Genomic DNA, 139,071 nt, shown 5'->3' with positions numbered 1-139,071 from the left:
TGCCAGGGGTTATTGTGTCAACATTAAATGAATAACCTATGTGAGGTGACAGCCAGATTCCTGAATACCGGGGGCCTGCTCCCCACCACACACTCCTCCTCTTCCACCGCACAACTACGCCAAACCAAGCCAAAGCAAAACTAAAATCCAACCTTCATAATTATTTGAAAAGAAGGAACAATTAATAACACATACCCTAGCTAAATGTCACATCTGTATCAAATCAGTAACAAAACCTAGGGTGGAACTTGATCTTCATTCCCTCCCTTTCCTAGTGAGTTTGCATAGAGATCACAGCACTATCCATGGAGCCAAATCGCCTCTTCTCCTTGGCCGTGGTCACCATACTAGAAGTTTCAAGTCGACACCAAGGGAACGATGGTAAACCAGTTAAATGCTATACGATCTTTATACAGAGCGTGATTTGCATGGTGAGGCCATCTGTCACACAGTCCTACTGCTAGAGAACTGAAGAAAATACACGTAAGCCATAAACCCAACAGTATTTACTGATACACCTGACACTGCACCAGGCATCTGAGGGAAATGCAAGAGACATATGAGTCTGGCTTCTTCCCTCAGAGAACTTAAAGCTCTATGAGAAGAAAGGAAACAATGCAGCATTTTACAAATCTGAAAATGTTGGATATAAGTTAGACAGACATTTTCAACAATCTGAATATGTTATTGAGAGGTGTAGATTATTCTTTCTTCAAGAGTGGGAAGTTTCTCTTTCTGGCATGGTTGAGATAAGAGGCTACCCTCCTTCTAGATCTCTTGATACACTTTACAATCATATGAGCTTTATGCAGCAGGATTTAGGCATTTGAACCATCTCTGAGGTGGAATTTCTGTGTCATGCAGTCCTTCAGTGTTGGCACTTGCATACTTGATTATCAAGATGATTAGCATCATTTTTAATGTTCCCATCAGTGGTTTAAGCCATTTAGTTAAATCCATCTATCAAGGTCAATCAGGTTTGGTGATAAAGAAGGCAAGAGTTTCAAGAAAAGATGTGAGCCGTCCAACAGCTCTGCAGAATGTGGCTTTCAGAGACTCCTGCTGATGTACCCCCCAGGCAGGGAGAGTTTAGAGGAGTTTAGGGGGGCCAGTGAGGACCCACAGCCCAGTCCCTAGGGCAGGAAATGTCCAGAGCACCCTTTGAGGATCTCTCCTCAAGCTTGAAGCTTTTTGATGTTGTACCCCAAGTATGATTTGCCCTCTGGCCACAGCTACTAGAAATGACTGAACCCACTGAAGTAGGTATCAATCAGAGTGCCCTAGGACCATGGGGAAGGCAATTTCTCTCAGTGGGAGAGCACACTCAATAACATGAAAGGAAAGGTCAACATCAGCCAAACATTTATCTGAAATGAGAACCACAGATTGGTGCCATTAGAGAAGCAGAAAGGTGTTTGGTGTTCATGTCTCTGTGTGAGCACACACACTTGTTTGTGTGTCTGTCTGCCTGTGTGGTGTGTCCACATGGAGAGGACTTAGTAGTACTGCCCCCAAAACAAAATGAGCTTCAGTAATGTTGAAAATCTCACTAGTTTCCTGACACCGAGAGGCGAGCTGGCCTTCCTCGCAGCTGGGGAACTAGGTATGGTTCAGACCCACTACCAAGTCCATGGCTCTGACAACACAAAGTCCTCCTTTGATGTCTGCTCATTCTCGTGGTCTTCTCTGCCTCAGCTTCTGTGTCCAGGAGTCCCATCTCTGTTCTGTCCAGCATCCCCATGAAACTCAGTTTGCACAAGAAATCCCTTTGTATCAAACATTTCTAAAATTGGTGTGCCTAGAGACTTGGGCATCACGCGGAAGCCTCGTGGCCTTCCATGGGGTCTCCTAGCACCTGCGAGGCTCCCCTCCTTCCTCCTCTCGACACTGCTCCTCATCACCCTTCCCTTTCAGAGGTACTCAGGAGCCCTCCGTTGTCCCAGTGCCTGTCCCAGATGGGCACACACCAAGTCCATAAAGGTGCCCTGCAGCTGGGAAGGCTGCACCGCTTTAGAAAGAAGCCTGGGTCATAGACAGAAAATTCATCTTCTCTGGAACATCTGTCTGGTTTGCCTTCACCTTCCCCGGGAGCACCCTTTTTCCCATTCTAGCACCTTCTCTCCTCTTGCCTGGTTGTTGCAACCCACAGAATACGATGACTAATAAGACTTGCCACTTTACCTTTCCAGAGGGTAAAGACTTTCTTGAAAAGTAGAAAAGTATTGTAAATGCAAATGTCAGGATGGCTTATAAAGGAATCTCAGCATCTATGAAAAAAGGAAGAAGGAAGGAAGGAAGGAAGGAAAGGGAAAGGGAAAGGGAAGGAGGAAGGGAGGGAAGAAGGAAAGAAGGAAAGAAGGAAAATTTTAGAATCAGTGTTTTAACCCAGAAAATTCTAAGCGTACAAAATACAGAGCCACAAACTTTACAATCTCATAAAACTAACCTGGGTCATTGTTCTCCTTATCACATTTAATAGGAAATAAAAGCTCATCCTCCTTTTCTAGTTATACCTAAATTCATTCAGATATTTTATGATTCCATAAGAGTAAAAATCCTATTTTCAGGGGTTTATTTGGCTGTTCTTGGTTTTAGTAAATCAATTAGCCTTAACAACTGGCTCCTGCATAATCTAATGTGCCCCATATAGGTCAAAGGCTTTGGGGTGCAGTACTCTCTCTCCCCTTCTCTTTGAGAAATTACAAATTACAACTAGATTTGGAAGGCTAATATTTTCACCTTTTCCTTTTACTCCTTTTCCAAAGTTCTGAAAACTTCCTTGTTTAGCTGAGAATTAACAGAAATGCTTGATTTGGGTTTTGAGGAACATGAGTTATTTTAAAGCCATATGTTTACCTAAGAGACAGATACTGTTATATTCTCTAACTCTCTTTCACACACACACACACACACACACACACACACACACACACACACTTGTCTCTCCTTCTCCAAAAGGAAAGAATGGAAAACGTTTAGTCAATGGTTTCTATAAGATACATTTAGATCTCTCCACATTTTAACAAGGTCCTCATGTCTTCTACCAGACTTGAGTCATTTAAGCCAAAGAATGAGCATCTGGGAGGCTAGAAATTGTTGGCTCCTAATAAAAATTACCTTTAGTGGGCATGGCAGCCGGCCTCCAAGCAGACCGCCATTTTTCCCACCTCCTGGTGTTCATAGCCTTGGATGGTCTCCTCCCACCCTGTACCAGGGTTGGTCTGTGAGACTAATAAAATATGGCAGGAGTGACTTGTGTCACATTCGAGATTAGGTTATGGGAGGCATGCAGCTTCCATCTGGAGCTCTCTCTCTCTTCAGTCACTCACTCTTGGAGAAGACACATCGCAAGCAGCACCCTGGAGCGGTCCACGTGGAGAGGAACCAAAGCCACCTACCAACAGCGGCATGAGTGAGCTTAGAAATGAATCTTCCAGTTGCAGTCAAGTCTTCAGAGGTGGCAAATCCTGCCAACAGCCTGACTGCAACTTCGTGAGAAACTCTGAGGCACCCAGCGAAGCAACCACCAGATTCCAGACCCTCAGAAACTGCATGAGACAATAAATGTTTATTATTTAAGCTGCTAAATTTTAGGCTACTTTGTTGTGTAGCAATAGATAATCAATACAGTTGATAATAAAATAAGCCAATAACTATTTTATTGGTGCTCTAACAACAAGAAGGTGAAAAGTAGGGATCGTCGCTGGTGATAGGACTTGATCTCCATATTTTCTTGCATTGTATTTTCCTTACTAGTAGTCAAAAATTCAACTTCTACTGCTGCTCATTAGGCCTTTTGACTCCTGTGCTGTCAGGAAGCTGCTTCAGCTATCTATCTAGGTTGTCTTCATTATCAGAGCAAACTTCCTATCTCAAAGATTGTTCCACAGCTCTTCAAAGTGCTCTTTCTGCAGTCTAATCAGATAAGGTGTATTTCTTTCTACATGCTTGTGCTGTCTATTCAACAGCCCTTTGCTCTATATCAGATGGAAACATATTCTTTTTGTCATGGAAAGCAACACTTCATCACGCTGCTCTCAGAATTTGCCTGTGTCCTTAGTCAGTACTGGTCAGCAGTAGGATCTGGGAAGGCTCATGGGGCAGGTCTCTCTGGACAATGGTAGGGACCCACTCGTGGCTCCTGGGTGGGAGCCCAAGCTGGGTTCCATAGCAGTCTTCTCCTTGATCAGAAACATTCTCATTGTGAAGTGAGACCTTCCTGAGTCTTCCTTCCAAGGGGGCCTTCACTCCCTGGAGTCTCCAACAAACATTTTGCCTCCTGACACTATAAGGGCAGTAGAGTCAAAGCTGATCTGTAGGTTGTGTTCTCTCATTATTCCTTCTACATAAATAAATGCTTGAGGACCTAGAAATCAGGGTACTTTGATACTGAAAATTTAAACATGGCCTTCATTTGCTCAAAATCCCCCTGTCCTACAAATACTCAAAACAGATTATCTTCTAAGATCAAATGCAGACATTCCAAAACATTTCAAGTTAGTTTTGATTTAGGAAGAAAGATTGTGGAAGGGGAAAAAAAAGATAATTTCATAAAACCAGACACATGAATTTTTAGGAAGTCAGTTTAGTCATCCACTTAAAATTGTTTTGCTTCAAGATCCTGTTCTGTTCTCTTGAAATCAACTTCCCTGATTGGTGACATACTTTTCTTTTAAAGTGTAGTTTATTTGCCAATGTACTTGTTTAACATGTATCATATAACCTCTCTCAGGTAATGTTCTTAGGTCTGAAGTACAAGGCACCAGAATATTTGAGCACCAAAGGCACTTTAAAATCATGTATTTCTGAATATATAAATAATACATATGCAGTGGAAAATTTTTTAAATGCATGAAAAATGATAAAGGGAAAAACTCTCATACCACCACTACTCAGAGATTATCACTTTTTAACATATTCATGTCTTTCCTGCCAGTCCTATTACTAACAGTGTGTATGAATATAATTGTATGATAGGTATAAATATACATACACAATAAAAACTACAACATTTGCTGAGATATTTAAAAAGACAAGTAAATGGAGAGTCATATGCTTTTAGAAGGGAAGACTCAATAATAAAAATCTAATGGATTTTTTGGACTTAGACAAAATAATTCTGAAATTAAATTAAAGAATAAATACAAATTGCAAAACTAACTTTTTAAAGTGCTCGTATGTGCCAGGCACTGGTCTAACCCACACAATCATCATCATAAACTTGTAAGGTAGGGATTATTATTGTCCTGCTTTACAGATAAGGAAATTGAGCAATGAAGAAGTGAATAAATCTGCTGCTCACATGGCCAGTTGGCAGGGAAGCTGGAATTTGAATTCAAGTATGATGACAATGGAGCCTGCACGAATTTCCACTAACTGCGCTACTTCTCAGGAATATATGAGACCAACCACAGAAATTATGAGAAAGAGTAAACAGGATGGTTAGAGGAAGGGTGATTTGTCCTTCCAGATATTCCCTCTAGGGTCTACTGTTGTCCAACAAAGTTTCAACACATCAAAAATTGGGACATACAAATAAAATAGTACTTAGAGGGAAATGTGTAACATGAAATGCCTATATAAGAAAAGAAAAAAGTTCTGAAATCAATAACCCTGACTCCCATCTGAAGAAACTGGGAAAAGGAGAACAAAGGAAGAAAGGAAATAATATAAATCAATATAGAGAACAATGAAATAGTAAACAGAAGAACAACAGAGAAAAATCAGTGAAGACAAACGCCGGTTTCATGAAAATATCTGTCAAGTTGATAAACCTCTAGCTGACTGGAAAAAAAGAAAGAATGAAAGAAGACACAAATTATCAATAACAGAAATAAGGGCGGTGAACACCACTAAGTTTCTACAGGTATTAAAAAAATAATAAGGGATTATTATAAACAGTACAAAGGAACAGCAGAGGATACATGCAGCAACATGGATGAATCTCAAAATAAGTACGCTGAGTTAAAAAGCCGGACAAACAGAGTACACACTGGATAATTCCATTTATGTAATAGTTTAGAAGATGTGAACCAGTCTATAGGTATAGAAAGCATTGGATGACCAGGGATGGGTTGGGAAGGAAAAAAAGGAGGAAAGAGTGTACGGAAACATTGAGGAGTAATGGATATGTTCGTTGTCTTGATTGTGGTGATATGAACATTCGTCAAAACTTATCAGATTTTACACTATCAATATGTGTAATTTATTTTATGTCAATTATATCATCAATAAGGCTGTAGAAACATGTTTTAAATAGTACATATGTTATAATCTCAATTCATAATAAATACCACACATGCCTATACAAACATATGCATGCACACATGCACAGAGAGAGAGAAAAAACAGGCTAGGGAATAATAACTCCAAAATATTGACAATGATTATATGAGGAAGTAGGATTGCAAGTGACTTTTGTTTTCTTCTGCTTGCTCCTTAGGGTATTGTATTTTTCTACAATGAAATGTATTATTTGTGAACATATATTACAACAAGTAAGTTTATGACTAATTTGTGAGTATTTGGTTTATCACATTTCTATTTCTAAATTATGCTATATGCATGCTAGTAATGATGAACATTGCCGTCTGCAGTCTGGTAAAGTAGACCTCTATTCTTGCAAAGGAAGAACCTAGAAAATATACAAGTCTAAAAGTTTACAGTATCCCTAGGTTGAGAATATGGCAAAATTTAAAAAGTGGTTCAAGGTCAAATGCCCTAAAGCAAAAGATAAGCCTCAGATTTCCCTGTCTTTCCTGCATTCACACACACACACACACACACATACACACACATACTTATATTTTTAAGATATTTTAAGATATTCTTAATGAGGGGCCAATGGCAAGGCTTGTGGCTCCAAGATTTGCAAGGTGCACAGAACAACCTGTTCCAGAAAAATGTAAGAGGCTATACAACACTTTAAATTCTAAGCAAAATGAGTTTGCCTAACTCAGACAATGAATCCTCCTATTTTAAGGACTCAAGAAAAGAAAATTATTATGTAATAGATGCCTCATTCAAAAATCTGTTGTGAAGTCTATTGTCTCTCATTCTGGGAAATTCTTCCTCTGCTATCCTTTGGTAATCATTTATAATCATTTTATAAATATATTTCATCATTTAATTTAAACCTGATTGCTGATTGTCAACCATCCTTTTCCAGATTGTCCAAGCCCATTTTTGTGCAAGAAAGCATCAAAGAAAATATAGAGCCCATACCACAGAAAAAAATTTTAATTTTGTAAATTAAAAAACAAACCTAGGAATAGTGACATCCTCAACAACCAAGATTCTCCAAAATGAAAGATGTAACTGTTTCTCAACAAAATAAATAAATAAATGATAGATAGATGAGACAGAGAGAGAGAGAGAGAGAACTTAAACAGATTAAATGGCAAATGAAACTGGAAATGAAAGGCTCATAGTATATATCAGGCTGTAATATCCCAAACACATTAAAATCTTACCATTCAATAAGAAACACTATTTTAAAGAAAATCAATAAAACTCAATTTACAAAAGAAAATTTACAAAAGAAAAATGCAAATGACCAAAAAATGCTTATTAATGTTCTGCACCCTCGTAATAAAAATGCGTTTTAAACAATTACTCTGTTTTTATCCATCAAATTGATAATGATCAAAAGGACTTTTGATGTACAGCTTATGAGTAAATGAGTTGACTTTCCAGGACCCATAGGTAGTTGGAGAGCCAAGTCAGAGAGGAAGACTAGTGTTTCTATCTCCAAGGCCCCCATCAACCTAATGACATCGGCTAAGAGAGCTTTCGAGTTTCTCAACATCACTAATTTTATACTTGGCTCTGAAAAGCCAGATATGAAAATGAAATAGGAGATACTGAACACTGTTTCAAAAGGCAGGCAAAAAAGACAATATTGCACTTTTTTTTTAGATAGTCAGCTAAAGTGCTATCAGATAACCTTCTTGGTAAAATGGGTTACATCAGCTAGTGTAGGCCCCAAATACTCAGTAAAGGTCAACACTGAGAAAACTGAGAATTAGAAATCCTGAACGAAAGAGAATCTAAAGACTATCTACACCCACCTCTGTCATTTTACCAGTGGTGACATTGCAGCCTGACAATGTCAAAGACTACATGGCCAATTTGTGACAAATTCAGAGAGAGAACCCACCAATGCTGAGGAGGCAGAGATCTTTCCACAAGTCGGTTGACCAAAGTCTTTTGGTCTCCCTTTTCTCTCTAGGGCCCCTGTTCTACCCAAGAACCACCTGTCTAATCTTGAGAAAATCATCGAAATTCTGTAAGTCACAGATGCCTCATTTTATCTTTAAAAAAGAAATATTACCAAGTTGCTGAGTGGTTTAAATAAGACAAGAAAGTGGCAGCAGCTAGCATGGTGGCTGGCGATAGCAGACTGTTAACAATTACTGATTTCCTTTCCAACACTAAAGCCATTATTCCCAAGTGACTGACCACTTTGGTGTGTGGGTTATACCATGTAAATTATTTAAATCGCCTCCTCTCCCTCTATGGGAGCAATAAGAAAAGCTGGGAAAGATGAAGACCAGATATTTAATAGTAGAAATCCATGTGAAAGGGCTATTTTAAGGGGAAAAGTCATGCCTTGGTGTCCTTTGCAATCCCGGTACACAGACAACAGCACGAGCTGCACAACTATAGGTCAAGTCCTACTTCTACAAGCCAAGCTTTTATCCCAGTGCTAAAAATGGTAGCAAAAAAAATTTAAACAAAATATTTCCTTAGAGAGAGGTGTTATATTACTTATTGAATAAGTAAAATAAGTATATATTACAAGTTTGGCAAAAGAAGCATATGTTCTCCTCGAGGAGGGCTGGAAGGTGGAATCAGTGGTGAGCCAGTTTCAGGCACGAGGATTAAGATGGTGATGGTTGGAGCAGCACACTGGAAGGAGCCAGGAGTTCCAAATGTCCATACAGCAGATCCGTCTAGCATTCCCAAATCACCTGCCTGCACATGGACTGTTCCGTGAGAGAGGAATAAACTTGCGTGCTATTTGAGTCATTTTATTTTTGTTCTGCTTTTTTTGGAGGTTCAGCTGCTCCCCTGAGCAATACGTAAGGCAGCCTGTGTACACTGTGACTAAGCCATGTTGACAGTGGTCTCAGCAGTTTGCCATGTGGTCCATAGTTATGGCGCAAGAATAAAGGCAGGGACAGAGGATACGAAGATGATCATCAAGGGGAAATTGAAACCGCTTTTGAATCTTTGATTTTGCCTTCATTCTATTTCTTTTGAACACCTGGCATTTGCCAGAATCTTTGCCAGAATAACTTACTTAATCCCCACTTTAAGGCCCTATATGCTGGCTGTGCCTGGTGACACCCCCAGACATAGCTCTGGAAGGGAGTCTGCTTTCCTCATTTTGCTCATTCTAGGCACCAGCCTCTTGACCCTAAGAGCCAGGCAGGATTTTCCTGATCTGAATATCTTTCTATATGACGTTGCTGAGTATCTCTATTGAACTGCTGAGGCTGTTTAACCCAGGACATAACATGGAATGCAAAAGAATTTGTTAACACAGTCTGAACACACATGCTGAAATAAAGAGGAGGTGTAATTTATTATAAAAGGTCAGTAGAATGATCTTGGATTTGGGATCAAATAGCAAGGTGAGGCAATGGTATGTATCAGAATAACTGGGTAACTTAGAATATCCATTAAGAGTTCTGAGATACTAAGACTGCAGGACTTGAGCTGCCTCAGTGGTGTTTAGACTTGGCAGGAAGATATCTACGTATCTATGTAATGAGAATAAAGACAAGAATACACTTTTTGGTGTTAAGGAAACTATATATTTATTATGTGCGTGTAAGTCTGAAGAGTAAAGGACTACTAGAATGACAATCTTATAATTCCATTTTAAAAGGTGTAATTAAGTAATTGATTTAGACGTGTAATTTTAAGTGAGAGCCTTACTGTGTTTATATATAGCATTGGAACTTCTAAGAGAACTTAAATTTATAAAAATTACTCCATTACTTGGGAAGGTTTTAGTCAAAGTATTTAGAAATAAAAATGAAATATGTTCAATTTATGAATGCAGTTAAAACTATGTGAGATATTTAGTTTACCGAATTTGTAAATGAAACCAACTACTATCCAAGTTTCACTTAAAAGGGCTTTTAAAAAAATGTGCCAGACTTATAAATGGAATAATGTGATTTTTAAGCTGAACGCCAATCCATAAGAAGCTAGCTTTTTGAATCCTCAACTTTGATAAATTTAATGTTAATTTGAAAATCAAAATAGACCACTGAATATACTTTTGCTCATAAAACTCCCCTTGAAGGCACTTTAAGAACTCATCTAGAGAACTGTGAAGGATATGCACAGAAGTTGGCTATCCACTCACTCCCTTGTCTCAAAGAATATGGTGATGAACTTAATTCACCTTCATTTACCAGTGGGGCTGCTCCGACGTGTTCTGACAGCTCAGCTTTGCCTCCTTTTTCCTTTAAGGCCTTGTGGCTGGTCCTATGGGCCAGGCTTTCCTTGTTGGCCCCAGGGGAAGGTTCACACGCTCTGCACTTGTGAGTAGATGCTGTTTGTGTTCAAGCTGCAGGGATCTGCTTCAACAACTGCACTGTCTGAGGGTCACCAGAAAGAGGGGCTTGAAAGCTCTTTTGAAAGAGTCCGCTTCTTCCAGATTGCACCACAACTGTAAATATGCAGCACACTGCACGTCCCATAGAAGACTTCCCGTGTAGCTAGTGCCCTAAGAAGTAGTTCAGTTGTTCAGGGTCATTCCTGATGAGTAACCTTACATGCACCATAGCGTGGGTTCCACTGCCTCACCCCAACACTCTTTCCTGAGTGAAAATGCTCCCCTTTCCTGGCTCCTTTTCTTCCTCTTTCTCCTTTTTCCATTTCCTTTCACCTTACATTTCACCCCCCACCCCGTCCTCCTGACTCGTCTTTCATGTCCCTTTCCTCCACCTCCACTGCAATTCTTGACTTGGTTTCTTCAGATCCACGTCACCCACCCTTTGCCTAGATGACTAAAATCATCATTACTGCTCCCAATCAACATACTGTTTCCTAATAAAGACAAAAAATATTCTTTCTCATCTTTTCTTTCCCAGACATCTGCTACAAATTTAGCTCCATATTTCCAAACATCAAGAACGCCATCCCCTGTGCCTGATGGGTTAGCAGCGGCTGCCCATAGGCTGTGCTGGTGCAGGGCGGGTCTGAAGAAGGCTGTCCAAGGTCAGCTCTGGAGACGGGGCAGGGACAGTTATGATGCACGAGAAAGAGACTCAGTGCCGAAAGGAGCGGGCTTGGGTCTAGGGCCTAGCTCTACCCCTTGAGCCTAAATCTGCAAAATAAAGATAATGATGGTACTTACAGAATTGTTGGAAGGATTTTGTGAGATCCCATAGTAAGATCATTTTATAAAATTCTAGTGTTATACACTAATAAGGTGTGGCCCTTATTGACTTATCATCTCTGCCAAGTGATGTGGTTTGAGAAGACCTGAGAAGACACCCCCACCCCACCCCCACAACTAAAACATCACTCCTTTGGGTTAATGGAGTGTCCCAGATGAAATGTAAATAGCCACGGGACGCTGAACGCCATCAGTTCTCATTAATCACTCACCCTCTAGCATGAATTAAGATACAGTTACAGATTCCTTTTCCTGACTGACTTCTAGGTAACAGTGATTTTTAGCTCAAAGGCAGGGGCTCCTAGAGAGGTATTTCTTAATGTGTGATTCCCAGACCAAATTAACACAGTGATCTGGGGCCATCTGTGAGAAGGAGATGCCTGGCAAACTTGTACCTCACAGCATTGCCTCGAGCCTGTCACCGACTTATATTTCCAGGGTGAAAGCAGTCCTGTGAGATACAAATGTTAAGTCATGACCCTACTTGGTTTCAGACTTTCAAGCCCCAACATTTTTAAAAAAAATGTCCTGGGGTAGAAACATTCAGCCTTCTACCCACACTGCCCGACTGGAATGTACACCCCCTCCCCCCAGCCCCACCCCCACCCCCACCCCCAGAGTGGAGGATACATGGAGTTTGGGGTCCCAGAGTTCTACAGGCACAGGTGTCTGTGGGGACCGTGACTTGGCATCCCGGGTCCTCAGAGGAAGTTCTCCCTGAGCAAAGCCAAGCCAGAAGGGAACAAAGGCTCCTTCCCAGACTCCGGGGTCAAGGGTTCCAGGGCCTTCCATCAGCCTTTAGAGGTTGTTCTGCCCGTGGGGCTCACGGGCAGAGGGACGGAAGCGGCTTCAGGAATTGGTTCTGGAATGAGCCTTCATGCTCACAAGCCTCACCCAGGGCTCCCCAGGCCTCTCCACAGGCCGGATTCCCACCAGGCCCTTCTGAGTGGAGCTGGTTTGCTGAGCCACCTGCCGCTTCTGGAAACTTCGGCACTTCTCGGCTTCGCTCTGCCTCAGCTCTCCTTACACCAACATGTGCTTTGGAACCGGTCTGCGACCCAGCATCCTCGGAGCTAAGACCTGAACTTCGAAGTTTCCCTTCCTGGCCGCCCCTCCAACCAACCGGCCTGTCTTACCCCCATGCTGTCACTGAAGCGTCTCTGTGGTGACTTCAGCCAGCCTCTTCCACAGTCCGTTCCCGGTCACGTGGGCCATCGTGGGCTCTCCTGCCTTCCCAACGGGCCCTCACTCCTGCATCTCAATTCTTTCAGTCCATTCTAACGCCAACCCTCTCCCACTCTCCTCGCCCACCCTCACCCCAGCGGCCTCCGCAGACCTTGTCTTCTCCTTTATTGTGATGATAAAAATAAACATTTCTCTCTAGTCAAGATTTCTCTTTATCTTTATCCTTTTTCTCCTTCTTGTCTCCTCTGAAAGGATGAAATTCTCCTCGACCCACCTTGCTTTATCGCCTCAAAATTTTATGCCAACTGTCATTCCTTCTCTGTTTTACAGCTTCAAGTTTCCCTTCATTGATGCTTCCTTTCAATCTAAAAGCATAGCCCCCCAGTCCCTATTCTGACAAAAGCAAGAACAAAGAATGTTCCTCAGTCTTGCCACACACCCCCAGCCATGCACAACTCTTGCAAACTTCACCAGAAAAAGCCTTCCCTATGCAACTTGTTCCTACTTCTTTGTTACCTGCTGACTACTTAACTGCAAATTCTAGCTGCTGTCCCCACCACTCTCAAGATTGCTCCTAGGGAAGGTTCTAGAACTGTAAAGGCAAACCCCATGCACTTTTTCCAGTCTCCAACCTCCTTGATCTACTGTTGGCATGTCATCCTTTTCAGCACCCTCTCCATGCTCAGGTGTCACAGTTCTATTGGTTTTAAATGAGGTTAAGACCACACACCATGAAACTGACCATTTAAAATCTGGTGGCATTTAGTACATTCATAACATTGCACAACCACCACCTCTGTCCAGTTCCAAAACATTTCATCACCCTAAAATAGAAACATGTACCCATTAAGAAGTTCCTCTCTGTTCCTCCCATCCCTTAGTCCCTGGCAACCACAAATCTGCTCTGTCTCTATTATTTGCCTGCTCTGGACATTTCATATAAATGGAATCATACAATATGTGATCCTTGGTGTCTGACTTCTTTCACTTAGTGTAATGTTTTCCAGGTTCATCCATGGTGTAGCGTGTATCAGAACCTCATTCATTTTTATGGTTGAGTAAATTTGTTTATCTACTTGTCTGTTGATGGACATTTGGCTGTTGTGAATAGTGCTGCTATGGATGCTTGTGTATAGGTATTTGTTTGAGTATCTGTTTTCAAATCTTTGGGGTATATATTTAGGAGTGGAATTGCTGGGTCATATGGTAGCTCTGTGTTTCACTTTTTTGAGGACCTGCCAAACTGTTTTCCACAGCGACTGCCCAATTTTCCATTCCCATCAGCAATGCACAAGGGTTCCAGTTTCCCCATAACCTTGAACACCTGTTATTTTTCTGTTTTTTTTTTTTTTTAATTACAGCCATCTTGGGTGTGTGTAGTGGTTTCTCACTGTGATTTTTATTTGCATTTCTCTAATGCCTAATGATATTAAGCATCTTTTCACGATCTTGTTGGTCATTTTTTAATCTTTGGAGGAATGTCTGTGTCCTTTGCCCATTTTTAAATTGGGTGTTTTTTTTTCTATTGTTGAGTTGTAAGAGTTCTTTATAGTAGACCCCTATCAGATAGATAATTTGCAAATATGTTCTCCCACACTGTAGGTTGTCTTTTCACTTTCTTGATCATGGTCTTTGATGCAAAAGAGATTTTAATTTTGATAAAGCCCAATTCATCGACTTTTTGTGCTCTCAATGTCATGTCTAAGAAACCATTGCCAAATCCAAGGCTCTGAGCATTTAGCCATGTTTTCTTCCAAGACTGTTAAAATTTTAGCTCTTACATTTAGGCCATGTATCCTTTTGAAATAATTTTGTATACGGCATGATTAAGTGTCCAACTTTGTTTTTCCTTTTTTGTGTGTCCAGCTGTAGTTTTCCCAGCTATTGCAGTTGCCCCAGCACCTTTTGTTAAGGAGACTGCTCTTTCCCCACTGAATCCCGTGATTTTTTGGTAATAGTAACAGCTGCTACATTATTCTTATGTTGCTGCTGTGGGGCAGGCACTTTGCTGAATTCCTACATACTCTATCTTGCTTTATTCTTTATGACAACCCCAAGAGGGAGGTATTGTATTTCCATTTTTAAGGAGAGAAAACTGAGGCTTGGAGAGATTATGTAACTTGTCCAAGGGTACACAGCTGAGCTAAGGTTTAAACCCCGATCTTTATGATTCCAATGCCCAGAACTTGCACCCCTGTCTAAGCCTCCCCTGGCTCCCCTTCTGCTTCATGGGCCTCCTTCCCAGCTTCCACTCACACTCCCTGCCCCTAAATGGAGAAGGTTTCCTTTTATTAATGGCACCGTGGCTCAACACATCGGGTTGTCTTCACCTCCTTCCTCTTCCTTCCTCTCACATTCAACCAGGTTCCAAATCTCATTGATTCTAACACAATATCTCCCTCATATGTTCCCTTAGTTTCCACTGCCAACCTCCTCTTTGGACTTCCATCACCTATAACCTAGACCATTTCAATAGCTTCTTTACCCTTCCAGCATGTTCTCTGCTCAGATAACTCAGTTGCCCCCAACATATTTATTTATGGAGCAACAAAGATAAAAATGAGCTGGGGAGACCAAGTTTGAAATAAGCATAAGGATTACTAGTTTTTAAGACATATTGAAAACAAGGCAAAAAGTATATACTAGAGCATTTTCTAAGAAGCCAGCCTAAGAGTCTCTGATTTTCTCAGGAAATGTAATTTTGACTGATAATTGATTAGGGCCCAACTATTTCACGTCATTGAAAATTAGAGATTACCTTATTGAAAACTGGTAAGATAGGATGAGTTTGTGTTCCTGTCTGGTGCAGAGATAACACAATGGGAATGGTCTTACGACTTTGTAGCATATTAAGCCATTTTGTATCTAATTCAGCAATATTATTTCAGCATTTATTTCCCTACTGCTTATAGAAATCCCTGTTTCTCATATCCTTATGGAAATCAGGTCTGACATTCTGCTGGCTCCCTCATTAATTAAATTTTGACACACAGCATCTGTTCATATGAGAATTATGATTGGATAACTAAGACAGGGGGGCTTAGGGTAACTTTCTGGGATAACGGAAATGTTCTATATCTTGATAGAGGTTTGGGGTGTACGGATTTACGCATCTATCAAAAATCATGATATTATATGATTAAGATCTGCTAGTTTCACTGTGTCCATTGTACCTCAATAAAAATGCATGGCTTCATTAGGTCTGCTCTGAATTCTCAGTTTCAACCAGGTCTCTCCAAGCTGGCTGATTGGAATGTAAACCTCTCCTAATTCTGGGAGAGCGCTGGATTCCCTTTTTGGGTCACCGCTCCCCAACAGCTCTTCCTTGCTTGGTAGTGGGATTTTGCCCAATGTCATAAAGTCTCAGTCTGTGAATGGGCTGCTTAATATTTGGCCAAATTCTCAAAAGGACTGCCTGTGCAGATTTCTGGTGCTCCTCTCCCCAGTTTGCTTTTTCCTGGGATTCTTCTCCCCAAATTCAAGCCATCTCAGTAGCCCCAAGCTCAGATGACTGTCCTCTGAACTCAGCATCCCACAGAGCTCTCCATGCCCCTCTCTGGCACCACTGTTCAGAGAGAGCCTTCAGGCAAAAAGCTGGGGCAACGCGGGAGCCAGACACAGCACATGTTAGCCAAAGCACGGCAAGATTTGTTTCAGATGTGTTGACCAGTGTTCTGGTTGTTTAGAGTTCAAAACCAGTGACTCTGTCGTGGTGCTGAAAAATCAGTTTTGATTACAGCAGAGTCCTGCTTAAAATCATTTAATGGACCACTACTGTTTTACAGAATAAAATCAAAACCCTTTGCCTGGAAAAAATCTGATCCAACCTACTTGATCTCCCACTCTCATTCCTCCCAAAATATTATCCACCAAAATAAGAACTCGTGTTTTCAGTTCAGTTATTGCAAATAACATACTTGGTTCAAATCCTGCCTGAGTCACTTACTAGTCATATATCCTTGGGCTGATTAACTATTCTCTCTGAGCTTTGATTCTCTCATCTCTAAACTAAGAATAATAACAATATCTACTTATAGGGATTGTGAAGAATAAATGTTTTATCTAATGTTCTTAGCCCAGTGTCTGGTACATAGTAGAAGCCCAGCCATCAAGGGTTTTTATGTATGTATCCCATTTCCCCAACTAGACAGTAATTTCCTCAGGAATGGAGTTATAACCATTCCATCTCTCCATCTTTCCCATAATCTAAAGTCACGCAGTAGAGTGCAGCAGTTAAAAGTGTTGGCCTCTCTCTCTCTGGCTAAGCCAACTTGAAAGGTGAAATCACTGCCCTCCCCCCTACGTGGGATCAGACACCCAGGGGAGTGAATCTCCCTGGCAACGTGGAATATGACTCCCGGGGAGGAATGTAGACCTGGCATCGTGGGACGGAGAACATCTTCTTGACCAAAAGGGGGATGTGAAAGGAAATGAAATAAGCTTCAGTAGCAGAGAGATTCCAAAAGGAGCTGAGAGGTCACTCTGGTGGGCACTCTTATGCACACTTTAGACAACCCTTTTTAGGTTCTAAAGAATTGGGGTAGCTGGTGGTGGATCCCTGAAACTATCAAACTACAACCCAGAACCCATGAATCTCTAAGACGATTGTATAAAAATGTAGCTTATGAGGGGTGACAATGGGATTGGGAAAGCCATAAGGACCACACTCCACTTTGTCTAGTTTATGGATGGATGAGTAGAAAAATAGGGGAAGGAAACAAACAGACAAAGGTACCCAGTGTTCTTTTTTACTTCAATTGCTCTTTTTCACTCTAATTATTATTCTTGTTATTTTTGTGTGTGTGCTAATGAAGGTGTCAGGGATTGATTTAGGTGATGAATGTACAACTATGTAATGGTACTGTGAACAATAGAAAGTACGATTTGTTTTGTATGACTGTGTGGTATGTGAATATATCTCAATAAAATGAAGATTAAAAAAAAAAACAAAAACCAAGCAGTGTACACTATCTTCAAGCTCATTACAGTTGACTAATCATAATTTCAGCAAATGAAATTACCACCTTCTTCATCATTCAAAAAAACACAGAAATACCAGAGATTAAATCCATTAAGAGTAAGTAAAGCACCTTCTTTCTTGGTCTGTCTTCCACCCAAGGAACAAAATGATAGGGCTTAGGATGTATTTACTAGTTCAGTGTTTTTCTCCTCTTAAGATCACTTTTGTCATCGGATATGTAAAAAGTGATATTTTTAATTATGTATATAATTTATACTCTCTCAGTAAATGCATTAAAAAATCATTGTCAAAACTCAAGTATTTCAACAAGACTATTATTTTGCCTACCATTAACAACAACAACAACAAAAAAAGTGTTGGCCTTGTAATTACACCACCAAGCTTTGTTCATTCATTCCACAAATATATATACCGAGTAGGCGTGCGCATTACATGTTTATCAGCACGCCTGGCAGCAGGAATACTGCTGGGAGCAAATCCAGACATGGCCCTTCCCCTCACAGAGCTGATAGTCTAATGGGGGAAATGGACACCAACCAAATATTTACAGATAACTTGTAAAATGCATTCACATTTCTCATTTCCATCCATTTCATATTCAATCATTCAATGGCTTCTTATTGACTTCAAAATGAAGTCCAAAGACTCCTGAGACAGCGAGAGGCCATGACGGAGAGGTGCATGCAGGGGTCTATGGGAACACATGGTAGGGAAGTCTGACCTAGAAGGCCTGGCTAAGGGAGGTCCCCCTGAGGTAGTGCAAGTGATCTGTGGCCTGCAGGATTAATCGCCATTACTGGGGTGGAGAGAGGTGGAAAGTACATTTCAGACCAGGGGAGCTGCTCGTGCCAGGGCACTGTGGCAGGACAGAGCACATCAAAACGGAGAGAACTGAAAGAAGGCCAGTATGGCTAGAAAGCAGAAAGCGAAGAGTGCATGCTACAAGATGCAGATGGAGAAATAGAGTCCTCTAGGTTACGATTAGAATTTTTTTCTTTAGCCTAAGAGCAGTGGGACATAATTGAGTTTTAGGTGGGCAGATGTCTCCGGCTTCAGTTTGAAGAACAGATTGGAAATGTGCAAAGATAAATGGAATGGATCAGTATTTCAGTAATTATTATGGCACAGTAAATTACCCCAAAACTTAACATCATAAAACAACCTGTTTATTATGCCAACTGATGTTATGTGTCAGGAATTTGGACAGGCCATAGGGGAGAGTGAAGGGAGGAAGGGAGTGTCTACTGCCTAGTGTCTGGGGCTTTATCCAGGAAGACTCAGAACTGGGGGTGATGTGATGAGGGGCTGTGGTGTTCTGAAGGTTTGCTCACTCATTTGTTTGGGCCTGGGCTGAAATAACTCAAAGACTAGAGCTGCCAAGCAGGACATCTACGCATGGCCTCTCGTAGGGCTTGGCTTCCTGACAGTGTGGTCACCTCGACAGCTCAGGGCGATCTTGGTTTCCGGGGCTGCCATAACAAAGAGCCACAAACTGGGTGACTTAAAACAACAGAAATGCATGGTCTCATGGTTCTGGAGGCCAGAAGTCAGAAATCAAGGTGTGGGCAGGGCCAATCTCAATCTAACATGCCATTGCCTCTTGTTTGCCTCTGCTGGTTTGCCTGCAGTCCTTGGGGTACTGTGGCTTGTGGCTGCAACACTCAGTCTCTGCCTCGTCCGTCTTTATGTGGCCTCTCCCCAGCGTCTGTCTCTGTCCAAATTTCCTCTTCTTTAAGGAAAGTCATGTTGGGTTAGGCCCACCCACTCCAGTTTGGCCTCATTTTAACTAAACCCATCTTCCAAGGCTTTATCTTCAAATAAGGTCACATTCATGAGATGGGGCATTAGGACTCAAACAGGTGTTTTGGGGAGACACAGTTCATCCCATAATAGGCTCCAAGCATGAATGTCCCAGCAAGCAAACTGCACTGCCTCTTATGAACCAGAGTCAGAAATCACCCTGCACTACTTTAATGATACTCTACTGGTCAAAGCAGTTCCCGGTGCACCCAGATTCAAGAGCGGGAACCCAGACCTCACCTCCTGGTGGAGTTAGAGGGCCATGTCTAAAATGGCAAAATCAGAACCAAGGTTATTGCAGTAGAGATGGTGCCAGGCGAGGGTAGCTTGAACTAAGGTAGTGGTAGCAGAGATGCAGAGAAGATATTTAAGAGGTCAGATTAGCTGGACTTGGGGATAGAATTGATATTAAGGTAAAGGAGAGGAAGGTAGTAAGGAAGACGCTGGGCTGTCTGGCTTCTGCTGCAGAATGGGTGGTGGTGCCATCTCCTACACTACAGAAAAGAGGAAGAGGAGCAGGCTTGTTTGGTTGGTTTTGCGAGAACGCGATTTTAAATTTGGATGTGAAAATGTTGAGTAGGTAGTTGATTACATGGGCCCAAAAGAGAAATTTGGGTGTTGATTTAAATATGGGAATCATTAGTATTTAAGTGGTATTTTAAGCCCCAGAAGTGGAAAGAGTCAGAGAGGGAAAATAGAGAAGGACAGAGAGATGGGCACGAAGTTTCAGACAACTTTATCATGTGACAGCAATGGAGGGGAAAGTGAGGCCACAGGCAACTAGAAGGGCAGTCAAGGAGCTCACAGAAAACCAAGGAGGCCTTTCATCTCAACAGCCAGGAGAGGAGTTCGAGATGGAGAGGTCAACAGTGTCAAATGCTGGTGAGAGGCTAGCTGAGAAGATGGTCCATTGTCACAGCTGTTTCTCTAGTGTTACGGGTACATGATGGAAAATGAGAAAAAGGAAGCAGCTTGTCTGAAAAGGGGAGGAAAGAGACCTAAGTCTTTTGTTATAAGGTCACCCATGAGCTCAACTTCACCAAAACTAATGAGAGATGTGTCAAACCTCTGTCTTCCACTGATTTTGCTGCTTTGACAATTTTAGTCATTCTGCTTCAACAATCCCTTGTTACCATAGAGAATAACTATTTTTGCATTTTATATTTCTCAGCACCCATATGTTTCTCAGCAAACTCTTCTCTGTTTCATTTTGCTGACTGTCTTCTTCCTACCACTTACCTGTGGACCTCCTCATGACTCAGCCAGAACCCCGTATTTGCATTTTCCATCTCAGTTCTCTCCTTCACACCCCACGGTCCCCACTCACAGCCTCGCTTATCTTGTGATTTCACACCTGCCTTGTAGATAGCTTCTAGATGCACATGTTCAGCCCAGGTGTTTCTTGCTCTCCCCAGACTTTTATTTTTGGCTATTTTGAAGGCCAAGTAAAGATGGATTTCTTGCTGAAGCAAAAGAGTTACCATATGCAAAGTTAAGTTACTTGTTCCTATAAACTCCCATTACCACTGTTTTTCTTTTTCTTCTATTTCTCAAGTCCAATATATCTCAAATCCTGGTGTCAACTTCTTCTTATTGCCACCTTCCTCCTGCACTCATGTCCCCCTCCTGCCTCTCATGTGCACACACATCCAGGCCAGCCTCCCTCCCCGTCCTGGATTTCCACTGTCTCCATCTTCACAGCAATAGCCCACATCCAGATTCACAAGCGCATGACTCAAGGGGCTGCATGCCAGGCTCCCTGATAATATTTGCTCATCTTCTTAAAATGTTACTATCATGTAATATAACTGGCTGATTTAAATAGAAAAAGAGGAAGACTAAAAGAATAACTAATAGATTCCATCTTGTTGCCAATCCTTTAGCAATCATTTCCTGAGTACTATGTTAAGACAAATCCTCAAACTCAATCCATACTTGGTGATAATGAGCTCCGTGATTGACTGGTGCTATTTGCTGTAGGTTGGAGGTAGGGGTGGAGGTGGGGAGAATTGGCAACCCAAATAGCAGGACAAATGCAATCCTTGGTAAGATCATTGAGGTGTTGGCCTGAACATCGGCAGGCCTGTATTTTAATCCTAATGAATGGGTTGGAATTTTCCTTGCAACTTCCTAAGTTTCAATAAAGTGTGATTTTTCTATGTATATTAGGATGTGATATGGTTCAATGTTAAGTTGTGCATTCCTTTTAAGTTACTAGTTTATACCCTTTATATAGCTGTAGTAGTCATTTAGAGAAGTCTTTCTGTTACAAAGTGTTCTAATGGAATGCTTGACTCAGAAAATTTGAATCAATGTAGAGTCTGTCCCCCAAAAGGGCCATCTTGAGGAAATATGCCCTTTAAAACTCAGAAACTTTCTCAGAAGTTCACAATACTTCTCAAGAGGTGATCATGTTTATATACAATACAGTAGAGATCAGAATTGTATATAAGAATCAGATGATTCTAGAAAAGATGTTTCTGGGGACACTCCTATTTACAATATTGCTGTTAATGCACGATGGATGCTGCTTATGGTGATATTGTAGACCCACATTTGGTAAAAATATGTTTCACAAAAATTTTTGAAGATTTATGGTCAAAGTTGATACCAACGTGCAAACTTTCATTGTTCAGGGATTAATTCAGTGGCTATCGGCAGAGGAGCCATGACTACTTCAGAAAACACTTCTCCTTGGTATTCCTGAATGGCCTTTTATTTCACACACCGGGAATTAGTCTTATTAGAATAATTCACCTATGAAAACTTTTCAACAAACATCCCAAAGTGGTCTTGACTCTTGTTGAGTGCATGTTGCCTGGCACAAAAGAAGTACCCAAAAATAGATGTGCAGAAAAAAATTAAATATGTTTCTTAAAAAGCTGTTCCATCTACTAAAGATGGAGACTTCACATCAATTCTAAGTAGAAGACTTAACAAAGAGTTTGAAGTCCTGGTTAAACATATTAATAAGAGCTATCATTTACGAACACTTGATATAGAGCTGGTACTGAAACTAGGAGCGAAAAAAAAAAAAGGTTGAGAATGATACAGTAGAGCTAAACGTTTGGGTAAAAAGATAAATAGGGGTCTTCAGAACTGTGTTCCCTACTTGAAGAAGGCTGAAATGTGTTTGAAAAGCACCCAAGGTCCATGGGAAAAAAAGGATGGCTTGCAGGTATGAGCAGGTCAGATGCATCTGCAATATTCCTGAAGGTTCTGATATGTTCCCTGGTGATATGGAATGAGGCTGTTATGGAACCACCTTATATGTGAAGGAAGTATCTTTTTGTTGCAGGCCCAACACTTACAAAGGGATAGTTTCAATGAAAGTCAGTGTGGTGGATTGAACAGTGTATCTCAGTTTGGACAAATTCTTGGTCTGGTTTGCATTCTGGTGGTCATGGACCTATTGTAAATAAGATCTCTTCAAGATGTTACTTCAGTTTAGGAGTGGACCCACTGAATCAGGTCAGGCTTTAATTCAGTTACTGGAGTCCTTTATATAGGCGGAGTGAAAATCAGATGGAGAAAGAAGTCAGGAGGGGCCACCATGTGCATTGCCATGTGACAGAAAAGCCAAGGACCAATGATCAGTGACAGCCAGCCCCAGAACACACAGCCTTCAGGAAGAAAGCATTGCCTTCCTGACACCTCAATTTTGGACTTCTCCTAGCCTCAAAACCATGAACCAATAAGTTCCCATTGTGTGGTATTTGTTTTAGCAGCTAGGAAGCTAAGACAGTTAGTTAAAGAAAAATAAAATTGCTCTGTAATTCTATCTGGGTGGAATGGGCAGATATTCAAGTTGTTCTGCAACTGTGTGCCAGCTTAGATGTATTATGTCCCCCCAAAACACCATGTTCTTTAATGAAATCTTGTGGGGGCAGGCATATTAGTGTTGATTAGGTTGGAATCTTTGGATTAGTTGTTTCCATCGAGATGTGACCCACCCAACCATGGGTAATACCTTTGATTAGATTATTTCCATGGAGGCATGGCTCTGCCCATTCAGCCTGGGTCTTAATTAAATCACTGGAGCCCTATAAGAGTTCAGACAGAAGGAGCTTGGTGCTGCAGCTTAGAGAGACATTTTGGAGATGGTCATTGAAAGCAGACTTTTGCTAATGCTTCAGAGATGCTAGCCTAGTGTTTGCTCCAGAGAAGCTAAGAGAGGACAAGACGCCCCAAGAGCAACATTTTGAAGAATGCACAGGAGCTTAGAGAGGAGCTGGAACACAACCCAGGATTAGCAGATGCCAGCCATGTGCCTTCCCAGCTAACAGAGGTTTCCCGGACGCCATTGGCCTTCCTTCAGTGAAGGTATACTTGTGTTGATGCCTTAATTTTGACATTTTCATGGCCTTCAGACTGTAAATTTGTAACCAAATAAACCCTCTTTATAAAAGCCAATCCATTTCTGGGCAATATTAGTAAATTGGAACAAACTGCAAAGGCAGAACTGCTGATTTGAAGACTAAAGGACCAACTCTAAAGTCTAATGAAAAGAGTTTGTGTGAAAACAGCAAGTGGTGGTTATAAGTGATACTCATTCTCTGGAGAACTCATCTTGGCTCAGTTCTTGTTTGTTATCAGTGATGCTATACAAAGACCAAACACAAAATTTCAATTTTAGCACAAATTAATGTGCTAAAGTCTAGAAACTTTAACAAATTAATTCTAGATTTCTATTGTCTGTGGACTGTTTCAGAACTTCACAGAAATACTACCCTTTGCAGCATCCCAGATGTTGTATTCTATTTATTTTTAAATTAAATGTGCTTTTTTTACTGAATACAAATTATTGTAAGTAATATACAATAAATTCAAAATGAATAAAAATACTATATTATAATATATGATATAATGCATAACGTATCATGTGTTTTAATATCAATAATTTCCAGTATAACATATCATCCTTACTTAAGTGAAAAACACAAAGAAGAAATAAAAATCACCCATTGTCCACAATGTGTTCATGAATGTTTGGGAAGAACTTGTTCATTAAATCATAGTCTATCAGCTCCAGCTCAGTCTCTGCTAAGAGGCAGGAGTCTGTCCCCTTGCAGGCTCAACCCTGAATAAGAATGGGACCAATGAGATGCTTGTCTGTGAAAAGTCACTTCTTCCCCAACAAGGAGGATCTAGAAATTACTTCTCTCCCATGCGTAAGCACAGTGAGTGTAGATGGAAGTCACCCCTCGGGTATGCACGTGTCAGGCTGCAGACCCTACAAGACGGCACCCTCACCGTAGCTTTGGGCTTGGGTGCCTGCCCTCCTCAAGGCCCCACTCCAGACTGAAACCTCAACCCCAACCCTGCTTAACAGGCCAAGGAGTCCGAGCTTCACCTCACTGCTGTCTTCCCCCTTCCCTGGTTGGATCCTGTCTTCGTCCTTCTCCAGGGCTGGGTCCTACCTCTCGGGTATCTGCAAAGCATCAACCCAGATGCCCACTTGAAGATGGTAAAGCGGCCACCCGGAAGATTTGAAACTGCCCCACCCTCCAGTGCAGGTCAGATTCTTTGTGAATTAAGTCCCGTCTGGACTGAACTTGAATTTGTTCTCGATGCCTTTGACTAATGACACTAGACTGCTCAGCTGGTCTTCACAGTCGTTCCCCTGACCTCGCAGTTCCAGCCCAATTCCTGTGCTCCCACTTGTGGGGGTTCCGGGGTGGTAATCCTCTTTGGGTTCTAGCTATTGGTGAATACATGCAACTCGTCCTCTGCATATCACAATACATTATCGCTTTAACTGTAAAACTGGATTGGAGAAAAAAAGCAGAGCCTCTTGCCCCCCTCCTTGTACTCAAGCCCTGGAACATAAGACCCTGATTTACATCCATCCAGATTATATGCACAAGGTAAGTCTACTGCCTGCTACATTAAAAGGTGAGAAGGTTAGGGGAAGGAAGGAGAGTGGGGAGGAAGTTAAAGGGTGGCCTGCCCTGGCAGAATTCCAGGGCAGTGATCCCACCCCCTCAGTAAGGTGCTGCTTCAACTGTTAGACCCCACCCAGGCTCATCAATGATAGAAGCCACCACAGGGAAACATGAGGAAGGGAAAATGGTACTTTCCGGCATTCCCCAGTTGTTAGTTCTCTTAGCTCATTGGGCTTAACCGTCAGGCCCGTGACCTAGTGGGGTGTGACTATCCACCTTGGGAGAAGAGACTGGAGGTTGACTGGGGTGGTCTTGCTCCCAGGGTTTGAGGCTGGTCCTCAGAGAACCACCCACCATTCCTCTGTTCTGAGAGGAGACAACTTCAGTTTTGGTGCTCAGATAGCTCTGCGGTGGGTCAGCACAGAACACTAGATACATTTCTGCAACTGAGGCCAAAAATTCATGGCCTAATCTTTCTCTAGTCTCAAATCATGGCCATTTACAGCATCTAAATAAATAAGCAGAAATTGAACAGTAAGCCCAAATGACAATATAATAATACACTAATTCCAGCAACTAAAAATTTTCCCAATTTAAATTCACCTCTGGTATTAAACCTTGGGGAAAAAATTAAATTCCTCAGGTGAATTTGCCTTGAATTAAAGATCTGAGGTCAAAATTATTTCCTCTCCACTTTCTTATTCTGATTCATGGCCAGAGGAGCATGATTCCTTCAGCATTGGCTTGGTCGTTTTCTACTAGAAGCCCCTTCAAAGTTTACTTCATCCAGTTCTGCCCTTTATACATCCCTTTCCCCCAAAAGGTCCCAAGCCCATAGCATTACCACATCAGCAACTCACAAAACTTGTAAAACAAATACCCAGGCTTTATAACTCTTATCCCAATAAAATACATTCTCAGAACCCATGACACAGGATATTCCAGACCCACATTATGCTGCCATCTAAAGACCAAGAGAATAGATCTAATTTTGCCTGGAAGAAGGAGGAGAGCCAGAGTAAATGTGAAGAAAAAGAGAGAATGTCTATGTAGCCTTGCCAAGATGCTGACTAATCTGTAACCTTTGTTCAGTGTCTTCAGGCTCTAAACTTATCACATTTGGATGAAACCTTTTTTCAGAAGGACAATTGTGGCACTATGCTTGCCTTGTCCTGGAGGAAAAAAAAAAACAAAAAACTACCCTACCTCTTCACTCAGAGCTTTCGGGGGATTTTTTATCAATCATGTGGAAACTTCCCAGCAGAAGATCTGTGGAATAACTTTCTCAAATGTCCAGAACATGTTGTGTTAACCAGGAAACTTCCAGGCTAGGGACAAAGGCGACATTTGAGAGACAAAGTACTACAAACCCTTTGACTTATGCCAATGCAGTAGCAGGCTACAGCACTCTCAGCTGGGCTGCATACACACCATCCTCAGTAATTAGGCTCCTTGGAATTGAATCCTTTACTTGGCTCACCTCAACACTTCAGAGTGTCTATCTGCAGGCATCAAAACAATATATGGCTTCTGGTTGACCAAGATGGCAGAGTAAGATGCTCTATAGTGTCATTCACTCACAGAATCTTTGAATAGCTAGCAAAAACTGGCAGCATTACCTTCCTTAAAAATCCAGAAAACAGTTAAAAGGTTGAATAATTGGAAGAGGGCAGAACCAAGAAAAAACAACTTTAAAAATGTGGAAGAAGGACATGACATGCTTGCTGCCCCCTCTACTATCCCATCCCTTGTGCAGCATGAAGCCAGTCTGCCATCCCATTGTGGTTTCCTGGTCCTATTCTGAAGGTAGCAGAGTAATACCTATTCACATTTTGGGGTGCTGTGTGTGCCTATTTACAGGTGGCAGCCTGAAATACTGAACCATGAAACTCATCTCTGGCTCACCCTCCCAGAATTTGCCCTGTAGGCAGAAGCAGCTAAAGTGGTATAAGAAACAATTAAGTCAAAGTGACTTGGGGCAAAGGATTACCTGCTTTAAGGCATAAAACAGAGCACCCAGGAGGGGGAGAAAGTCTATTTCATACAGGGTAGAGAATTCATTCAGATTCCCTAGGGGAATTCCTAAGGCCACAAGCAAGCACAAGTCCATGACAAGATGGGCTCAGAAAAGACTGAGAGGATCCTGCATGTCACGTTTGCTCTGGGCTGATCTTCTTAATAAGAGGACTCAACTCTGAAGGAGAGCACCAGCCAACGCAGAGCTAATTTGCAAAGACTATGAAACATGCTTCTTTCATCAGTTTATTTGTTTTGGTTAGCTCTTGGAATTCAAGGAAATCTCTGAATTATCACTAGCTGGATACAAACTTAAGGTACACATAGCTCAGGGACTATATCCCAGAGTTAACTCTTTAAAATACTAAAAATTTACACTGTGAAACAAAAGATTACAGGGCAAACAAAGAAACAGAAAATAATGCCCATGAAGTGGAACAAGATAAAAATCCAGAAACCATCAACAAAGAAGAACTGACTTTGGACATAATAGACAAAGACTTTAAAGAGATGATCCTATAGATAATTAAGGAGATGAAGGAAATCACAGTGAAAGACCTAAACAATATCAGGAAAAGGATGAATGAACAATATGAAAATTTGAAATACTGGAGTTGAAGACCACTATAATTTGAAATGAAAAATTTCCTAGAGGGTTTCAACAGGAGATTGAGACTGACAGATGAAAGAATCAGTGAACAAGACAACTGAAATGATTCAGGCTGAGGAGCAGTAGGAAAAAAGAATAAAATGTATACCAGTATATGCATTATGGGAGTCCCAGAAGAAAAAGAAAGAGAAAAAGGAGCAAAGGAAGATTCAAATAAATAATGGCAGAAAACCTCACAAATTTAATGAAACACATAAATGTGCACAGTCAAAAAACCCACCTAATCCCAAACAGGATAAACTTGAAGAGAACCCCAGCCAAACATATATTAGTCAAACTGCCAAAGCCAAGGACAGGAGAGAGTTCTGAAAGTTGAAAGCAAAAACACATTTGTTATGTACAAGGGAGTTCCAATAAGGTTAAGTTCCCACTTCTCATCAGAAACCATGGGGACAAGAAAGCAGTGAGACAAAATATTTAAAAGTTCTGAAAGAAAAAATTGCCAACCAAGACTATCTTTCATAAATGAGAAAGATTAAGACACTCCAGATAAACAAAATGAGGAAGTTCGTCAACATTAGACCTACCCTACAGGCAATGCTAAAGGGAGGTCCTCAGACTCAAAAGAAAGGACACCAGGTGAAGTTCAAGGTTGTGTAATGAAATAAAGACCTCTAGCAAAGGTAACCATATAGGTAATTATAAATGTCAGTACTATTGTATTATATTTTTTTATATATATAACTCCACTTTTTACTTCTTACAGGTTCTAAAGTACAAAAGCATAAAAAGTAATGATAAATCTATGGTTTTATATACTATGTGTGGAATATAATATAGTTTTTAATAAGTACAACAAAATGTTTGTGATGCACAGGGATATAGGAACAGTGTATGTGTTTGCTATTGAAGTTAAAGTGGTATCACAACAAATTGATTGTTAAAAATTTAGGAAGTGAAATTTAAGCTCCATGGTAACCACAAAGAAAAAAATAAAAAAATATATACAGAGAGAAATGAGAAGGAACTCAAAGTGGTAAAAAAAAAAAAAAAAAAAAAAAAAAATCAAATAAATATTAAAGTAGGCATTAGTGGAAGAATTGGGAAACTAAAAAGGTATAAGACTTACAAAGACCAAATAGTAAAATAGCAGAAGAAAGTCCCACATCATTAGTAGTCCCTTTAAATGTAAATGGATTAAACTTTCCAATTGAAAGGCCGAAATTGGCAAAATGGATTAAAAACATTACCCAACTATATGTTGTATACAAAGGACTCACATAAATTCAAAGACACAAGTAGGTTGAAAGAGAATGATTGGAAAGACTATATATCAAAGGAACTAAAAGAGAGCTAGGGTAGGTATACTAATATCCGATAAAATAGACTTTAAGTCAAAAACTGTTACAAAGGACAAAGAAAGTCACTATATACTGATAAAGGGGTCAATTCAACAAGAATACATAAAATTTATAAATAAATATATATCTAACAGCAGAGTCCCCAAAATATATAAAGTAAATATTGGCAGATTTGAGGAAAGAAATAGATGGTTCTACATTAATAGTAGGAGACTTCAATATATCATTTTCAATAATGAATAGAACATCTAGATAAAGGATCAATAAAGAAATAGGAGACATGAATGACACCATAAGCCAACTAAACCTAACAGAAAAGTATAGACCACTTCACCCAACAGCAGTATAATACACATTCTTCTCTAATGCACATAGATCATTTTCCAGAATAGACTATATATTAGGTCAGAAAACAAGCTTTGATAAATTAAAAAATATTGAAATCATACAATGGATGTTCTCTGACCACAATGGAGTGAAGCTAGAAATCAATAAAAGGGGGAGAACCAGAAAATTCACAAATACATGGATATTAAACAAAAAACTCTTAACCAGTAGGTCAAAGAAGAAATCACAAGGGAAATTAAAGAAATACTAAAACTTATGGGATGCAGCATAGACAGTGCCAAGAGGGAAATGTATAGCTCTAAATATTTGCATTAAAAAAAGAAGAAAATTTCTCCAACCAGAGACCAAAACTCATACCTAGAGGTAAAAGATAAAGAGAAGCCAACTAAACCCAAAGTGAGCTGAGGGAGAGAAATAACAAATATTAGAACAGAGATGAATGAAATATAGAATCAAAAAACCCAGAACAGTTGAGAGAATCAACAAAGCTACGATTTGGTTCTTTGAAAAGATCAATACAATTGACAAACCTTTAGCTATAGCAACAACAACAACAACAACTACAAAAAGAGGAGGCAAATAACTAAAATCAGAAATGTCTTGGGGGACTTTACTGTCTACCCCACAGATATAAAAGTATTATAAAAGGATACTGGAAACACTGTACGCCAACAAATTAGATTACCTAGATGAAATGGAGAAATTTCTAGAAACACTTGAACTACCTGCACTGACACAAGAACAAATAGAAAATCCCAACTGGCTAAAAACAAATACAGAGATTGAATTCACTTCCCATCAAGGAAAAGTCCAAATAGCTTCACAGGGGAATTCTGCCACACATTCCAAGAAGACTTAACTCCAATTCTGCTCAAATTCTTCCAAAAAATTGAAGACAAGGGAACACTCCCTAATTAATTCTACGAGGCCAACATCGCCCTCATACCAAAGCCAGGTAAAGAGATACCACAGAAAAGAAAACTACAGTCCAGTAACTTTTAGGAATATAGATGCAAAAATCCTCAATAAAATACTAGCAAAACAAACCCAACACCACATTAAAAGAATTATACCCCATGATCAAGTGGTTTTTATCCCAGGTATGCAGGAGTGGTTCAACGTAAGAAATCAATTAATGTAAAACACCATGTTAGTAGAACCAAGGGAAAAAACCACCCAACTATCTCAACACAGAAAAACCACCCACTTCATGATAAAAGCACTCAGAAAACTAGGAATAGAAGGAAACTTCTCAACATGGTACAGGGTATAAGTGAAAAACCCACTGCTAGCATCAGACTCAATGGTGAAAGATGTACAGCTTCCCCTCAGGAGCAAGACGAGGAAACCCACCGTCACCACTGTTATTCAATGTTGAACTGGAAATTCAAATGCAAAAAAATGAAGGTGGACTCCTTCTATATATTGTAAACAAAAATTAACTCAAATGGATCAAGATTTAAATATAAGAACCAAAACTGAAAAACTCCTAAAATAAAACATTGGGGAGCATCGTCAGCACCTTTTGTCAGACAATGGTTTCTAAAACTTTATACCAAAAGCATGGGCAACAAAAGAAAAAAATAGATTAAAAGCATGTCATCAAAATGAAAAACTTGTGCTCCAAAGGACTTCATAATGAAAATAACCTACAGGATGGGAGAAAATATTTGGAAGCCACATATCTGATAAAGGTCTAATATCCAGAATATATAAAGAATTCAGCTCAATAATAACTCAACAACCCAATCACAAAATGGGCAAAAGACTTGAATAGACATTCTCCAAAGAAGTTTTAAATGCTTGAAAAGCAGATGAAAAGATACTCAACAACATTAGCCATTAAGGACATGCAAATCAAAACCGCAATGAGATGCCATTTCACACACACTACAATGAAAAATAAATGGAGATTGCCAGGTGTTGAAGAGGATGTGGAGAAATAGAAACACTCACTCATCCTTGGTGGGAGTATAAAATGGAGCAGGCACTACGAAAGACACTTTGGAGGTTACTCAGAAAGTTAAGCAGAGAATTCCCATATGACCTGGTAATCCCACTTCCAGTTATATACCCAAAGGAATCGGAAGCAGGGATTCAAATAGATATTTGTGCACCAATTTTTATAGTGGCATTATTCACAATTGCCGAAAGATGGAAACAACCCAAGTGTTCATCATCAGATGAATGGATAAGCAAAATGTGGTATATCCACACAATGGAATATTATTCAGCTGTAAAAATGAATGAAGTTTTGATACATGACATGGATGAACCTTAAAGACATCATGTTGAATGAAAAAAAGCCAGACACAAATGAACAAATAATGTACGATTTCACTGATATTAAATAATTAGAATAAGCAAACTCATACAGAGCCAGTCACTAGGAGTGCAGGTGGGGGTGGGAATGGGGAGTTAATGCTTAATTGGTACAGGGTTTCTGTCTGAGGAGATGGAAAACTTTTGGTAATGGATGGTGGTGATGGTGGCACAAAACTGTGAATGTAATTAACACCACCGAATTATATATGTGAATGCGGTTGAAAGTGGAGATTTTAGGCTAAATTTTACTAAAATAAATTTTTTTTTAAAAAACCCAACCATACAACTATACAACACAAACAGGGACCCCTAATGTAGATATGCATTTTAGTTAAGAGTAAAATTATAATAATATTGTTTTTGTCAATTGCAACAAATGTACCACGTTAATGCTAAAGTGTTAATAATAAAGAAAACTGTATACGTGAGGGGGGGTTATAAAAAACCTTTATTTTCTGCATGCTTTTTCTGTAAACCTACAACTTCTCTAATTAAAAGAAACAAAAAAGAAAAACAAAAACCAGTAAATGAAGGACTCGGAAAGGCTGTAGGCCTGCAGGGACTGGAAAGCAAAAGTTTGGGATCACCAGGGTGGAGGTTTGGGCAGAAACCCATCTAATTTCTCTCGGTTTCATCCAATTTCTCATCCAGGGCCACGGATTTCAAAGCTGCAGGGCACCTGTGGGTGGGTATGAAGCTGTCAGAGCCCACAATGGAGCCAGCGGGCAGGGCTGTGCTCAGACAGCGGATTGGGATTCCTCTTTATTTTGGTTGCATCCACTGACGTCTCCCTGTGGCCTGCCCTCAAGCCCAGACAGCAGGCTCTGCCTGGAGACATTAATTCTGGATCACTGATTGCATAACCTCTAATAAGGATTGTGGATTTCAGACCCAGACTGTGGGTTCATCAGGGTTTAATCAACAGGAGTGGTTGATTATTATCAAAGAACAAATAAAGAGGATGGAGAATCTTATCACATAGTAGGTGTTACCTATTCGGGGTGAGATAAAGAAAAAAGAAAACCTCAATGTGAAACCTAAAGGAAATTCTAATAAAAGATCTGCACTGCCTTTGGCCCAGACACAAAAGAAGGAATGGTGTTCATTTGAAAAGCAAACAACAGCCAAAAAAACAGATGTTGGTCATGTAGCTAGAACTGTTGCGGCGTTAGAACTTTTATTTATTTACTTAAGTTTTCAATGGAAGAGGACAAGGATGTTGAATTGGAGATTCGTGGCAAGAAGGTCAAGATAGGCCTTTACAGAAGGGAAAGGAGGTACCAGACCTAATATTCCGAAGGATCAGGGAGGGGCTGCCCCCACAGACACCTAACAGAGGAAGAAATGGGGGATCCAAAAGTGAAATGGGCAATGTCCTGGAAGGAACCCAAAGCCAAGCAACAGTGCAGAGGACTCCCCTAACCTCGGTGGGACAATAATGTCTGGGGAATCTGCACGTTAAGGCATATGAATGAGGTGGTTTACGAACAGACAGATCTGGAAGTCTGGGATAGACTCTTTTGGGCACCCGTGGGTAAGTTTCATGGCAGCAAACACTGCAGATACAGTCGTGATGTGTCTTCTGAGGAAACGTTCTCTGGGGGATGAGTTCTGCAGGGGGAGGTCCAGGGATGAGGAAATAAATCCCCAAGGGGGGTCAAACAGAGCAACCTGGCAAGAGGCCCCAGCATGCCACACAGCCGGGGCTGCAGTGTTTCTGAAAGCAGCTTCTTGCGAAATAATTACAGGAAGGTTGATGAGTTAGTACAGCGTGTATTTGCATACTAAACAGGAAAGTAGAATCGGAAATTCCTTAGGCTATCCTAAAGGAATTCTGAGATGCGTCCATTCCAAAAAATAAAACTGAATTTCAAACCCCACTGGGGCTATTTAATTTGTAACATTTGTGGTTTCTTTTTTTCTTTTTCTCTTTTTTTCTTTTTTTTAAGAAGAGCCTTTCCATTCCCAGTGGGAAAAGGCACTTGGAGGAGGTGACCTCATCTCACAGTTACTTAACCTCTGAATCAGTGTAAGAATGGCCCTAAATCCCTGGCGCAGCCTCTGCGGAGGGGAGTGGGGGGTCGGGGGGCTGCCATTTATCTCCAGGGACCCACCAAGGTCAAGGCACTAGATGGCTGGATGGAGCACACTAGCAGCAGAACGAACCCACAGTAACACTTCTGGCTTTGTTTCAGGGATCCAGAAATCCCAGGGTAGCTTCTTTACATATACAGATCAAAGCTTCCTCTAGAGCTCTTTCTTTTTCTTTTCTTCTTTTTTTAATCTGCCGCCACCTATGCAAATCATATTACACCACCTCCTGTGGATCACTCGGTTTCCTGACCTACCTCATTAGTCACCCCAAGTGACAGAATCCCCTGCAGAATCCAAGAGGACATGTCTTAGGGACTCATGGCCTTGACTAGCCACAGGGACCCAGAAGGCTGCCACAGTGGTTAAGAGGCAGACGTTGATGTCACACAAGGTTTGCTTACAAACTTCCCCCATTGCTTGCTGGCTGTGTAATCCTGAGCAAGTCATTTAGCATCTCTACACCTCAGCTTCCTTATTTTGAAGATGATCGTTAAAACTTTGCAGAATTATTACGATGACACATGAGAAAATGTGTGTCGAGTGCTTGTCCCATAATAAAAGAACCACAAATAGGAGCTACTCTTTTTCATGTAATAGGGTATAATTTTTTTTCTTTTAATCCAAGAAGTTTCCAGCCGCACCTGTCTCAGCAGAGACAGAGGTTATCTTGGAACAGACCTTCCTTTTTCTGAGTTAGGTCACTGAGAGTCCTCTTAGGGATACAAATATAGGTAAATGGGCAACCATTGTCCTAGGAGAGAATGTCAGGCTTTTATTTTCCTCATTGCTAAAACAAATACCATATAATGGGTTGGTTTAAACAATGGGGATTTATTGCCTCACAGTTTTAAGGCTAGGAGAAATCCAAAATCAAGAAGACAGCAAGGCAGTGTTTTCTCGCTGGAGACTGTGGCATTATGGGGCCAGCTACCAGTGATCCTTTGTCCCTGGCTTTTCTGTCACATGGTGATGCACGTGGCAGTGTCTTCTTCCTCCTCTTCCAGGTTCTGTTGACTTCCAGCTTCTGGCTGTGCCCAGTGGCTTTTCTGTTGGATTCCACAGAAGATTCTGTCACTTGGGGTGACAGTGACAGCTGACACCAGGTTCCCGTGAATTGATGAAGCAAATAGGACCTATTATGACTGTGACAAGGTTTTTAAAATGGGAAAATGTGTACTGTTATTAAGGACGTAAGTTTGACCTATACGCAAAACTCCAGATTGATTTTGTAGGGTCCTTCAGTGGAGATTCCCCCTCACGATGGCTCATAGTACTCATGGGTTCACCTAAAATCTTCACAGCCAACAGCCATAGCCTTGCACCTGCTGTCAGATTACCAGAATAATCATTGTTGACAATGGTCCTTCATTTGCCTCAAATATGCACGCAGAATATGCAGCAAGCATCTTACTTAAACTGAGAATATTCTAATTCACTAGCCTCAAGGAGGCTCATGGGGCCGAAAGCATTGGGCAAACTATTGCAGAAGGCTGAAACAGAAATCCCTTAGAGATTGGACAGCAAGATTGCCCCATTTCTCATTTTTCATCATGTCACCTCATATTCAAGAGGAGGAGTCAGTTTAGAGATTTATTAGTGAATCAATCTTTTGAGATTTATCTCAACCACATTACATTGGCTCTCTAAGGCTGCCATAACGAAGTGCCACAAACTGGGTGGCTTACGACAACAGAAGCTGTCTCCCAGCTCTGGAGGCCAGGGGCCTGAAATCAAGGTGTCAGAGGGTCCAAGCCCCCTCTGACACTCCCTCTGAAGTCGTTCCTTGCCTCTTCCTAGTGGTTTGTTGGCAATCCTCGGTGTTCCTTGGCTTACAGCTGCAGCCTTTCAATCTTGGCCTCCATTGTCAGATGGCACTCTCCCTTATGTCTGTCTGTCCCTGTGTTCATCTTTCCTTCTGCTGGTATGGACACCAGTCATGGTGGATTATGGCTCACCCAATCCAGTATAGCCCCTTCTTAACCAACTATGTCTCAATGTCCCTATTTCCAACTAAGATTACATTCACTGGACTGGGAGTTAGAACTTGAACATACCTTTTTAGGGAACCATTTCAACCCATATATGTGTTAATTCAAACTCAGCTGAGAATTTACAAAGAAGAAAGGTAAGAGGATAGATTCCTTTCTATGTCCATTCATTAATCATTACACCCCAGAAAGTAGTCTTTCTAGGAACTGGGGAATTGGACCATTGGCCTCCTGCCACCTTCTTTAGAGTCAGAGAGCCTGTCATACAAGGTCAGGTGTTCTGCTGATATACCATGACATCATTACATTGACAACCATGACCTGTACCTGTTAGGTCTGGGCCCTGGGCCCCTCCCCCATTCCCTCTTTTGTAAAGCCAGCCTGTGTTGCTGCCCCCTCCCTTTCCCCGTTTCCTTTGTTCAGGCCCATCACTGCCCCGCTTCCTTTCCCCCACTTCACACGCCACATGGTTTCTCCCTCCCTCCCCACCTCCTGTTTCAATGTACAAACCAGGCATTGCCAATGTTACAAGATAAACTATGTGTAATCCCCTATTGGCCAAAGCTCACATACCATATATTTCCAAGACCCCATGTAACCCCCGATTGGCAGAAAGCCCTATAAAAAGAAATTCCACCACCCAACTATGCAGTTTTCCCTCCAAGTGGTCCCTTTCTGCTGGCTGAGGCCACTCTGGGGCTTCTCTCAATAAAACTTTTTATTTTTGCCTGCTGTTTTGCTTTGTCACCCATCTTTTGAACCAAACTATCCTATGGTGTCTTTCAGGGGAAAGTTGAGAAGAGCCTACAAATGCTGGGATCATCTGTAGAACCAAAGATGTTGTCTTCCATGACAGGAACTGACATTTCTGTGATCAGAGCAGCTGCTGAAATCACTACTTCCATACTCACTAATTTAACATAAAGTCGTCCCCACAACTTCTTACAAAAATGAGTTGGTTTGGCGGAGGGGGGTTGTTATATTTTGTGGATGGTTTTGGGTTCAAATCATAGTAGCTGCCATTTATTGAGACCTTTCCATGTGCCAGGCCCTGAACTAAACTTTTTACACGTATTAGCCCGTTTGGAAACACAACCCTGAGAGTTAGGTATTATCATCATCCTTATTTTATAAGAAACCAAGGCACAGAGAGGTGAGGGTCACATAGTAAATGGGAAGCCTAGGATCCAATTCCCAGTCAAGTAGTCTCTAACACCTGCTCTTAAGTTTATACTGTCTTCCTAGGCTTCATGTTTATAATCCATTTCTCAACCATCTTTTAGGTGGATCTCTTTGGCTGTGGGATATAGGAAGTGTGGTGTGGGCCATCCAGTAACTTCAGCAGTAACAAAGTGCTATTGCTCCTCCCTGTTGGCCTTACGTTTATAACTGATGCTCAGTAACCCTGCACAGATCATAGACCTAGACATGTTATCAGAATAGATTATACATATGCTTCCTGCTTTCTAGAAACTTCCATGCCAAGACAGATGTTTTGACAGCATTTTCAACAATAGATGAGGCCTCTCAAAAGAAGCACATATCCTTAGAGAAGTATGAGTATTGTGTTTGCCATAGAATAGAGCAATGAAGAAATACTTTTGGAAAGAAAATGTCAGCATGTCCTTGGGAATGACAGTGGCCCTCAGAGTTCCCTAGGTCAGCATTGCCTGAGCTTTCTTGAATGCAAAACACTTTAAGATAATAATACATTGACTTGATGCTGCAAGAGATGAGATATTTTACAAACTGCAAGGAAAAGAAGATCTTACAGATGAATTAATTTTTGTAAAAATGACAAAAATGAATTTACAAGCAAGTTTCCTTCACTACATTTAAAAATTGATAAATTAAATCATATTTTAATGAAAAGAATAAAATATCCCAGCTAAATGTTGAAACTGTATGACAAGGATTGTAACATAAACCTTGGCTCTTTGAATTAAGGCATGCTTCAAGACAACAATATGTTGGAAAACATCCCTTTGTGTCAATGGGCAGACTGAAATCTGAGCATTCACATGTGCAGTGACCCCCCATATAAAACCCCAGCATTTTCAGGTATGGCCCACCATTGTTTAAAGATAGGTTATCTAAAACCAAAACAAATATAGAAGTGAAATTTAAATTTTTTCTTTGAATTGTTTTAAATATATTTCAGAGGAAAACATACCCCTGTCATTGTTCATTTGCTTGCTTATTTGTTTACAGCAGAGCTCAGAAGAATACTTGAGGAGTAATAGTGATCTAAAGGATTGTGGTTGATGGGAAGGAGTTGTGTAGGGAGAAGAGATGTGGATGAATCATGGAGAACTGGGGAGAGTCCTCATTTTACCTCACAGCTCTACACAATCCACTAATCATCCCAAGTAAATACAAGAGTTAGTTTAGCTCCTAAATTGTGATGGTAATAGCAAGGCTCATCAGAGGGCAACCAACAAGGAGGTGGGGTATCCCAGCTGGGAGGCTCCTGCAATTATCTCACCAAGAAATGGTAAGGACCTGAATTTAGAAAACAAATTTTAGTATGGAAAAAAGAGAATAAATGTGTATTTCTGTGTTTAAAGTTAGCATTAATTAGATTTGTTCAATTATTATATATTGGAAGGGAGAGAGGGGAAGGTATTTGGAGGCATCTCTTAGGCAAGGTAGAATGGTGGAGAACTATTCATGGAGAAACCAAATACTGGAGGGGGGGCATCTGGTGGGAAAAGAGGAAGGAATGTGGCTTCAATTTTGGATTGGATGATTCTGAGGTGCCGTTTAGCTATCAAGTGGTTAGAAAAATAAGTCGGCAAATTGTGCCGGGTATGACTGAGGGCACTCAGGGAGAGAGGATAAAGCAAGAGCTGGAAGGGACCTGGAGGGAGCCCTGTGGAGCCTGGACTTCTAAAGGGGAAGGGGGAAAAGGCACCCGGAAAGGAGAATGAAAAGCATTGCACAAGTGCTCAGAGGGAACCCAGGAAAGACTATGCCGACAGAAGCCAAGGGTAGAGAGAGCGCATGCAAGGAGGAAGTGGTAAGTAATGGTAAATGTCATCAAGAGGTTAAGGTAAATAAAGACAGGGAAGTTTCCATTAGCAATAAATGTGTCATCCGTGACCTTAACGAAAGTGATTTCAGACGAGTTGAGGGAGGCATGGGGTAGCATGTAGAGGGTTAGGAAGAAAAGTTAGGAGAAATGAAAACCTTCAGCCAAGAGTGCTCTTTAAATCAGCTTGATTGCTTGGCGAGAACAATAGAATGCAGCAGACAGGTGTTCTCTCCTTCCATGTCCCGGGGTCCTGGTGTCCCAGAGGAGAATCAGGTCTTGGTTAAGTCGAGGAGGCTGAAGAATTTTCCCTGAAGAATTTAGGAGTGAACAGCAACTGTTCTTTCTACCCGCTCCGCTTCCTGGCCCACGAGACCTCGTTAATTCCTACTGATTGCTCAGAGTTCAGTTCAATGGGCTTCCTCAGGAAACCTGCTGAGTCAAACTGATTCACTTTTTGCCTGTTCCCGTAGCTCAGGATATTTCCTCTATTGTGCCTGTTCATACATGTGATGTCTTCGATATCCGTTTTCTTCTAGACTGTGAGCTCCATGAAGCCAGGAAATGCATTTACTATGTCCATCATTGTTCTCCCACATAACAGGGGCTCAATAAATAATCTTTGGGATGAATGAATGAGTCCATCAATCAACTGCAGGGATTCCAGAGGCCACAGTGAAAGGACTGGTCTGGAGAGCAGTGGTGGGAGAATCAGCAGGTGGGGTGGTAAAATAATGCAGCCTTGGAATGGGTAAATGAGAAAACAGATGAATCAGAGGCTCTTGGATTTTAAGTTGGTGATGTAGGGACACTTGAATGAGAGGCACAAAGGTATTAATGAGTTTTAGAACTCTGCCTGTGATTCCAGTCTAAAGAAAATGTCTGTTTCGATCCATTCAAAGTTTCTAAGTAGTATCCAAATTTGGATAATGTTGACTAATTATGGCACAGTCAGTGTCCTAGGGCCTTTGTTCAGGTTTCCAAACAGAATGTTGGTGATTACATTCAGACCTGGGTGAAAGGGGAGCAAGTTAGGGTCTATCCATGCATCGAATCCATCCATCTATCTATCCATCCATCCATTGAATCCATCCAACCATCCACCCACCCATCCATCCTTCCATCCATCAAATCCATCCATCCATACATACATACATACATACATACATTGAATCCATCCAACCATCCACCCATCCATCTATCCATCCATCCATTGAATCCATCCAACCATCCACCCATCCATCCATCCTTCCATCCATCAAATCCATCCATCCATCCATCCATCCATCCATCCATCTACCTGTCTTTTCACCAAACCTTATGGAAAGCCAAGCACAAATCTAGGGACTGAGGGTATTCCAGTGAACGAAAGAGACAAAAATCCCCACCCTCACAGATTGGTGAAGAGATAAAAAAAAATAAGATAAAATAGTTGTTGGCAAGTTGATAAATGCTAAGGAGAAGCATTGAGCAGTGAGAAAGATGGGGATTATATGTGTTGGACTGAGGGGGAGGTGATAAATTTTAGATAAAAGAGCCAGAGGAAATCTCGCTGAGAAGGTGACATTTGAGCGAGACCTGAGGAAAGTAAAGGAAGAAGCCCTGGGGTGTCCTGGGGAAAACTATTCCAGGCAGGAGGGACCCCCAGTGTAGACGGCTGGAGGCCAGCAAGTACCTGGAGTGTTCAAATCACAGCGTGGCTGGGGCAGAGGGAGAGGAAGACCCAGGGGGTTTTGCCGACAATGGAGGGTGAGTTCCAGAGAAACAGGAAAGGATTTCAGGAGTTAGGGAGGGGCAGGAGATAGAAATAGAATTGGGGATTTCCAGAGCTTTATGGGGATTTTTAGAGCATGGGTAGCACAGAGTGGGAAATGAGGGGTGTGTGGCATTCAGGTTGCTAACACTAAAACAGGGATAAAGGGGATAATAAGCTTGAGACCTGTGGTCTCCAGGTGGATAGTGGTGGGCGGCTGTGATTGTGGGGGGCCAGGAATGGGTGGAGGTCCGGTGCCTGGTAGAAGGAGAGGAGGCCAGAGGAGAGGCCACCTAACTCCAAGCCATGGGACCCCCTCCTGAGCCCTGTTACTGGAGGTAAATAGGCCTGGGGTGGGAGGGAGTTTCTTGCCTGACATGCTGGGCTCACTCTTGACTTGGGGCGATCAGGAGGCTGGAAGGCCTGTGGTGGGGGACTGCCCCACCGACCACGGGGCTGTGAGGGGCATGGGTTACGAGTGCAGCATTTCGGGGATGAGTCCCAAATGCCACCAGCCAGCTTACCCACAAAAGAACCATAAAGGGAACATGTGTTAAGAAGTGAAACAGCATCAGGAATCCTAAGGGGCTGATTTGTGAGCGTGTCAGAGTGGCCAGTTGGGAGAAGAACCCTGCAGGCTGCCCTGGACATGCCGATGTGCAGCCGGAAGCCCAGCTCTGGGCGGAGAGAGGAAGTTCAGACGGACAGAAGTGCTGAAGGCAGCCATGCTCCTGGGAGCTGTGGCCTCTGCAGAGCTGAGTGGGGGCTGGAGGGATGGGCAGTGAGGCTTGTGGTCACCTGGGCTTCTCAGGAAGCACAGTTGGCCTGGAGTCCTGGAGGGACAGATGACATGAAAAGGTGGTGGCTGAAATCCAGAAGAAACCCAGCAGGAATGTGGGTCTCAGGGAGAGCTCCTTATATCCCATGAGTCTCGGGACTGGCTTAGGAGCCAGGGGGCTCTGAGCCCAGGGTGGGAAATGCCCGGCTCCAGCCCAGCTGCTGCCAAAACCAGAAGCGGCGCCTGTGACTCACAAAATTCTTCCTGAATCTGCTTGACTTTACCGTGTGTAGGAATAAAGTGATACAATATTTCGAGAGTGCGACAATAATTCCCCTAAAGCTTTGTTTGCAGAATGCCCCCTTTTCTGAGAGGCTCTGGATGTGAGAAGGAAGCAATTTTAGTTCTCTGAGGCCAGGCATGTTTCTAGTTTACTTGGATCCTATCAAGAAAGAAATTGCTCAAGAGTAAACACCACCATCCACTTGAACATTGAATTTTCCATTCTTCTATTATGATTATTATTAGCTATCATTGGCTGAATGCTAATTATATGACAAAAACTTTACTAAACAACTTAGCCTCATAATCTCTTTTAATCCTGAGATAGGACACATTATCCCCATTTCACAGATCAAACCCCTGAGGCTTAAAAATGTAAAATAATGAATGGTGGGGACCTTGGTTTTACTACAGGCTGGCTTCCTGTGCCACGGGGGAAGGACGGAAGTCCCGTACTTGTTTCTCCCAGCTGGCAGCAATGCCATCCCCAGTCGAAAGTGTGGGGATGGAAGATAGTGGTTTTTAAGCTGGGGACAGGCAACAGATGGCCTTTCAAAGTTTTGAGTTTCCACAAATATAGTAAGCGCTCCAAGAGTCCTCCAGAGCAGCTGTGGTTCATTGACCCAGCTCGCTGTATTTTCACCAAGCTTCACAACTTCTCATAACCAGCAGCACCACAGAAACTCAATGCTTTCAGCACCTGCATGAATCATTTCTCTTGAGTCTGCTTCTTTGGGGCACTAGGAAAGGAAAAATGCTCATGGAGAAAGTGACATGGCCCCAAGAAATGAGTCCCTGCCGCCTGGAAGGAAAGTCTCCAGCCTTCTTATTTTAAATTGCAAGACACATTGGCCTCAAGAACAGGGGAGTTCTCCTGACCTCAGTAGTCAGTGTCCAAAATTGTCACTTGGTGGTGTCATAATTTATGTATAATTTTTGCTCTTTGGCAAAACAGGTAGAAAAATCCTTAATTTTTTTCATGCTAAGACACATTCGTAAATTCTAAAACACGGGGTTCAAGATGGGCCAGGGCGTGGAGCACCTCGAGAGGACTTTTGAGGGGTGGAGAGGGTGATGTGATTCAGAGAGAAATTGGAGAGAAAACCAGCCTGACTTTATCCCAAGAAGCGGCTGCTAGGAGACGCTCGGTGGGGTCAACAAAGGGAACTCAACCAGGAGGATAAAGCCCCAAAGAGGTCTCAGAAATACGTAACTCAATACAAAGAAGCTGAGCAAGAGCGAGAGTACCCGTCACTAGAAAGGAAATTAATGGATTTTCATTTAGGACGTGCGCAAAGGAACATTGGCCACATCAGTGAGGCCACGGTGTCCCAGAACAGATGTTCCAACCAAAAGTGAAAGAGGGTAAAACTTAGATGATAGGCAGGGAAAGGCCCTTCCAGCTTCAAAGACCAGAGAGAAATGGAAGTGAAGATGGGGAGAGCAGTGATAAGGCCAAAGAGAAGAGATTGATGTGAAATTGGAGAGAAACTAAATGAAAAAGGAAAATCTTATTCGCCAGGATGAGAGCCCAGAGGAAGAATTTGCACCTTCCCATAAAGATCCACAACCAGAGTGGCCCTATGAGCCACGTCTTGGTTTGCCAGGGCTGCTGTGACAGATACCACACAACAGGTTGGTGTCAGTGAGAACCTACAGGCTTATGGTTTTGGAGGCTTTCTCCCGGGGTCGGTAGCATCCTGTGAGGGCAGTGCTCTGTCACATGGCGATGTGCTTGGTCTCCTCCTCTCTAGTTTAATGTGACATCTGACTCCTAGTTTCTTCTATTTATAAGGCCTCCAGTAATACAGATTAAGACCTACCCTGATTCAGTTGGCCATAGCTAGATAGGATCTCTGAAGATCCTATTCACAAATGAGTCGAATACCTTAACCAATAATAACATTTTCAAAGGGTCCTGTTTACAAATGGTTCACTCCACAGTAACCTGAATTAAGAGCAAGAAAGTGTTTTTTGTTGGCATACATGATTCAATCTATCACAGATGGCTTTATATTTATTCCAAGCTCATAGGACACCCTGGGCCCATAACCCATCCCATGCCAAGGTAACTTGCACATATGTGATCACTGAGTTATAAGAAATGTCTGTGCATAAGACAGATTGCATGGAGCTAGATGGACAGATTTGAGAAGAGGTGACTGACAAAAGAAGAAAATGGGAAATGTCCATTAAACTAGAGTGAGATAGCTCCCTCTTTTTCTCTTTCGGGAGTGATAGGGGGAGGTTAACTGGCATCCATAGGAGAGGGCCCTTCCATTTGGGGGTGGGCTCATGGTGGGGTTCCCTCTTGGTCATATATCTTCCTGTACCCTAATCCTGTTTTCTCCACTGCCTGCCAAATAAGTGCTGGTGGTTGCTACCTAATTTGACTGATCATCACAATTACAGAATTTATTCATTAAACAGATATGTACTGAGCATCTACTACGGCAAGGCATTATGCCATATGATGGCACCACAAAGCTGAACAAGGTAGGGACGGTTTCTCTCCTCACAAAACTAACAAATTTGTGTTATCCAAAATTTGTTAGTTGGAGGGTCTGCTATATTGCTGACCGACCTTTCTGTTTACCCAAAGTTGATTTCCCTTATCCCCGTAGTCTCTTGTCAGACCTTTCTGTTTGGCTCATACCCAATGACCTGTCATCATATCTCTCCCTATCAGCCACTGGCCTCATTCCCTTGTATGGGGGGACATGGAGGCCATCTGCCTTGCAAGCCATCACCACCTCTCTTTCACACAGCACACTTTCCCAGACCCTTCACCCACATTCTCCTTCCTCCCCCACTCCTCCTCCCTGAGAAAGACATGCTTCTCTTTCCCATGGTCAGTCCCCCCACTTGGGTTCTAGATTTGATCTCTCAACCCCTCCAACCCCCAACACAGTCTTACCTCTTAAAGGATTCTACCGCGTCTCAGTTCTTATGTTGGTCTCTACTAGCTTCCTCCACTCAGTGTTTAAAGATGCTCTATTCTAATCCCTTCCCCCCCTACCCTGTAATTAAAAGCCTTCTCTTACCTTCACTTTCCTGTGAAACTGCTGCCCCACCTCTCTCCTTCCTTTCACTGCCAAGTTCTTAGAAAAGAGCTACACTCCAGCCCTCACCATCCCACTACACACCTACACCTTGGATTCTTGGACTCTGATTTCTGCAGTATCAACTGAACTTCTCATTAAAAGGTAACCAAAGCATGCCAATGGAATATACTCTCCATCAGTACCATTTTGCACTCTGACCACATCCTTCTTAAAACTCCACCTTTGGCCTCCATGACCCTCCATTCCCTTAGTTTTCCTTCCATCCCTCTGCTTGCCCTTTTCAAGTTCTGTTACTGATTCCTCTCCCTGGCCCCACAGTTTTGACTATCACCAAATGCTGATGGCTTCCATATCAAGGCTGTCCTCCTTCTCACCCCTCACTTCACCCCACTTCCAAGTTCATTCATGCTACCTGCATAATTTCCACCCTGTTCATCCATTCCTTTCATTACTCACTGCCACTACCCTGATCAGGCCTTCATCTTCCCTCACCAAGACCATGGCAATAGCTTCCTAACTACGCTTCATATTTGCCCTTCCATGCATTCAATTTATTTTCCTCCTCAGAAAAACGGGGATGGTTCACACAGCCCATAGAATAATATGCAAATTCATTGCCTAAGACACTACATTCTAGAGTCAAGTTCTTGCTCCAAATGAGCTGTAGGAGTTTGGACAAATTCTTTACCCTCTTTAAGCCTCCGTATCCTGATCTCATAGGGTTGTTGTAGGAATAGTTGCTTAGGTTGTACGCTGCACAAAGGTGCCCAGCTGATGGAGCGAGTGAAAGCTAAAATCCAACCCTTGCTCCAATCACCAAGTCAGTTTCCAGGCTTGGGCTGGGTCTGATCAGAGGGAGAAGCACCATTCCCTAATTCTGCACAAAGGTTTCATCTCCAACTGCATGCATATCCCTCCCCATATTTGACACTCAGACTGAAATCTTCTTTGCATTTTTCCCAAATAGGACATACACTTTAGTAACACAGCACTTACGTTCCCTTGTCTCTGCAGCAGTTCACCCTCCCTATTCTATCTGGAGAAAATCTCATTGTCCAATGTGCCTTGGTCTGGGAAGGCTCTGGGCACCCCTCCCACCTCAGACCTACCCCTTCCTTCCTCTTTAGTCCCATATCCTCTTTACACATCTATTGAGCACTTCTGCCACTCTGCTGGGATTGAACTTTTGGTTAGGAGTCTGTCTCCTCTATTTGTGTGTAGGTGATATGAGAACAGGGTGCTGCTTGGAGCTTGGTCATGTTTGCTGGCTTGAACTCAATCATCCTGGTAAAGTTGGATTTGTAACTAGGCACCATGTGGTTACAGCTTGGGGGAAAAAGAGAAGAGCTTAATGTGGGAAGATGTATACCCGGAAGTAGTCAGATTAGAGAATGATTTTTAAATAACTTTTTAAATTAAAGAAACCATGCACATTAGTCATATAATTATTAGAAAATACAGTTAAGAAACAAAAAGAAATCAAAATCACCTCTGATCCCACCACTCTACTTAGGGATAACCATTGCCATCATTTTGCGACATGTCCTTACTAACGCTATACTATGAATATGATTTTTATCAAAAATGTGATTATTTTCTTACCTACTTTTTCACTTGTATATCGTGGACATTTCCCTATGATTAAAATATTCTTCTATCATGTTAATTTTTTTATGTCTGCATAGTATTTCCTTGAATGTCTGTGGCATGATTTATTGAAACATTCTCCAATTAGGTTGATTTTAATTTTTGTCTATTTTATATAATACTGAAGTTAACATCTTTGTAACTAAATATTTGGTACAACATAAATTGTCTCTTAAGGATAAATTCCTAGAAATAGAACTGCCGGGTTGAAGGTTAGGTAAAATTTTAAGGCTTTTGATGCATGCAACTAAATTGGGCCTCAGAATTCCATGCCAATCTACCCATTCCATCTGAATCCAGTGAACCACCAGTCTACCCATTCCATCTGAAACCAGTGAACTACCAATTCCACCACCTGCCCCCAAATGGGGTGTTGCCAGATCAGAGAATTTTAAATAATCTAAAGGATGATCTATTCCAAGTATCCCAAACTGAGCTGTACATTGGAATCAACTGGGGGGCTGGGTATTGGATTTTTCCAAATCCCCAGGTGATCCTTTGTGCAGCCAGGGTTGAGAACCCCTCATTCTAGATTTGAGGAAACTAATGGTCAAAAAAGGTGCATGACTTGCCTAAGATGACGATGGATGAACAAAAATGAAAATGTATCCAAAAATAAAGGAAAAAAAAATGAGGTATTAAGTAGAAAATTAATCATTTATACTTAATCATCAATAAGAGAACTGGTAGTCCTTAGGTACTTATATTTGAAATATTTTTTCTAAGTCTTCAGACTATTTAAAAGTACAGAGTGGAGAAAATGCTAATCTTTCTTCCTTTCTGAGCAGAAACTCATCTTAGAAAATCAATTCATAACCATTATTCATTTTAAAGCTTGTATATTTTCAAGTTTCTCCTAACAAGGAAAAGGGGAAAGTAGCATGGATCCATGTAGATTAAATATAAACAAGTGGAGTATAAAAGACATGAAAATAACATTTTTAAACAAAAATCATCCCTGATGGGGCACATCAAGTAACTGATTCTTTGTGGAATGACATGTACAATTGCAAATTAAAATACTTTCCAGCAACAGCAAAACATGGTAACTTTGTGTCCTAGGTATCTTTAGTGACACTCCAAGACACAGTTGGAATTATTTTCACATTACACTTATTTCAGGGTTAAGAAAAAATGCAAAGTTGTATGATAAGCCATTGCTCCATGTGCAAGCACAGGGAGAAGAATCATCGTGGGTGTGTGCAGCTGGAGGGGAGAAGTTGGGGGAAAGAGGGCCAGGAGGAGAGAGAAGCTGAGAACTTCACCTGAGAAGGCCTCAGATGAAATGTTGTTTTAGAGACCAGCTGAATTAGCAAGCGTGACCAATGGTTACTTTCGGTAACCACTTTACAAGAAAAAGTGATTTTAGCACCTCTTTTCTGAGAAAGGAAACTTTCTGAGAAAGGAAAGAAAAATTTTTCACTTTGTTATTTGCTGCTCTCAGGAGACACACCGCTTGTGGTTGTTCTGAAAGTTTTAATTGCCTGTCACTAAATTCACCTTACCACTCCCATTGGTGAAATGAAGAGTTATTTCTTTAGCATTAATCAATTAATACATGACTCTATAATTGAGCACCTTCCTGGATTGTGGTGAGCTGTACAGTGTAGAAAACGTAGCTTCTGCCTCCAAAGAGCTTTTATTAACGAGAGGGGAGGACCGTCTTGCACCAGGTGCAGTGGCAGGCACTCTGCAAACTTATTTCACTTACTCTTCATGAAAGAGGCTCTCCAGTGGAGACAGGCACACATGAGAGACAGTCAAAGAGTGGCAATTTCCTGAAAGCCACTCTGCCTGCTGGTACAACTACTGCCAAGAGTGACCAATCATACTGGGAGAAACCAGAGTCGTTTCATTCAGAGACGATCTTAACCTCTTCTAAAACAGTTCTGCTCAACTGCCAAGAGGGAGCACCAGAATCCTTTGCAGTCCACACCCGGAGAACACTCCCAGCACAGGCTTTCTCAGCGTCAGCACAGTGGACCTTTTGGGCCAGGTGGTTCCTTGTAGGGGAGCCTGCCTGGGGCCTTGTCGGAGGCGTCTCAGGACCCCTGACCCTGCCCCACGGGATGCCAGTGGGCCACCCCGAGTTGTGACAACAAATGAACACTGCCAAACGTGCTCTGAGGGATACAGCCACCTCCTACCTCCCTAGATGGGAACCTCTGGAGAAGCGGATGTACAGGTATAAGAGAAACGCACCAAAGGTGGGGGACGTCACCCTGAGCGAGGCGAAGAATGGAGAACAGGGTGTGTGTCTGCAGCAGGGAGGAGGCCAGGCCGCTGGTGACAGCTGCAGCAGCCACAGCCACAGCTGTCATTTGAGTCCATGGAGTCCCAGCCTCTTCCACAGGCAACCATCATCATTACTTTTTAAAAATTTTATCCACGTACCATATATATACAATCCCCAAATTCCCATTGTAACCACTTCCACGCACACAATCCAGTGATATTAATTATATTCACAACATTGTGCTACCATCGCCACCATCTGTTGCCACAACTTTTCCATTACCCCAGAAACTGTACTCACTGAGCAATCACTCCCCACTCTCCCTTCCTCCGAGCCCCTGGGAACCTCTAATCTACTTTCTGTCTCTGTGGATTTGCTTATTCTAAATATTCCTTAGCAGTGGAATGACACAGCATTTGTCCTATTGTATCTGGCTTATTTCACTTGACATGATGTCTTCAAGGTTCATTCACACTGCTGCATGTATCAGAGCTTCATTTCTGTCTGTGGTTGAATAATGTTCCATCGTATGTATATACCACATTTTGCTTATCCAGTCATCAGTTGATGGACACTTGAGTTGCTTCCACATTTGGATATTGTGAATAATGCTGCTGTGAACATTGGCATACAACTATCTGCTCAAGTCTGTTTCCAGTTCTTTCGGGTGTACCTAGGGATTGAATTGCTGGATCATAGGATAATTCTATGTTTAACTCAGTTATGATGTTTTGCAGCCACCTGTAGGTCACCCAGATAATATGTAGCGAAGTTGGGATCTGAACCCAGTTCTTCCTGGCTCTAATAGTAGTGTCCTTCCTACTGTTCTAACAAATAGACCAAGTGATAAACATTGGCAAATTGAGCAAGATAAGGTACAATGGGATTCCATTAGAAAGGCCCTAGAGTGCTAGGATAAGGAGTTGGGTTTTTTAAATGCAAATGACATTCTTGTCACTAATATTGGACACTTTTTAATAGGCACTTTTTATTGGCTTTGAGCAAAGATATAAAATTTAGAAAAGGAGGGTTTGGGGATGACTAAGAAGGCCTAGGCAATATTAATCAAAGAACAATAGTGTAATAGCAAAGCAACTAGTTAGGGTGCTCTAAGATGCTTAAAAGTATACATGCGATATTATAACTTTAGTGGTCTCAATACAGAAGAGAGAAAATAAAAATTCAGGAAAATTTTCTTTACTCTTATGTAAGAAGTGCCCCTACTAGAGGGACACCAAATTAGAAATTAAACTTTTAAATGAAGGAATTTTCCACTATGTCATAAAATAAGTATAAGATGTTATTCTAGTTTGCTAATGATGCTGTAATGCAAAACACTAGAGATGGATTGGCTTTTATGAAAAGGGGTATATTTTGGTTACACAGTTACAGTCTTAAGGCCATAAAGTGTCCAAGGTAACACATCAGCAATCAGGTACCTTCACTAGAGGATGGCCAATGGTGTCAGGAAAACCTCTGTTAGCTGGGAAGGCACGTGGCTGGCATCTGCTCCAAGTTCTGGTTTCAAAATGGCTTTCTCCCAGGATGTTCCTCTCTAGGCTGCAGTTCCTCAAAAATGTCACTCTTAGTTGCATTTGGGATATTTGTCCTCTCTCAGCTTCTCCAGAGCAAAAATCTGCTTTCAACAGCCGTCTTCAAACTGTCTCTCATCTGCAGCTCCTGTGCTTTCTTCAAAGTGTCCCTCTTGGCTGTAGCTCCTCTTCAAAAGGTCACTCTCAGCTGCACTGAGTTCCTTCTGTTTGTCAGCCCATTTATATGGCTCCACTGATCAAGGCCCACCCTGAATGAGTGGGGCCACACCTCCACGGGAATATCTCATCAGAGTTATCACCTACAGTTGGGTGGGGCGCATCTCCATGGAAATACTCAAAAAATTACAATGTAATTAACACTGAAAGGTCTGCCCCACAAAACTGCATCAAAGAATATGGCTTTTCTAGGGGACATAATATATTCAAACCAGCACAGATGTCATTTAGGATTCCCTGAGGGTATACTGATGATATCTTCCCTTAAAAGGGTAGGAATGGGGAAAAGAGCAGTGATTGTCCTGGGGAGCTGAAAGAGTGACCCCATATAGGAGAGTGGGTTATGGCCAAAGAGACAAGAGAAGAGGGGGCCTCTGGTCCACGATGTGTCATGTGCTTAGAAGGAAACCTGAACCAAGCGTCCACTGTAGCTGCTAAAGCAGTGAACCCACCTCCTCCAAATATGTGTGTGGCACCTCAACTGCCCACAGATCACACCACCGTGGCCACAGTGACCAAGTCATCCACAGAGATTTAACCACCCAGCATTCCGAGTTTCTTTACCTACCACAGAACCCCACGTGCTAGTTTCCTGCACCCCTCAACCCCCTGAGGAGGCAGCACCCCTGCCAGCCTAAGAGCAGAGAGAACAAGGGGTGAGAGAGGTCAGAGGTGAGGCTCCCTCACACGTGCCTTTGGGAACAGGTATGTCAACTACACTTCTGAAATCTGCCCCAGTCATGCTTGGCTCATAGTCCTATAGACATCACACCTGGTGAGTAAGGTGATTTGGGAATATGTAAATTGGATTTTTATATGGTAGTAGGTAAATTATCATCTTGTTTTCAACGTCAATAGAATTACAATGTTTGTGTCAAGGATTATTTAACGTTATATTATGATTAGCAAAGAATAGATTTTCTGATCATGATGCCAAAGCTAGAAATAATTAACAATGCTATAAGCAGTAAAAGGCAGGGACACTGGGCAAAGCGAACATCAAAATTTAAAAATCAAAACTTAAATTTCCCCAAATTAATAAAATAACAGTAATAAGAATGTCACACATAAACTTTCTGGAATGCAACCAATGCTTAAAAATTCTTACAAAAGAGTATTTGAATGAAGCTATTAAGTAATTACCTAGAGAAGTTAGAGAAAAAACATCAATAATCACAAATAAATGGAAGAAAACAGGAAGAAGGACTTAAAGATAAAAAGAAATTAACTGATTAGTTAAAATAGTTACGTTGAAAAATCCAAGTACAGTGGAGAGCAAAAGGTAAAATAGACATCTCTAGTTGATTAAATCATAGGAAGGAAAAGTGACCGCAAAGGAAATCAAAATTAGGGATGAAACAAAAAACAACAGTGTATACATTTAAGACAACAAATGCCTTTAAAGGGATTCCTTTACATCTCTGTATGGTAATTAATTTGAAAATTTTGAAGTATGCACAATTTCTAGAAAATTATAAATTACCAAAACAGCATAAAGAAACAAAAAACCTGACTGAGGGAATAACTGATTAAAAATAAAAAATGTAATTTGAAAATCACCACCAGAATTGGTACCAGACTCAAATAGATTAAGGGACAAAGTCTTCAAACCTATAAGGAAGACACAGCTACCATTCTATATTAACACTTCCAGAGCATATAAAAGGTAGAAAGCTTCATAATTCATTTTATAAACCAGCATAATTTCTACATGACAGTTAGAAAAAGTAAAGATCAATGTGATTTGCAATTATTAATAAAAATCCCAAATAAAATGTTAGGTAAATGGAATATGATAGCAAATAAGAACTCATTATGACCAATTAAGGTTTACACCAGGAATGCAAAGATGACTTAATATTAAGAAATGTATTAACATGTTTCATCACATCAAAAGGTCAGAGAAGAAAAAGCTTAAAATCATCTTAATATATGCCAAAGACTCATACGATAAAACTCAAGACATATTCTGATATGAACTTCTAATAAACTAGGCCTGGAAGATAATTTAAAAACATAGCTAAGATTAGTGAAACCACACACACCCACTTTTACCTCTATTATTACCTGTGCTGGTTTGTATTATGTCCCCCAGAAAAAGCCATATTCTTTGATGCAATCTTGTGGGGCAGACATATTAGTGGGGATTAAGTTGGAACATTTGGATCAGGTTGTTTGCATGGAAATGCACCCCATCCAACTGTAGGTGATAACTCTGATGAAATATTTCCATAGAGGTGTGGCCCCACCCATTCAGGGTGGGCCTTGATCACTGGAGCCATGTAAATGAGCTGACAAACAGAAGGAACTCAGTGCAGCTGTGAGTGACATTTTGAAGAGGAGCTACAGACAAGAGGGACACTTTGAAGAAAGCACAGGAACTGCAGATGAGAGACCATTTGAAGACAGCCATTGAAAGCAGACTCTTGCTCCGGAGAAGCTGAGAGAGGACAAATATCCCAAGTGCAACTAAGAGTGACATTTTGGAGGAACTGCAGCCTAGAGAGGAATGTCCTGGGAGAAAGCCATTCTGAAACCAGAACTTTGAAGCAGATGCCAGCCACGTGCCTTCCCAGCTAACAGAGGTTTTCCAGACGCCATTGGCCATCCTCCAGTGAAGGTACCCGATTGCTGACGTGTTACCTTGGACACTTTATGGCCTTAAGACTGTAACTGTGTAACCAAATAAACCCCCTTTTATAAAAGCCAATCCATCTCTGGTGTTTTGCATTCTGGCAGCATTAGCAAACTAGAACATTACACAAAGCTTTAGACATTCTAACAACATAATTAGACAAGAAATAGAAACAAGTACTATAAATAATGGAAAGAAAAATAAGTTTATTTCTATTTTCAGTTATGATCTACATAGAAAAACTCATTAAATTCAATAAGAAAATGCACTCTGCTAAAAGACTATGAACATTAATAGCAGTTGACCAGTTGTAAAATAAAAATACAAAAAAAGTAGTATCCTATTGCCAGGACTTACCTGTTAGAAAAAAAAAGGGGGGATAAAGAGCCAATGCACAAAAACAAAACAATAATAACTCCTGAGAAATCGCTCTTTAAGAAGCTTAAGCCAAGATCTACATGAAAAAAAGTGTTAAAATATATAAACAGATATTAAAGGAATGCTGAATTAAGAGAGAGTACATGTTTCCTCCAAGCCCCCACCCCCGATCTATACTTCCTGCCCTGGCAAAACCGAATTACTTCTGGGGCTCCAAACACTTCTCATTATTTTTGCTTCTTTTCTCATACAGCTGTCTCTCACTTCATCCTCCATCTTCATTGGACTTCTTGTTTGCTTGGGAGTCATGCTCTCCAGAAAGTTCTCTCTAAACTTCTGTGCCCTCTCGTCACTGCTTTTCCTACATCATATGACAATTACGTGTAAGAAAAGTAATGAAAGAAGAACACAATTAGATTGAAGATGGTACTTCATTAAGGGGGAGATTATATTTTATCTTGTGTTTATCTTGTGCTCTACTTCTTATTGGGGCTATTTTCCAGATTTGTGACTTACTATTATTTTAAACCTTAGTTTTAAAGCCAGTTTATTGATCTCAACTTAAAATATCTCTCAAACATAAACTGACTATAGAACCAGGGCATATTTTTTTTCTTACATACAGAGATTTTAAAGGTGCTTGTAACTGGGGCCTCGGTTGAGATCTCCAAGGCAGAGTGGATGACCCAGGGTGGCCTTCACTAAATTTTGTTGATGTTATTGTTCAAAATACCCTTTAGAAAAAGGTGAGCCCACTCTGCTTATCTCTACTATCAAGGATCCAAATCTTTTTCTGACTTTCTGATCTTCAATGGTTTTCCTTTGAACTCCTCCGATAGGGCCAACTCTCTCCTTTTTCTTCTGCATAATGTTTGCTTGTTAGTTTTACGTTTGTTAAAGAAGACATCTTAATAGTGGACCCAGCCCTTACAAACCAAAGCAGTGAAAACAGTCAATTCTTTGGAGCAACTAGAAGTAAACAAACTCCCCTTTTAGCTGTGAATTCACACATGGTAAGGGTGGTAAGGTGGTAAGCAAATCAGGGCTTCCTGGCCAAAAGAAACAAGTGCATATTAGCAGCGCTTTTTGTTTCCACACCCTATCTTATATATCTTAGGCAGCAAAGCAAAACAAATTAAGAAAAGAAAGGAAGAAAAAACTCACGATGCTCTGATAATCCTAGCAAGCCATTGTTTCAGCTAAAGAAAAAGATATAACCCTGACAGCTGTCCCCAAAATAAAAGACCATTGTCATAAGCTCCCCTCCTTCATCAAACAACCAGAGAAAACCCCAACATGCCAAGTCACAATTGCAACAAGAATTTGATTCATTTTGGAGAGACACTGTTGCATGGTAGTTTGTCTAAATCCATGTATGTGCAAGTAGTCTTCAAATCAGGCATTGAAAAAAAGAGAGAAAGTGACCCCTCCCCTTTATGTGGCTGCATCAGATGTGAAAAGGCAAGGACCTAATCATTGCCAATCACCCCAGTTGGTCCCGAAGTGGGCTGTCCTCACCCCTGGGCATTCTGCTTCAGGACAGATCCAGCTGGAGAGGCAGGAGATGTTGATTAGCTCCCTGAAGCTAAAACCTGGCCGTACTGGGCCCCAGTTTTGTGGTTGTTTGGCTTGTTTCTAAGAAGGAAATTGCATCTTGAAGCATCACCTGAACAACTCAAATGTGCAGGTGGGAGCCCGCTTCCCTGCCTGGGTGTTGTCTCCCTAGCCAGCCCACTCCGGCCCCCTGAAGACGCCTGCTGACAACTGCATTAGAAGAAAGACCCAACCCTTGCACATTCCCTTATTCCTAAGGTTCAAGTATATGGGGGGGGGGGGGTGGCAGGATCATCATCTACCCAACTTTAATTTTGCCATCATTAACTTTAATTTTACTGGCAACAGAAAGCATTCATCTGGCTAGGTGACAACAAATAAATACATAAAAAGTTGCTTCTGAGCCATTTTATAATTTAAACTCATTGTAGGAGCCCCAAATGTAATATGGCCCTTTTACCTCTTTTCCAAGGTGGGAAGCATACAAAATTCCCATAGCTCATGGTTGCTATTGGTAAAAATAAAATAAGTAAATAAATAAAAAGCCTGAAGGAAAAGACTGAAATATTAAGGAGGTTTGTATTTGTTGGAATTCTTTAAGTTGCAAGAAACTGACAAACAGAAATGAGGAAAATTTAACTCATGAACTTGAGACTCCCAAGGGCATTCAGGTAGAGCAGGATCCAGGGAGATAGGGTCACAGGTCTCACTTGCTCCCTCTTCTTCTCTGACTCTGCTTCTCTCTGTAAGTCTTCATTTAGGCATTGTTCTTCCTTTCTTTCTCTTTTTTTTAATGAGAAAATAATTGTATACTTGCATTGCATGCCTCACAATCACTATAAAACTGAAGCAGGATAATAACATTTAAGATGGTTAACATATACAGGAAAACCAGATACAGAGGATAATTTTCAAACACAATATTGCTGCTTTTTTCCCTCCTCCTCCTCCAAAAAAAAAACAAAACAAAACAAACAAACAAACAAAAGTCATTTGGGTAAAGAGCAACACAAAATCAAAATTGGCAGCTCACTAAATGCTGAAAATTCAGGAAAGTGGTTCTGTAACTAAAACTGGATATAGTCACCATCTCTAACACTTACGCTATTTTTTGTTTTCAATACATGGTTTAATTAAATCCATCCTCTCATTGGAAAAAAATGTTTTTAATAATTTGTCTTCAGAGATAAGTCAACACTGGTGTAGTGTTCCTTTGTGCTTTGTATATATAGGTAGGTGTGGATGTGGATATATACGTGGACACTAAACTATTCTGCTCCTCTGTGGTTGTCTCGGGTTGGCAGCATGAATGGGGATAGAGACAGGGAAATTGCATCAAGTCCCCCCAAGTAAAACACAGCCTGGGAGATCTAAGATGGCAGCATAGAGAGGAGTGGAAGCTAGTTAGTCCCCCTGGAACAACTAATAAACAACCAGGAACAACTAGTAAATATCCAGAATAACTGCAGGGGGACAAACGAGACTGTCCACTCATCGTACACCAACCTGAATTGGGAGAAATGCCCGAGATCACAGCATAAAATCTGTAAGTAAAAACTGCAGATCCAAGCCGGGACTCCCCTCCCCCACTAGCCCAAGCTGCAAAGCCTCACAGTGCTAGAGAGAAGCTCTCTCCCAGCAAGTGAACATAGCTCAGCTGAGCTCCAATTGGGGTTTTAATTAACAAACGTGGACTCCTTGCTACAAGCTATGACACCCCAACAAGCAGACAGAGGCTTTGGGTGACGACTGACCTTGGAGAGCTGGGGGGGTTGCTGCAGACTGGCCCTGAAGGGGGCTTTCTGTCTCTATTTCAGCCATTTTCAGTTCCCAGTGCTCTGACCCAGACAAGGGTGGGAGATAGCACAGGCAGAGTTTATTCCAATGCTAATGATTTCTCCCTAGGGGGTTATCTTCCCTAAGAGGAAATGGCTGGGGCCCAGCTCTACTACCCACCTTCCATTCAGAACCAGACCCCAGAGCCTGGGGGAAAACAGCCACGGGCCACATCTCCTTACACCAGTCTGGAGCTACAGGCTGACAGGCACCACCTGCTGGGCAGAAAAGCACAGTGACCTGAGGCATCACAGGGTGTACCAATTTTCTAAGACACACCCTCAGGGAAACTGGATACTGCATATTTCTTTCTTCTGGGGCCTGAGCCCATTCTGGTCTGGGAAAACCTGATTGGGGTAACCAAGGAAACCATGCCTAGACAACAGAAAACTACAACCTATACTAAGAAAAACGAAGTTATGGCCCAGTCAAAGGAAAAACTTACACTTCAACTGAGATACAAGAATTGAAACAACTAATAATAAGTCAATTTAAAAAGTTTAGGGAAGATATGGCGAAAGAAATGAACCATATAATGGAAACACTGGGCGTACATAAGGTAGAATTTGAAAGTTCAAAAAACCAACTGGCAGAAGCTATGGAAATGAAAGGCACAACACAAGAGATGAAAGACACAATGGAGACATACAACAGCAGATCTCAAGAGGCAGAAGAAAACACTCAGGAACTAGAGAACAAGGCAACTGAAAGCCTACACACAAAAGAACAGATAAAGAAAAGAATGGAAAAATATAAGCAATGTCTCTGGGAACTTAAGGGCAACATGAAATGCAGAAATGTACATGTCATTGGTGTCCCAGAAGGAGATGAGAAGGGAAAAGGGGCAGAGGCAATAATAGGGGAATAATCAATGAAACTTTCGCAATTCTTATGAAAGACATAAAATTACAGATCCAAGAAGCGCAGTGTACCCCAAACAGAATAGATCTGAATAGGCCTACACCAAGACACTTAACAATCAGATTATCAAATGTCAAAGATAAAGAGAGAATCTTGAAAGCAGCAAGAGAAAAGCAATCCATCACATACAAAGGAAGCTTAATAAGACTATGTGCAGCTTTCTCAATAGAAACCATGGAGGCAAGAAGGAAGTGGGATGATATATTTAAGATACTGAAAGAGAAAAACCACCAACGAAGAATCCTATATCTGGCAAAACTATCCTTCAAATATGAGGCAGAGCTTAAAATATTCTCTGACAAACAGACAATGACAGAGTTTGTGAACAAGATACCTGCTCTACAGGAAACACTAAAGGAATACTGCAGACAGAAAGGAAAAGACAGGAGTGAGAGGTTTGGAAAACAATTTTGGGAGATAGTAGCACAGCAATGTAAGTACAATGAACAAAGATGACTGTGAGTATGGTTGAAAGAGGAAGGCTGGGACCATGTGGGACTACAGAACAAAGGATGAACAATAAAGACCGGGACTGTGTAACTCAGGGAAACCTAGGGTGCTCAATGATTGTAATAAAAGGTACAAATATGTTTTTACATGAGGTAGAACAAATGACTGTCAACATTGCAAGGTGTTAAAAATAGGGTGGGATTGGGAGGAAATACAATCAATGCAAACTAGAAACTATAATCAACAGAAACATTGTATTATGCTTCCTTTAATATAACATAGGCAATATACCAAAGCTAAATGCTTATGGGGGTTGGGGAATAGGGGAAGGGTGTGGGACTCCTGGCATTGGTAATGTTGTCTGACTCTTTATTCTACTTTAGGTTGATGCTATCTTTCCTTTTGTTGCCCTCTAGCTGTCAAGTTTTGTTTTGTTTTGTTTTTTGTTTCTCTCTTTCTCTTTTCTTTTTCTTTTGTCTCTCTGCCTTCTTTGACTCTTCCTCCTTCTTTGTGGAAGAAATGGAGAAGTCCTCATATATATAGCGGTGATGGTGCTGAATACATAAATATGTGACTAAACAGGGAACCGATTGTTTACTTAGGACAGAATGTATGGTGTGTGAACAAAACTGTCTTAAAAGAAATGGGTTGATGAAGAAACCCTGAAGGCACTATATTGCGTGAAATAAGACAGACACATAAAGGCAAATATTGCAGGGTATCACTGATATGAACTAATTATAATATGTAAACTCATAGATATGAAATACAAGTTACAAGGATATAGAATGAAGCTAAAGAATGGGGAGTGGTTGCTTATTATGTCCAACTAGGGTGAACGTAAATGTTTGGAAATGGACAGGGATGATGGTAGCATGTTGTGAGAATAACTAACAGCACTGAAAGGTGTGTGAATGAGGTGGAAAGGGTAAGCTCAGAGTCATGTATGTCACCAGAAAGAAAGTTGGAGGTTAAAAGATGAGAATGTATAAAACAGTGAATCTTGTGGTGGACAATGCCCATGATTAACTATACAAACATTAGAAATCTCTTTCATGAACTAGAACAAATGTATGCCACTATAACAAGAAGTTAATAATAGAGAGACATATAGGAAAAAAATACATACCTATTGCAAACTATATACTACAGTTAGCAGTATTTTAACATTCTTTCATCCACAGTAACAAATGTACTATAACAAAACTATGAATCAGTAAGGGAGGGAGGTGTGGTTAGGGGTATGGGAGGGTTTGAGTTTCCTTTTCTTGTCTTTATTTCTTGTCTGGAGTAATGAAAGTGTTCTAAAAATAGGAAAAAAAATTAATTGTGTTGGATGCACAGCTGTATGATGGGACCGTGGGCAATTGATTGCGCACTTTCTATCTTTGGATAGTTGTATGGTATGCGAACAATCTCAATTATATATATATAAACACAGTCCGGCCTCCTGCCACTGACAGACCCTGTTTCCCTAGTTTCTGGACGAGAAAGCCAAAGCATGTCAGTACTTAATCAGCTCCGGGGGGAAGTGAACACCTATAAACGCTGCAGAAAGGAATACTTTCAGGAAAGCTCTTAACTTCTACAGAATCTAAATGTTGGTTATAGTTGAGAGTAGTAATAAGCTGGCGTGTTATTTGGGGGTGGGGCCGGAGGCACCCCAAGCCTCGGAGGCACCCCATGTTTTCTCATAAGCAGGGGTGCGTTTCTGCCGGGCTCTGGCCCATCTTCAGAAAGGTCCAGGAGTTCATCTGGGATCCCAGAGCCCAGCCCAGAGCTGGGTACAAAGCAGGGGCCTGGTGTTTCTTGAATGAATAAAAACCTAAAGAATTCAGTGAAAATCTGGCTCTTCTGAGGGAACTGTAGTTTATATCTTAGTAGAATTCAAATAGGATTATTACTGAGTGGGGCAAGGAAATGAGCAGCTGTCATCCAGAAGGCAGCCTGGGGGGTGTGAGGGGACCAGCAAAAGTTACAGATGTAGGGGCCACAGTTAAACAGCTTTGTGACGATGGACGGTCATAGAAGCTTGTCGAATGGACCAACGGATCCCAGCTGTAAAATTGTATGCTATCCCTCCAGCAATAAGTGCTTCTGGGTCAATCAACTATAGTCAAAGGCCAGTTTGTCTGCCTCAGAAGCTTTTCGCCTAATTGTGCATATCCTCCTAAGCTTTCCTTTGGTGGTAAATTCTCTTCTCCAATGTAGGTTTAATGTGGGTTCACAGTTTCCTTCAAAACAAAACAAAAAACTTAAGTCAGGGGGGCTATTAGCTCACATCATCACTATGGTATCAACCAGATTCTTGAGTCTAGGAAACACAGAGCACGTTTTATTTTTGTGCACAGCCCATGGATCACTCTGCTCTCCAGCCACGCTCGGTGAGGCTGTGCCCTGGGACACGTGAGCTGCTGTCTCGGCTGTTCTCGACATGTGCCGGCCTGGGTGACACCTCCTTACTGTTCAGTCTTCATCCCTGGCATCCAGAACCCCAGGCTGGAAAGCATCAAGCAAAGGCAATCTTCTTTCCTGAGTGCTCCCATTTCACCAACTAGGACTTCCAATATATCAAGGATCCCATTTTCCTGGAAACGTCTGTATCCATGCCAACAGCCCCCACTCGAAAACAAATACCTTGCAGCACGGGCTCTTACTAGTTTTGTGTCCCAGGGGCGAGCACATTTTGTTGAATATTCTTTCAGATATTCAGAAGACTAAAATACATAATGGTGGTACAAACTGTCCATGTGCTCAATTGGCAGTTTTAAAGGACCCATTTTTACTTTGCACCCACCACTTGCCTGTGAATAAACTGTCCCCCAAAGTCGACACTAGTCTAGTAAAAGAAGCAAAAACAAGGTACATAACATCTAGATACAAATTCTATGGCGCTGCTGCTTGCCTGAATACCTCATTAGAGCTTATGACATATCAATATGAAAAGAAAAATGAATTCTAGCAAGGTCTAACTTCATTATTGCATTTTAAGATCAGTTTTAAAGCAAAGGGGTGGGGGGTTCCTGGTTAGTTTTTCTCTCGTGGCCAGAATTGAACATTTTTCTCCTCCAGAAATTTAGGGCATCCAATTATTGAATACTCTTATTGTATTGCTTTAAATGACAGAAAAAGTAAAGCTGGTGTGCTGGTTTGAATGTATTATGTCCCCCAGAAAAAGCCATATTCTTCGATGCAATCTTGTAGGGCAGACATATTGGTGGGGATTAAGTTGGAAGGTTTGGATTGGGTTGTTTGCATGGAAATGTGCCCCACCCAACTTTAGGTGGTAACTCTGATGAGATATTTCCATGGAGGCGTGACCCCACTCATTCAGGATGGGCCTTGATCAGTGGAGCCATATAAATGAGCTGACGGGCAGAGGGAACTCAGTGCAGCTGTGAGTGACATTTTGAAGAGGAGCTACAGACAAGAGGGACACTTTGAAGAAAGCACAGGAACTGCAGATGAGAGACCATTTGAAGACAGCCATTGAAAGCAGACTCTTGCTCCGGAGAAGCTGAGAGAGGACAAATATCCCAAGTGCAACTAAGAGTGACATTTTGGAGGAACTGCAGCCTAGAGAGGAATGTCCTGGGAGAAAGCCATTCTGAAACCAGAACTTTGAAGCAGATGCCAGCCACGTGCCTTCCCAGCTAACAGAGGTTTTCCAGACGCCATTGGCCATCCTCCAGTGAAGGTACCCGATTGCTGACGTGTTACCTTGGACACTTTATGGCCTTAAGACTGTAACTGTGTAACCAAATAAAACCCCTTTTATAAAAGCCAATCCATCTCTGGTGTTTTGCATTCCAGCAGCATTAGCAAACTGGACCAGCTGGCATCCTCCATACTATACTAATACTACACTATTTGAATACAAAGCATGAGAATCAATATGATGCTTTCCTACATGTCAAGTTACAAAACTGCTCAAAACTTTGCAACCATGACTCATACAAATACCATGTTCGGTCAATTTAATATTACTGCATCAGCTCAGTGTCTTTTGTATTCCTTTTCATAAAAAAAAAACTTCTCAATCACTCCTGAAGCTGACACATAGCTTTGGAGGAAATAACTATATACCTACGTCCCATGATCATTCTGGAATTTGAATCCTCGCACACACATTCTCACACGTGAACATACACACTTTAGACAAACACACAAAAGTGTATACACACACACACACACACACACACACACACCATCTTTAGGATTTGTAGCTGATTCTAAGCCTGCACTTAAATTTCCAGGCTATATTTTTCTCTGCATCATCCTGAAAAACACTGGTTGCTCAGCAAAACTATCTCTTACTTCCTTATTTTCCTACTCTCTCTTCTTCCCTTCTTCTCTCTCTACCTTCATGACCTTTCTTTAATCTTCCTTTTCTCAATCATCCTAAATCTTTTATCATTCTTCCTACTAACTCTAAGGCCTACTTTATAATATAAAATATAATTATAAACACTTCTGCATTTCTTGTCATCTAACTCTCTAAGGCAGATTTGCCTTCTTTTCAATTATTGCCATTCAAAACATATCCCTACCATCTTGAACCAAGCTGTTGAACGTGTACAGATTTTTTACATATATATTTCCCAATCCCATCATAAAAATAGTTGTTGCCCACTAAATACAGTTTTCATATGAAGAAACATAATTATGAAAATGTGTTCTCATAAATGGCAGATTAGTCAATATTATAAGCAGACAAGATCCTACAGCTAAAATTATCTATTTGATTTGGCTTTCTGCCCTTTTCTCAACCTCCTAATGTGGAAGAGATTGTATGCAACATGAACAAATATTGTCTTAAAAATAAGCATTTCATGCATTACAGTCATTAATTGTTCCCAGTTAAAAACAATCAAATGTTAAGAGAGACGGAATCATAACTGCCTCCTCTGGGCAGATACGGAGAGAAACATCAATCATTTTATGGCTGCTGGAGTTGATGGAGTTAACCCAACAGCTCTGATGTCGCAAGTGGGGGGTGGGAAACAGGTGCAGAAAAATAGCCTATTGCCACGTAGACTGCATTGGCCTGGGCCCTCCTCTCTCTAGGTGACCCCATCTCCACCACCTCTTCTTCCACATCACCCACTGAGGCTGGTCTCAGTTCTATCTATAGCAGCCATGTTGATTGGCTTGTGACTTCTTTGTCCTTATTCATCAATTGTGGATTGGTCCAAAACCAGACAGAGAGAAAATCCTTTCTTGTTTGACTCTCGGTGTCAGAGTTTGATGGTATAAATACTGTGAGTATTCTTCTGAAACTTCTTGTCAACATCTTTGAGGTTTGGCCATGTTGACACATGTAGTCCTAATGCATTCCTTTTTAACTGCAGGGGATACACCACAATTTGTCTAACCTATTCATGGATACATTTAGTCTGCTTCCAAATTTGCCCTGGCAAATTTGAATAGCACATCAATAAATATTTGTGTACATGCACCCTTGTTCACATATGGAAGAATTTATTTAGGCTCTGCCTAGGACAGTTTACTTTGCTAGCTACAGCCAAATGCTTTCTACAGAGATTTTACCAATTTATAGTATCATCAACAAGGCAGAATAGTTCCCATTACCGGTGACTTCACCAATGTTGTCAGACTCTTCAAAATTTCCTAATCCAATTAAGCAATATCTTGTTGTTTAACTGCATTTCCTGGACTACTAGTGAAGCTTAGATCTTCTATAGCTCTTGATCATTTGATTTTCTGTTTTGTGAATTGCCTGTTCACATTATTTTCCTATTTTTCCAGTTGTTTTAGTTTGCTGAAACTGCAGAAATGCAATCTACCAGAAATGGGCTGGATTTTAACAAAAGCCTTATACTTCTGAGGCCATGAAAATGTCCAAATCTCAGCATCGTCGAGACGATACCTTTTCCCTGAAGACAGGCTGCTGGTGATCTGGGACTCCTCTGTCACAAGGTCAGGCACATGGAGGCATCTGCTGGTTTGTCCCTTCTCTCCTGGGTTTCTTTGCTTCCAGCTTCTGGCTGCCCCATCTGTGGCTTTCTTTTTCTCTGCTTCTGTGTCATTCTCTCTCAGCTTCTGGTGTTTTTTCTGTCTTCTCTGTCTTTTTCTCTGGATTTCATTCTCTTATAAAGGACTCCAGTAAGAGGATTAAGACCCACCCTGAACGAGGTGGGTCACATCTCAACTTAAATTAAGATCCTTCTCACCAAAAGATCCTATTTACAATAGTCCACACCCACGGGAATGGATCAGCTTTAAGAACATGCTTTTCTGGGGTAAGTACAGCTTCAACCCATCACACCAGCTGTTGTCTTTTTCTCATTGATACTGACAAGTTCTTTTCATATTTCAGATATGTTATCCTCTGTTATTAAGTGCAAATATCTCCTTTTGGCCTGTGGCCTATATTTTCCATTTTTATATGTCTTTTATAGTAAAGAAGTTTTCATTTTAAGATAGTTCAATTTATCAAGGTGCCTCATTTAGAAATCTTTCATCTGATCAGTTTCAATATAAAAATAGGACTTGGGGGGATCCTTCTTTATGAAAACCTACTTTTCCCTTTGATGACTTCATTAATATGAATAACACCTTTCATTGTGTATCCTCTGTCAGCTATTAAATGTGCATTAAATCTAATTTTCACAACAAAATGGTAATGTATGTAATGTAATTCCCCATTGCAGATGAGGAAACCAAGGCTTGACTAGCTGAATAACTTGCCCAAGATCACAAAGCAGGTAAATTATGGACCCAGACGGCAGACACGAGTCTCTGGGGCTTGAATATCTGGGTCCTTCTCATTTATAAACTTCCCATATCGTGTCTGAGGAGCTGCTCTCCCTTTACAGGCTGCTCCAATCCATCCCCCCACATCTGTCTTTGATATGGCCATTTTCTCCATCCCTTCCATCTCCTTTCTTTCCCCTGCTCTGATTCATAGACATGTAGGGTCAGAGTTTGGTGAGCAGTAGGGGAAGGGAAACCATTTCTAAGGTTGTGAAACCAGGAAGAAAAGTGGATCTCCTCTGACATTCAAGGAATCTAACTCCTGTGCTGGCTCTGCTGATATAACATGGTGTGGGGTGCTGAGCTTGTCACCAACCTTCTGTTGTTCCTCACCTGAACCTCTGTGGAAAAGGTTGGTGAGGGATGCCAAGCAGGAGTTTTCCTCTTGTCCCAGGAACGCAGCTAAGGCCCAAGGCTGAGCAGAGAATAGACTTAGTTCCCCATATCCCTGCAGCCAGCTCCAGGCAAAGGCTCATGGGGAGGCCATTCCAGAGGAACTGGTCCTACCCCTGCACCGCCCCCAGCACCCCGCACCCCAACCCACAGCCATTGGGGAGAGATCATGGGTCACCATTGTGGGAGTGATTCATTCCCAAAAAGAGCCTATGTCTTCTCCACTCTCCCATTGGGAGGGAGTTCCCAAGAGAGTTATTCCTAAAACTAATTGTGCCAGCAAGAATGAGGGACTGGATCTCAATTCTGGCTGGGCATCTGCTTTGCCAGCAGACTTACTAAATTGTGTCTGTGCCTCTGACTAAAAGAAAAAATTGAATCGAGACGAGGTGGCTTGGTGGGGAACTCCAGAGGGAGAGGGGGTTAGGACGCATGTGCTCACACCACCAAAGTTTCATGTTTCTGAGAAGTAAGGAAGAGGCTTCTGCATCTGTCTGCAGACCTGGGCGTAGACCATGGCTGGAAGCTGGGACTGGGAGCTCCTGACTTGGAAGGAACCACAACAGGTGCCAGGAAGCCTGGACATCAGGGGCATGTGGCCCGAGGCCACCGCTGGCTCCACTTGAAAGTACAGCCAGAACTTTCCAAGGACCACCACTGCCAGGTATGAGCTCCTTGTAAGTAGGGCACGATGATGTCATCATCCATCCACCTGAAGCCCGTAAGCAATGAGCTAGGACAGCAGTCGTGGTGCCTCAGAGTGGGGGCTGCCACCATGGCCAGTCAAGAATGGAGATGTCTTTCTGTTCCACGTCTCACTGCTCAACCACAGTAGGAAAGAGGGAGGAAGACTAGGCCTGAGGGAGCATCCCACACCCAACTTCACTCCACCTGGGGGCCCTCAGCTCAGGTCTCCCCTAGGAGAGGAAGAGGAGAAGAGCTTTGGATCAGATGAGAGACTGAAGTTTCAAATGGACCAGAGCTGAGTTCTATAAACTCCAAATCACTCTTCGAAGCACCAAAAGTGATTGCAGAGCTATAGAATCTAGCTGAAATATCTTCAAGGTAGCTTCCACCTGGTGGGAGAGGGGGCTCAGCACCGGGGAAAAGGAAAATCAAAACACCCTTTCATGTTTGTACCTCTAGGCATTGAGATCAGTCCATACTTTTGTCTTCCTCTGGCCACAACCGACCGACATATGAGGCAGTTGTTAGGATAAAGTGAGAGTTCATTTTACGCTTTCCTGTCTTCATGGCATATCTCTAGGAAAGTGCACATCACACGCTTACCAATGCAATCATATAAGTAGCCCAAGGCTGTGCAGTGTGCTTTTAACGGGTCATTTTTGTGAGGCAAGGAGAAGGAACTTAGAAGTGTGCCAGCCAGTTCTTGGCCATGTGTTTTTGTGTTATGGCTTTCTGTCAAATCAAGGCTACGCATGCTTTTTAGAATACCTTCAGAAACAGGAGGAAAGAAACACCAGGGCTCCCCTTGCTGGGCACTTGGGTGATGGAAAGCGATGCTGGGGCCCCTCCGCCCTCATCCGGTTTAGGGGTGTGTGAAACCCCCGCCCCCATCTGGGTCTGGCTGGCTGTAATGTCACGGGAGATCGCTGGGGTTTTTAAGCCCTGTGCTTGCTATTGAGGTTAGACTAGTGGGCACAAAATATAAGAAGCCTGGGTGGGAGTGACTAAGGAAATAAATTCAATTCCAGTCACCCTCCTGGGAAAGCGGGCAACATTCCCAGCAGGGTGGGCAGAGGCTCAGGCAGTGGGGGACCCTGTGGTGGTGGGTGGTGGGGGGTGGGACTTTCCTGGGGGCTGATGGGGGAGACAGACAGCATCCGGAGGATGAGCCCCCAGATTCCCCCCTCATTAGCCAAGCAGATCTGTCTCCCACTCCCTGCACCACCACCGCCTCCCCTGTTCCCCACAGACAGCCTGGGGGACACCCCCCCTCCCAAGCATGCTCTTTGTGTTCATTATAGGCTGGTTTCTCCTAGGTAATGTTTTCCCCAGGATGCAAGGAGAAATCACTCTAAATTATATTTCTGCACACTCCAAAACGACCTCCACAATGGACACCTCTGGTGAAGCATTTAGGGTTGGGTTTAACTGAAACCAAGCAGCTTGGCAGGGAACAAAACTCTGTTCTGAACTCCCAGGCGGCCCTGGAGGCAGCACCTCCCCAGGCTGGGGCCGGACTGCAGGGGGAACCGGACCCCAGACCCAGAGCCTCTGTGGGGCCAGCAGGGCAGCTGCATCGCCGCCGTCTCTGCATTTAGGGAGGTCACATCAGGCACGAAACAGGAATTTGGGGCCACAGCCCCTTGTGGACACTGTTGCGTTTATACATGTATGTAAAATAAGCCACCGGCCAGATGATTCTCTCTTCCCTGATTTTCTTTTTCCTTAGCTCTTTGTGCTCTGCGTCTCCTCAACACCCATCGCTGCTCCCCTTCCTTTCCTCGTTGCTGCCTCATCCACCCACTCGATGGAGGGTGACACGAGGGCAGAGACCACTGCTTTGCTCACCTTTCCGTCTACCTGGGAGGCCAACATGCTACCTGAATGCGTGGTGGGCGACAACAGTAACTCAAGGAGAGGTGGGTTGGAGGCACTTGACACAGTATTGCTGAATGACTGCATGGTGCACCCTCGTCTCCTCCTGGGGTGCTACAATGGCTGACTCTCACCTTTGGTTTGGAAGGTGAAGGCTAGAGGAGGTGTGGGGGGTGTGTGTGTGTGTGTGTGTGTGTGTGTGTGTGTGTGTGTGTGCACAGCCATGCAGGGTTGTGGCTGCAGGATCGCCAGCTGCCCTTTCACAGAGGTGGGGTTCCCAGGACCCCAAGTTAAGCCTTTTGGATTCCCTGTGTCAGGCCACACCCTTGAGAGGTGGGACAGGTGCAGCCCAGGGAGGGACGCCCACCCGGTGCCGGCTGCCCACCTGACTCCTGGCACCCATGCTGGTCTGGAGGGACATCTGGTGTGCAGCAGCTGACAGAAATCTGCCACCCATTTGATATCATTTGAGATTTGTCCTTCAAAGCCCAAGCTCAGAGAACAGATACAAGTAAAATCATATCAGGACATCCTTTGCTCGGAAGCCGTGGTGCAGATTTACAAATCAAGCTGGGACAGGTGAGAGGCCGTGAGCAAATTGCAGACCTGCTCCGGCCCTCATGTGGGAAAACTGCTGAGGTGGCACCCGCTGTGCCCAGGCTCCTTGGCTCTGCGATAAGGCACTGGCCTGTCCTCCTGGCCACACATATTGCCTATTGTAAGGTGGATGCTTTATTTTCACACAGAAGAAGGTAGACCGAGCCTCTCTGTCATTCAGTTGGTCAGAAAACTTTGAGGCAGGTTGAGTTTGGAAGCTAACTGGTGTCACTTAGAGCAGAAAAACTGGAAAACTGGGATGCAAATAGATTTTCAGGCATGGAAGTCAGGAGTAAACTTCCTGTGAACTGCCACCACCCCCACCCAATAAAGTCTTTATTTGTTGTTTATTTATTTCAAGAAACAGATATTGAGTGTCCACTGGGTCTCAAGCCTCTCTTGTAGAAACTTTTTGTACTGCCCTGTCAACTGGGATATGTGAAATGAAATCAGAGAGGATGACATCAGAGCAGGGCCAGGGACACCCTAAAACCCCCAACTTACTCTTCATTTAGGGGATCTCAACCTCCTCATAGAGGAGTGACTCTCTATTTCAGCTTGCTGAACTCAAATGCCTAACCCACCCTCTCTCTCTTGTGCTAAACACAAAAGACCCCAAATGTAATACTGGCTTTTTTTACCTTGGGTGGGGTGGGCTAAGGAGAAAGAACCCCAGTGAGGGTCTGTGCTTGCTGTTCTCTGAGTAACTTACCCTACTAGGGTGGTGTCCACGAAACGGTAGATGTTTCTGCCTTTCTGTCTGGAGCTGTGGGCTCTTCCTCACCCCGGCCAAGTTTTAGGATGACCCTAACTGGATGGAACGAGCAACGAGGCCCCGACCTGCAGGAACACCAGCTACCGTGACTCAGTCCCTGTCGAGAACATCCCTGCTCCGAGTTGCTGGCAGCGGAGCACATGGGACCTGATAAGGGCACAAGACACGGAACCAGCCCGTGAATTAGGTCATCATGCCTGGAACTGAGAACTGTTCCACTGGGCCCTTGAAGAACAAAACTACCCACCTTCCTCCCACCCCGTCTTCTTTTTTTTTAAATGCAATTTTATTGAGATATAATCACATAACATAGAATCATACAAAGTGTACAATCAGTTGTTCACAGTATCATCATATATTTGTGTTTTCATCACCACAAACTTTGAACATTTTCATTACTCCAAAAAATAAAATGAAAATCAACATAAAAAGAACATGCAACACATCCCATTCCCCTCTTCCCCCTAATGTTCATTTACTTTTTAAAATACAGTTTAATTGAGATATATTCACACATCCTACAGTCATCCACAGTGTACAATCAATTATTCACAGCACCATCATACATTTGTGCATTCATCACCAGAATCAATTTTTGAACATTTTCCTTACTCCAAAATAAAAATAAAAGCAAAAAAGAACACCTAAATCTTTCCATCTCCTCCATTCCACTCTATTCTTCATCTAATTTTTGTCCCCATTTTCCCACTCATCTGTCCATACACTGGATAAAGGGAGTGAGAGCCACAAGGTTTTCACAGTCACACAGTCACACTGTGCAAGCTACATAGTTATACAATCATCTTCAAGAATCAAGGTCACTGGGTTGCAATTTGACAGTTTCAGGTATTTCCCTCTAGCCACTCCAACACACCAAAGACTAAAAGGTGACATCTATATAGCACATAAGAATACCCTCCACAGTGACCTCTCAACTCCATCTGAAATCGTCTCAGCCACTAGAACCTTATTTTGTTTCATCTCTTTTCCCCCTTTTGGTCAAGAAGATCCTCTCAATCCCACAGTGCTGGGTCCAGGCTCATCTCCAGGAGTCATTTCCTGTGTTGCCCAGGGGGATTTGCACCCCTGGGTGTCATGTCTCACGTAGGGTGGAGGGCAGTGAGTTCACCTGCCGAGTGGGTTTAAGGAGAGGGGTCACACCTGAGCAACAAAGAGGCTTTCTGGGTCACCCCCTCTTCTTGATCATTTTTTGAACCTTACACAAATATACAGAACAAGAAATGTCCCATGGTGATTACCAAACTAGGAACTCAAACATGAGCCTGAAATTCTTCACTGGGCACCCGAGAATATTTCACTTACTGGCACCTTTAACCAACACTGATGGGAGTTACAATGCATGCAAGCTTTCTGGAGGGGGTTTGGAAGTGTGCACCGAATGTCGCAACCTGGAATTTCCAGTTCCAGTGATTTATCCAAGGGGAATTATGAATGCACCATGTTTGCAAATGTAACACATTGGAAACAACCTAAATAGCCATAAATTGAGGATTGGTTGAATAAATTATAATACATCTATCCAGTGGAATGCCAAACGTCCATTAAAAATGATGAAGTTCTCCACACCTGGGCTATTGCTGATTTTCCTGCAAACATTGAGGACTGCCAATTTAGTGGGCTGAGACCTCGATCTGGGGGCCTTCCCCTGTGAGGCTAGTTGCTACAAGGGAGAGGCTAAGCCCACTTATAATTGTGCCTTGGAGTCCCCCCCAGAGACCCTCTTTTTGCTCAGATGTGGCCCCCTCTCTCACTAAGCCCACTTGGCAGGTGAACTCACTGCCCTCCACCCTATGTGGGACGTGACTCCCAGGGGTGTGAATCTCCCTGGCAATGCGAGAAATGACTCCTGGGGATGAGCCTGGACCCAGCACTGTGGGATTGAAAGGATCTTCTTGATCAAAAGGGGGAAAAGAGATGAACCAAAGTAGGGTTCCAGTGGCTGAGAGATTACAAATGGAGTCGAGAGGTCACTCTGGAGGGTATTCCTATGCACTATATACATATCACTTTTTAGTCTTTGGTGCGTTGGAGTGGCTGGAGAGAAATACCTGAAGCTGTCAAACTGCTACCCAGTGACCTTGATTCTTGAAGACGATTGTATAGCTATGTAGCTTGCATAGTGTGACTGTGTGACTGTGAAAACCTTGTGGCTCTCACTCCCTTTATCCAGTGTATGGACAGATGAGTGGAAAAATGGGGACAAAAATTATATGAAGAATAGAGTGGGATGGAGGGGATGGAAAGATTTAGGTGTTCTTTTTTGCTTTTATTTTTATTTTGGAGTAAGGAAAAGTTTCAAAAATTGGTTCTGGTGATGAACACAGAACTGTATGATGGTGCTGTGAATAATTAATTGTACACTGTGAATGACTGTAGGGTGTGTGAATATATCTCAGTTAAACTGCATTTAAAAAAAAAGTAAATGAACAATGGGGTGAGGAAGGGAGTGGGATGTTTTGGATATTCTTTTTTATTTTAATTTTCATTTTATTTCTTGGAGTAATGAAAATGTTCAAAGTTTGATTGTGGTGATGAAAGCACAACTATGTGGTGATACTGTGAAAAACTGTATACTTTGAATGATTGTATGTTACGTGGTTATATCACAATAAAATTGCATAAAAATGATGAAGTTCTGTTTTTTTGGTCCATAATGATGTTCATGGCATATTGGCATATTGATATATTGATATACACACATGCAAAATCTGAGGACAATTAGGTATGAACTGTGAGATCAAATCTATATAAAAATGTATTTATACACCAAAAGTCTAATGAATATATTTTTACAATTTCTTGCTTTTATGAATTTTTGCAATGAGATAATAATTGGTCTGTGGGAGTTGTATATATTTTGAAGACAAAACTAAACAAACAAACAAAAAAGACTCTAGCATCATCTTGCTTTTCAGAATACTCAGGCAGAATGCCTGGTTGTACAGGTGAACTTGCACAACAGTTTTTTTGTTGTTGTTGTTCTAAATTTTTTTTAACTACTTTATTTTTAAACCATTTTTAGGAAAAATTTCAAACATACAAAAACAGAGAAAATAGTACAATTAACCCCATGAAAGGCCAATCTTGTTTCATCAATACTTCCATGTACCCTACCTCTTCCTGCACTGGATTATTTTGAAGCGATTCTCAGACATCATAGTATTTCACCCATAAATATGATGGCATATAACCTCTAAAATTAAAGAAGTCTTTGGAAACATAATGCTGTCATTATCATAACTAAAACCTTGATAATACTACAATGCCACAAAGTATCCAGTCAGCGACAAGTTTCCCCAGGACCAGTTCTTACAGCTATGAACCTGGGTGGATTATCTAATTTCTTATACTCTTCATTTCTTCATTTTTAAAATGAAGAAAGTGAAGGGTAATTGAGAGTTTTAAATGAGATACTGTATGTAAAAATCTAGCATAGAGCCTTGCACATTGTAAACATCCCTAGCTAGCACCATTCTTGGATGATCTGCGATGCTGCACAATTTTTCATTCACTAGGCATTTGTGCCAATTAGACATTATTTTGTAATTTTCTTGTTCATATCCTTTGATCTTTTTTCTAGTGGACATTTAAGGACATCAACTCTTTACCTGTCATATTTATTGCCCATATTTTTTTAGTTTGTACACTTTTTAATTTTATCTATGATTTTTGGATTACAGTTTGTACATAGTAAAACATGTCAATCTTGCCTTCCTTGTGCTCTAACCTAATGCAGTGTTCAACTATACTTTCTAGTGTTTTTATGGTTTCGTGTTTTCTTAAAAAGTTAGTTCATTAAAAAATCATTTGAGAGTTACTCTTCAAATGAGCCCCATAAGGTATTATTTCATTGAAAAAACAAAACTGTAATCACTTCCTAAGTTCATGAGCCTACTTTTTTTTTTATAATCAGGGTGTTTTTTTCCCCTTAAAGTAGAACCATTTTATAAATTAACTCAGTTATGTAAGGTAACTTTGATTCTTGCCATATTCATTGTAATATAAATAACCAGTTTTTGTCTAGGTCTTAAAGTGCTTTTTCATCGCAATTAATCCTTCAAGCACCCTTCCACGTAAGTACATTCTCACCTGGATTCTACAAACAGACCACCATGACCCAGAGGGATTAACATACCTTGAACCCCAAGTTCTCTGACTCCAAAGCCTCCATGCCATGCCCCCTTTTCTCATCTTCCAAGAGGAAACCCTCAGAGTGCCTTCCTCATAGAACTGATCATGAATCAGTGCCTGTCAAGGATACAAAGCATACTTTGCACGTTGTAACTGCTCAATAAACGTCAGCATCATCATCTTCGGTACAGTAATAAAAATAATAAGTGCAAAACACTAACCAACATAAGTGCACTCATTATATAATAATAATAAGAGAATTTATTGATTGAGGTCTGACTGGGCGCCAACAAGCATTTTGCTTATGACTTACCCTACGAAGCAGATACTTTTATTATCCCCTTTTTACAGATGAAGAAACTGAGGCACGGAGTGTTTCAGCAGCTTGCCTGAGGGGGTAAGAATTAGCTCGATGAGTCAACAGCGGGGTGGTGACGTGAGTCCAGCTTTGGAACCGCTGTGCCGAGAGCCCTCTCTTGCGGCTCCTGAAGGAGGGTCTGCAACTTCCAACTGTTGACAGCTTGACGCAGTCTGGATCAGTCACCCACGGATTACACAGGGACAAAGTTAGAAAACGGCACTAGCTCAGCCTCGCCCAGAGCCTAAGAGGGGAGTTATTCTTGGCCTCAAGTTGGAGACCCCCGAGAGGCTGGCGTGGGGACCCCCCCTCCCAGCCTGTGGGGATCCCGTCCGGCCGCCTCGGGAGGGCCAGGGCAGGGGAGCTTCCCGCCGCCACCACCGGGGGGCGCAGGGAGGCCGCGGCCGGCAGCGCAGCGAAGGCGTGAACTTCAGGGTCTCGTGTGTTTCTCCAGGAGGAAATGCTTTCCCCCTTCTCAAGGCTCTTCACCCAAGGCCACTTTCGTCACACAGACAGGAAATTATGCTCATTTCCAGCTTTGCTGTTAGGAAGATCTCACTTACCCTGTGGCCATTTAAAACAACAAAGCTAATTGGCCTGGAAGTCAGATAATTGAAAAATTGGATAATTGGAGATTGAAGCAAGTCATGATTGGCTAAGGGACAGAGGCAGTGGGGAAGCTGGAGCTGTGTTTTTCAAATTGCTTTGAAAACCCGTAAGTTGGTCATTAAAGCCAGTTAGTGGACTGTAAGCGGCATTTTGGAAAAAAAAAAAAAATAGAACACACCACAATAGAATAGAATGAATAAAATAGAATTTCTGTTTTCATCATGTGTGCATGTATACTGAGTTGCAATGTAAAATGTGTTTCTTCCTTTAGGTTGCAGATTAAAAAAAATGAAAGCCATTGGTGGGGGGCGCGGGCACTTCAGGTAAAACCTGGGAATCCAAGTTCTGCATTCCAGGATCTGTCACGAACCTGTTTCCGTCTGGGAGGGGAAGAGGACACATATCAGGGTCTGCGAGGCTGCACCTGATGGATGTAATGAACAATCATTCTTCCCCTACCCAAGCCTTAGACATATTCTAATTTCCAGAAAGAGGTTAACTGGAGTGATAGTGGTGGTGATTAGGGTAATGGTAGGGAACAGGTAAATCTTGGTGAAAAGAGAAAATAAGGAGGAATGGGGTGGGGGTGAGGGCAAGCCCCCCATCAGGGGGTAGAGCTTTCATCTCCACCATTGCCTGGGAGCACAGTTAAGGGACAATATGAACAAATCAAACAAAACGGTAGACACTAGTGACTTTGATTGAGAAAAAAATACACCCACCAAGTCAGAAATAAAGCTACTGCAATGGTAACTGCACATTTTCCTGTAACAGAATCTGCAGTTTTAACTTGCCCAATCCAATTTTTTCAATTGATGGCGCCAATGGGTTAGTGGACTCAAGGCTAAAAATATTTGATAGAAATATTTGGTAGAAATAGGTTTTTATTTTCTGGCTTGATAATTTTTGCAATTTTCCCATACGTGCTAAAACTGTGATTGATGTTTCTCATTTAGAATGAAATATATTTCATAAACTTCTGACGTTTCCCACACTTACGGTTAAATCTTTCATTCTGCGAGATGGGGAAGGAGCATACAGCCCTGCAGCCTCCTTGCGGGCTCAGGCTCCCGTGCAGGGTGCAGCCCACCTTGGGCTACGTGATGCTCCTGAGCTCCCACCCCATCCAGCTCTCCTCCCTCAGCCTGGATGTGTGAAATCGTAAACCCAGCCCCACTCCACAACAGGAAAAACGCTGCCGTAGGAAAGAGGAGACATAAACAAACCACGGCATGTAGTGAAGCAGTTGTGAGCGTGCACGCGGGTTTCCCTCCGATCCCAGTCTCTGGGGCCTGTGAGAAGTGCTTCTGCCCTTCAGGGGTGGGAAGGGGTGGGGCAGGGGCGAAGCAGAAAACCCATGACGAGAATAAGAAAGTGTGTATCATGTAGTCCCAATCTTCTGATGGTATGTTCCTGTGCGTTCCTTTTCTCTTCTGTTATGCCTTCTCCTTCTAAAATTATTTTGAGCTTTGCTGTTTGGTGTCAGCTGGGCTCCTAAGAATTGGTCAAGGATGGTCAGGCCAGAACATCAAAGCTGAGCAGTGGCAACTGCCACTCACAAGAGAGCCTCAGAGGAAAGGTGAATGGGGAGGACCAGAGCCAAGGCCACAGGTCTGATTTCCCCTTCCCAAGTGGAGATTTTCTCTCCATGGACATCCTTGGAGGACTAGGGTTGAATTGTATAACTAGCAGGATTTTTTACAAGCACCCTGGGCATGAGTAGGAAGAATGCATGCCCAAAGAGCCCATCCCTCGAGGGCCCCCAAATAATTCCACTGAAAATACGTGGCCTCCAGTTGTTCAGACCCAAAATTCTGTAGCTCTAAGAGCCAGGGTCACCTACAGTAGCTTTTTCCAGACTTCGTGGCTTTGTCATCTATAGAATAGCCTCTATTCTAAGAAGGAAACCAGGGAGGAATTTTCCACTTTCTTAATTTTCCAGACACAGCCCTGGATAAATCAACCAAAGGAGCATGTGTTGGAGGAAAACATATAAATATAAAGCAGATCAAGAAATGAAGAAAGGTCAACTGAGCATGACACAGCAGGAAGCCCTCTGTGAGTCACTGTGGGCTCCTGGCAGAGCATGAAGCAGCCATGGATCCCACCAATCCTGACATTGTCCAGACAGCTCCTGACATGGTGTCATGGAGTCTGCCAAGCATGTTCACATAGATATCTTCATCTCAGTTGATCTCCTGGGACAAGACCAGACCTTCCCAGGCCCTTTATTTGATGAGATTTGGTCTCCTTCCAGGCCTTTCTCAAAAGCCAGATCCACAGTGTTTAAAGGAGGAGACTAAGGAAGTGTGTGTGGTGACTGACTCAGTCATTAGAAGAAGGTGAACCAAAAGGTAACCTAACGGTCTCAGAAACCTTATTTCATCTTCTCTCTGGTCCAGTCACCTCTCTTATCCCTACCTCCAGGTTAATCACTGACCCCTCATGGTATCCTGGGAGTTCTGGGGCCCACCACCAAGGACTTGGCACAAGACCCCATTTACCTCACCTTTTGCCTCAGTGCCAGCTGGTAAGATACGAGGGAATTAATGGTGGCCTTCAACTTTCAGGTAACCCGACTTTTAAATCTGTTATTCATTGAACACCTAAACCTTCTTTCTCATGTAAATATGACATTAGCCCATCAGCTGACAAATGAATATTTTTGAGCCATTACCTGCCAATCTACATTTCAGTGGCAAAGTCAACATAATTCAATTATTGATAGTTTTGCTGTACTGTATCCCTGTTATTTCACTAAAAATTAGTGGAAGTTAAGGAAATGACAGTGCTAAAACAAGCAATAATAAGATTGAGAAAGAGATGGGATAGTTAATCATTCAAAATGGAAAATATTGACCATAAACTTTACATTTCATGATATTTAGCATCTTGACTGCGTGTTCAATTGCCGAGTTAAAAGTTTAAGAACATGTACAAAATACTGGAAAAGAACATTTTAAGGACTGTATTGTGGGTGAAATTGAGGGACCTCAACAGGCAGTTGGGGGGATTTCTGCATCCCTTTCCTCAAATCTCCACTAGGACTCACCCCATAATCTCTGACATGAATAATTAATGATTTCTCAATCTTAGGTAAAAGGCTCTCCAAATGCTACTTAGAGCCCTTCTGTCCCACCAACACCCCAATCAACCAAAGCATGCTTCTGAACCCCTGCTATTGAAATTTTGGAGCCACACTGAAGAGGGCTCCATGGGAAGCAGAATCCTCAGGGAAAATCACCAGGTTTCAGTTAAGCAGTGCTGGGCTGAAAGAGACATAAGCAGCCTCCAATATCTGAACTTCAGTACAAGTTGTTTGGAATTATAGTCACTGAGTGTCTGAGGGAGAATCTGAGCAGTGGTAGGTCTGGCTTGCGGGGTGACATGGTATTGTCTATTCCAGCTGAGTCCTCTGGAGTCCAAGATAAAGGCAACTTTGTCAGTTGGGTCTAACCATTTCAGGTACGTCTTTCAAATACCCAGCTGGAGAAGTTATTCACCTTTGGACTGGGTCCTGGTTGGTAGAGTGTATTCAGCTGAAGGTTATTCCTGGCATCTAGCCATCTTTAGTAGCCACCTCTCAAGAATAGGCTTCAAATCTCCTTGAGCCCCCCACCAAGTACAAGCCATAAGGAAGCACAGTAATCAAAGGCTACATCAGGAACGGAGCCTCAAGAATATCCAGGGTGATCAAGAAGGCCTGGGGTCCTTCTGTGAGTGGGAGAAGACACCAGCTAGTAGACAAGATGCACACCCCAAGACAGGGTGACCTGGTCAACTGCTCCAGCTGACTCGCCACACAACTGGGTGCATCCCATCTCCAGGGGCATGTTTGTATGACTTTAAGAAGCTGGTACAAAATAAGGATTCTCTAAAACAATAAGACACCTACTGCAAAGCATTCAAAGTCTATTGATTTTTTTCCCTCAATTAAAACTTGCCCCTAAATATTATGGCCAGAGTTCTTTAAAGAGTAGCCAAGCTGCTCATAAATACTTACTGTGGTCGTATAGTATTCACGTCATCTCATTTCTCCTCATATCATGCTACGTGAGGAAACAGGCGACGAGCAGTTTCCAGGCTTTTCCAGGGCTGCACAGGTTCCACCCATGTCTCTTAGCTCTTAAGAAGCAAGCACAGAGCCTCTGGGACCCCAGATTCCTAGGAGGAGGCTCCAGCCAAGAGGTAAAATTAAGTTAACTTCAATGCTTTATTCCACAAGTGTGTCTCAGGTCAAGTTTTCCCAGGAAGGGGAAGATTGACACATAGCCTCATTCATTGACCTCATTCATCTTAAAAACTCCAGCAGTTAGGAACAGTCCATTCAAGAAATGTAGAGCTCATTCAAGAAATTTTTAGTGTTGAATGTTAAATCCCATAGACAGCTAAAGGATATGGTTTTGTTCACTTCAGGGCAAAAAGAAGACAAGACGAAACAAAAATGTTTAAGCTTCTCACCAAGTCCAGAATAAATCAAAGGAAATCATTCAGAAACCCTTAATAGTGTAAGTCTAGAAATCAGTCTTTAGTTACTATCTACAATTGTTGTTTGAGTTTTGTTTTTGTCAAACCAGGAAGAGTTTTGACAAGAGTGATATACATGTGCTTACAAAATGTAGAATAAATACTAGATGATTTTACAATGTTATTCCTTTAGTTCCGACCAATGGTTGGTGTTACAGGACCAAGAGGGTCAGGATATTTTGCTGTGGGGAAATAACCACAGCACAGAAGACAAGGATTCCTGCCCTGGCTCTGCCACAAATTAGTTGGTGTCTTTAGTCACATCACTTTTCTGGACCTGTTTCCTAAATGGTAAAATAGGACAGCTGGAACAGAATCCGTCTGTCCCACCCTTTCGTGTCATGGCATATACGGAAATGAATAAAGCACAAGAGAGTAAACAATAAGCTCTAAGGCTCTAGATACACCACGAATCAATATCTCAGGAATAAATATCTCAAAAGACTGCATCTCATGTGTGCCATACCTGTTGGAAAGTTCCAGGCTAGGGAGTTGTTAAAACACCACTAAAATTCTGAGCCCTCTCCAAGCCCACTGACAGCCTCCAGCTGCCCCCGATGGCCCTGGCTTCCATCTCAGGCCTCATGGGCACCATACTCTGCTCCAAACTTTTCTGACATCTGAACTGCCATGTCTACAACCTTCCATGTCCCATTCCCAAGGGCCCTTGCTCATTAAGTCAAAGGTTAAGTTCTACTCCCTTATTCAATAACACTGTTGGTGAGTGTTGCGAGTGCCTAAGTTAACAAGGAGAGTTGTCTTGGTTTCCTAGGGCTGCTGTAACGAAGAACCACAAGCAGGTGGTTTAAAGCAACAGAAATTTATTGTCTCACAGTTCTGGAGGCCAGGAGTCAGAAACCAGGGTGTTGGCCATGGTCCATCTAAAACCTGCAGAAGAGGAGCCTTCCTTCCTTTATCTAGCTTCTGTGGTTGGCCAGCAATCCTGGGCATTCCTTGGCTTGTAGGTGCGTTATTCCAATCACATGGTTGTCTTCTTTCTATGTTTTTCCTCTACTTCTTAGAAGGACAAAGTCAAATGGAATTAGGCTCCACCCTAATTCAGAATGACCTCCCCTTAACTTGAATACACCTGCAAATACCCTATTTCCAAGTAGGGTCACATCCACAGGTACTGGGAGTTAGGACTCGAACTTATCTTTTTGGAGGACAGAGTTTAACCTAAATTCTAAACATCATTTCTCTAAAGAAGTAGACCTAATTGAAAAGAACAAAAAGAAACAACCAACCGAAAACAGGCTTCTCATAAGTATACAACAGCAAGCTTCAGCAGCAGATGGTCCAAATGGAATGAATCTTTGTCCAACTCGAAGCCACCACGCGAGAGCAAACTGCATGTCACTGGGTGACGAATCCCATGCTGACCTCCTGCTTGTCCGTGGTGTCATCACAGGATGTGTGCTGAAGCAGCTGTGCTGGGGAAGAGGGTGGATACGTTTTGGGTGGCATGTGATATCTCACTTTCTTCCAGAACTTGGTCTTTGCAGACTGTGATTCCTCTGTGACGTTCCCACTCCACTGGATGGTTCCATGCTTCTGTTTGATATACTTGATTGACTCGGGCATGTCTGTATAATCCTCAATTTTCTCCAGTTCAATCAAAATGACCTTCATTCCATCCTGGATGAGTGCATTGGATAAAGCGATTTGTTCTTCTGACATGTTCTTTAATAGGCCAAAGCCCAGTGATTCAGGTCCCACAATCATTATCAACCTCCTACACAGTTTAATGTTTTCATCAATGACATTGGCCACAGCTTAAAATAAAGAAAGAAGAGAAGATTCAGAATATCTCTTGATTAAAACAGCCTAGGTCTTAATGCTACAGAGAATATTCGAAATCGGTACTAAAAAGAGAAAATAGACTTTAAAATAAATATGATTTAATAAGAAATAAATTAACAAAATCTTTAACATTTTTCATCTCCTCTGTGAAGACTTCCTGACTTTCCCCTGAAAAATTAGTCCTCTATGTTCATGAATCACATTTTATTAAAGTTAGTTATTTACATGTAACTTTCCTTGGCCTGCCCTCTCCACCCACAGACTGTGAACTGTTTAGAAAAAGGATGTTGTCATGACTAAATTTGTATTCCCAGAATAGCTGAAGGTCTGGCATATATTAGATGATAAACACATTCTTTTTTTAAATTAGATTTAGAAAAGATGGGGAAAATGTTGTTGGTTTAAATGTTGTGTTAATCTTGTATTTGTTGTCCTTTTATGCTTTATAGCTATTTAAGTGACCAGGACTTACAGAACTAATTTAGAAACCATATGGTACACCTTAATGACTGCTTGTGGAGGGAATGGGGGAGCATTTTGCGCACCCAGCTATGCAGATTCTATTCTGCCTGCAATTGACGCCTATGACATATAAGAATAGGTTGTATCCTCCCCAAGGATAGCTCCTTTTCTGTTTGGTTTAGTTTTATTTTTAGAAAACATTACCCAGCACATAGTAGATGCTCAATAAATATTAGATGAATGATTGAATGAATATCAATATGCTTATCAATATTCATATCAATACCAAAATGAGGTCCCTCCCACATATTTATGACAAGCACAAGATGAAATTTTCATTTCCTCATGGAGGATGATTTCAGAACTTGAAAAAGTGTGGACGGCTCCCCATGGGTATGATCAGTCTAGAAATCCAAAGAACTTAGAAACCTTTTAAAGCAACTGGAACAGGCTACTACCAGATGCTGTGAAGTAGTCACCTTGATCTCCCAGTACTGGAAAAGGATGTTTATTTCAGATTCCAGCGATTTTACTGTAAAGCCTTGAAGGAAAGGGAACATATAGGACAAGAGTGAAACTTGGATTTGTTGAGTGCCTAACAGGTGCTAAGCTGCATGATGTCCCTTCTCAGGTTTTACCTCATTTAATTCTCTCAACCGGGTCAGGAAAGCATTCTTTCCCCATTTACAGATGAGACAACTGAGGTTCCGAGATGCTGATCGCACTGCTCAAACCCATAGCCTAACAAATGGGAGAAGTGAATAAGAAACTTCCGCTCCTTATTTATGTCAGGGAGGAGCTGATTTACACATTCACACTGACTGAAAACACTCAGCAGTTCGTCTCTTTGACAGGAGGGCGAATAACCATTTGTGTCTCCTTTCAGTGTCTCGGCCAAGCTTACACCATCAGCCACCCGCTCTTGAGAGTGGGTTTTCCTGGCCCTTACTCCAAAGCGAGAGTTGCATTATTTCATGCTCCCAAGAATGAGGCTCGTGTGAGAAGAGAGCCCCAACTCTCTGGCTGGGGGCTGGCCTGGCCTCCTGTAGAGTCCTCACCATTTGTGAAGTGCGGGAAGGGGAGCGACTGCTTTCCTTTTGATTCATTTGTTGGTTTTATATGTTGCTTAAAACATACCTTGTCCAGGAAAGTCATCCCTCCCCAGTATAAATAACTTATATCCACACTGCCTCTCCAGCACATCCGGCAGGATCTTCAACACCAGCATGTCCATGTCATGGCTCCGGCTTTCTCTCGGAAGCTTAGGATACAAGACATAAGCATCATACACCTTCCTGTCTGGAAAGGAAATGGGGCAAGCTCAGGGAACGCTTCTTACCACATTCTTTTCTTTTAATCAAGTGAAAACCCAAGCTTCTCTCATAATGTCCTTTTGGCTTGAGTTCAATGAACTCAAGCTGACCGTGTGGAAGGCATTGCATGCTCACAAATGGACCTTAGAGGGAGCTGATCTCCTTCCCTTTACACAAGAATTAAACAGAGACTAGAAGAGTTGCATGATTTCTCCAAGGTCATAAAACCCTAAATCCAACTCAAGCTTTTTTGACTGTAGCGTGGCTGAAAAATGAGAATTGGGAGCAGGAGTTTCACCAAAGTTACCTTCAGTGGCTTGTGTGAGATGGGGGAGAGTCCTCCCTGTACCAGGCAAAACGGGCCCAATCCCCCCGAACTTAGACCTGTAGTGAATTCCATCACTGCAGTTGCACAGCCTGGTATGCTAGAGAGAGCAAGTAATCTGGTGTGTTAGTACTAAGACGTCAGATGTGACAGCACATGTCATCATCAGAACGAGCAAGCATTTACTGAGCAACCACAAGTAAAAGTCACTGTGCTTGTCAGTGTAGAGATGAGTAAGGCACCAAATCTGACTGGCAGATTTCTTGTATGTAGAAACAGAAAACAACATAAGGCACTGTAACAAATAGCTATATTTGTTATCTTATATTTGCTTATAAATACATACAATAATATAATATAATAAATATAATATAATATATAATGTAATACAATATAATATAATATGATATGGATTGGGGGATTTAGAAAAGTTGAGGGGCTGAAAGCAGAGGGTGAGCATGGCAGGAAAGGACCAGAAGGTAGGGATATTTATGCACTACTCAGGGTTGGTATGAATAAGAACCAGGCAGGGCCAGAGGGTTTGAGTGGGAGAAGAGAGAGAGGAGAGAGTTTAGCAGGAGGAGAGGGTAACAGTGGACATCTCATCTGAAAATGTGATTATTGAGCACAGGGGTGTTAAGAAATTCAAAGCCAACCTAATATGAGCCAGAGAGGGGAGCTAGCTCTTTCCATTATTTTCATGGGAGTCTGATTGATTGAACAGACTAGAGGAGAGGGGTGACTCTAAGCCGAACAAAAAATGGCACAAAGTCTTGTATTCTACTCTTGTCTAAATAGTAGTAGTTTAAAATACATACAAAATCATGCGGTTTGCATGCTGCCTCATCTGATCCCGTGAGTTCTCACAACTATTGCCAACCTTCACATCTCTGCTTGCCACTCCTGACTTTACCTATGGAAAATGGCAACATACAAGCACCTATACATGCAGTGTACACAGCACACAAATGTGCGTGAACACACATGCATGCACACACACGCACACCCTTTCTTTGTCCTCCCACCTCCTCTCATGAAAGGAAGCTGTGCAAGAGGATGCCTTGGAGAGAGTGGGGGCTTTTGTTGGGTCCCTGCTCTTCACTCAGCACACGGAGCAGGACCTAGTGCAAAAAGTCTCAGTAATACTTGCAGAAATGTCTGAATGGGTCTTGATTTTCAGAGACTCAATGAGCTTAGTCTTCACAGTGCTCCATCTTTATTGAGGAGAGGGAGGTTCTATATGATGAGTAGATGCAGCTTTTTAATGGATTTAGTTGCTGTCATAGAGCATATACTCAAGGGATGGTTAGTTTGCATGTACAGTTGGCAAAAACACAACCCGGCAAAAACTCCTTAGAGAATGTCTTAAATGTCACTAGTTGGACCCATCACTCAAGAGGGTATTTTTCTGTATAAAAGTTAATGTCATATGTTTGCCTTTCCAAAGCCAGAGTATCTTTTTCTATATATAGAAAAGGAAGGGGAAAAAAATTTCATAAAGTCCTTATGTTTTTAAACTTTTAAGGAAGGCATTAGATTTTCCCATTTGAAAATTTGAAAATGTTTATCCTTTTGTTTCTTGTAAGCCACTGGTTTGGTTGGTGCTGTGTTCACACATAGCAGAGCCTCCTGGGAGATGCAGGATGTCCAGGTCTCCAGGCTTACAGCAAATATGCAGATGTTTTCACTGCCTCTGCCCAGGCCTGACACCCATGTCTCCCTTCTCACAATCTCTTTCTCTTTTTTGCCACTGGCTCTGATTTAGTTGACCACAAGATGGAACTTAAAAAAATAAAAAAATAAAAAATAAATTTAAAAAACCCAGCAACTTTGACTTAAGTACATCCTCTTTTTTGATGGTGTCCTATGTCCCCTGTTTCTAGGTAAGTTGTCTGAGGATACAGGGACTCCTTGCTCTCCAAACTCAGGGACAGAAGAAATTTGAGTAGTGAGAGCAACTCGTGTCTTTCAAAAACTCAAAATGTAAAATTATGCCTCAAATTTTGGACCATGTGTTTTTCTTTTTGACTGAGCTTTTGAATAGTGAATACACTCGCTGGATCAGTCTCAAAATGCAGTAGGTTCTAGTCACTTCCAAATGAGCAATTTCTAATTTACTGACCATGAAAGAGAAAGACCAAGTTGTAGCCATTTTGTTTTGTGCTTTGGCGCCCTGATTTTGAAGGACCCTGTGTGGCACTTGCATGCTGGGCCCTTCCTCAGCTCTGTGTCTCACAGACCAACAGTGAGGGACGTGGTCATGTTTTCAGATTACAAGTAAGGAAGCGTCTCCAGCTGGTAAACGCTCAGCCCTGAATCGAAACCTAGGTTTTTGACCCAAAGTCCATCATTCCCTCTCTTGTGACTGAAAACAAAGACGGGGAGCAAGAGACTTCATGAAGCAAATGCCTGATTGGTCCCATGCAACTGTGGCAGACTGAATTTTCCAAAAATTGCCCCAGCAATATTTCTGGTCCCATGTGCTTCTTCAGAACTTTGCCACACCCCCACAGAGAGTGGAATCTATTTCTCCTACCCTTAAAATGGGGTGCCTCGACATAAGGAATGCAGCAGGAATGACACTGTGGAAATCCAGAGACCAGGTCATGGAAGGAAATAGGCCTTTTGTCTGGCTCTCTTGCTCTTGGAAGACAGCCACTACCACGACATGAGGAGGCCCAAATTAGCCACCAGCCGCCAGCCAGAACCGACCACCGGCCTTCCAGCTGAGGAAGGCACCACAGAGAAGAGACAGGCCATCCCCACTGCACTCTGTCCACAGCCCTATCCACGGAATCCATAACAAAGAAAATGGCTGTTTCACGCCACCAAGCTTTAGGGTAATTTGTTTCCCAGCCACAGAAACTGAGGAGAGTCCTAACGGCCACAGAGAACAACGAATTGAAGGCCTCCCAAGTATCTACTCCATCAAGCAAATTCCACAAATGTAGACAGCAGGTGAGCATTCTGAGGAAACACTTGGCCCTGCTGAGACGCACATTTACAGCCCACATCTATACAACGGTGAGGCAACAGTTTATTCAGGTAGAAGTTCTGGCTAAACTTCTTTTGTTTTCTAAGAAGATTCAACCCTACTTTTGCTGTTAAAGTATTCGCATATGCCCTTATTGACTGCTGACAAACAGTACAAAAAAGTTTATCATGAAGATTGCCTAAAGACAACTCGTTACTTTCTCACGATATTGCTAAATTTTAACCCTGATTAAACCAGGCCAGTGGAAAAATCAGAAGGAATCAATTTGGCCTTCATGAAAGTGTTTTCACTGGTTGGCATGATATGTGAAGTTTTAGCTCCAACAGGCATAGAAGACACTTGAAGAAAACCCACATAAAAATGCAATTGCCTTTACTGTAGGCAGATCGTTGAGGACAGGTTCATTATATTGCACTCTTTTTTATTTTTATTTTTTTTGCCCTGAGATATTTGTGTTCTGTCTATTTTTTTACTAAACATTTTATTTTATATGTATTTTTTTGCTTTTTTTGTTTTTTTTATTGAGATCGTTCACATACCACACAATTATTCAAAGATCCAAAGCGTACAATCAATTGCCCATGGTACCATCATACAGCTGTGCATTCATCACCACAATTAATTTTTTTCAATTTTTAGAACATTTTCATTACTCCAGAAAAGAAATGAAGACAAAAAAAAAAAAAAAAGAAACTCAAATCCTCCCATACCCCTAACCACCACTCCCCACTCCATTACTGACTCAGAGTATTGGTATAGTACATTTGTTACTGTTGATGAAAGAATGTTATAATACTACTAACAGTGGTATATAGTTTGCAATAGGTATATTTTTTCCCTATATGTTCCTCTATTGTTAACTTCTAGTTATAGTGTCATACATTTGTTCTGGTTCATGAAAGAGATTTCTAACATTTGTACAGTTAATCCCAGACACTGCCCACCACAAGATTCACTGTTTTATACATTCCCATCTTTTTACCTCCACCTTTCCTTCTGGTGACATACATGACTCTGAGCTTACCCTTTCCACCACCTTCACACACTTTTCAGCACTGTAGGTTATCCTCACAATGTGCTCCTGTCACCTCTGTCCATTTCCAAACATTTAAGTTCAACCAGGTTGAACATTCTGCTCATAATAAGCAATCGCTCCCCATTCTTTAGCCTCATTCTATATCCTGGTAACTTTCATGTCTATGAGTTTACATATTATAATTAGTTCATATCAGTAAGACCCTGCAATATTTGTCCTTATGTGCCTGACTTATTTCACTCAATATATTGCCCTCAAGGTTTCTTCATCAACCCATTTTTTTAAGCCAGTTTTGTTCACACACCATACATTCCATCCTAAGTAAACAATCAATGGTTCCCTGTATAGTCACGTATTTATGTATTCACCACCATCACCACTATCTACATAAGGACATCTCCATTTCTTCCACAAAGAAGGAGGAAGAGTCAAAGAAGGTAGAGAGACAAAAGAAAAAGAAAAAAGAAGGAGAAAAAAAATGACAGCTAGGAAGAAACGAAAGGAAAGATAGCATTCAACTAAAGTAGAATAAAGAGTCAGACAACATCACCAATGCCAAGAGTCCCATACCCCTCCCTTATGCCCCCCTTACAGGCATTTAACTTTGGAATGTTGCCTTTGTTACCTTAAAGGAAGCATAACACAATGTTTCTACTAATTATAGTCTCCAGTTTGCATTGATTGTATTTTTCCCCCAATACCACCCTATTTTTAATATCTTGCAAGGTTGATAATAATTTGTTCTCCTTAATGATAAAACATATTTGTGGATGGCAGTCTGAAGAGGACAGCATAGAGAGAAGTGGAAGCTAGTTAGTCCCCCTGGAACAACTAATAAACAACCAGGAACAACTAGTAAATAATCTGGAATAATTGCTGGGGGGCATATGTGACTGTCCACACATCAGACATCAACCTGGATTGGGAGGAATGCCTGAGATAGCAGCATAAAATCTGTAAGTAAAAACTGTGGACCCGCGCCGAGACCCCTCTCCCCCCACAGCAGCCCAACTGCAAAGCCTGATTGTGATAGAGAGCAGCACTCTCTGAACAAGCGAATATACCTCAGTCCAGCTCCAATTAGGGCTTTAATTAACAAATGTTGACTGCTCAATACAAGCTACAAATCCCCAACAAGCAGGTAGAGGCTTTTACTGACAAATAACCTTAGAGAGCTGGAGTACCTCTCTGGGAGGGAGGGCAATCCCAGAGGACCAAGTGCTATCTCTAGCTGATGGGTGAAATTGAGGGGGGCCGCAGACTGTCCCTGAAGGGGGACTTTCTGTCCCTTTTTGGCTCAGTGGAGAAAGCCCCAGCCATTTTCAGTTCCGAATACTCTGACCCAGACAAAGGCAGAGATAGCAGAGTCAGAGAGACTATTTAAATGCAAATGATATCACTCTAGGGGGTGCATCTTCCCTAAGAGGAAAGAGGTGGTGTCAAGCTCTACTACCTGCCTTCCATTCAGAACCAGACTCCAGAGTCTGGGGGAAAACAGCCATGGGCCACACCTCCTTACACCAGTCTGGAGTGACAGGCTGACAGGTGCCACCCGCTGGGCAGAAAAGCACAGTGGCTTGAGGCCACACAGCGTGTATCAATCTTCTAAGACACACCCTCAGGGAAACCTGACACTATTGCTTCCTTCTGAGACCTGAGCCTATTCTGGTCATGGAAAACCTTACTGGGGTAACCAAGAAACCAGATGCCTAGACAACAGAAAACCACAGCCTACACTAAGAAAAATGAAGTTATGACCCAGTCAACGGAACCATCTTACACTTCAACTGAGATACAGGAATTGAAACAACTAATGCTAAATCAATTCAAAAAGTTTAGGAAGGATACATCAAAAGAGATGAAGTGTATCATGAAAACACTGGGCGTACATAAGGGAGAAATTGATAGTTCAAAAAAAACAACCAGCAGAATCTATGGAAATGAAAGGCACAACACAAGAGATGAAAGACACAATGGAGACATACAACAGCAGATCTCAAGAGGCAGAAGAAAACACTCAGGAACTAGAGAGCAAGATACCTGAAAGCCTACACACAAAGGAACAGACAGAGAAAAGAATGGAAAATATGAGCAATGTCTCTGGGAATTGAATAACAACATGAAACACAAGAATGTATGTGTCATGGGTGTCCCAGTAGGAGAAGAGAAGGGAAAGGGGACAGAAGCAATAATAGAGGAAATAATCAATGAAAATTTCCCATCTCTAATGAAAGACATAAAATTACAAATCCAAGAAGTGCAGCGAATCCTAAACAGCATAGATCTGAATAGGCCTACACCAAGACACTTAACAATCAGATTATCAAATGTCAAAGATAGAGAGAGAATCCTGAAAGCAGTAAGAGAAAAGCAATCCATCACATACAAAGGAAGCTTGATAAGACTATGTGTGGATTTCTCAATAGAAACCATGGAGGCAAGAAGTAAGTGGGGTGATATATTTAAGATACTGAAAGAGAAAAACCACCAACCAAGAATCCTACATCCGGTAACACTGTCCTTCAAATATGAGGCAGAGCTTAAAATATTCTCTGACAAACAGACAATCACAGAGTTTGTGAACAAGATACCTGCTCTATGGGAAATACTAAAGGGAGCACTATAGACAGAAAGTAAAATACAGGAGTGAGAAGTTTGGAGCACAATTTTGGGTGATGGTAGCACAACAATATAAGTACACTGAACAAAGATGACTGTGAGCATGGTTAAAAAAGTAAGGTTGCGAGCATGTGGGACACCAGAAGGAAAGAGGAAACATAAAGACTGGGACTGTATAGCTCAGTGAAACCTAGGGTGTTCAACAATTGTGATAAAAGGTACAAAAATGTTTTTACATGAGGGAGAATGGATGGGCGTCAACATTGCAAGGTGTTGAAGATGGGGTGGGATTGGGGGAGGGGTACAGTCAATAAAAACTAGAGACTATCATTAGCAGAGGCATATTATTATGCTTCCTCTAATGTAGCAGGGGTGGTAAACCAAAGCTGGCTGTATATGGTGAGGGGGGAATGGGGCAGGGGTATGGGACTCCTGGCCTTGGTGATGTTGTCTGACTCTTTATTCCACTTTAGTTTAATGCTATCTTTCCTTTTGCTGCTTTCTGGCTGTCATGTTTTTTTTTTCTCTTGATTTTTTCTTTTACTTTTGTCTCTACCTTCTTTGACTCTTCCTCCTTCTTTGTGGAAGAAATGGAGACTCCTTATATAGATAGTGGTGATGGTGGTGAATACATAAATACGTGACTATACAGGGAACCACCGATTGTTTACTTGGGACAGAATGTACAGTGTGTAAACAAAACTGTCTTAAAAAAATAGGTTGATGAAGAAATCTTGAGACACTAAATTGAGTAAAATAAGCCAGGCACATAAGGACAAATATTGCAGGGTCTTGCTGATATGAACTAATTATAATATGTAAACTCATAGACATGAAACATAAGTTAACAGGATATAGAATGAGGCTAAAGAATGGGGAGAGGCTGCTTATTATGAGCAGAATGTTCAACTAGAGTGAACTTAAATTTGGAAATGGATAGAGGTGATGGTAGCACGTTGTGTGAATAACTAACAGTGCTGAAAAGTGTGTGAAGGTGGTGGAAAGGGTAAGCTCAGAGTCATGTATGTCACCAGAAGGGAAGTTGAAGATTAAAAGATGGGAATGTATAAAACAGTGAATCTTGTAGTGGACAATATCCATGATTAACTGTACAAATATTAGAAATCTCTCTCATGAACTAGAACAAATGTATGACACTATAACTAGAAGTTAATAATAGAGAAGCATATAGGGGAAAATACACCTATTGCAAACTATATACTACAGTTGGTAGTATTTTAACATTCTTTCATCAACAGTAACAAATGTATTATACCAATACTATGAATCAAAAATGGAGGGGAATGGTTAGAGCATGGGAGGATTTGAGTTTCCTTTTTTTTGTCTTTATTCCTTTTCTGGAGTATTGAAAATGTTCTAAAAATTGAAAAAAAAATTAATTGTGGTGATGGATGCACAGCTGTATGATGGTGCTGGAGGAAACTGATTGTACACTTTGGATCTTTGGACAATCATATGGTATGTGAACAATCTCAATAAAAAAAACAAACACAAAGAAACATATTTGTACAGGTTTATCACAATTGTTGAGCACTCTAGGTTTCACTGAGTTATATAGTCCCAGTCTTTATCTTTCCTCTTTCCTTCTGGCATCTCACATGCTCATAACCTTCCTCTTTCAACCATACTCAGTCATCTTTGTTCAGTGTACTTACACTGCTGTGCTACCATCACCCAAAATTATGCTCCAAACCTCTCACTCCTGTCTTTTCCTTTCTGTCTATAGTGCTCCCTTTAGTATTTCCCATAGAGCAGGTATCTTGTTCACAAACTCTGTCATTGTCTGTCAGAGAATATTTTAAGTTCTCCCTCATATTTGAAGGACAGTTTTACTGGAATAGCATTCTTGGTTGGTGGTTTTTCTCTTTCAGTATCTTAAATATATCACCCCACCTCCTTCTTGCCTCCATGGTTTCTATTGAGAAATCCACACATAGTCTTATCGAGCTTCCTTTGTATGTGATGGATTGCTTTTCTCTTACTGCTTTCAGGATTCTCTCTTTGTCTTTGATGTTTGATAACCTGATTATTAAGTGTCTTGGTGTAGGCCTATTCAGAGCTATTCTGTTTGGGGTACGCTGAGCTACTTGGATCTGTAATTTTACGTCTTTCATTAGAGATGGGAAATTTTCATTGATTATTTCCTCTATTATTGCTTCTGCCCCCTTTCCCTTCTCTTCTCCTACTGGGACACCCATGACATGTACATTCCTGTGTTTCATGTTGTCATTCAATTCCCGGAGACATTGTTCATATTTTCCATTCTTTTCTCTGTCTGTTCGTGTGTAGGCTCTCAGGTGTCTTGTTCTCTAGTTCCTGAGTGTTTTCTCCTGCCTTTTGAGATCTGCTGTTGTATATCTCCATTGTGTCTTTCATCTCTTGTGTTGTGCCTTTCATTACCATAGATTCTGCTGGCTATTTTTTCAAACTTTCAATTTCTACCTTATGTTTGCCAAGTACTTTCATTATATGCTTCATCTCTTTTGCCACATCTTCCCTAAAGTTTTGAATTGATTTAGCATTAGTTGTTTCAATTCCTGTATCTCAGTTGAAGGGTAAGTTTGTTCCTTTGGGCCATAACTTCACTTTTCTTAGTGTAGCTTGTAATTTTCTGTTGTCTAAGCATCTCATTTCCTTGGTTACCCCAAACAGATTTTCCAAGACCAGATAGGGCTCAGGTCTCAGAAGGAGGCAATATTCAGTATCAAGTTTCCCTAAGGGTGTGTCTTAGAAGATTGGCACACCCTGTGAAGCCTCAAACCGCTGTGCTTTTCCTAACCTGCCCAGCAGGTGGTGCCTGTCAGCCTGTCACTCCTGACTGGTGTAGGGAGGTGTGGCCCACTTAGTTTCTGTTTTGGCTGTCTTACCCATGCTCTGGGGTCTGGTTCTGAATGGAAGGCTGGTAGTAGAGCTGGGCACCACCTCCTTCCTCTTAGGAACTTATCATCTGCATTTGAATAGCTTCTTTATCTCTCTGGCTCTTATGTCCACCTCTCTGGGTCAGAATGCTGCAAACTGAAAGTGGCCGAGGCTTTCTCCATGGAGCTGCTTGGGTTGAAAGAGTGAAAAAGGAACATAAAGCCCCCTTTCAGAGCCAGTCCAGGACCCCACCCAGTTCACACAGCCAGAGATAGCACCTGGTCCTCTGGGACTCCTCTCTCCAGACAGAGAAGTCTTCTGTCTCTTTAACGTCAGTTGTCACTAAAAGCCTCTGTCTGCTTGTTGGGGATTTGTCACTTGTGTTAAGCAGTCCAAATTTGTTAATTAAAATCCTTGTTGAAGCTGGACTGAGGCATATTCGCTTGTTCGGAGAGTGCTACTTTGTACTACAGCAAGGCTTTGTAGTTAGGGCTGCCATGGGGGGATGGGGCTCCTGGCTCGGGTCCACAGTTTTTACTTACAGATTTTATGCTGCAATCTCTGGCATTCTTCCCAATCCAAGTTGGTGTACGATATGTGGACAGTCACAGTTGTCCCCCAGCAGTTATTCCAGATTATTTACTAACTGTTCCTGCTTGTTTATTAGTTGTTCCAGGGGGACTAACTAACTTCCACTCCTCTCTATGCTGTCATCTTCTTCCAGAACTCTACTGCACCCTTTTAAAGTGAAGAGTCCCCTAAAATATTTCCCTCAGAAATTAGCCTCAGGAAAAGCCATATTCTCTCATGAGCAATTGAAGGGGTTTTATACAAAGCGTACAATGAATCTTGTGATTGTCTTTGATTTATCTTCTAAAGCAAACTCACCTTTCCAAAGTATCCAATATTTGTAATTAACTCTATTCTCAACTCTTTTTCATCACTCCACCTTTTGTTTCTCTTTGCCTTGTTCACTGTATGTGTTTTGTTTTTAATATCATTCTGCTCTTCATGTACAGCCTCCTCAAACCTATTTGGAATAAGAGGAGGTAACATACAAATCTCCCCAGTAGATTTGAAAACTTATTCTTCTATTGTTGTACATATGCTCATTTGGCAGGAGAATTTTCAAAGCACCTATAATTTAATCGGGCTATATAGAACTTGCTGACTTTAGCAAGACCAGTAAATGACCCTCTTTTTTTTTTTAATCCATATTTTTATTAGCCTATTCATGAATTTTCTATTGTATATTTAATTTTGTTGAGATATATTCACATACCAGATAATCATCCAAAGTGTGCAATCAGTGGTTCACAGTATCATCATATAGTTGTGCATTCATCACCATAATCAATTTTACAACATTTACATTACTCCAAAAAATAAAATAAAAATAAGAATAAAAATAAAAAAGAACATACAAAACATACCATGCCCCTTATCCCCCACCCCCTATTATTTATTTATTTATCTCCATTTTCTTACTCATCCGTCCATGCACTAGATAAAGGGAGGGTCAGTTACAAGGTTTTCTCAATTACACAGTCACCTGGTCAGTGGCTCTTAATTCTATGATCTAGATAAACTTATTAACAGTGTTTCAAGGCTTGACTAAGCAAGCTAGAGTAAACAGCTTATCATTAAAGAACACAATTCCCCTCCCTTTTACTTCTACTTCTTCCATCTGCTTAGTACGATCCCACAGACCACACAAAATATCCTGAAGAGAAGCCAAGCTGTAAACAAACAGGATCTGGCCCAAAGTTTAGCGTCTCCTCATCAGCGCGTTGTAAAAGCCATTCATCCCCAGCCATACTCAAAGGGGCGTTATGGGACAGTTCTCATAGATGGAGCTGCCGAGAGTCTGTCACAAAATACACACTAACTTTTCTGAATCTGAAAACAATCAATCAAACAAAAAAGGACACTGTCCGTCAGCTCTGATCTCCAAATCCTCTCCCACGGCTTCTGATGTGGGCTGCAGCCCGCCCCAGCCAAGGGTGGGGCTCCCTGAGTTGTCTCAGCTGCTGGGGTGAGTCACTAATCCTTTTTTCTCTTCCTGCTAAACTTGACCTCACTCAGAGCAGTGTCCACACGCACCATGCACACCCCAAGTCATGGCAGTGGTCACCCTCCTTGGGAGTCACAGTGAGTCTGGGAAGCGAGGGGCACACGGAGCACAGGAATCCCAGCCAAGCCCACTTGGCCCTCCCTTGGTCAAACCGCTCCCGTCTTTGCATCAGAAAACAGTAAGTGGTGGTCCACTGAATTATCTTCTTTCAACCGACTGGAATCAAACAGACACAGACACAAGGACAAACACAGGTAGGCCTCGGGCTTATACACAGCAACCTCGACAGCGAGGGCTGCCAACAATATGCAGCCTGCAAAAAATACAAAAACCCGTGTCTAATTGGACTATCGCCAACATTAGAAACACCTGATTTTGATAAATGAATTTTCTCATTAAAAAAGAGACTGTGGCTTTCTTCATGGCCCAAGGATAGCCAATATTGAGTCCTGAAATTCAAGTTAGAATCAAGTCCACATTTGGACATCTACTTGTATAAAACTTGTGGATGACAATCTGCATAGTGCTTTTTATATGCAAATGAGGTCCTGAATGTAACGAATGCAATCCAATGTATTAAGCTCTCATTAAACTTGCTCAGACATGCAGATCCACCCCCCACTTCCTGCACTTATTAGCATGCAAGTCTCCAGAAATGAAAGTTAAAATTCATGTCTCTCTACACATGCCAGTTACACAGACTTCTCACTGCCATGTATTATTTTTTTTCATCCAATTAGGGGAAAGGAAAGCAGATTTATTATATTTTTAAAGGCCTTAGTAGTTCACAGCCATTCTCAGGTGAAAAGAAAATATCACAAAGAGTCCATCCACCATGGTGGGAAACACCTGTCCCACAGCATCTGAGCTGGCGCCACGTGGGAGTGTCACAAACCACACAGAGATTCCAGAACTGATTGGTGGGTGGCAACTTGCTTTTGACCTCTAAGAAAGCAATGGAGCCCCTCCTCTGCCACAGAGCCCTGCTCAATGCTCTCCTGTGTTTAGCTCACTTACTCCCCATAACACTTTATAAGGCTGGCTTCTATTATTTCCCTTTTTTTTTTAAATAGTTGAGATAGAGAAGAAAATTAAATACCTGTCCAAGACCACAGAATGAACAAGTGGAGAACTCAAATTCAAACTCAAGTCTGTCACTCACCCAGACTGAGCACTGGAGACTTATCTCCTAGACATGAGCGTTTTGGACTATGATCTTTTCATGAACCGAGTACTGTGTCTGGAAAAAGGGGCAGCGCCAACCAGCTGGCCTATCTCCGTAATGTACATTGTGCTCAGGCATCTACTGCATTGAAGCTGCGTTATCATGGATGGACAGCACTTTGCTCCAGGAGAAATTTCCTTCTTTTGCAGCACTGATGGATGTGAGAACCTTTCTAAAATGGATGCAGTGGGATCCAGATGATTACCTGGTCAGTAATACATGCAAGATTTATTTGAGGCAATGGTGCTGATGATCATGGATAAATTATTTCTCTGGAGTGTAAGAAGTTTCAGGGAGATTGTTTCCTCTAAATTTGCCATGAAACATGAAAAGCAAGCCAGTAAAATACAGTAGCACACAGTTAAAATGGTTGTATGGAGAAGCAAATACCAATTAGGTGGCCTTTTTCAATGATTACCCACATTTTACCTTGGACAGTCCCAGCAGAAGGGAAGGCGCTTCTGTACCAAAGCACAATGTCAATCTTGAAAATGTTGTAGATGAGTATAACAGACACGGCCACACCTGCCAAAGCAAGGAATCCTCCTATAAAGTAAGCTTGAAAATCTGGAGCTACAGATAGCAGGAAAAAAAAGAAAAAGAAAAAGAAAAAAAGTCAATTATATCCTTTACCAATACAGATCAGGTTACAAACGCCAAATAAAAACGTATTAGATGTCAAAGTGCTGAGGATACTGCTTAAATTTTTCTTTAAATTTAGATAATAGGTATGGGAGTAGAATAATCTGCTCTGGTAGAGAATTTAAGGGAGCATGTTTTGGGCTCTTGGGCACCTGGGAGAGGAAAATTCTGCAGGGTCCCAGCTATTGCTGGTAGATGGATCATGATTCCTAAGCAAACCAGAACTGCTTCCGAAATATACATGGCTGGGTCCCACTGCATCAACACTAGACTCTCCCAGGGTGGGGACTGAGCATGCTTAATTTGAAAAGTTTCCCAGTTTCTCAGCTACACACTCTCAATTAATAACCACTGTTGTAGCTGCTTTCCCAGTTACCCCAAATTGAGTGCCAGGACTCCTGTCATCAATAAGGAGCCGACAGTTGTCTCCCTACAGACCATGTCTGCTCTGCAAGATTGATTGAGAGACAAAGTCTCACCTAGAGAGACACACTCTTGGAAAGGGCATGTCCATCCTGCTCTGCTTTGTGAGCACGTTACGGAGGAAGTATGAACAAAAGTGGCAGGGCAGATGAAAAAGGAGCAGAACCAGTTCCTCTGGAACTCCAAGTCCCTGAAAACATGCTCCTACAGATCCAAGAAGAGGAACAAGGCAGCTTTCGGCCTTACCACAACCCCGAACCCCATGCCTCCCCCAAAGGTGCTTCTATGAAGGAGGAAATTAGAAAAGAGGAAGAAGGGGAGAAGAATAGAAATCCTCCATTCTTCACAACCCACCAGAAATACCACTTCCTCTTGGGCCCTTCCTGATTCTCCAATCCCACCTGGATGGTGGGGAGGAGGGAGGCCGGGGGGTTTCTCTCTTCTCTACCCACCCCATACACAACACTTTCATTTTTTAATCTATTCACTAAAGAGTTTATCATAGCGTGCTTTAGGTCACGCCATATTGTAAACGTATTGAGACCAAAGACTTCCTTATTTACTATCACCTACCTTTAAAAAGCACATAACCGAAAACACATGTGGTGCTTTAAAATCCAATGATTAAGTCCCAGGATAGTCAAGTCTAACTGCTCCTCACAAGGGTGCCCAATGCCATCCTTACACCCTTGTTGGAAGCTCCAGCTTCTCACCATTGGGCTGTCTCTCCCTCCTCCCATCTGTCCTTCTTTCCACCCTTTTCCTGCTTCTGTTCTAATTCCTTCTAGAGTTACAGTGCCACCTCTTCATGTCTGGGAGCCTATTGTGTGTACTGCAGGGATCTGGGGTTGTAAATTGTCACAAGAAGAAGGCCATCCCCTTGGTATTTATGAGACTCAAAAAGCTGCTGGGAAGTAGACAGGAGCAATGGACTGAAATTTCAAGGTGGCCCATTTATTGCATTTAGGGGTGTTGATATCCACTGCTCTATAAATGAGTTAAAAGTTCATGGAATTGGAAAGAGGAAATTAATGAATAAATTCAAAAGGAGTATGGACTTTGTTCAGAGACTCTGAAAGAGAAGTAAAAGGGAAACTTGCTGTTGCATATGCCAATTACAGCCTATTAAAAGGACATGTGGGGGCTTTTCAGGTCTGATGATATCCATTTGCCTTGATCCAAGTGGTAGTTTCATGTGTGTTTGCTATATAATTATTTGTCATATGATATGCATATTCTTAAAAAATCCCAAATGATTCTTAGAACAACCCTGGGAGGGAAGTACTATTCTCATCCTCATTTTACAGATAAAGAAACTCAGACACAAAGAGGTCGACTAACAGAGCTGCACTCACACAGCTAATACAATGGTAGTGCGAGGATCGGAACCAGGAGGCAGGTCCCTAGAGCCCTTGGTTGTCACCACTGCAGCATCTCCTTGCTGGAGAGAGTGGCAAGGAGGGGACAGTGCAGCAGGCGGGAACCGTGCAGGAAGAATCTACAGAACTCAGCAGCTAACTGAGAAAGAAGGAGGACGGCATCAGGATCCTCCCCAGATCTTACTGATAGTTAACAAAGACAGGAAAAATGAAAAGGAAACGGGTTCAAGAGGATGAGTGTGCTTTCGATCTTTAGTCCAGTGGGCAGCTGGAAATGCAGGACTGCCACCTCGGAAGGGAGAAGATGGCTGGCGATTCGGGATTTGTTTTCACCCACGGGGGATGATCCTCAGTCATCGCTATGTGGAGGGAGGTGATGGGTGCTCATCACCTCGGGAACTTGGCAGGGGCAAAGGCACTTTTGCTGCCTCCACCCAGCAACCCTGGACTAATGTTTTATGTTGAGTTTAGAAAAATATTTCCTAGCTAGGATGCATGCAAACATGGGTTTAATTTATCATTAAGGATCACTGGCAATTCAAACTCTCTACTCTTGCACGTAGCTAACCAAGGGAAAAAAAAAAAAAAAAAGACAATACTAATAGAATCAAGAAAAAAAAAAAAGATGTCTCAATAAGCCCCACATCAGTATTTATGAAGGGCTTCACACACTTCCCCTGGTATGTTACAAATTTAAAGTTTTTCCCCCAAGGTTATAATTTCACCCTTGACTATCTATTCCTGGCTTTATTAACTCCAGTGGAGAACCAAGAAGCTCTGTACAGTGTTGGGTGCAATTTATGCACACACCTGGAGTTTAAAGCCCTCTTCCTCTAAATATCAGGATTTAGCCTCTGTAGATAATTTTACAAAATTTACATGATAAAAATATATTTAAACATTGTATATGCATGTTGAATTATTTATACTAACCTAAAAGCAAAAAGTCACAAGGAAATGGCTATAAAAGTTGAGCAGTCAGGTTTAACAAAAGAAACTTTCTCTTTTCTGGAATCATGATGCATGAAATCTCATTGTCTATTAATATGGCATTTTCAAAGCATACTACCATAAAACCACAGCCTTACTCCAAGAATGCTATCAGGCCAATGCATCAGCTTTGCACTGGATTTCATACTTAGTTTCTCTATTTAATACGACCCTGTGGCTTCCCATCAGGCATTTAACATCACTTCTCTTTCACATGTGTGTCCTCACCGTCATCTGACAGCATGCAGCCCATTGAAGCATTACCTGGGGGTTCTAGAATAATGTACGCCGCAGATACTCCAGCGTGGCACACAAAAGGATGGCCATAATCTTCCTTTTTCACTTCTAAGAAGGTTATATTTACCGTGTAAAACTTATATTGCTGAGAAGATATCCATTTTCTATAAAAGAAAAGAGCCAGACATTAATACATGAACCCCATGCACCCGACACATTCTGTAACACTTATTTCGGAGAATAAAGTTCTTTCCTGGAGAACACTTTGGACTATAATTCTACCATAAGAACGCTCCACTGAGGTGTGTTGACTGAGTGGCTCCAAATCTGTCTTTTCTCCTGGAAGGCGACAGGAAAATGTGGTTCTGTTAGTAGGGACACCATCCCCAGCCCTAAGGGTCTTGTACTCTCCACTTGTCCTAACACATCTGGGCTTCAAGGCCCCACACAAGTTCTCTCTTCTGGTGTCATTCTTCTCCTGGTTTAGACACCTGATTGGCTAATGATGATGCAACTCTCCCCGGGAATCCCCAGGTGGTCACTTATTGTGTTAGTTAACCCTTGAATGCCTGTGGTTCAGGCTATAACTCAGTGGGAATGAGTGAGACTGGTTTGGGTAGCTCAGTTTGGGAAACTGAGCTTATCACTTTGCCATACACTTCACATTTTACATCATCTACCTACCCAGGTTGTAAATGGGACTGACAGCAGCTAGTCGCCCACCCCTTTTTGACCCAGAAGCTTGGCTGTGCACTCATTGTGAACCAACAACAAGAAACAAAGCCCAAAGGAATGGTGAAGAGGCAGTAAGAACTTTATGTATTCAGAAAAGAAAAAGCAGTAGTAGCACCCAATTAACCCAGACAGAGAAATTCTTGCTAGCTTTCAGAGAAGCGAGGAAAGCAAAACACCTACTCAACTCCTTCTCTGACTCGTTTGGATTCACTATAGTAATCCTCCACCAAAGTGTTATTGACCTTCCAGGATCGCGGGTTTGTATTCTCTTTGCTGTCTGTTATATTGCAGTCCACGATAAGGGTGGAACCTATAAAAATCAAAGTCATAAATGTCAAATGAAGATTCTGCAAATAATGACCTGACTGACAAATGCATCTTGCTCTTAACCTTGCATGTCTTTCAATTACTAGAAATATCCCCCCAGATCAGAGTTAATCTACTTCATTGCTCTCCCTCTGAAAGAGATCCTGAGAAACACATGACTTCCCAGGATGTCTACGGTAAAGAGAAAGGCATCCGCTGCCAAATAGCACTGGCTTCTAAGGAATGTTTTCTATAAGATCAGGGGCACAAATACTGCTTCTACTCTTAGTAAAACCAGCCAAGAACTTTAGAGTTTGCAAAGCATTTGGCACACATTTTCTTTTCCAGTCTTCATATCTTCAAAATAATCCCACAAGGCACAAAAGGGAGTTGTTCTTATCCCCATTTTACAGATGAGAAAATTAAAGCTCAGATAGACTGCATGGCTTGCCTGAGTTCACACATAAATTAGGGGAAGGACTGAGATGAAAACTCTGGTTTTCTAATTCCAAATCCAGTGATAGTTCTGCTTCACCAATTGTGACCTTCTACCCTTGTCCCTCTCTTCCTTATCTTGTCTCCACACACATTCACAAATTAGAGTTACTAAACTTAAGTTTTCGTCTTGTTTACCTCATGAGCCTAATATATTCCATAGATTCGCTGCATGTACTATACTCCTAAACAATTTACTTAGAGTTTCATGGAGATGTCCTTTATTCTAGCTGACATTATTTTAAAAGTTATTGTGAAATATAACACACATATAGTAAAAAATCTAAGATATAAATGTAAAGTCAGTGAATTATTGTAATGCAAACATCCATACGACTTTCACGACATCAAGAATAAGTACACTGCTGGAACCCCAGAAGCCTCCCCCATGCCCCTTCTCTAATTTATACTTTATCACTTACATTACGCATGGCTTCAACTTAAAAGATGCTAAACTGTTTTGTAGAGTGGTTGCACCAATATACCACTTCCACCAGCAGTATATGAGACCTCATGTTACTTTATACATTCAACAATACTTACTATTGTTAGCCTATTTATTTTAGCCATCTGGTAGGTGTGTAGTAGTATCACATTGTGAATTTAATTTTCACTTCCCAGGACTGCACTGGATTGAGCACCTTTTAATATTTTTATTGGCCATTCAGATAGCCTCTTTCTAAGCTGTCCTAAGTAACAGTCTATTTTTCTAGTAGGTTGTTTTCCTTGTAGGAACTCCTCACAGATTCTGGATATGAGACTTTGTTCACTTATTGCAAGTATCTTCTTCCACTCTGTGGTTTGTCTTTTCATTCTTTTAATGTTATCTTTTAATATACATAGGTTCTTATTTTTTAATGTAGTCCTACTTATCAATTTTTTTCCTTCATCGTTAGGGCTTTTATGCCCTGTTTAAAAGAAAAAAAGTCTTTCCTCATCCCAAAATCATGAAGATATTTTTGTAGAAACTTTACTGTTATGCCTTTCATATTTAGGTCTTTCTCCAGTTTGCTAATGCTGCCATTTTACAAGACACCAAAAAAGGATTTGGCTTTTATAAAGGGGGTTTATTTGGTTACAAAGTTACATTCTTAAGGCCATTGAAGTCCAAGGTAAGATATCAACAATAGGGTACCTTCACTGGAGAAAGGCCACTGGCATCCAGAAAACCTCTGTTAGCTGGGAAGACATGTGGCTGGCATCTGCTTGCTCCCTGGTTGCATTTTAAATGGCATTCTCCAAAATGTCAGTGTCAGCTTTCAACAGCTGTCTTCAAAATGTGTCCCTTAGCTGCAGCAAGCATCTTGGCCTGTGTGGCTCTTTTTAAAGTACTCCAATAACCAATCAAGATCCATGCTGAATGGGCAGGGCCCCACCTCCATGGAAATAATCCAATCAAAAGTATCACCCACAGTTGGGTGGGTCACATCTCCATGGAAACAACCTAATCCAAAGGTTCCAACCTAATCAACACTAATATGTCTGCCCCCACAAGGTTGCATTAAAGAACATGGCTTTTTCTCAGGGACATGATATATCCTGATTGGCACAGGTCTACAGTCCTCTTGAAATTATTTTTATAAGTGGTGTGAGAAAGGGGTCAAGTTTCACTTCATTCTGTATTACATCCAACTGTCCAGTAGTGTTTATTGAAAAGATGACCCATTCTCTACATCTCTGTAGTGACAACAGTCAAAATCAAGTATAATATATGTATCAGTCTACTTCTGGGCCTTTGATTCTGATCCATTGTCTATCCTGGTGCAAATACTAGACTGTCTTAATGACAGTAGCTTTCTTATGCATCTTGACATCTGGTAGCACAAGTCCTAGTTCTCTTTCATTAAAAGTGTCTTGACTATTATTGAATTTTTGCCTTTTCATATAAATATTACAGCCAATATATCAAATTCTGAAAAAAAAAAAACTAAAATATGTTAAGATTTTGACTGGAATTTAATTGAATCTGTGGATAAGTTTGGGAAGAATTGCCATCTTTACTGTATTGAGTTTTTCACTCCATGAACACATGATACAGATTTCTATTTATTGAAGTCTTTTTCTCAATAATATTTTATAGATTTCTGCTCAGATATCAACCATAAGTTTTGTTAGATATTTGATAGTTTATGTTATTATAATTTTTCCATTAAATTTCATTTCATTTGTTGCTGGCATGTAGATTATTCAATGAATTCTTATATACTAACCCTGGGTCCAAAAAACCTCTTAACTAACTTACTACTTTGAATGATTAGGGTTTTTTTTGCACTAAGTACACAATCATATCACCAACAATAATTGCAAATTTATTTTATCATTTCCAATCTTTTTCCTTTTCTTTCTTTTTCTTGCTTTATTGAATTAGCTAAGCCCTCCAGTGCGATGAAGAATGCAAGTGGTAATCCTGTCTTCTTCATCAACACAAAGGAAAAGTGTTCAGTATTGGGTGTGATGTTAGTATAGTTTTTTTAAAATGTATATTCTTTATCTGATTAAGGAAGTTCCCTTTCATTCCTCATTTTCTAAGGTTTTTTTTTAATAATAAATTTGTGCTTCAATTTTTCCAAATGCCTTTTCTATATCTATTGAGGTAAATGCAGAATTTTTCTCTTTTAGTCTATTAATGTTAAATTAAAGGAGGAATTATAGGAAACAACTTTGCATTCCTGAAATAAGCCAAATTTAGTTATCATGTATTATCCATTGTGTATGCTACTGAAATCAATTTTCTAATAATTTGTTTAGAATTTTTCAACTACGTTCATGAATGATATTGGTCTGAAATTTTCCTTTCTAACAACATCTTTGTTGGGTTTCAGTGTCAAGAGTTTTCTTCTGGGACTTCAATGATACATATGTTAAGTCTTTGTTACCCTCTTTCTTTTAACCTCACTTCTGTATTTCCTGTCCTTTTGTCTCTCTGTGCTTAATCCTAGATATTTTCTCCTGACCTATATTTCAGTTCATTAATTCTCTTTTCAGATATGTCTTCTATGCTATTATACCCTTCAGTAAGTTTTTGATTTTGGTTATTATATTTATCGGTTTTAGAATTTTTATTTGTCCTTTTCTAAATCTGATATAATATTCCTTTAATAGTTTCCAGTTCTCTTTTGAAAATTTCAGGCATGTCTCTTCTTTCTTTGAACATGGACAGTAAAATTTTTAAGTATGTATCTGATATTGCTATATCTGGAGCCCTGAAGCTATGTCTCTGTTTTATATAGTTTATCATCTAGAATTTACTCAGTCAAAAGTTACAAAATTTTTTTAAGGTTCTGAGTTTGTGTTGGCATTGCCTCCTTAAAGCTGATACCAATTCATTCACTTATTTATCTATTTAACAACTATTCACTGAGCATCTATTATGTTCTAGGTATACACTGAACACTGGTGACATAGTAAGGGACAAAACAAGCAAAAACCCCGCTCTTAAGGAGCATAAATTAAAATAGAATTAGAGACTCAAAAAAACATAATGACATATGAGCTAATGATAACACTTTCATGAAAAACAGAGAAAGTTATGCGGATGGAGAGTTATCATGCAGAGTGCTATTTTAATAGGGTGGTCAGAAGAAACGACTTTCATTAGAGACCTAAAGAGAACGAACCACGTGACTATGTAAGGAAAGGTGTTCCAAGCAGAGAGGACAAGAACAAAGACTCTGAGGTGGAGCTGTGCTTGCCATATCCAAAGAAAAGCAAGGAGACCAGGATAAGGAAAGCAGAAAGGCTTACCGGGGAAAAGTTAGTGAACGTGCATGGACAACGGAGCAGTTGACCATGGTAGAGGATGGCAAAGACTTTGAACTTCACACCGAGTGAGATGCGAAACCTTTGGAGACTTTTAAGCAGGCATGTTTTAAAGGGGTTGCTCATATTCATTACCAGAGTTGTATTAGACAGCCCTTTATATAACCCTTGCTAATATCTGATGTTATACCTATTCGTAATCCTTACCAATTTCATAGATAAATATCACTGTTTTAATGTAACCTTCTTTCATTGCAGATGAATAATTTTTCACATTTTTGGTCATTTTTTTTTTCTTCTGTGAATTGTATGTTTTCATTTTCTGTCATGTCTGGTCTAAACATTCTCTCCTAATTTATCCTACACATTTTAACTTTACATTCAAATATACCTATGCATATATATACACACAGACTTTTCATGCTGGCCTATTTTTTTTTTATCTTTTCTTTTGTGATTTCTTCAACTGATTCTATGCTTAGAAAGCACATAATTCTGAGGTCAGATAAACATTTATCTATATTTTTCTAATGGCATTTTTGTGGTTTTATTTTGATATATATTTTTACATCATCAAAAATTTATTTTGGATGCCAGAAACAAAGGCAAACACTGTAATGCCTCACTGATATGGACTAACTACAATGTGTAAACTCAGAATTGAATCTTAGAGCACAGCCTATCAGGGGAATGATTATTGAAATGGTCCCTGGATTGTAAGCTCTTACAGCAGTCACATCTACTCCTGAATTGTAATGGCTATCTCCAAAGGCTGAGATTCTGATCCCTTTGTGTATAACGTGATCAGTCTCTGGAATGTTGGGTATCTGTGTGACACCTGAAACTCAGAGCTAGAGCTTGTCATATATGAATGTCAGTATTAACACATACAGCAACTGTTTAAAAAAAAAAAAGCTGAAAAGGAACCCAGACTTCAATTAGAGACATGAATGAAGCAGATCTGGTTAAGATTAGGGCAAATTGGGCCAAAGGGTAAAGGTTGAAACTGACTGTGTGTTAAAACTTCAACTTCCCTGTGAGACCAAGGGAAGAGATGATTATTTGCTGTAGGATCTATATTTTCTAAACAATATAACTTCTACAGTCAGTTTGTTCAAACAACACAATTACATGGAACTTTGAATAGGAAGTGAGATATGCAGGTTTGTGTAGGTTAGAGTGAAACAGCAACATATCCCAAAGTAATTTGGGCAGAGAATAAAAATATATATATTTGGGGCCCCCCTGAGGAGCTGGGGGAGGATGCGGAGGTGTTGGACTTCCTCACCTGGATTGTTGCTGATGTTCTCACAAACACTGGGGACTGACACTTGACGTACTGAGCCCTCTGTCTTGGGGCTGGCCCCTATGAAGCTTGTTGCTGGAAAGGAGAGGCTAGGCCTGCTTGTAATTGTGCCTAAGAGTCTCCCCCTGAGGGCCCCTTTGTTGCTCAGATGTGGCCCTCTTTCTAGCTAAACCACCTTGGCAGGTGATCTTGCTGCCCTCCCTGCTACGTGGGACCTGACTTCTAGGGGTATAAATCTCCCTGGCAATGCAGGATATGACTCCTGGGGATGAGTCTGGACCTGGCATCATGGGATTGAGAACATCTTCTTGACCAAAAGGGGGAAGCAAAATGAAATAAAATAAAGCTTCAGTGGCTGAGAGATTTCTAATGGAGTCAAGAGGTCACCCTGGTGGACATTCTTATGCACTATGTAGACAACACATTTTAGGTTTTATTGTATTGGAATGGCTAGAGGTAGATACCTGAAACTACCAAACTCCAACCCAGTAAGCTTGACTCTTGAAGACAACTGTATAACAATGTAGATTACAAGGGGTGACAGTGTTTTAGCTTGCTAATGCTGTTGGAATGCAAAACACCAGAGACGGATTGGTCGTTATAAAAGGGGGTTTATTTGGTTACACAGTTACAGTCTTAAAGCCATAAAGCATCCAAGGTAACACATCAGCAATCGGGTACCTTCACTGGAGGATGGTCAATGATGTCCAGAAAACCTCTGTTAGCTGGGAAGGTACATGGCTGGCATCTGCTCTAAAGTTCTGGTTTCAAAATGGCTTTCTCCCAGGACGTTCCTCTCTAGTCTGCAGTTCCTCAAAAATGTCACTCTTAGTTGCACTTGGGATATTTGTCCTCTCTCAGCTTCTCTGGAGCAAGAGTGTGCTTTCAGTGGCCGTCTTCAAACTCTCTCATCTGCAGCTCCTGTGCTTTCTTCAAAGTGTCCCTCTTGGCTGTAGCTCCTCTTCAAAATGTCACTCACAGCTGCACTGAGTTCCCTCTGCCCGTCAGCTCATTTATATGGCTCCACTGATCAAGGCCCACCCTGAATGGGTGGGGCCACTGCTCCATGGAAATATCTCATCAGTTATCACCCATAAGTGGGAAGGGCACATTTCCATGCAAACAACCTAATCCAAACATTCCAACTTAATCCCCACTAATATGTCTGCCCCACAAGATTGCATCAAAGAATATGGCCTTTTCTGAGGGACATAATACATTCAAACCGGCACATTCCACCCCTTGAACCCCAGAAAAACATATTCTTTCCAAATACAAAATACATTCATCCCACAACAATATCACAGAAACTTAAATCATTTCAGTAACAATAGTTAAGTACAAGATCCCATCAAAATCAATTATCGGCGTGGTCACTGCTAAGGCATAATTCTTTAGCTGTGGATCTGTGAACTGAGAACAAGTTATGTGCTTCCAATATACAAAGGAAGGACATTCATAGGGTAAACATTCCCATTGCCATAAGGAGAAACAGTAAGGAAAACAGGGTTAACAGGACCAAAACAGTTCCTAAAACCCACAGGACAAACTCCATTAGATTTCAATGTCCAAGAGTCATTAACAGAACGACGTTGCATCCCTGGGGCTTGAGAGAGCAGGAGTCCAACTCTTCCTAAGGGCCTTTGTGGCAGCCCTTTCCTCTCCAAATGCTTAGGTGAGTGCTCCAACATATCCACACATTGGGGAGACCACCTTCTTCGGCTCACCCTCCTCAAACATCGGGGCAGCACCCAGATTCCCTTCCATCTCTGGGGCACACGCTCAACTCCTTCAAAACAGTGTGGTGGCAGCCAGGCTCTCCCCAATTCCCTGGGAATGTGCTCCACCCTCTTTGGGGCTTGGGGTTGCAGAACATTTCCTGAGCATCAGGAGCAAGGCCCACTCTCAACCTCCAGGGCAAACTCACCCTTTCCATGCATGTGGGCCGCTCCGCTCTCCCAGCCCGAGACCTCTTGACTCCAGACCTCAACCTCCATGGCTCTGTCTTTGATGAAATTATTCCTTCAATTTGTTGCTTGTCTGTCTCCTCCAGTCCAGACTGGCAGCACCTCTGTCTATAAAGATCTCGCAAAAATTCTGTTGGCTTCGCATGAAGCACACAGTGGTCAAAGCCATCAGACAATAGGACTTTCCACAAATCCTTTCTGCTTAACTCCTTTTCCAATCTTGGCTTGTACTGAAATGGCGGCTGGGTTCCATGTTTGGTAACATCCTCACGCTGGGCTGCAGCTTCTGGGATTCCACCCCCTGGAAGCCCGTAATTTTCCAAGCCACCAGCTTCTTGTTTCTTTGAACCCAAGAGTTCAGTTCTAAGTTTCTCTCTCTCCACTCACATTTTACTATAAGCTGCAAGGAGAAGCCAGGGTACATCCTCTACACATAGTCTGGAAATCTCCTTAGCTAAGTATTCCAGGTTGTCGCTTTCAAATTCTTCCTTCCATCTGACACCAGGACTCATTTTTGCCAAATTCTCTGCCACTTTAAAACAAGGATCGCCTTTCTTCCAGTTTGCAACAATACATGCATCATTTCTGTTCAAGTCCTCGTCAGAAGTATCTTTAGAGTCCATATTTCCATAAACAGTCTCTTCCAAGCAGTTTAGGCCTTTTCTATCAAGCTCCTCACAATTCTTCCAGAATCTTCCCCGTATCCATTTAAAAAGCCGTTCCAACATGTTTGGTATTTGCAAACACAGCAGCAAAAGCACCCCACTTCTCTGGTACCAAAATCTGTTCTAGTTTGCTAATGCTGCCAGAATGCAAAACACCAGAGACAGATTGGCCTTTATAAAAGGGGGGTTATTTGGTTACACAGTTACACTCTTAAGGCCATAAAGCGTTCAAGGTTAATGCAATCAGTTACCTTCACTGGAGCATGGCCAATTATGTCCAGAAAACCTCTGATAGCTGGGAAGGCACGTGGCTGGCATCTGCTCTAAAGTTCTGGTTTCAAAATGGCTTTCTCCCAGGACGTTCCTCTCTAGGCTGCAGTTCCTCAAAAATGCCACTCTTAGTTGCACTTGGGATATTTGTCCTCTCTCAGCTTCTCCAGAGCAAGAGTCTGCTTTCAATGGCTGTCTTCAAATGGTATCTCATCTGCAGCTCCTGTGCTTTCTTCAAAGTGTCCCTCTTGGCTGTAGCTCCTCTTCAAAATGTCACTCACAGCTGCACTGAGTTCCCTCTGCCTGTCAGCTCATTTATATGGCTCCACTGATCAAGGCCCAATCTAAATGGGTGGGGCCACGCCTCCATGGAAATTATCTCATCAGAGTTATCACCTACAGTTGGGTGGGGCACATTTCTATGCAAACAACCTAATCCAAACATTCCAACTTAATCCCCACTAATATGTCTGCCCCACAAGACTGCATCAAAGAATATGGCCTTTTCTGGGGGACATAATACATTCAAACTGGCACACAGAGTAATTGTGAAAACCTTGTGGATCGCACTCCCTTTATCCAGTGTATGGAGATGAGTAGATAAATGGGGACAAAAACTAAATGAAAAATAGGGTGGGATGGGGGGGGGATGGTTTGGGTGTTCTTTTTTATTTTTATTTTTATTTTTTATTCTTATTCTGATTCTTTCTGGTGTAAGGAAAATGTTTAAAAATAGATTGGGGCAATGAATGCACAACTATATGATGATACTGTGAACAGTTGATTGTATACCATGGATGATTGTATGGTATGTGAATATATCTCAATAAAACTGAATTAAAAAAAATTATTTTGGTACCTGATGTGAGATAAAGAATGAACTACATTTGCTCCAAATTTTACAAATTATGCTACATCAGATATTTACATCATCTCTCTTTCCCTAGAAGTTTTTAAATGTCAGAAATTTCTTTTACTAAATTCCTATGTAGTCTAGCATCTGCTTCTTGTTTTGTTATTTGTTCTGTTGATTTAATCTGTCTGGTCTTATGCAAATACCAGTGTTTACTTACATAGCTTTATTTTACACTTTAGTATTTACTAGGAAAGATGTTTATTTCTTCTATTCAATTTTTTCTTGGCCAACTCCACATATTCTAAGATAAATTTTAGAAATGCTTTGTCAAGTTTCAGACATTCAGTGAAATTTAAACTTGTATATTAATCTGAGAGAAAAAAAGCAGTTTTGATATTGAGTGTTCCTATTTAGGAACATGGTAAGGAATTTCATTAAAAACACATCTTTTTTTATGTCCCTGCTTAGTCGCTGTAATTTTTTAATGTAGATAGGTCTTTTAAATTTCTTGATCAGTTTATTCCTTGATAGTCTGCTATTTTTATTGCAATTATGAATGTCATTTTCCCCAGTTATATAATATATGTAATTTCAGGCATGTACATATACTATTAGCCTTGAAAGTTTATTTTGGATTGCGATGATCTTACTGAATAATTCTAGATAATTTTCTCAGAATTTCTAAAAAGAATCCACCGATGATTTTAAGATAATAATATATTTATCTCTCTCTTTCCAAGACTTCCAACTCTTGCCTTTTAATTGTCTGACTACATTGGCTAGGATTTCTAAAGAGCAGAAGGGGAAGCACAGTTAATCGAGAAGAGGAAAACAGGTATATTTCACTATATTCCACAGGAATATTCAAAAGACCAATGATGTGGAGACAAGTACTCATTATTATGGGCATCATTATTTCCTTGAAAGTTTAAAAGAATTCTCCTGAAAGCATGTGGACCTAGAGCCTTTTATACAGGTTTTAGCTTTATTAAGTTTTCTCATTCCAAAGTCTTTTATATTTGCGTTTCTCTACATTTTTGAGATTAGACTTGCTGGAGGCTTGTCTATATACTTTTTTTCCTGCCTTCACCCCACCCCCACAGCCTACCCACCCACAACCCTTCAAACAAAACCAACCCTGGGACTTACCAATTTTACTTGTTTTTTTCTTATTATCATAAATTCATTATTCCCTACTTTTATGTTATTTCCTTCCCTGGGCTTGTTTAGTTGCTTTTTTTTTTTTTTTTTTTTTTTTTTTTGGCAGAGTTAAATGTTTAATTTATGCATTTTAATTATTTCTATACTTACATTAATAATAATGATATTTAAAGATATAAACTTGTTTAGAGCACAGCATCGGTCATATTCCATGAAGTTTGATATTAAGTGCTCTGTCGTCATTTTCTAAATATTCTGTAATCAAGGCTTTGTTCTCATGGTAACCATGAAAGCAAACAATTGGGAGATGAGCTTGATGTTGTTTACTTTTGAAAATGAATGGGATTTTTCACAATTTTAGCTTCAGTTATAAATTTCTAGGTTTATTGCATTGTAATTGTACTATGTGATCTGAACAATTTCCTCTTTGGGGACTATAAGCTTTTCCTCTTTGGGTATTTTAAGTTTTTCCTCACTGTTCATAGAAGCAACCTATTTAAATACGTTATTTTATTACTCATATTCTTTAGACCCTTATTTGCCTAGCAAATCTGTCAAAGCCAGAGTATATTAAAATCTCCCACTATAAATGTTTCTTTGTATTGAGAGTTTTAGCTTTACATATTTTGATCCATTGCTATCTGACACTTAAAACTTTCTCTTTTTTCTAATTTTTATTAGCATAAAATGAACCCAATTTGTCATTTAGTTTTTTACCTTGAAAGGTATATTGTCAGATATTAATGTTGCCAGCCTAATTACCGAAAGTAATCTTTGGCTAACTTTTTCTAGCTATATCTTGCTTATCTATTTATTTTTAATCTTCTAGGTAATGTATTTTTAGATATGTTATCTTTTAAAAAGAGCATGCAATTGGATATTAACATTTGACTCAATTTGAGAATTGTTCTCTTAATGGGACTTTATTTAATTTGCTGTTTTTCTTCAGAAGCTACTCAACATGTTTTAATTTAAAAGTGATTACCTTTAAATTTTTAAAATTATTTGACCCAAATTTTTTTTCTCCAATTAGTTCACAAACTAAGGCAAAATTTATTAATTCCTTCCTATGTAAAGTAAGGAACATAACATGCTAGCTTCCCCTGCTCCTTTAATGCACCTTCCAGTGTTAGATAATATAATCCAGAATTCCTGGTCAATATTATTTAGCTATAGTTTTACATTACGTACCTTCCGTCTCAGCAATTACTCTTGTCATTTGCATTGCCTTTGCATAAACAGATTTAAAATAATCATTTAGACACATTATGCCTACTGCCACACCCTGGGTGCCACAATTTCACAGGCTTCATCACTCTTGGTTTTTATTTTGATGTCTCTCCTGATGAGCTTGGTTATGTCTCAAGCCGGAACCTGCATTATATGGGGTTCGTCTTCATCCTTGAAATTCAAAAATTCACTAGGATATGTGGACGTATTGGTGTCCAGCATTAGTGATTTCAAAAGCTTCATTGACTTTACTCACCAAGTCGGACTTGAATGGAATTGTTTTTCGGGTAAGTGATTTTAGGGACTTTTCCTCCATATTCGTATCTTTCTGCTAAAAAAATCATGCCGCAATAAAATCGCATTAGAATCGTATATGATGCATTCCCAACTTCAGTGCAATAGCATGAAGAAAACACAGTACAAAGCAGACTTTCCAGCAGATGTTGGCCAAGAAAAACAAAACCAACGGCGTGAAAAAATCTCCCTCCATCAATGTGCATTTTTCAACCAGAAATAATTGAATTGCTACTGAAAAGAAAAGGGAGCTCTTAGCAAAGAAAATTACAATTGAAGACAATACAAAAATATTTACAATCAAGAAGCGACTGCAGAAAAGAACCCTGGGAGGACGAGGCTGGGATTCCGGTTGGCTCTGGAGCCCCGTGGGACAGACGGCCGGAGGAGCCCCTCCAGGTGGGGAGGGAGGAGCCGTCTGCACTAAACACATCGCCCAAGAGGGCCACGCCATCGGGAAATAAACATTTCCCCAGGGTTTTGAGGTCTTACAGAAGTTAATGACAGACAGAAAGAAACACCCAGCCTTCAGTTCTCTCCATTTAGATTTGTAAATATGAAAAACTCCACTCTACTGAAGAAAGAGCCAAAGAGGACATTATAAGAATTCCTTGTCTGGTTATGTTGAGAAGGAAAATGCTTGCCTGGGCATTGAAGATGTGAGTTCTGCTCCTGTTTCTGACACTAACCAGTTTTGTCAGTTTCAACAGGTTGCTCCTCTCCTGGGCCTCTGTAAAATTAGTGGCTTGCACTGAATTATTTTTAGGATTTCTTTTAGCTTCTAAGATTCTGCTTTCAAACCTCCTGGTCATATATTCAGGAACTGGCCACTGCCTGTTTCAAACTGAAACTCTATGAGCTCCTGTCCTTGAACCGAGACCACAGATCTTGAACCCTGCAGAGAACCCTGCAGAGACCTCGAATCTCACCAAAGCTGGAATGGCCCACCAAAATATTCACAACAATGGAGGCTGAGGGAAAGATTTGTTGTAGCTAATCTATATAAACAATTTCATTTAATTTCCACAAATAAATCAGAAGTTTTGAGTATTCTATTTTTTCAGATGAGAAAAACTAACTTCCTGCCTTTTTGCCTCACTCCTCCTGACCTCTGATTTTAATGCTGACAGCTTTGAGAGTCTGCTAACCTTTGGGAAAATTAAGATTGAGAATCCCTCCCACCCCAAGCCAGCAAGCTCACACAAAGCCAAGAAGTCACAAATGGATATGAACATACTTACTGGTATTCACACTGATGCTATTCGAAATGGTGATCTGTCTCACCGTGTGATTCAGTCTTGCTTCACATGCATAGTTCCCTCTGTCCTCTTCTGAGGCATTGATTACCAAAAGCTTTGTCTCCCAAGTAATAAACCGCTCTCCTTTAATCTCTTTACAGTCCTAAACACACATACACACGAAAAAACAAAAGTCAATTGAATGAGTATTTTGGGGGTACCGGTTACATACCGTCCGATGAACCATGGGGACATACAAGAAAACTGCATGATCCTTAGGCCTTACAATCTGCCTGGTAGATAATTCATTCATTTGGAAAATTTGACTAAGAATGGCTAAAATGAATCATATACATATGATGTATGGTAAATGTTGAGAGAAGAGAGGAGAGAGGCTGTGATACTAAAGGAAGACTTCACAAAGGAGGAGGATTTGGGCACCAAGTAACAATATAACCTCAAAAACACAAAGCCATTATCCCTAGAACCAAAGGAAAAAATAGAAAAATTCCACAATTAAGCAGTTATTTTAACTTATATCCCTAAGTTGTAGAAAAAGGAAATATATATCTATATGTTTGAATAACACAATTAACAAACACAAAAACAAAGACAGGATTAACAAAAGCCAAAGTGAGCACTCTGAAAAGGTTAATGAAATCTATAAACTCCTGGGAAGAGTAATTAACAAAAAGAGGAGAAAAAAAGGAAATATACAACACCAGGAGTGAAAGACAGGACATCATTACAAATCTTAGAAACATTAAAAAGATAATGAAGAAAACTACATAACTCTACTAAAAGAAATAGAAGGGGACCTTAAAAGATGGAAAAATATTCCATGTTCATGGATAGGAAGGCTAAATGTCATTAAGATGTCAATTCTACCCAAACTCATCTACAGATTCAATGCAATCCCAATCAAAATTCCAACAACCTACTTTGCAGACTTGGAAAAGCTAGTTATCAAATTTATTTGGAAAGGGAAGATGCCTCGAATTGCTAAAGACACTTTAAAAAAGAAAAACGAAGTGGGAGGACTTACACTCCCTGACTTTGAAGCTTATTATAAAGCCACAGTTGCCAAAACAGCATGGTACTGGCACAAAGATAGACATATAGATCAATGGAATCGAATTGAGAATTCAGAGATAGACCCTCAGATCTATGGCCGACTGATCTTTGATAAGGCCCCCAAAGTCACCGAACTGAGCCATAATGGTCTTTTCAACAAATGGGGCTGGGAGAGTTGGATATCCATATCCAAAAGAATGAAAGAGGACCCCTACCTCACCCCCTACACAAAAATTAACTCAAAATGGACCAAAGATCTCAATATAAAAGAAAGTACCATTAAACTCCTAGAAGATAATGTAGGAAAACATCTTCAAGACCTTGTATTAGGAGGCCACTTCCTAGACTTTACACCCAAAGCACAAGCAACAAAAGAGAAAATAGATAAATGGGAACTCCTCAAGCTTAGAAGTTTCTGCACCTCAAAGGAATTTCTCAAAAAGGTAAAGAGGCAGCCAACTCAATGGGAAAAAATTTTTGGAAACCATGTATCTGACAAAAGACTGATATCTTGCATATACAAAGAAATCCTACAACTCAATGACAATAGCACAGACAGCCCAATTATAAAATGGGCAAAAGATATGAAAAGACAGTTCTCTGAAGAGGAAATACAAATGTCCAAGAAACACATGAAAAAATGTTCAGCTTCACTAGCTATTAGAGAGATGCAAATTAAGACCACAATGAGATACCATCTAACACCGGTTAGAATGGCTGCCATTAAACAAACAGGAAACTACAAATGCTGGAGGGGATGTGGAGAAATTGGAACTCTTATTCATTGTTGGTGGGACTGTATAAGGGTTCAGCCACTCTGGAAGTCAGTCTGGCAGTTCCTTAGAAAACTAGATATAGAGCTACCATTCGATCCAGCGATTGCACTTCTCGGGATATACCCGGAAGATCGGAAAGCAGTGACACGAACAGATATCTGCACGCCAATGTTCATAGCAGCATTATTCACAATTGCCAAGAGATGGAAACAACCCAAATGTCCATCAACAGATGAGTGGATAAATAAAATGTGGTATATACACACGATGGAATACTACGCGGCAGTAAGAAGGAACGATCTGGTGAAACATATGACAACATGGATGAACCTTGAAGACATAATGCTGAGCGAAATAAGCCAGGCACAAAAAGAGAAATATTATATGCTACCACTAATGTGAACTTTGAAAAATGTAAAACAAATGGTTTATAATGTAGAATGTAGGGGAACTAGCAGTAGAGAGCAATTAAGGAAGGGGGAACAATAATCCAAGAAGAACAGATAAGCTATTTAACGTTCTGGGGATGCCCAGAAATGACTATGGTCTGTTAATTTCTGATGGATGTAGTAGGAACAAGTTCACTGAAATGTTGCTATAGTATGTAACTTTCTTGGGGTAAAGTAGGAACATGTTGGAAGTTAAGCAGTTATCTTAGGTTAGTTGTCTTTTTCTTACTCCCTTGCTATGGTCTCTTTGAAATGTTCTTTTATTGTATGTTTGTTTTCTTTCTAACTTTTTTTTTCATACAGTTGATTTGAAAAAAGAAGGGAAAGTTAAAAAAAAAAAAAAAAGAAAAAAGACAAACAAGGATAAAAAAAAAAAAAACAAAAAAAAAAACGATGTAGTGCCCCCTTGAGGAGCCTGTGGAGAATGCAGGGGTATTCGCCTACCCCACCTCCATGGTTGCTAACATGACCACAGACATAGGGGACTGGTGGTTTGATGGGTTGAGCCCTCTACCATAAGTTTTACCCTTGGGAAGACGGTTGCTGCAAAGGAGAGGCTAGGCCTCCCTGTATTTGTGCCTAAGAGTCTCCTCCTGAATGCCTCTTTGTTGCTCAGATGTGGCCCTCTCTCTCTGGCTAAGCCAACTTGAAAGGTGAAATCACTGCCCTCCCCCCTACGTGGGATCAGACACCCAGGGAAGTGAATCTCCCTGGCAACGTGGAATATGACTCCCGGGGAGGAATGTAGACCCGGCATCGTGGGATGGAGAACATCTTCTTGACCAAAAGGGGGATGTGAAAGGAAATGAAATAAGCTTCAGTGGCAGAGAGATTCCAAAACGAGCCGAGAGATCACTCTGGTGGGCACTCTTACGCACACTTTAGACAACCTTTTTTAGGTTCTAAAGAATTGGGGTAGCTGGTGGTGGATACCTGAAACTATTAAACTACAACCCAGAACCCATGAATCTCGAAGACAGTTGTATAAAAATGTAGCTTATGAGGGGTGACAGTGGGATTGGGAATGCCATAAGGACCAAACTCCACTTTGTCTAGTTTATGGATCGATGTGTAGAAAAATAGGGGAAGCAAACAAACAGACAAAGGTACCTAGTGTTCTTTTTTACTTCAATTGCTCTTTTTCACTCTAATTATTATTCTTGTTATTTTTGTGTGTGTGCTAATGAAGGTGTCAGGGATTGATTTAGGTGATGAATGTACAACTATGTAATGGTACTGTAAACAATCGAAAGTACAATTTGTTTTGTATGACTGCGTGGTATGTGAATATATCTCAATAAAATGATGATTAAAAAAAAAAAAAAAAAAAAAAAAAAAAAAAAAGATAATGAAAGTATATTTTGAACAATTTTATCTCAACAATTTATAAACAAATGTGATTTACTAAATCTGATACAAGAAGAAATAGAAAATCTGAGTATTCCCATTGGTATTACGGATATTGAATCAGAAGTAAAACCCTTCCCACAAAGAAAGTTCAGATGACTTCACTACTGAACTCTAAAAGCATTTAAGGAAGAAATAAAGCCAGCGTTTAACATTTCTAGAAAAGAGTAAAATAAGAGTTACTTCCCAACTTGTTTTGTGAAGCCAGCTTATCCTTCATACCAAAATCTAAGAAGGACATAAAGAAATATTCCAGACCAATCTCACTCACGATCATAAATACAAAAATCCTAAACAAAACATTAGCAAACCAAATCTGGCCATGCGTAAAAAGGGTCACATCCAGGAATGTAAAGTTGGTGTAACATTCAAAAATTAACCCTTGTATTTCAGCATATTAACATAATAGAAAGAAAAATCATATGATAAATAGAAAAGGCATTTCATAAAATTCAACATCACATCATAATAAAAATCCAAGGAAAACCAGGGAACTCTGTAATCTAATAAAAGGCATTTATAAAAATCCTACAACAGACATGATATTTAATGGGAAAATATTGAAAGATTCTCATCTGATATCATGACACAAAGATGCTGCTCTTTCCACTTCTATTAAAATAGTTCTGTAGCTCCCAGCTAGTGCAATAAGGAGGGAACAAGACATAACATTTATAAGAACAGGAAAGCAAGAAATAAAACTGGCATTAACTGGAAAACATGCATTAATTGGAAAACCCAAAAGAATCTACAGGTTATTAGAATAAACAAGTGGTGGCACAACATTGTGAATACACTTAACATCACTGAATTGTATATTGGAAGTCATTAAAATGGAAAAGTTAATGGTATATAGATGTTACCACCATAAAAATTTAAAAAAAAAGAATAAACAAGTGAATTTTGCAAGGTTGCTAGGATGTAAGGATATATTCGAAAATAAATTGCATTTCTATATACCAGCAAAAAAACAACACAAAAACAACAGAAACCATCACATTATAATAGCATCAGAAAACATCAACTTCCTAGGAATAAATCTAACAGATTAAATCTCCACACATGACTAAGAAGTTAAGGCAAACCAACATGTAAGAGTATACAATCTTCATGGTTTAGAAGACTCAAAAGTGTGAAGATATCAATCTTCCCTAAATTTATCAATAGATATACAGCAATCCCAATCAAAATCCAAAATACTGATTTTAGTAAAAATTGACACACTTATTTCAAAATTCTTATAAAAATTTAGAGGGTCAAGGGAAACAAGATAACCTGGAAGGAGGAAAACAAAGCAGAAGGTATTTTTTCAGGTGTCAAGACCTACAAATTCAGCACAATTACAATCAAGGTCAAGGCTGTCTTTTTGTGAAAACTGGCAAGCTGATTACAAAATATTAGTAAATTCGGTAGAATCAGAATAGGCAAGGCAATCTTGAGGAAGAAGAAAAACCCAACAGAAGATTTACCTAAAATCATAACAAGGTGTAAAGACAAACAAATAGAAAAATGGAACCATACTAGGAATTCAGAAACAGATCAACACACATATAGAATTTAAGTCCAAGTGGCATGAAAGCAACGTGAGAAGGATAGTAAAATATAAATCCATATAGAAGAAAAATAAAATTTGACTCCATCTAACACTTCACACTTACAAATCATTGGAAAAAGAAAAGCAATGAGACTTCTGGAAGATTGCATAGGAAAACATCTTGTTACCTTGGGTTGTGTAAAATACCTTTAAACATATCACAGGAGGCACTAATCATAAGGAAAAATTAATAGACTACCTTAAAATTAAAAAGTCTGTTCATCAGGAGACATCATTCAGAGTAAAAAGGCAAGCCACAGCCTGAAAGAATGTATTTAAACCACAAATAACTGACGAAGAGCTCAGAGCCAGATATACATAAAGAATTCCTACACATCAGTAAGAAATAGACAAGACTAAAGGCTGGCAAACTACCCATGGGCCAAATCCAGCCCTCTGCCTGTTCTTGTAAATAAAATTTTACTGGAGCCCATCATCACTATTTTCAGTGTATTTGGGCCACAAAAACAGAGCTGAATGGTTGCATCAGAGACGTCTGGCCTACAACATCTAAAATATTTTCTATCCTGCTCTTTAAAGAAAAGGTTTGGAAACCTTTTGTACAAGACAACCAAATGAAAAAATGGACAAGATACTTGAACAGACACGCCACACACGCAAAAAAAAACCTCCAACGGCCAATAAGCAAGTGTAAAGGAGATCAATATCATTATTTAAAAGGAAAATGTTCACTGAAGCCAAAATGAGACTCAATTACTCAGCCATCCAAATGGGTTAAAACAAAAAAGGCTGCTGTTCGGACTGTAAATTGACACAACCACTTTAGAACACAGTTTGTCATTTTCTACTAACTTTGAAGATATTCCCTATGACTCAACCATTCTGTTCTCAGGTAAATGTCATGCAGAAATGCACGCATATGTGAACCCAAAAATATGTACAAGAATGTTCCAAGCAGCTTTGTTCCTACAGCCAAAACTTAGAAATAGCACAAAAGTCTAATAATAATAATGGAATATTTACATCAATGAAAATGAGTGAACTAGAGCTACATGTGAGAGCATGATGATTCTCACAAATCTCCTATCAAGTCAAGGAAACCAGACACAAAACAGTATATCAGACATGATTCAATTTAAATGAAGTCCATAAACCAGCAAATCCAATGTCTGGTAGTAGAAGTCAGAAGAACGATTATTTTTTGGAATTAGGGAAGGCATGGTTTTTGGAATTCATCATGGACCTTCCGAGGTGCATGAAATATTTTACTTCTTCACCTCTGAAGGAGGGGTGGTTAAACAGATGTGTTCACTTTTTGATAATCCATCAAGCTTGTTCACTTATTATTTGGATATTTTCCAAATGTATTTTTATATTTCAATGAAAAGGGTTTTTAATGCACCTTAAACATGGTACCCAGGATATATAAATATATTTAAAATCTCCTGTAAATCAGCAAGGAAAGGGTGAGAAAAATGAAAACAAAAAGGCAAAAGATATGAGCAGGCATTTCAGTAGGGGCTCCAGAAATGGCCAATAAACATATGACAAAATGGTCAACCTCACTGACAGTCAAGGAAATGCAAGCTAAGACAACAGTAAAGTAATATTTTCAACCCACCAAATTAATAAAAATTCCGAAGTCTTACAATACAAAGCCCTACACATGGTGTATGGAATCTAAAATACTGGTGGTGAGAGTATAAACTTATATTAAATTTCATAGAGCAATTTGGAAACACCTAATGAAGTAGACTGTTTTATTCATATGCACACCCTAGAGCCTAGCAATTCCAGGGCTGGTCATGTCACCCAGAAAAACTCGTACACCAACAAATGTCCATTAAAAGACAACTAATATAAGTTCACTGATTGCCATATTCATTGCGAAAAAGGAAAATGGAAATGACCTAAATGAACATGAAACATATAACAGAGAAGATCAACAAAGCCAAAGTTGTTCTTGTTAAAGAATAAAAGAATGACAAACCTATAGTGAGATTAACCTAGTGTGTGTGTGTGTGTGTGTGTCTGTGTGTGTGAGAGAGAGAGAGAGAAAGAGAGAGGGAGGGAGGGAGGGGGAGAGGGAGAGAGAGGAGAACAAATACTACTAGGGATGAAAATGTGATGCTATGACATAAGCAGACATTAAAAGAGAAGAGGATCTGATGAACAGTTTCATGCCAGCATATCTAGGCAATTTCCTAGAAAACATAATCTTACCAAAACTCACTTTAGAAGAAATAAGAAATTTGTATAATGCTATACCATGAAAGAAATTGAATCAGTGAATTGAAATCTTCTGACAAAGAAAACTGGTGCCCCAGATGGTTGTACTGGCAATGGTTGACAAACAGAGTTGAGGGAAAACAAATTCCAGTCTTAAATAACTACACTTGATATCAAGGACTATGTCTGACATGCCATCATATGCCAGTGGTCAGGAAAAGAGAATGTTTTAAGGTTAAAAAAACAAACAAGGTGGGTATAGGATGCTACTATATGCATTAAAAGGGAAGGACTAGAATACATATTTCTATTTACTTGTTTAGACTTAAGTCTCTGGAAGGATAATGCAAAGAACTAACGACAGTAGCTACACTTGGGAAAGGAATGATGGCCCCAGGGCAAATACAGACCCAAGGTGGAAAAGAAATTTCCCACTGAGTGACTTTTTATTTTTTGTGATTATTGAACCATGTGCATACAGTACCAATTCAAGCAAATAAGCAAAGTAGTTCATCAGAAAAGAATAGCCAAGAGTAGCCTGAAAAAGAAGGCTAATGGCGGCAAGGGTGGATCCAAATAGCAAAATCTGTAAGGCTATAATAATCATAAATTTTTAAATAACAAATAATTAGCAGGGTAAAAATGTCAATAGCTATTAGGTAACAAATCTACTGTAGGTACACAAATCTCTTTACCAGTTCTGCCTTAATAAACATGACTTACACTACAAATAAAAAGCGGGTTTTAAAGGAGAGAAGGAAAAGTATCAATAGGGATTTTATTTTTTACCTTAAACCACTTTATTGAATCCAAAACATAACTCTCCGGGAAGTTCAGAAAACATATAAGACTGTAATCCTTTCTAAGATATAATATTTGTTGATACTCATTTGATAAATTCAGTAGACTGCTTCTGGAAACACCGCATGGATATTTTTTTATAACCGTTAAGTTTACATGTATTCTGTGGCAGCTGTTTATATTCCTATAAGAAGATAACAGATTGAAACCATCAACTCAAATGATTCAGCTCATCTTCCAGTATTTCCTAATCATTCTTAAACCACTGCATCCGCCCTCTGCATGTGAACAAAACACAATGCATCCCACAAATCATTAATCACCAGAACAAAAGCAGTGTTTATTCAGTGGAGAAACTCCACAACACCTCAAGCCAGTGATCGCAATTGACCTCACATATGAGGGGTAAACAGTACCTCTGAATGTCTTCCCCCAAGAAGGATTTAAATCAATTATATAGTATTCCAGCACCAAGTGCACAGCTTGCACCGAATCGAAGGATAGGAGTCATTGACCTGAACTCCTCCAAATATCATGTCATGGAAAGCAAAAATGGCTCAAGAGCTGTTTTAGATTAGAAGAAATTAAAGATACATGACAACCCAGTGAAATGCATGATCCTGGATTGGATCCTCTACTGGAAAGGAAAGAAAAATGTTATAAGGGGCATTAATGGGACCATTGATAAAATTTGAATATGGACTGTAGATTAGATAAAAGTATTGTATAAAGGTTGAATTTCCTGAATTTGATAACGTACTATGATTATGTCAGGGACTAGTCTCGTTAAGTCATACACATTGAAATAATACGTAGCAAAGGGCATGATGTATACAACTTAAATGGCTTAGAGAAATTGCTTAGAAAAAAAAAATCCTCTGTGTAATATATGTACGGGTATGTATGTGTGTGTCTAGATGTATATGTGTATATATGGAGAGAGAGAATGATAAAGTAAATGCAGCAAAATAATAAAAACTGGTCAATCTAGATAAAGAGTAGACAGGCGTACTTCGTAATATTCTTGCAAATTTATATAAATTAGAAATTATTTCAAAATAAAAAGTAAAAATATGCACTTTCCTGAATATATATCATAAAATTATATATAATATATTTTAACGATCTGTGAGAATCCATGTTCATTTTCCTTCATGACAGAGAGCATATTTGTCTAATAAGAACATAAACCCAGCATTTGTCTAAGAAAGGCTTTTTCCACCATTTCACAATCCCCAGATTTAAATATTTTAAATCCAGAACTGACGAGCAGATGACTTTATGTGACATAGGTTCTCCAACTCTACTTAATTCAGAGCCTAAAGTAAAATGGGAAAGTGGCCCTCCCCAAAACTTCAGTGGCTTAACCTACACTGTAAGGGAAGTGAAATGAGCTGGGCAAACAGGGGCTCATAACCATTTCCAGTTGGGTAACACCAAGTAAATATTTCTGTATATCGAGTATACCTGATGTATGGAAATACAGAATCTGGCATGAATCATAGTGGGACACAGAAAAGAGCCCGTAAGTGTCATGGAACCAGAACGAGAGAGAGAATGCAACTACATTCATGGAGTATGTACTTCATACATGTTTTCACTTCATTTTCACTTCAACCCATAAGGCCGCTATTACTCCCATGTTACAGATAAGAAAACTGAGGCTCAGAGAGGTCAAATAATTTAAGGTCATACAAGTGAGTATGGGAGGCTCAGGTCAAATTTGGTCCACATTTGTGGTTTATTAACGCCCCCATGTTTATAAAGACAAATTGTAAAGACAAACAGAATTTTCACACACACACACAAAGCTAATTTCCAGGTTCCCTTGAAAAATTGGAAGATGGCCTTGAATACCACAGTCCCCACCACCCTCTATTGCAAGCAGCAGCTCCGTGTCATGAGTACCTACCTCTGGAGGGTGCTCAGGTGCTGGGGAACTGCCTATCCCTAGTTCAGCAGAGCCCCCATGACAAGGAGCTCCAAGGAGGATTATTCTGGACATGCCATGCATCACATCTTTTGTCATTCCAAGAAAGTTGGCAGAATAATACTGAGAAAAACACATTTCAGGAGGAAAATATGTGTTTCAAGTTCTAACAACTGACTAACAAATCTGCTCTGTTTAAAATACGTTCTCTGGAAATTGTCTTATAACAATTACAAAACTATATGGCATTATTCTTCTACTGAGTTTTCTATGTTTATTAAGAATTTTCCCAAAGAATATATATATATACATCTATATGTGAATTTATGTGTGTGTACGTACGTGTGTATGCAGAGAGAGAGAGAGAGAAAGAGAGAGCGAGAGAGAGAACTATTTTAAATGAGGAACTTACTTAATAACACATCGGTAGATCCCCGAGTCCTCCCTTGTCAGGGGAAGAAACAAAATCCAGGTCTTCTCCTGGTGCATTCTAGACTGCATGTTTTTGGATATTGGGATTTTGCTAGAATTTTTGTACCATGTTATATTCACTTCCCTAAATGTTACCAGAGGGTATGTGCAATTAAAAGCAAAAGGCTGGTCTACTTCAAGAGTCTCGTTCTGCAAACCAATGTCCTTACATTCATCTATGGAAAGAAAGATAAAACAAAAATAATTAACCACAAAAAGGAAACTTGTTTTATTTGTTTATTATTTGTTTTAACAAATGCCTCTTCGACTTTCTAGGCAATTTGAAATTTTATTTGGGAGTTTCCTTAGTCTGAGAGTTTCCTAAAAATGTTGTACTGATTTGAAAGCACGACTTGAAGTTCTTCAAATGCATCCCTAAGACAGAATCTACTTAGTTCCCTCTTCACAAATTATGTTCCCCATTTGCAATGATTTCCCCTTTTCCCTGTTCTAAGATCCATAATTCTTTCATCCTCTTTCTACAAGGTAACCTTTCCTATTTGGAGCCCTCCTTGCCTATTTGCTTTCTGCTCTGCCATCCAGTTACTTCAATCTCTTGAATAAAAGGTGTAAGTATCTTTTTTCCCAAATACATATTTTTTTAAAAATCAGCTCACCTTAAATTTTATTTCCACCAAGTTGCTTAGTTTTTCTTGGAAGACATTTGCTCTGCTGATGGTTTCTTTGCTTTTACCCTGGGTCATAAAATGGCCCTCTAGCATATAAAATATAAAATTTTCATCATACACAATTTTAGCATTAAAACTCAAGTCTCGACTGGCAAATTTGCCCAACCATCCTCCTCCCCGGAGTCATCTCAAAGCTCAAAGGTGACATTCGGGACTGAGCATCAGGGCACTTGCAATCGCGGCTTACTGTGGCCCCATTCCACAGAATTCTGCGTGGCTAGCTCGGGGGAGTTCAGCAAGGCCAAGGGGCTCAAGAGGCCCACCCAGAGCAGAGGGGGTCAGCAAAGAGGAGGCCAGTGGACGGGGCGACGGCCCCGTGGACCCGAGGACAGAGCGGACGTACCTGCGGTGACTATCAGCGGGAGGGCGAGGGACAGGCGGCACAGCAGCCAGGACCGACGCGCCATCGCGGGCTGCAAGGAGCAGAGGAGCGCGTGGGGCGCGGGAGGGGACCGCGCGCGCCCCGAGCCCCTCCCGGGTCCAGGGAGCGGCTTCTGCGGCCCCACCCCAAAGCCACCGGCCTTCCCTTCTTCGCGCGGAGCCCTCATTTTCCGGACAGGGCCCCCAAAGGCTCCTCGGACCCCAGAATCCACGACCCGGAGCCCAATGCCCCGGGAGGAGGGCGTCAGGGCGCAGGGATTGGGAGCGGGGTCCCCTCCTTCGGGGTGCGCTTTCTTCTCTCTGGAGGACCATCCCTTCTCCCACCTGGCAGAGAGGTAGGGTCGGCCCCAGCCCAGCCCGCGCACCCTCGCGGCCCCGGGGTCTACGCAGCCGGCGTCTTCAGCCTCGGGGACCGCCTGGGCCTGGCGGTCTAAGCGCCAGCTCACCTGGGAGGAGCCAGCCCCGGCCTACCTGGCCAGACCGGGCAGGGGGCGGGAGGAAGGTGGAGCGCCGCCGGGGCCTGGGACAGTGGGCTCTGCCTTCGCCCGCTTCGGAGCCGGCGCCCCACAGTCGCCCGGGCGGTCGGGGGGCAGCCGCAGAGCCCCGATCTCCGGCCCCTGGGCCGCGCACCGCCCTGCCACCTGCTTCCCTGCGCACCTCTCCTGCCGCCGGGCCCCACCCGCTCTCGGCACAGACTCCCCAGCCCGGCGCCTACCTGCCTGTCCCGACCCGAGCGCGCGGGGACCTCGCGGAGAGTGGGACGCCGGGGAGACAGGGACCCAAGCCCTGCGGTGGTGCTTTCACGTGTGAGCGTTTCCTCGCCGCCCTGGGCGGGGCAGGCCTACCCTCCCCGGCTGGGAGCGTAGGAAGGAAGGTGGCATCACACTAGGGAGGGATCGCGAAGTCTTTTTTGCCCAATTTTCTGGCAGTTGACAATTCCTTCATCACCAGGAATATCTGGTTAAATCTGTTCCAAAACGTCTCCATAAATGAATGAATTAATCCTTTCCGAACACCACCTGAGCAGTCGTGGCATGCCCTGCCCTGGCCTGAAAAAGTGAAACTGTTCCAAACCGCTTTTTTTTTTTATCTTCATTTTATTGAGATATATTAACATACTACGCAGTCATACAAAACAAATTATACATTCAATTGTTCACAGTACCATTACATAGTTGTACATTCATCACCTAATCAATCCCTGACACCTTCATTAGCACACACACAAAAATAACAAGAATAATAATTAAAGTGAAAAAGAGCAATTGAAGTAAAAAAGAACACTGGGTACCTTTGTCTGTTTGTTTGTTTGTTTTCTTCCCCTATTTTTCTACTCATCTATCCATAAACTAGACAAAGTGGAGTGTGGTCCTTATGGCTTTCCCAATCCCATTGTCACCCCTCATAAGCTACATTTTTATACAACTGTCTTCAAGATTCATGGGTTCTGGGTTGTAGTTTGATAGTTTCAAGTATCCACCACCAGCTACCCCAATTCTTTAGAACCTAAAAAGGGTTGTCTAAATTGTGCGTAAGAGTGCCCACCAGAGTGACCTCTCGGCTCCTTTTGGAATCTCTCTGCCACTGAAGCTTATTTCATATCCTTTCACATCCCCCTTTTGGTCAAGAAGATGTTCTCCATCCCACGATGCCAGGTCTACATTCCTCTCTGGGAGTCATATTCCACGTTGCCAGGGAGATTCACTCCCCTGGGTGTCTGATCCCACGTAGAGAGGAGGGCAGTGATTTCACCTTTCAAGTTGGCTTAGCTAAAGAGAGGGGGCCACATCTGAGCAAAAAAGAGGCATTTGGGAGGAGGCTCTTAGGCACAATTATAGGGAGGCCTAGCCTCTCCTTTGCAGCAACCGTCTTCCCAAGGGTAAAACCTATGGTAGAGGGCTCAACCCATCAAACCACCGGGTCCCCTATGTCTGTGGTCATGTTAGCAACCATCGAGGTGGGGTAGGCCAATACCCCTGCATTCTCCACAGGCTCCTCAAGGGGGCACTACATATTTTTTTCCTTGTTTTTTTGTTGTTGTTGTTGTTGTTGTTGTTTTAACTTTTTTTTTTTAAATCAACTGTATGAAAAAAAATAAAAAAAAAAAAAACATACAATAAAAGAACATTTCAAAGAGACCATAATAAGGGAGTAAGAAAAAGACAACTAACCTAAGATAACTGCTTTACTTCCAACATGTTCCTACTTTACCCCAAGAAAGTTACCTAATAAAGCACAATTTCTGTGAACTTGTTCCTACTATATCCATCAGAAATTAACAGACCATAGTCATTCCTGGGCATCCCCAGAACGTTAAATAGCTTATCTGTTCTTCTTGGATTATTGTTCCCCCTTCCTTAATTGCTCTCTCTTGCTAGTTCCCCTACATTCTACATTCCAAATCGCTTTTAAGGAATGCCATGTATCCTGCTACCCGGGGATGGGAAGACTGCTCCTGTCTAAAACTTTGGGACAGGATGAGATCAACAGGGACTTGCTGCCCTGGCCATCGGAAGGCACCCCAGATAAAACTTAGAAAGAGGTGCCGTCTCCCGTCAGCAAATAGATTCCAGGCCAAGCTACTGCCTTTCTGGGGTGAGAGAGAGTGAGACAGCAGGGAGGAACCCGGCTGCCGCAGAACCAGAACAGCTTCCATTGAGGGGCCCGGGGGCAGCAGCTTGCAAACTTTTGCAATCTTAAAAATATTGAGGACTCCAAAGGGCTTCGGTTTATGGGCATTATGTCTGCGGATATTTCCTAAACTGGAAATTAAAACGGAATTTTAAAAACATTTATTTCCTTATTTATTTTAAATAACAAGAAATAAAACCATTATCTGTGATGAAAGTTGTACCTTTTTAAAGAAAATAAGTGTACTTTCCAAAACAAACAGATTTATTGAGAAAAATGTACTGGTTTACTGTCTGGCTTAATAGAAGATTCTGTTAAGATTCTCATATTTGCTTCTGCATCCAGTCTCTTACGATATAACACGTCATGTCGCCTCTGAAAACCTTTCCTGTACACTCTTGAGAGAATCAGAACAAAAAAGGCAAATAAGTGCCTAACGTTATTATGAAAATAGTTTTGACTTCATGGATCTCTTTAAAGGGTCTCAGGACCCCCAAGGGCTCCCACGCTTTGAGGACCTCTTAGTTAAGCTCTAGGTGGAGATTTTCATTCCTTTCCACTAAATCAGCATTATGATGAAGTTCCTCTGTACCTATATCCTTTCCAAAACGAAACAAAGGTGTTATTATTAAAAAGTGTCAAGGGAGTCCCATACAAAACTACTGTTACGAACAGTGTTGGGAGTTAATTGTAAATCTTGCTTGGTGATTATTTATGTTGCCTTTTTGTTTGCTTCTACTTTATGAATAAGTGCTTTTGCGTCCTATCTTGTTCTTTACAGTATAAGCATTGACATGCGTGAACCAAAGGGTGTAGGTGCCCCAAAGCTGATGAAGTTAGGACTGGGCCATCACAGCTTCCTCAGCAACACCTCCTGCTTCTTGGCATGTGCACTGACATTTTCCTTTGCTACCAAGGCTGCAGGCATGAAACTTAAACTTCCAGTTACGTTTCCACTGCCAAATGCATTTCCTGATATATAAAGAACCAGTTGGCTTTGAAAACAGTACTGATTGGGATTGTAAACTTGGCAATTAAAAGCAATGAGAAACCCAAACATTTATTGCCATTTCTCAGTTGCCTTGGAAATATGGGGAAAACTGGATAGCATTTTTCCTAATGAGAAACTACAAGAAAGGAATTCAAACAAAATTTATTTGTGAAGATTCTAGGTGGGCAAGCTCAGGTTTGCTTTGGTGTCAGCCATTAGAAATGCTGCTTTATGTGGAAATTTCCTGAATTCAAACACTTTATTTTTCCTCTATATTTCACATTTTAAATTTTCTTTCTTAAAGTGTGTCATCCAATATTTAAGAGCTAAATAAGTTCAAACAAGTCATAAGTCATGTAAACAAGGCAACCTCAAGAATAACAATCACCAAGTTTCCTGTTTACATTCTTCTCACCCCACACTCATTCCCTAACCACCCTGATAATGTGTGTGTATGTGTGTGTGTGTATTCCTTAGGCAATATAAAGTGTATTGGTGTCTTGTGTAAGTTTTCAAAATCTTATTTTAAAATCACTGTAGTGTATACTTATGTAACTTGCCCTTTTTTTCACTTAACACTTTATTGGTGAGATTCCAACATTTTAAGTATAGTTCTAGTTCATTGAAGGTAACTGCTGTATATAATTCCATTGCATGAATATACCCAATTAATGTATCTGCCTTCTTTGACGGACATTTTGGTTATCCCAAACTTATTTTTTGCTTTTTGCTTTTTTTTTTTTTTTTTTTGCCAAAATAAGGTTTATTTTGAAAGTCATTTGAAAGACACTGAATAAGGAGGCCTAAAACTCAGCCAGTAGAGATTATAAATTCATGGTCTTTCCAACTCCACCAATGGTTTTTGTGATGTCAGAAAGTTGCTTTCTTTGGTAATTCCTAGTTTTCATTTCCTGGAGAAGCTAAACAGTGCTGCTGTGAAGATTTGTATAATGTCCTCTTGTGTGCATATTTGAGAGATTCTCTAGTAAGTGGAATTCCAAAATCTTTGGATCTTCAACTGTATTAGAAAATCCCTAATGTTTCTCCACAGTAGTATCTTTTACAGAATAAGGAGTTTCGTCACTTCACTTGCTTCCCAATGTTTGGTAATGTAAGACTTTAAAATTTTGCCAGTTTTGCCAATCTGACGGTGTAAAAGTTGTCTTGTGATTTTATTTTGTATTTCCCTAATTACTAGTAAAGTGGAACATCTTTGCCTGTGTTTATTGGCCATTTCTTGGTTCTCCCAGTGAAATTCCTTCTCGTATGTTTTGCCCTGTTTTCCACTTGGTTATCTTCCTCTCATTAATTTGTAAAGGACTTTTTAAAGTTCTAACTCTGATGTCTCATGTGCTTGCCTTCACGTGAAGGCACAGATTTACATCACTGCCCTCTCCTTGACGGAATCCCAGGAGCATCATTTACCAATAAAATAGGGAAGGTTGTACCCACTTTTCAGAGATGATGTTTGTAAAACCTTCGTAGTAGAGTGCTGGACACATAAGAGATGCTTGATAAGCATCGGTTCTTTATCATCACCCCCACACTAAACCTTCCTTGTCCATTCTTCCCTGCTTAGAATAGGAATATTCTTAGTAGTTTGTACCATTAATCACTAGCCCTGGGTAATTGACTCAATTGATTTATTTTTCTTATTAGAAAAGTTGTAGATTTACAAAAAGATGATGCAGAAAATAGAGTTCCCATATACCCCTCCACACACACACACACACACTCAGTTTTCCCTATTATTAACACTCGGCATTACAGTAGTAATTTTGTTACAATTGATGAAACAGTATTACTATAATTATACTATTAACTATAGTCTATAGTCATCAAGTGGGTTCTCTGTTTGCATTATACTGGGAATACAAAAGAAGACAGACTCTTGGATAGAGAAAAACACTAAATAAGAAAAACAAGATGACTTCAGGTTGGTGAGAACCATGAAGGACATAAAATATGGTAAAGTGATCGAGAGGGGCTTGGGGAAGGCTCCACTATGGAGGTGACGTTATAACTGAGATAACGAGTAATGACAAGGAGCCTCCAGTTAGATATCTGGGGGAGGAGCTCTCCCAGTTGGAAGACCAGTTAGTGCAAAATCTCTGAAATAGGAAAGAGTTTGGAAATTTCAAAATAACAACAATGAAGCCTGTGATCAGAATCCAATGAATAAGGGTGGGAAGAGGCTGGATCACATCAGGACCTGTACAGCATAGGAAGCTTGGATTTTATTCTAGGAGAAATTAAAAGCTATTAGAAGATTCAAGGCAGGAAAGATGCATAATCTTATTTACATTTTTAAATTTCACCCTGAGTACTAAATGTGTACCAAAATAGGTAGAATTATAAAGTCTGACAATTCCAAGTGTTGACAAAGATGTGGAGCGACTATAACTCTCCCATACCACTGGGGGGAGTATAATTTGCACAACCACTTAGGAAAACTATTCAACCATATCTTCTGAAGCTCAATGACTCCACTCCAAGGGGTATAGGAAATAGAAATGCATATATATGTTCACCAAAAAAGACATTTGCTAGAATGTTCATAATAGCCAAAAACTTGTGCTACCCCAAAGCACATCAGCAATGGAAGGGATAAAACTGTCATGGTATGGTCACACAATGGAATACTACACAGCCATGAGAAAGAGTACAGGCAGTGTGGATGGGTCACATGGTTGTATGTCAAAGATATAATATTTTCCCAAAAAAGATAGATAAATAATAGGGCATACAACAGCATGGCATTTATATGAACTTCAAGACCAGGCTAAATTGGTCTTTGCTGCTGCAAGTCAGGAGGTGGTTTCCCTTGGAGGACGGGCAGTGGGTGACTGGGAGGGGGCAGGAAGGGGGCTCCAGGTCTTGTCTTGTCCTTTCTCCATCTGGATGCTGGGAACATGGATGTGCTCATTTGCGGAAACGTCCTGGAGCTGTACGCTTATAATATGTGCACTCTCTCAACGTATGTTATACTTCAATAAAATGTGTGGGTTTTAATCACTCTGGCTGCTGCGTGGAAGGCTGGTTAGGCACAGAATCACAAAATCACAGGGTTGGTCTAAGGCCAGGGTTTGGCTAGCTCTCCAGTAAAGAGCCCCGTCCTGAGCTCTGTTTTGTAGGGGTGCCACAAGGGGGCATCGCAGGGTACAATAGTCAGTACTGGGAAGCCCTCCTGATTTAAGGACTTTTATGCTATCACATGCGTGTACACACACGCAGCCATAATGGTGTCCCCCACACCCACACTGGTTGCTTTGCCTCAGGCACAGCATCTCTCTAGAGACGTCCCTACTAAAAGTCCCTGTCTCCGTTTCCCTGCTGCTAAGACAAGTATCCTACAATGCGTTGGCTTAAACAACAGGGAATTCCTTGGCTCATGGTGTTGAGGCTAGGAGAAGTCCAAATTTGAGGCGTCAGCAAGGCGGTGCTTTCTCGCTGAAGATTGTGGTGTTCTGAGGCTGGTTTCAGTTACAGGTTCTCCTAACACCCTTTGGGTCTATAGAAAGGGGAGTCATGTCTTCCACTTTGCCCCCCACCCAGAGTTACCACAGTTCTCCTGACAATCCTTCTCTCCCAGCTGAGGACCCAGGGTCCCAGGTTCCACTGTCCTCAGAGCCACTCAGCCACCTGCTGTCTCCTGAAGTGCCCGGCAAGGAGAACACTTTCATTCCTGCAACGCTAAATATTAGACTTCTGTTAACATAACTGTGGTCAGGATGGGTTTGTATTTTTTGGTTCAGTTTTTTCGCCTCTACATTACACATTCATTCATTCTGGGATTACTGCATATTAATCCCACCTTTGTTCCTGCTAAGCCATACTTTCCCCACTTGCATGTACATACTTCCTTTATTGTAAGTGAAGGTTCTTACATTTATCCCAAACAATGATTGGTTTAAAAGAGCATTTACCTGGGAATCAGAACATCTGGGTTCCAGTCCTCTTGCTAACTAGCTGAGGGCATCACAAATTTGGGACAAGGGCTGCTGTAACCGTCCATGCCACATGAGACTTTCAACCTCATTAATATTTAACTTACAAAGAAATGCTCATAGCATAGGATATCCTTTTTGTCTATCCCATAAGCAATGATTTAAAAGTGAGTTTCCTCAATGCTAACACAAACACAGCCAAATAGGCACTTGTGCGCACTTCATGTGGGAGAAGAGAGCAAACATTCTTACAGAATGCAATTAGGCAAGAACCTGAAAAGGTCCATTACCCTCTGGCCCACCAATTCTAGAAAACAATGCTAAACAAATAAGCAGGGAACTAGACAAAGATATTTGGGCAAAGACGGCTATTTCATTTTGACCACTGATAGCTAAAAACAGAATATATCTAGATCTCCAACCAAACAGAAAACCTAAATAGTGGACTATCCATCTGATAGACTTCACAATTACTCATTTCAAATAAGAATACGATGGACAAACATTTGTACTAAGTTTAAAATATTGTTCTATTAAACTGCATATGTCATAAGATCTCAATTACATCCCTAGGAAGACAATAAAATGTTAACAATTGTCTTTAGGTTGTGAGATTATAGGTGATTTTTTCCTCCATAGTTTTCTGAAATTTCTTCATTTCCTACGGTAAACACATACTACTTCCAAAACGCAAAAGGTTTATTTCTTTTTTTTTACTTTTTATTTAAGAAAAACATTTCTAATACAATCAACTCACAGAGTAAACCTCCTACTAACTTCCTAATGGCATCCCTCTCTTACCTTTTATCCCCTCCTAATTCCCATGCATAATGGTGCCAAATCAGTCTACTTGTTTTTGTTTCTTCATGCCTAATGTTTTCCTAACAGAAAACCTCCAATAGCTTTCATACGCTCTACTTCCTCTATAACATGGCCTTATATTTCCTCAACAACATTCCCATCACACTATTCTCTATACTTCGTGATTTCCTCACTGTCTGGTATATTGTTAAGGACAAGGCTAGCACTTATTAGAAATATAAAAGTAATATCGAAAGCAAAATTATTTACCATATGTTTTGGAATTTGGGAAAAGACATAAGTTCCAGTTTTTAGTAAACCTGAGAATACAGCAGCCCATCAGTAAGTAGAGTGGGGATGGCAAGATTATGGAACATCATATAACAATAAAAAACACTCATGCTCCTGGCAGATATTCACAGCCTTGAGGGTGAATGAGAAACTGGATGTGCCTCAAACTGAGCAGGATAAGTGATGTGAAATGGCTGAGGAGCGGGGAGAGAGGGTAGCATAGCCACGGCGGGGCTGGCGACATGGCAAATACGGAAGTGGGTTCTGTCGAGGGCTGTTGAACATGCAGTACTCTCTCTCTAAAGATGTCTCACTCTCAGGATGTGTTTAACAAGATAAGAATCAATGAACTGAATTTTCTAAGACACACCCACAGGGAAACCAGATACTGAATATTTCTTCCCTCTGGGACCTGAGCCTGTTCTGGTCAGGGAAAACCTGATTTGGATTACCAAGGAAACCATGCCTAGACAACAGAAAACTACAACCTACACTAAGAAAAACAAAGTTATGGCCCAGTCAAAGGAACAAACGGACACTTCAACTGAGATACAGGAATTTAAATAACTAATGCTAAATCAATTCAAAAAGTTTAGAGAAGATATCGCAAAAGAGATAGAGGCTGTAAAGGAAGCACTGGACATGTATACGGCAGAAATCAAAAGTTCAAAAAACCTACTAGTAGAATCTATGGAAATGAAAGGCACAACACAAGAGATGAAAGACACAATGGAAACATACAACAGCAGATCTCAAGAGGCAGAAGAAAACACTCAGGAACTGGAGAACAAAACACCTGAAAGCCTACACGCAGAGGAGCAGATGGAGAAAACAATGAAAAAATATGAGCAACGTCTCTGGGAACTCAAGGATGAAGCAAAGTACAATAATGTACTTATCATTGGTGTCCCAGAAGGAGAAGAGAAGGGAAAGGGGGCAGAAGCAATAATAGAGGAAATAATTAATGAAAATTTCCCATCTCTTATGAAAGACATACAATTACAGATCCAAGAAGCGCAGCGTACTCCAAACAGAAGAGATCTGAATAGGCCTACGCCAAGACACTTAATAATCAGATTATCCAATGTCAAAGACAAAGAGAGAATCCTGAAAGCAGCAAGAGAAAAGCAATCCATTACATACAAAGGAAGCTTAATAAGACTATGTGCGGATCTCTCAGCAGAAACCATGGAGGCAAGAAGGAAGTGGTGTGATATATTTAAGATACTGAAAGAGAAAAACCGCCAACCAAGAATCCTGTATCCAACAAAGCTGTCCTTCAAATATGAGGGAGAGCTCAAAATATTTTCTGACAAACAGACAATAAGAGAGTTTGTGAACAAGGCACCTGTCCTACAGGAAATACTAAAGGGAGCACTACAGGGTGATAGAAGACAGAAGGGCGTGGTTTGGAACACAATTTTGGAAGATGGTAGCACAACAATGTAAGTACACTGAACAAAGGTAACTATGAATACGGTTGAGAGAGGAAGGTGGGGAGCATGTGAGACACCACAAGAAAGGAGGAAAGATAAAGACTGGGACTGTGTAACTTGGTGAAATCTAGAGTATTCAACAATTGTGATAAAATGTACAAACATGTTCTTTTACAAGGGAGAACAAGCAAATGTCAACTTTGCAAGGTGTTAAAAATGGGGAGGCATTGGGGGAGGGATATAATCAGCATAAACTAGAGACTGTAACTAATAGAATCATTGTATTATGCTTCCTTTAATGTAACAAAGGTGATATACCAAGGTGAATGCAGATAAGAGGGGGGGATAGGGGAGGCATGTTAGACACTTGACATTGGTGGTGGTGTCTGATTCTTTATTCTACTTTGATCTAAGGTTATTTTTCCTTTTGCTGCTTCCTAGCTGTCATTTTTTTTTCCTCTTTCTTTTGCCTCTCTACCTTCTTTGACTCTCCCTCCTGCCTTGTGGAAGAAATGTAGATGCCCTTATATAGATAGTGGTGAAGGTGGTGAACACATAAATGTATGACCATGCAGAAAACCATCGATTATTTACTTGGGATGGAATGTATGGTGAGTGAACAAAACCATATTAAAAAAAAAAAAATGGGTTGATGACAAAACCTCGAGGGCAATATACTGAGTGAAATAAGCCAGACACATAAGGACAATTATTGCAGGGTCTCACTGATAGGAACTAATTATAATATGTAAACTCATAGACATGAAACATAAGGTACCAAGATATAGGACGAGGCTTAAGAATGGGGAGTGGTTGCTTAATATGAGGAGAATGTTGAATTAGGATGAACTCAAATGTTTGGAAATGAACAGGGGTGTTGGTAGCAAGATGTGAGAATAACTAACAGTGCCGAATGGTGTGTGAATGAGGAGGAAAGGGGAAGCTCAGAGTCATATATGTTACCAGAAGGAAAGTTGGAGGTCAAAAGATGGGAATGTACAAAACTGAATCCTATGGTGGACAATGTCCATGATCAACTGTACAAATACTAGAAATCACTTCCATGAACCAGAACAAATGTATGACAATACAATTAGAAGTTAATAATAGAGGGGCATATAGGGAAGAACTATATACCTATTACAAACTATATACTACAGTTAGTAGCATTTCAACATTTTTTCATAAACAGTAACAAGTGTACTGTATCAATACTAGGAGTCAACAATTGAGGGGGGTTGGTTAGGGATAGGGGAGGATTAGAGTTTCCTTTTCTTTTTTTCTTTTTTCATCTTTCACTTTATTTCTTGTCTGGAGTAATGAAAAGTTTCTAAAAATTGAACAAAAATTAAGTGTGATGGATGCACAGCTGTATGAGGGTACCCAGGGGCAAGTGATTGTACACTTTGGATCTTTGGATAATTGTATGGCATCTGAACAATCTCAATAAAAATGAAAAAAAAATTTTAAAAAATATATATTTACTATTTGGCCCTTTACAGAAAAGTTTGCCTACCCTTGCTCTATATCCTTCCAATAAATCCCTTTTTGCTTAATATATGCAAAAAAAAAAAAAAAAAGAAAAGAAAAAAGAATCAATGAACTCTGTGGAAAGCTATCAGGGCAACTCTCCCAAGATCCAGAACCATTTGGTATCACTTCCAGGTCAAAGGTCTAAGAAAAATAAGCTTTTCTTGACATTAACTCGGTAAGTACATTAATCTTGCACCTGTTAGGCACACAACTAGAGAAGTCATCAGGTTCCTACAAGTTGAGATTCAGGTGGTACAGGCTCGACCAGGCTAACACCTGCAAATTTTAACAATTGCTGTTTAATGTTTGGGTGTTCATAGTCAAGGCTTCCTTAGAAGAAAGCTGATTAATGTATAAGATTGAGCATGGTGTTGTTTCAAAGGGTTAATACTTATTTTAAGTAATGTCATCTATCTCCTGTAACTTTCCTCTCTCTAACATTTATTTACACGAGCCTACACACATATGCCCTCATATTGAGGTTGTAAAATAAATATTATACCCCCAAGTTGTCCCTCCTACCCATATCCCCATGTACATTTTTTCACGGTACTTTATTTTCCTATTTTATGAATTCTTGCTACCATAGTTATCCATTCATGTATTTTATGTTAGTGAAAAGGAGCAACTTCCCCGCCCAGTCCAAGATCATTATCTTCATGTTTTCTTAAATGAAACTCATCCCTCTTTTGGCCTCCACACATTTTTTTCTGACAAAACAGCTTGAGGATATCTCCGGTTTTATAATTATAAGATACTTTTTTATACTTAAAATTCCTTCAATGAATATTTGGGAAATGTACTGTACCCAAAATATCAACCCTTATCCTGACTTGCTAAAATTTAAGTAAAAGGCATCATTTAAAAAAAAGTCAGCAACAAGATTTATTCTCTTCTCTCCCTCCAAACCCAAACCAAGAGAATTTGAAAAAGATGCATTTTGGGTGAACAAATTTTTGCTTTATCAGCACCAATCAAGTGGTAAAACTAAGAAGATACAAATTGAAATTCTATCCCAGGTTCTGGAGAGAGGTTGTCCCACATATAAAAAGCTTATAACATAAGAAGTCCTATTTCATAGCTGAGAAATCTGGGGTTCAACACAACCAGGTGCTGTGCTCTAGTATCAAAGCTAAGTGGTGACAGGGCAGGCTATAATTCCCCAGGTCTCTTTCCACTAGAGAGCACTCAAATTGAGAAATATTTCCAGAGAGAATGAGAGGGGCTGGGGGGCAGGCTATTTTACTTTACTCTGGGGGAAAATTACCCGGTAATGACAATAACAACAAAAAAAGTCTTTTAGGTGGCTGTTGGTATTGATTTTTTAATTGTTTGCTCAAAAATAAAATATTACTTGGTAAAATAACCAAAATTTTGGGGAAGAGCTTTCTAAATTAAATAAAGGGCGCGAGATCCTGGACAGGCAAGTTTTCTGGATAACTATTTCCTAAATTTTTACAGGTTCTTGCATTTTTTATTTCCATTGAAAAATCCATCAGAATGTGTTAAAGCAAACCTCTGCCTGTATTTAAGACCACTACACATGATTTAAAGCATGGGGCTAGCAGAGGGCCAACGAGAACATCAGCTTTTCTCCATCAGTGATTCACAGACGTCTCTGAGCTGGCTGGGATGAGCTGGAGCTCTTAGCCTCTGTATTACAGGACTTCATCATGCCATTAATGCCTTGCCTTTTTTAGGATTGCTTTGCTTCTCTATCCATTCTGTCTGCCAGTTCTAATATTACTTAAGGTAACCAAGTTTTTTCATAGAATTGCTACCAACAAAACTACTTTTCTTCTTCAGGTCTAGTATACACTAGGTGCTGTGCTTGTCATAATATATTTACTCTTCTTTTTAATCCTTTGACAGTTCTATGAACTAGGTATTATACCCA

At 41.0% G+C, this 139,071-nt stretch overlaps 1 protein-coding gene and 1 long non-coding RNA gene across 2 annotated transcripts; one reads left to right on the top strand and one right to left on the bottom strand.

Moving 5' to 3' along the window:
- The first annotated feature begins 64,053 nt into the window (after positions 1 to 64,053).
- Positions 64,054 to 69,701, top strand: LOC119512451. The gene is made up of 3 exons (XR_005212383.1): positions 64,054 to 64,287; positions 65,022 to 66,181; positions 67,934 to 69,701. It is a non-coding gene; the product is annotated as an uncharacterized LOC119512451 (long non-coding RNA).
- A 9,799-nt stretch (positions 69,702 to 79,500) lies between these two features.
- On the bottom strand, positions 79,501 to 126,317 carry IL1RL2 (interleukin 1 receptor like 2). The gene is made up of 12 exons (XM_037806975.1): positions 126,260 to 126,317; positions 125,507 to 125,576; positions 125,092 to 125,189; positions 124,416 to 124,650; positions 122,062 to 122,257; positions 113,786 to 113,945; positions 112,507 to 112,581; positions 100,416 to 100,545; positions 99,528 to 99,664; positions 96,259 to 96,402; positions 82,500 to 82,661; positions 79,501 to 80,872 (listed from the first exon to the last, which is right to left on the bottom strand). The coding sequence occupies exons 4-12, from the start codon at positions 124,502 to 124,504 to the stop codon at positions 80,454 to 80,456; spliced, it is 1,512 nt and encodes a 503-aa protein (XP_037662903.1). The 5' UTR covers positions 124,505 to 124,650; positions 125,092 to 125,189; positions 125,507 to 125,576; positions 126,260 to 126,317; the 3' UTR covers positions 79,501 to 80,453.
- Between the last annotated feature and the right edge of the window lie 12,754 nt (positions 126,318 to 139,071).

The sequence above is a fragment of the Choloepus didactylus genome, chromosome 17 (genome assembly GCF_015220235.1).
Source record: "Choloepus didactylus isolate mChoDid1 chromosome 17, mChoDid1.pri, whole genome shotgun sequence".
Taxonomy (NCBI): Eukaryota; Metazoa; Chordata; class Mammalia; order Pilosa; family Megalonychidae; genus Choloepus; species Choloepus didactylus.
Note: the sequence above shows the minus strand (reverse complement) of the source record. Positions and strands in the feature narration are given on the sequence as shown.

Coding starts and splice junctions, on each gene's coding strand:
- IL1RL2 (XM_037806975.1), bottom strand. CDS start 124,504: ATGCAGTCTAGAATGCACCAGGAGAAGACCTGGATTTTGTTTCTTCCC. Junction 122,258..124,415: donor ATCTACCGATGTGTTATTAA/GTAAGTTCCTCA, acceptor ATCTTCTTATAG/GAATATAAACAGCTGCCACA. Junction 80,873..82,499: donor GGATGACTTTCCTGGACAAG/GTATGTTTTAAG, acceptor CTTTATTTTAAG/CTGTGGCCAATGTCATTGAT.